At 42.2% G+C, this 144,179-nt stretch overlaps 1 protein-coding gene across 3 annotated transcripts; it reads right to left on the bottom strand.

Moving 5' to 3' along the window:
• Positions 1-52,140: 52,140 nt before the first annotated feature.
• Positions 52,141-143,669, bottom strand: PCNX1 (pecanex 1). Of its 3 annotated transcripts, XM_077322646.1 has the most exons (36): positions 143,376-143,669; positions 127,943-128,151; positions 125,462-125,567; positions 124,073-124,109; positions 121,158-121,247; positions 117,262-118,944; positions 108,748-108,880; positions 100,052-100,236; positions 92,611-92,701; positions 90,070-90,127; positions 89,077-89,294; positions 87,775-87,928; positions 86,473-86,505; positions 85,068-85,239; positions 83,669-83,779; positions 82,065-82,156; positions 81,144-81,253; positions 79,966-80,071; positions 79,397-79,489; positions 78,257-78,407; positions 77,757-77,898; positions 75,150-75,327; positions 73,429-73,537; positions 72,534-72,663; positions 70,248-70,306; positions 68,369-68,584; positions 67,448-67,701; positions 66,712-66,942; positions 64,763-64,863; positions 63,804-63,954; positions 62,472-62,702; positions 61,716-61,990; positions 59,606-59,829; positions 57,152-57,591; positions 56,503-56,643; positions 52,141-55,991 (listed from the first exon to the last, which is right to left on the bottom strand). In XM_077322646.1, exons 1-36 carry the CDS (start codon positions 143,526-143,528, stop codon positions 55,851-55,853), a joined length of 7,008 nt encoding a protein of 2,335 aa, XP_077178761.1. In that variant the 5' UTR covers positions 143,529-143,669; the 3' UTR covers positions 52,141-55,850. The 3 variants fall into 3 exon arrangements, with proteins under 3 accessions (XP_077178761.1, XP_077178763.1, XP_077178764.1); XM_077322648.1 differs by lacking the exons at positions 92,611-92,701; positions 100,052-100,236; XM_077322649.1 differs by lacking the exons at positions 100,052-100,236; positions 108,748-108,880 and having other exon boundaries at positions 143,376-143,668.
• Between the last annotated feature and the right edge of the window lie 510 nt (positions 143,670-144,179).

Here is a 144,179-nt window from a genome sequence, read left to right as displayed (position 1 = left end):
TAATAAATAAGTTAAAAACACATATTAATTTAAATTCATTAAAACCATTCTACCTGATTTGATTTAAAACTCCGAGGGGGTTTTGTTCTTAGGTGGATGGATCTGCCTTTTATATTCCAACAGATGTTTGCTGTGTGTGTGATCTTTACAGGAACAGATCATATTTATTATTCATTGCCTGTGGGATTAGAAAGACTGGGATGCAGCCATTAGTAAATAAGGGAGCACATGAAGCTGCCTTCACTGAATCAGACCATTTGTCTATCAAGGTCAGTACTGTCCGCTCTGACAGGTTACAGCTCTCCAGGATCTCAGGTAGAGTTCCTTCAAGTCACTGATGACCTGATTCATTTAACTGAACTAGAATTACTGGGGTTGAACTGGGGCCTTTTGCAAGCAAGGCAGATGCTCTACCATTGGTCCTTCCGCCAGATTAATACTGTATTTTAAAGATTTATCCCTTATCCTATTTCTCTCTGGGGAAAGCCAATATTTGTCCTTAAAGTAGAAATGATACTTTGTGGTTATGACATTCCTAATTTGATACTATTGAGAGATTTAATAGTGCACTTCTGTGTGAATTTACTCCACTCTAAACCCAGTTGGTTTCAAAGAGTTTAGACTGGCACAACTCTGCATAGGATTATATTGTAGAGGCCAGCAATAGTGTCATCTGTTACTTTATTGAAATGATCCATTTTAGGAACAATCACAAAAAAATCATATAAACCCATAAATTGTTCCTGTAGTGGACTTACCCCGAATAAAAAAATGCCCTGTGAAAACAAGACATTTACCTATTAGGCATTTATCCTTCCAAGTAATAAGGATCTTGGCTGCCGGGGGGGGGGGGAGAGTATGCCCTCCCCCCAGGCATTCCTGCACCTTGAGCACAATGGTATGCTTTGTTTTGTCCTGGGCCCGTTGCTGCAAGTAGCTTTCTTTGGGGTCACTTTTATTGTGAAGGTGCCTTTGTGTGGCAGTGGGCCAGCAACAATAAGCCCCAGTCAAAAGAAAACCTGATTTTGTTTCAACAGTGCTTACTGTTGTAGCTTCAGCAGCAGCCCCGCCACGGTTCGATTTGGTGCTTTATCATGCATTGCATTTGCACTGCAGGCAGCCATGGGGAGGGAAGCAGGCCAGTACAGAATGAATCCAACTCTGTAGTTTTGCTTGAAAAGAAATCAAAGCTAGAGCCAAAGCTGTACCACCACCTCTCTCTTTAACACAATAGGCAATTAACTGCAAAGAGTGGCATTTTCAGTCGCATACTGAGCTTAGTGCTTCCCACCCTCACTCCAGTAAGTTAACAGAGCAGTCCTAAGCAGATGTGGCCCCCTCTAAGCTGGTTGACTTCAATAGATTTGGAAGGGTCAAACGGTTTTTAGGACTGCACTATAAATGGAATAAATTGCTTTATGTATTTGTGGGGCACTCCATTCATTCCTCTGCTCCATTATGAAAAATGACCGGTTGGTTATATTTACTTCCTGCTTTTGATATTTTAACCAACAGTAGATTCTGCAAAGAAAGCTCTGATGTTGTTCTTGACTTTTCAGCCTACTTTGCTGAGGAGTCCTACTTATTTGTTGCAATGCACTTGAGTTTCCCATCAGGTCTCTTTCTCGCCTATGTATTGGTTAAGTATTTCAACAGGAAAGGCAGATGATGCCATGAAAGCCACCTTGCCATTGACTGGGTCAGCTCACATCCTGCGTGCTGGTTTCATGTGGGCAGCTGTTTAGATGTGTCTGAACAATTTCAGACCTGCCCATTTCACAAGGTTCTGTTCCTTTCTCATAAGATTGTCATGGTTTTTCACTCCCTCTCCCAACTTGTCTCTAAGTCCTTTCTAATTTTAAAAGGCATATTGTTCAAAGGAAAAAATGTTTGAATTGAGGCTTACATTTTAGATAATTGTTTATCTTTGGCTCATTGTGATCATTAATCAGTCCCCCCCCTCTGTTTACTGATGTCAGCAGAATCAGACCTCCCTAAATACCCCCCCCCTCTGTTTTTACCCATTTGCTCTGATATGCCACGCATATTGCCTAGTGGCAGAAATAGTGTAACATTATAATACCGCCAAATTGAATTTGAAAAATTGGCAACAGTGTCAAGCATTACAGAGGCTGACAACCAGAACTGTAAGAACAAAAGCCATAATGACCTCCCCATCTAAAATAAGCCACTTCAAAAAGACATAATGCTTCTTCACATGAATTTCAACGACCAGCAAGATGATCCAATTGGGATCACTTTGCATAAAGCTGAAGAAATGGAGCAAGATAAATTCCCTGGACAATGGTGTTTGCATGGAAGTTTATAGCATGCAGTCTACATATAAATAGGTCCTGCCTGTTAGTTTGCACTAGCAAATCTTAGATAGATTATCACGTGGTATTTCCTATGCTTTGTTTTGTAAGTCATCTTGGAGAACTTGTCCCCATCTTTAAGAAAGGGGGAAAGGAGGATACGGGTAACTACTGACCCGTCAGCTTGTTATCTGTAACTGGCAAAATTTTGGAACAAATGATCAAACAGTCGGCCCTTGAGCAGCTGGAACAGAGAGCTGTGATTTCTAAGACTCAGCACGGGTTTTGCAATAACAAGTAATGTTGGACCAACCTTATCTCTTTTTTCGAGAAAGTGACTACCTTGCTGGATCAGAGGAATGCTGTGGCCATAGCTTTTGATAAGGTTCCACTTGATATTCTTGTTGACAAATTGGTAAAATGCGGTATGGATCCTAATTCTGTCAGGTGGATCGATCATTGGTTGACAAATCGTACCCAAAGGGTACTTGTTAATGATTCAGCATCCTCTGACTGAGAGGGGATCTGATAACCATCTTCAAGTATTTAAAGGGGTGCTATATGGAGGATGGAACAGAGTTGTTCTCTCTTGCCCTGGAGGGACGGACCAGAACCAATGGGATGAAATTAATTCAAAAGAAATTCCATCTAAACATCAGGAAGAAGTTCCTGACAGAGCGGTTTCTTCCTCGGGAGGTGGTGGGTTCTCCATCTTTGGAAATTTTTAAACAGAGGCTGGATAGCCATCTGACGGAGAGGCTGATTCTGTGAAGGCTTAAGGGGGTGGCAGGTTACAGTGGATGAGCAATGTGGTTGTGAGTATCCTGCCTAGTGCAGGGGGTTGGACTAGATGACCCAGAATATCACTTCCAACTCTATTATTCTATAATTCTAAGTGGCATAGAAAATGCTTTAAAATAAATATAAAATTTATTCCAGGAAGAGCTAAATAGTCATAGTCAAACTTTATTGCACGAGGCCACAGGACATTGCAGGATCAAGCAGGAAGAGCTAAATGTGGAGACTTATCACCCCCCCCCCCCAAACTAAGAATCTGCTGCCTAAGGTTTTCCCTGGACATAAATATGTGGGAGAGTCATCTGGATCCCACCCTCCACTCACCCAGGAGTAATTACTTGTAACCACTTCTGTGAGGCTTGCTATCTGCTAGGAGGAGGTCAAGGCTTATCAGTGTTTTCTCCTTGGATCATAAGCAGGGCAGGACTTATGGGAGGTCACTTTTATATGAACTATCTTGCTTTATGTTCTATAATGGCTTCAAAATGGAAATACAGTGATGTTCCATCAGTGGGTTAGTAGTTCAGTAAAATGTGGTATAGATTCATAGAATCATGGAATGGGCCATAGAGGCCATCTAGTCCAACCCCCTGCTCAATGCAGGATCAGCATAAGTATCTAGGATAAAGATCTGTCCAGCCCTGCTTGAAGACTGCCAGTGAGGGGGAGATCCCCACCTCCTTAGGCAGTCAATTCCACTGCTTCACTATGCTGGCTGTGAACGTTTTTTTCCCTGTTATCTAGCCTATATAGTTTAAACTGATTACTGTGGGTCCTATCCTCTGCTGCCAACAGGAAATTTTCCCTGCCCTCCTCTAAGTGACAACCTTTCAAAAACTTAAATACAGTAATCATGTCCCCTCTCAACCTCCTCTTCCCCAGGCTTAAAATTCCCAAGTCCCTCAGACTTTCCTCATAGGGCTTGGTCCCGAAGCCCCGAATCATTTTCGTCATTCTCCTCTGAACCCTCTCATTTTAGTCCGCGTCCAGAACACAATACTCCAGGTGGCATATGACCAAAGGCGTATACAGTAGGATAATGACATCTTGATACATTTTGATGTGATATATCTGTTGGTACAGCCTGATACTGCATTTGCCTTCTTCATTGCCACATCACACTGCTCATATTTAGCTTACAGTCCACAAGTATCCCAAGATCCCATTCACACACACTGCTAGCCAGAAGTGTATCTCCTATCCAGTATGCATACTTCTCATTTTTGTGACCCAGATGTAGAACTCTGCACTTCTCCTTACTGAACTGCATTTTTTTTCTCATTTGCCCATTTTTCCAGAGTGTTCAGATCTCATTGAACTCTACCTTCTGGGGTGTTCGCTTCTCCTCCCAATTTGATGTCATCTGGTGTCAGATTTAATGAGGAGTCCCCCTACCCCCTTGTCCAGATCATTGATAAAAATGTTGACAAATACTGGACCTAATACTGAGCCCTGTGGCACCCCTCCATTCTGATTAAATACCATTGACAATCACTCTTTGGGTGTGGTTTTCTAGCTAGTTCCCTGTCCACCTAACCAACAATCTGAAAATCCAGTCTACAGTATGCATTTAAATTAATGAAGTAACATCTTACATTCTAACATCTAACATTCACAATCAACAGAATTTATTAAGAAAATATCATTTTTATGGGATCACGCTCCATTTGTTATCCATTTTGGATTACTGACCAAGAGTTGAAGGTATTTTATTTTTCTGGTTAAATTACATGAATAGAAGATAAAATAGAAATACCAATAATTTTTTCATCTAAGTAAGGGATGACCCAAGTCATTCTGTCCTGGGTCTGGCTTGTCCCTAATTAAGCTTCTCAGAGGGCAAACATTACAATTAATCCCCCCCCCCAAAAAAAAACCATATGGCATAAGGTCCTTTCCTCTCTGAGTTGAAGAATTCTTTTAGTGTTGCTGCCCCATGATATCAAAATCTCTTTCTTCTCTTTTAGTGCTGAGAATAAGAATCATGAGTATAATGGTACCTTTTTTCCATTTGTGTTCTTCATGGTATTATAATACCCTTCGAATCACATCACAAAAGTGGCATAAGAACCAAATCTTCTTCTTCTAATCCTTTTAAGGTGTCATTAATAATTGTTTATGTTTTGGTTTGTGTTCCCTGGTTTGCACAAAGAAGTTTTCTTTAATTGGGCAAGAGGTATTATGGGTAGTGAGTGGTGAGACATTGGCCAACACTTTTGTTTCTTTTTTGCAGGTATTGTATCTTTGTATGTTTTGCCTCATGTATTTCCCAAATAGTATCTGACTGTCATTTGTTAGCTATACTTTGGGGTTAAGCATCCTCCTTAAGCATTCTCTTTAAGTGTCATGAGCATTATTTGCAGCTTTGTCTGTTCCCTACATCGTCACAGATTGCTGCAATGAATCACAAAACAGTATCATCCTTTTGCTGTATTGATGAACTTTGCATAAAGACCTTCAGGTGCAGATATTTTAAAGCAAATGTCTTTTTTTAGAGCAATATTACTTCATGTTGAGCTGCACTCATAAAGATTTAACTAAACTCTAAATATATGCCATCTGCTTACTTACTGCATGAAGTATTTTTTGCAGCTTTACTCAAGAGATTAATTTTAAATTTCTCTTGGGGTCTAACTGCAGGAGTGCCCACTACGGCATTTCCTAACTTATTGTTTCCCAGATTAGAATTGTTCATTATGTGTGTTTATACAGGCTTTATCCGTTTGGGGTTATTTATTTGTTTGTTTGTTTATTGATTGATTTTTTAATTTTAATTTTTAATTTTACTCCATCGCTCCCGTTGACTGGCTCATGGTGGCTATTGGCAGTTTATTCTGTGATATTTGATGGAGGAGAGAAAGAGAGAGGTACATAGTGGCAATGCCATTATTGCCTTGGGAGTATAGGAAGTGGTGAAAAGACATGAGGAGGGGATCTGAATGAGAGCAACATATTTTCTCGGAGGAATCTTGGGGGGCTGGGACAAAGGGGACACTGGTGGGTTTCCTGCAGAAGTGCCGTTGCCCAGCAATTATTTTGTCTAGAGGGGGAACCCCCTCCCCAGGCAGGAACCTGAGACATTTGTCCCAAGAATTTTCCCATCCAGAACTGCAGCCCAGCCCAGCCTCCTTGGGCCAATAACTCATCTAATTTACCTCTCATGGGTGGCATGAGAATAAAATGGAGGTGAGGTGGAGGCTGTGGGCCTCTGAGCTGCAAGGCTCCTTTTAGTCTGAGGCAGAACTGAGCTCACTGGACTGGGAGGAAAAACCCAGGAGAAAGCTGCTGTGAAGGGAGTGTTGTTGTTGGTTTTGCCTTTCCTAAACTGCTAAACTACTGGAGAGCATTAAGAAGAGGAAGAGTTGGTTCTTATATGCCACTTTTCTCTACCAGAAGGAGTCTCAAAGCAGCTTACAATCACCTTCCCCTTCCTCTCTGCACAACAGACACCTTGTGAGGTGGGAAAGGCTGAGAGAGCCTTGATATTACTGCTCGGTCTGAACAGCTTTATCAGTACTCTGGCGAGCCCAAGGTCACCCAGCTGGTTGTGTGTGGGAGAGCGCAGGATCAAACCTGGCTCGCCAGATGAGATGGTTGAGTGAGAGGACAGAGTTTGAGCTTGAGTGGATGCTTTTAGCCAGCTGGAAAGTGGTGTTATTCTCTGAGTCTGTTTGGTCTTCTATCTAGTCTGTTGTTTATTGACCAAGGTCTGTTTGGGAGTCATGGGAGAAGAGGACAGGTTCTATTATGGATTAAAACTGGTTAAATGACAGGAAACAAAGAGTAGAAATCAATGGACAGTTCTCACAATGGAGGGAGGTAAGCAGTGGGGTCCCATAAGGATCAGTACTGGGGAGAGTACTATATAATTTATTCATAAATTATCTGGAACTAGGGGTCAGTAGTGTAGTGGCCAGATTTGCAGATGACACAAAATTATTCAGGATGGTGAAAGCCAAGGCTGACTGTGAAGGTCCTCCACAAACTGGGTGACTGGGTGACAATGTGGCAAATTAATTTCAGTGTGTTGGGCTATGTAAAATCTGTAGTGTATATGATTCAAAAGAATATGAAGAATATTCTACAGGGGGTATAGTAGGATGTGTATTTAGCATAGTTAGAATAGCAACTTCCTGATGTTTTCCAAATAATATCCTCCAGTGTCCTGATTGGCTCAGCTTCCTTCCCCTAAGAGAAGCACACTTCTTCCCTGCTTCCCTTCTCAACAGTCTGAATAAACACAATGGTTAGTTAGACTTAGGACTCTCTCTCCCTCTTTTTCTAATTGTTTCTCTTAGAAATAAAATTATGTTATTCTTTGAAGCAGCCTGGTACTTCACTTCTCTCCTGCATATTAAACTCTGCCAACCCAATGCTGGTACGTGTAAGGTGATATACATTAGGACCCCCCAAAAATCCAACTTCAAGTGTAGTCTGATGGGATCTGAACTTGCTTGAGAGTGAGAGAGGGAAAGATATTGGGGTTGCAATAGGTCAAGGAAAGTGTCAACCCAATGTACTGCAGTGGTGAAAAAGGCAAACTCTATGTTATTAGAAAAGGAATATGGTGTGGCCAGTATGGTAATGCCCCAGTATTCCTTTGGAATACTGTATACAGCTAGTGATCATATTTCAAAAAGGACACTGTAGAGATGAAATCGTACAGAGGACGGCAATCAGATTATTAGAGGGTTGGAACAACTTTCCTATAAGGAAGGGCCAAAGAGTCTGGGACTTTTTGGTTTAGAAAAGAGATGACTAAGGGGGAGGGACATGATAGAATTTTATAAGGGGGGGAGAGTTGACAAAGAGAACCTTTTCCTTGGAGGAAGCATGTCTTAAAATGTGATCAATCACAAGCCAGAGGCTTCTCAAAATGTTTTTGTAACTGAAGTAGCCATTCCAAAAGGCATCCTTTCTTATTTAATAAATAAAATAACCATTGTAATATCCAGCTATTGTTGGGCCACCTTACTTTGCTGAACAGCTTTGCTCCTTGCAAGGTGCTGGGCAGCCTCTCTATGCATGCAGCCTGACCCAGTAAGCCCCCGGTAGGTCTCATGAGTCACTGGAGGCCTCTGTTGAGCATGATGAGTCTCACAAACTGTGCAGTCCACATTCAGGCTCAACTTTTGTTTCTAGGCTGTCTAAAGTCTAAAACTGGGAATTCAAAATTATATCTCCAAGCCTTGTTATTAAAGAAGACCCCCCTCCCCCGCTCACTGGCTAAAAGTAAGAATTCTAAAGAGTGCAATTAGAGATCCTTTCTTTTCACTTAACTGACAAAACTTTTCAGATCACAGTGACCAGTTTCTAAAAAGGCACCCTTTTAATCTCAGATTTGTCTCTTATTGGTTATCACTGAAACAGAACACCAAGTAGCAATCATCAAGCAAATTAGCAATACAAAAGGGATCTTCTTAGGGAAGAAATATAATAGGATGTCAATTAACAGGGCTGATTTATTAGTAGAATTCTAATCCCAAAGAGGGTTTGTATCGCTGAAAACACTCAAGACATGTGGAAAATGCTTTGTGCTTGCCATAAATTCAAGCAAAGTGATGAATTATTTAGCACTGCTAAAGATCATTTTGTTATTTCAGAAAAGGGTCCAGTACCAAAAAGAAAAGGACTCATCAAGTAAAAAGAACTATAAAAGAAACATCACAATGAAGATGAATATATGGCTTGAACTATAAACCTTTATACACAGAAACATGAATAGTTTCCTGCTACAACAGAATACTCACTAGAGTTGGGACCTGTTACAAAAGGGATCATTACAAATATTCATTTTGTTTATTTTATTTTCTATCCTGTTCTTTTTGTCCTCACAAGGGCCACCATGGTGGCCAACAAATTAAATCATACATAAAAATCACATCAAGATGTCATAGTCCCATTGTATATGGCACTGGTCAGACCACACATGGAGTACTGTGTGCAGTTCTGGAGGCCTCACTTCAAGAAGGACGTAGTTAAAATTGAAAGGGTACAGAGGAGAGCAACGCGGATGATCTGGGGCCAAGGGACCAAACCGTATGAAGATAGGTTGAGGGACTTGGGAATGTTCAGCCTGGAGAAAAGGATGTTGAGAGGGGACATGATAGCCCTCTTTAAGTATTTGAAAGGTTGTCACTTGGAGGAGGGCAGGATGCTGTTTCTGTTGGCTGCAGAGGAAAGGACGCACAGTAATGGGTTTAAACTACAAGTACAACAATATAGGCTAGATATCAGGAAAAATTTTTCACAGTCAGAGTAGTTCAGCAGTGGAATAGGCTGCCTAAGGAGGTGGTGAGCTCCCCCTCACTGGCAGTCTTCAAGCAAAGGTTGGATACACACTTTTCTTGGATGCTTTAGGATGCTTTGGGCTGATCCTGCGTTGAGCAGGGGGTTGGACTAGATGGCCTGTATGGCCCCTTTCAACTCTGTGATTCTGTGATAATAAAATCATATTTTTTGTGTTTTATTGTGAACTGCCCTGAGCCACCCTGAGCCTTTCAAAATATCATCTTTTGTATCATGTTTTTGAGCTAGAATTTTGTGGTAGCAACATTTCTTCAGGCAAAGGGATTACCTTCCCTGCCATTTGCGACCTCTGCTACATCCTACATGTGCCACTTCTGCACTAGCTCTGCTATAGGCACACCTTCTGCCTGTATTTTACTTCTGCTTGGCACCTGTGTCCTATCCTGAACACAAGGCTGACACAACCTGGAGTTCGGATACACTGCTGCAACACTGCAACTTGCTTTGTGATCCTATTTTGCGGCTCGGCTTGAACAGAGGCCACTATTGCTGCGGTGGGTGGGGCGGGTGGGGAAATATGTGGGAAGTGGGGAGCAGAGCCTGGAGCGCACATGCTTGAAGGGCAGCATGGTGCTCCGGGATTGGCTGAAGGGGGAAGGCACAGGCACAATTGAGCGCCTTGTGCTCTGCCTGCCCTCTTCAGCCAGGATTCCCATCCTCTCTCCCTACTATTTATGCCCTTGGCAGTTTCATGCCATGGTTAGCTGCCGAAGGGTCACTTGGGGTTATGTTGCCTGTTTACTTGCTATTTGTCACAACTTGCGGGCTGGCAGAGGACGGAGCCAGTTTGGTGGGGAGTACGCCCTGAGTGGCCAACTTCCCAGGAAAGGGGCCTCTTTAAAGAGGTGGCAGGCTGCGAGCAGGTGCCAAGTCTGGCTGGGAGAGGCATAGATTACACAGAGCCAGGTGGCCCTGGACAGGTCCAGAAGAGGTTCGTGCCTCCTCTGGCATCCAGGGTGGGACACTTCCCTGGATAGGAAGGGCAGTGGATTGGGGAGCCACATTCCTGGTTTGGAATTGGGGTGGGAGGGGTTCAAGCCATTGCCAGGGGAAATTACTGGCTGACTACTCTGGCTCCTAACCCTCTGCCATGCCACCCTCTTAGGGTTGTTGTTAATAAACTTGCAGCTTCTTTCACGCCAGCGTGTAGTGACTGTATTTATTAGCCTGGGACTCCCACCATGCACGGCAACTTGCTTTAGTCTTGCAGAGCAAGTCAAAGACATGTTTCTTCCTTAAATCTGATACCAATCTTCGTCCTTGCAAGACAAATGAAAGAGAAGGAGGGACATGCCCTTTTACTTCTTACTAATGGCACTGTAGAGGGAGAGGAGCCAAGAATCAACTTTTAGTCAATAGCGAGGAAACACATTTTATTGGTGGCCCTTTGGCACAAAACACCTCCTTGATTCCTCCTTACTTGCCTCCCATGAGTCCTTGTGGTCTGATCTTATTTATTTATTTATTTATTAGATTTATATACCGCCCTCCCCGAAGGCTCAGGGCGGTTTACATTAAACTAATCAACAATACATGAAATAGTCTTCATTAAAAACATACAGTAATTAATAACAGTATAACAGTATAACAATATAACAGTATAACAGTATAACAATATAATAAATAGTATAACGATGCAACATTGCAATACCACAACAGGTCCAGAGCAATCTGGTGGAGTTCTGGGAGGAAGGGGGAGGAGCGGGGGGGGGAGCGGGGGCCCTTCATTCGCTGTTGGTTGTCCCTGGTCTCAACCAAATACCTGGCAGAAGAGCTCCTTTTTGCAGGCCCTGCAGAATGGTGTTGGGTGTGGAAAGTCCAGGCTTCGGTGCAAGGAGGTAGGCAAAGTGAGTTTGAAACCCCTTCGGAGCTCTACAGGTGTATAGTCTTGAGTTTGGGGACCATCCTTTTTGTCTCATTTTAAGTTGCATGGGGAAAGAAACAGGCATAAGAGAGCTAGAATAGCAGCTCTGAAACACATTCCTTTTTAAAGACAGAAAAAGGGCAAACTTTTTTATTTTAAAAACTGCATTTCTTTCTTGCTTCATTTATTGCCGAAATGAGACTTTGAACCCAGATATTCCTGGTGCAAGTTCTCTGGATCTGCAATATCCAAAAAGTCTATTTGGGAAGCCATCAAGTGACTTGTTGGCTACTCTCAGCTGCTTGTTATGTGAAGCTGTGTTGCTTTACTACACCTTTGTGCTTTGCCAGTACAGAAAACTACAGTACCGTACAGTACAGCTAATTCACCTGCTACTGGGTCAGACTCCTTTTGAAACATCTACTGTTCCAGGAACACCTATTACATTTATTGCGCAGAGAGCTCCTGAAAACTACAGGTGGCTTTAGATGTTGTTCTGTCTGCTGCCACCCACTCGCTGACAAGAGCGATCATTGCCAGTAGGCTCCTTTGAGAGATACACAGACCGAGCTCCAGGCAGAGTGAGTTATGGAGGGTGGCGCTCTTGGCCTTCTGTGGATCCAACAACATCCAGTTGCAGAGGCAGCCCCACTCCCTAGAGACAATAGGGCAAAACCGGTTGCCAGGCAGCCTGCCCAGTTTGTGTCTTAAGATTGGAATGTAGTCAGTTTAACACACTGGATGACAAGCCACTGCTGTTTTATGATAAGAAACCCCAAACGCCCAGACTTAAATCTTTTACCGTACTCCCCTTCTTCCAAATATGGCACATGAAAGATGTATTGATGAAGGGGATTGGGTGACTGCTCAAATCAGTTAAAACACCCATTTCTAACAAGTAAGGCAATGTCTCAGCTGGAAATCTTTCCACGCATCTGTGGCAAGTGGCAGCAGATGCAACACTCTGCACATGCTTTGAGTCCCTTGGCTATAATTATTACATGCATTCAGAATTGCTGAAGCAAATTGAAAACTTGTATCATCCAGTATTCTGTATCTGAATTTTCAGGCCCCTGAATCTCTGGGAAGGTCCTAAGAAAGGTGTGGTGGTTTTGGTTGTTTCCTGCATCCAGCCAATGGAGGTAGGTGCCTTATAAAAGTTAGAAGCTCCCCAATCAAACACCCGTGACCAGACCCAGCCACCCACCTGCTCTATAGAAGTAGTTATTACCTACAGAAATGGTGAGTCATGCACAAACTCACTGTAGTACAGCAATGTGTTTCCATGGTAACTGCTAGCATTTCTGCAAAATGTTTGAGCCCACCAAACAGAAAGCATTTTTGTCTGTGCAAAGTGCTTTACAATTTTTATCTTCTTGTTTCCACAACAACCTAGCATACCTACCGCCAGGAATTTAGGGGTGATCTTTGATGCCTCCCTTTCTATGGAGGCTCAGGTCACAAAAATAGCCCAAACACCATTTTTCCATCAGTGCCAAGTGAGGCTACTAGTGCCCTACCTGTCCCCAGATCACCTGGCCACTGTGATCCATGCAATGGTCACTTCCAGATTAGACTTCTGTAACTTGCTGTATGCTGGCCTGCCCTTATCCCTGACCCAGAAATTACAATTGGTCCATAATGGGGCTGCTAGGGTCTTCACAAGGTCATCCTGGAGGGCTCATATCCAGCTTTTGCTGAGGCATTGGTTACCAGTCATCTTCCGGATCAGTTTAATATTCTGGTTCTTACCTTTAAGGCCATCCGCAGCCTGGGCCCAGTTTATCCGAGGGACCGCTTGTCTCCTTATGTTCCCCATAGAGCTCTTCGCTCTGTGGGTTTGAATCTGTTGGTTGTTCCCAGCTCCCGGGAGGCACACCTGGCCTCGCCCAGGGCCAGAGCCAGGGCCTTTTCAGTCCTGTCCCCAACCTGGTGGAATGAGCTCCCAGAAGAGCTGAGGGCCCTGATGCAGCTATCACAGTTCCACAGGGCCTGTAAGACAGAGGCATTTAGTTGAGGCCAGGCCAGGAAGATTGGGTCCCTTCCTGCTTAGGCCTTCTGCCAGACATCTGAGCAATAGTAACCCCTGGAGTAATGGTTAGGACAGTGGTAGGGGTTGTTGCTAAGCCTCCACCACTGCGGCCTCCACCACCGTTGTCTCAACATCCGGCAGTGGATGAGACTGTGCTGGTGGTGGAGAGGGCTGCCCTGCGCAGATTGGGCATGGAAGCAGACAGCTGCAAGGTTCCCTGGCTAGGTAAGTGAACAAATGCCCTAAGCGTCCTGGGGGGGACAGTGATTGTGAACCACCTGCTCCTTCCCTCTATCCACCACTCTGTCTGTCTCTTGTCTGCTCCTGGTGCTGTGGCCGCCAGCGAGGGCCTGGTTGTGTTCCACAGCATCTGTGATGATCTGATTCTTGGAATTTTTTTTTTCTTGAGAAGACAACAGATCTTTCACCCTTGCATTCTCACATGGATATCAAGAGAGCAGGGTTGATAATGTTCTGGAAAGGCACACCATTACCTAGGCAGCCACATGATGTTCAGTGTCCATCAGGCACCTTTACTTTTTGTCCCAGGCTTATATTTTTGTTTGGCTAGGCTTATATGAATTTATTATTTGCAAATCATTTGGATTCCCTGGCAGAAGAGAGGGATGCTGCAGCAGCAATAGCTCTGTTGCCAGTGGCAGCTAAGAAAAAGTGCCTCTTGGTGCTGATGGATGGCAAGAGTTTCTTTCCGGTCCCTCTCCTCAGGTGGAACTGCAGCAATTCGATCGTAACAAATAAGTTTTCTACAAGGCAGGAGAGGCAAATGTGGGAGTGGAATGAAAACACATATATTTACCTGGATGCCTTGAGGGTATACATGACACTGGATACTGTTCTATAAATCGCACTTCCCATTTACCCAGAGCTCAGCTCAGAAGGAAAGATTCAGGAATCACATGGGCCATATCGCCAGGGGTAAGCAATCAAATATGTTCTAAGCATGTGCCAATGGTGGTTACTGGCCTACAGCTTGGGGTCATAGAATCATAGAGTTGGAAGGGACCTCCTGGGTGATAAATTATGAATGTTGTCCATTATAGGGATGCAAAAGCTGCATATATGCACGTTGTTTGTATGCTTTGCATCCTTTTTAATTATGTCAAGTGTTTTTGGAGCCATGGTCTCAAAATCATTGCAATATTCTGAACTCAACTGAGACTGAGAAAATTCCTGTCGTTGCAGATTTTCACTGGGTTAGGAAACTCTACTAGATAGATTTATCACTAAAATACAAACTCTTGTATAAGGTTTGCGCAACCACGCTCATGATCTTTTTGATAAACAACTGATACTTGATGATAGTGTCCTATGAACTGAAGCAATTGGACAAGAGAAACTTTGGTAATACTCTTGCAGCAATTCCCATCAGGTGTGCAGAAGCTCACATGACGGTTTAGTTACCTGCCTCCCTCGAAGCTGTTACAGCACAGCAATACAATGCAAAGGCAGATCTGCAGTTCTGGTACAATCAGAGATGGAATCCCTTTAACCTTTTCTTAGAATCATAGAATCATAGAGTTGGAAGAGGCCATACAGGCCATCTAGTCCAACCCCCTGCTCAACGCAGGATCAGCCCTAAGCATCCTAAAGCATCCAAGAAAAATGTGTATCCAAACTTTGCTTGAAGACTGCCAGTGAGGGGGAGTTCACCACCTCCTTAGGCAGCCTATTCCACTGCTGAACTACTCTGACTGTGAAAAATTTTTTCCTGATATCAAGCCTATATCGTTGTACTTGAAGTTTAAACCCATTACTGCGTGTCCTCTCCTCTGCAGCCAACAGAAACAGCATCCTGCCCTCCTCCAAGTGACAACCTTTCAAATACTTAAAGAGGGCTATCATGTCCCCTCTCAACCTCCTTTTCTCCTGGCTGAACATTCCCAAATCCCTCAACCTATCTTCATAGGGCTTGGTCCCTTGGCCCCAGATCATCTTCGTCGCTCTCCTCTGTACCCTTTATTATTATTGTTATTATTTTTAGATTTATTTCCCGCCTCTCCCGACAGGCTCGAGGCGGGTCACAACAACTAACCCCATTAAAATTCCCATTAAAACATCAATCTACTAACATGACGGCTAAAAATCCCATCCCTCCCCCAATTATTAAAGAGGTGAAGAGGAAAGGATAGGGGAGTAGCGTACACTCCAACTTTCAATTTTATCTACGTCCTTCTTGAAGTGAGGCCTCCAGAACTGCACACAGTACTCCAGGTGTGGTCTGACCAGTGCCGTATACAATGGGACTATGACATCTTGTGATTTTGATGTGATGCCCCTGTTGATACAGCCCAAAATGGCATTCGCCTTTTTTACCGCTGCATCACACTGCCTGCTCATGTTTAGTTTACAATCCACAAGTACTCCAAGGTCTCGTTCACTCACGGTGTTACCTAGAAGCGTATCCCCCATCTAGTAGGCATGCTTTTCATTTTTTTCTGATGCAGAACTTTACACTTATCTTTATTAAATTGCATCATGTTCTCATTTGCCCATTTTTCCATTGTGTTCAGATCTCGTTGAACTCTGTCTCTATCTTCCGGAGTATTTGCCAGTCCTCCCAATTTGGTGTCATCTGCAAACTTGATGAGTAGTCCCTCCACCCCCTTATCTAGATCGTTAATAAATACGTTAAAAAGTACCGGCCCGAGCACCTAGCCCTGAGGTACCCCGCTACTCACCTCTCTCCAGTCTGATGAAACACCATTGACAACAACTCTTTGAGTGCGGTTCTCTAACCAATTCCCTATCCACCTAACTATCTGAAAATCCAGATTACAGTCCTTCAATTTATCCATCAGAACATAATGGGGAACCTTGTCAAAAGCTTTACTAAAATCCAAGTAAATGACATCAACTGAATTTCCATGATCCAGCAAACCTGTTACTTGGTCAAAAAAGGAAACCAGGTTGGTCTGGTTGGTCTTCATGGCTTTCTGGGTAGATACGCTGAGAATTTTGATACAAACATGATTGCTATATGAATCTACATAGACTACTTCAGTTACATCTAAGTGATCAGATGTCCTTGGATGACCTACGTTCGTTTCAAGCATTACGGCAAATGTCTTTTTGCCTGCACAACAGCTGTCAAACAACTTTGCACCTGCACAGTGGCTACAAGTGCTGCAGGGCCAAGTCATTGCACTTTGTTTTTGTTTAGCTGAAATAAGCGAATTCACCCGAGAAGAGGAAATATCCCTCAGGGTCATGAAGGAGTAATTAAATTGACCAACCTATATTGTAAATAATGGAACTTTTTGCAGTTTGGCCTGCTCTTTGTACCAGCACAATTGGATGCATCCGTTAAGTGGCCAAAACAGATAAATTACATTGCCTATTTTGGACTTGCATAGTCAGCAGTATCTATTCAAGAGGTGATAGCAAGAATTGATCACAAGATTATCAGGGTTCATGGGAAGACACTGAAGGCAGCCAGAGAGACATAAGCAGCAAGTCTAAGCAAATCTTGCAGTCTTGATTGTGTGGACTGGATAAACCTGAATTTATTCATGTGCTATGAATACCTCACTGAATACTTGGCTCCCTGTTCATAACTGGTAACATGAGCTCAACTACTGCAAAACTAATTCTGGGAGCCTCTGAGGCCTGTAGTGGATTGAGGGAGCAGCATAGCTATAATAACAGCAAGGATAGCAGTTTCTCTAATAAGTCATTACGCTCTTGCTCTCAGATGCTCAGAAACCTTCAATTACTTCAAACATTAGCATAGTTTTGCTCAATAAAATGCCTTTAATCACAGCCTTTAATCGTAGCTTGAATCTGTTAAATGGCAGGCGCACCTTCTAATGTATCTATCAATAAGGCATGGCATCCCTGCCCATCTAAGTAAATCCTTTCAGATAGCATTCAGTCCTCGGCTTGACTGATCAGTTATCTTGCACAAACTCCACTTGTACTTTCTCAAACGCTTTGGTGGGAGTCTCTCTTTTTTTGCACCATGTTTTTTTGCACTTCTGTTTTGGCTGGTGTTGCATTTTTTCTAATTTCTCCTTGTTCTCTTCCATCACCTCTTGGATTCTCGTGTGCTGTGATTGTTCTAAACAAGTTGTCTCTTGGGAACACTGAAATGAAATGCCTTTCTGATGATTGCATAGTGTCTTCTCGGTTCCGTGATGATGGATCACTTCTCTTACTGTTGTTGGATTTGCACTGGAAGAAGTAACTTTCCTTCTTCCTTGTATTGTATTGTTGAATCAGCACAGACAATATGAGGTACCAGTGCTTAACTGGAAATACTTATTTCAAAAGATGATCTGTTAGATGTGGGGCAAAATCTTAGACAGGTGCAATCAAATAACAAAATGCCTATTTTTGTCCATCTTATCTTTGGGGGCTAATTCCTCTCTACATCCTTTAGCGGAAAATACCTGACTGTTGTTGCTTCTTTCCAATTGTGATGTTTCTTCTGAGGCCCCTGAGACAGCACCACTTTTCAGAACCTTGCATAGGGCTGTTCGAAAGCAACCGTTCCCTTTGTTTTAAAGGTTGTTTACTTAGCCTCAGTGTGCTATGAAAATTGATGCCCACAGTAGGCATTTCAAAGCTACCCTTCCCATCCTCCTCTGTTTTGATTTTGTACAGATTATGCTGACATTTTAAAAACCCTGTAATTGTTGATTGCATAATTATGTAAGCTATTGAGGCATGCAAAGTACCTGACATAAAATATATTATTTTAAATGAATTTGCTGATCTCTTTACCTGTGAATTTTTCTCCCCAAAGCACCAGTGTAAAAAGCACATACAATGTATTGACTGTTAACTGCCTTCCCTAGCCCACTCTTGAAGAAGTCAGGTGCTGCAGATTGGGAAAAGTAAGGATTTACGTTAGGAATGGTCTTACTTCAAGCTTTTCCATATTTATGCACCCTTCCCCTTTAATTCTTTGGTAAAGCATCAAGGTTAGGTTTTCCCCTTCCATTTTGCAGCTTTTTTAAAGCACACTACCTTTTAATAATTGGAGTGTACATAACAAAAATTTTGAGTCAGAAATATCCATTAAAATTGCTGTTTCAGGTGGAAATTAAAAAGTCCATATTCTTTATCATGTTTAGGTGCAGCAGACACCTGTTTTTCTTTCTACTGGTTTCCCATGTGCCAGCATTTCTGTCTTTTAATTGGGTCCTTGCAGTGGACAAGCACAGAATGCTCCCAGCCTTTGGAGACAAGCCCCAGAAATGGAATTCCCCCCCCCCCCAAAAAAAACCAAAATGAGAGAAGGAGGTGCTTAGGTCAGAGTTCCTTAACTATGCAGTATATCTTGAGTAGTGATGGGGCCTCAGAGGGGACAGACTCATGGGTATTATGCCCATTATAAAAGATCACCTGAATATACAAATGAAGGAAGAATTTGTCCAGCAATGACCTGATAGAGGCAGGGGGCATTGTTTGGCTTGGAATAGCAGTCCATCAGTTACTCAGACCACAAGTACTTTAAAGTTGTGATGGAGATGGCTATGATGGAGATGGCTGAAATTCTGGGTCCATGGGTATCTATCATGGAGTTTTCTCCAGCATTTAAAAAGTAATTCTCATTCTCGGGAACAAGGGAGAGGGAGGCGGGAGAAAGGGCAGGATGCTGCAGCTGACTTTAGCATGTTTGAGCCTCCATACCGTCCTTTTGCTGCTTGCCTGCTGGTTGTTCTCCATTTGCTAGTGCTTTTTAGGGTCGTGAATCTACTTTTGGGGATTTCCAGAGAAATGCTTTAAAATGGAAGATGTAGCAAGCAGTCAGCAGGGCAGATGCTGGATGTGGGCGACATCATGTGAAGGGGCTGGAATATTCCACTTGCATGACGCTATATTTAAAGGGTGCAGAAATCCCCTTATATTCCCAGACACTTTAAAAAACAGGAAAATGAAATCAATGCAGACAGGGGTTTTGTGCGTTTGTTTTTTAATGCCAGTGGCCAGCCAGTGTCTATCAACTTTGGTGCTATTATATTCATCCACAGCTGCACCAGAACCAGAATCAGACCCTCCAGAAGATTCCCCATTGAAACTAATGGTCCCAAAACTCTGGAGCCCCCCCCTCCCCAAACAACATGGATTTGAATCTTGAACTGTAATGTGTTATCTTTAAATCAACAATCATAGTAAAATTCCATCATTGAATCCTAGATCCAAAATCCAGTCCTATCACTGCTAATGTACAATCCAAGTCACAATAGATATGAGCAAATTTACCTACAAAATGATTGTAGTGTGCTGCAGAGCAGTCTACCTTCTCCTGTCTTCATGCCATGTTACCTGTTGCCTGTTTTCGATAACCTCCATGCACTATCTTCTTGTTTGTTGTTTTGCCTTCTTGTTAAATCAATTTTGTAAGATTTGGAGTGTTGCAGCACCCACATCAATGCATATGATGTGGCCTTCACACAGGATTACCTGTTGCTTGTTTTGGATAGCCTCCACATACTTTGTCCTTGTTTGTTGTCTTACTTCCCCCTGTCAGCAAGATCCTAATAGTCCCCTGCCCCTTGCAGGTCTACACTGTGCAGATGCAATGGTAGAGGAGAAATATTGTTTCTTTACCACCATGACCTCCTCAGAGTGGCTTTACAATGAGCTCTCGTCTGGGCCTTGTTGGAGTCTTTCTCCACTTTTGCTTTGCCTTCTCCTGTCTGTTCATCATTTTCACCCTGTCAATGAACCCAGCTCTTTGACCTGAGAGAGGGCACCTAGGGGCAATTGTGTCAAGTACCTGAGTCATTTCCCCATCCCAGGGGTCAATGAGGGCATTGACAGGAGCCACAGCCATATCAGCAGGAAAATCCCTTAATGCCCTCTGAAAATCAGATCCATCAAGCTACAGGATCATCTTTATTGATCCCACTATGGAGTCTGGTACCCTTGTAGCCTAAGCCTCAACAAGCAGTGATCTGTTCATTAAAAGGGGATCATCTTCAATTCCCACCCCCACCTTCAGATCTCCTTGTTTCCACCCAGAGAAAAACACTAGTTTAAAAGCATAATTTTATGTATTGTTGTTTGTTCTTATGTAAACCGCCCTGAGCGTCTGGGGAGGGCGGCATATAAATAAATAAATAAATAAATAAATAAATAAATAAATAAATAAATACATACATACATACATACATACATACATACATACATACATACATACATACATACATACATACATACATCCTTCCGAGGTCGGTAAAATAAGTACCCAGCTTGCTGGGGGGTAAACGGTAATGACTGGGGAAGGCACTGGCAAACCACCCCATATTGAGTCTGCCATGAAAACGCTGGAGGGCGTCACCCCAAGGGTCAGACATGACTCGGTGCTTGCACAGGGGATACCTTTACCTTTACCTTTACATACATACATACATACATACATACACACACACACACACACACACACACACATACATGATTTGGACAGTGTTGGGGGCCCCCACAGTGTGGGGGACAGTAAGGAGACCTGTCATTTTCTGGGGACTATGAAAACACAAGCTGCCCTTAACAAGGTAGCTTCAGCATGGATTTTGAAGTTCCCCAGGTCAACTAGCCTCAAGGCAGGGGCAGAGGGGGGGGGATAGAATCCCAACAGGCTACAGCAGCACCACCTCCCTGCCTGCCAGGCCTATGCTGTTTAGTGACCATTGTTGCTGCTGCCCTGGGCCTGGACCAGTTCCAGGCCAAGCAGACGTCAAGACACTGCTAGCACAGCACTAGACTCGCAAACAGCATAAGCTGTAATTCTGTGCAGCAAGTAACAAGTGAATGGTAGGTTCACTGCAGGGAGTTCTGTATTTTCATGTGATGCATTTGTTTATTTGTAAAGATTACCAAGTGCATTCGACATGTTGAATTGCTAGCTCAGCTCAAGAATTTCATGATTATTTGACTTGAGCTTTTTAGTTCATGGCATTTTGTGTATCTGCATTATGCTCATAGGTCGGTGGGTTTTAGTATATGCTGGCCATTGAGTTCTTATTCTAAACTGTCTGAAAAGAGACTATCCAGTCATGGTTCCCCTTCAAAGTCCTGGCTTTGGATCTAGTGTCTGCTATGACTCATGAGATATGGAACCCCCAGAGCTCTGCTGTAGGAGAGGCAAGGAAATACGTCTCAGTGGGAAAAGCTTCTGTTTTAAAACCCTTGCCCCATTCAATGCATTGTATTCTTTGCAACAGTCACTGTTTGTGCTGAGTATGTGCACTAGACATCATGTTACCAACCAGGAATGTGGTAACTTGAGATGCAACACGTTCTTTTGAAGTGGCAAGTTCTAATTACAGACAATAATTAGTATGAGCATAGTTTACTCCCTTTGAAGTGAAGGTCAGGTCTGCTCGAATGTAAGTCCCACTTTATTCAATGGTGCTCACTCCCATGAAAATGTTCTTAGGAGTACAGCCAAGATGTATGAACTTGGACTGGGCTAAGTCCGAAGCTGGTGAAAGTGGTCAAGTCTCTGACGGTTCAGGCAGCAGCCGAATGTACAGGAGAGAAGAGAGTGGCTGACGCTGCATGCGAAACACAGCAACAGTTAGATGGGCAAAAGCCCTTCCACTTCAGAGTTGCTGATTAAACAAGCAAAATAGATTAGGGGGACAGTGCAGCGCCCAGTGCTCAGTCAGCAGTTCTGGTTGAGCAGGTTCCCTGGATGCAGACACTAGAGATCTCCAGAGGAATGTTGCAGTGTCAGAAGCATTCATGTGATGGATGAGCATCTGAAATGTCTTTTTAAAATATAATCCCTTTGTACTATTTGCGAACAGGAAAGCAGAAGCACTTTTTTGTTGTTGTAGGAGAATCAATTTCTGCAGGAGGTGCTATTGCACAGTTGTCCGGTTTTGGTCCAATCCACCTAACCTAATTAGTTGCCACAGACGTCAGGAGAGGATGGATTGACTTGTTTTGAGGTCTTCACAAGTGCCTGGAGGGCTTTTCAGAACTGATCTGCCATCTAATTATGAATCTATCTGGCTAAATGCTGCCCCTGTAAGAGCCTGCTATAGTTGCATTTCTTGCCGGCGGGCGGAGGGGGAGAGATGATTCACATTTTGCTGAAACCCAAACTCCCACTGTTTGTAATACCAAATTAGAATTCTGCAGCATCTTGTTCTATTATAATATCAAGAATACTGTTAGATCTAATAATGGTAAAATGTACAATATTGCATCAAAGAAGATGATAGCAACACCATTACTACGTTATTGTTCAGCTGGATTTGATTTCTCAGATTTCTCTTAAAGAAATATTGTTCATTAGCTATAGCATTTTTTTTGAAGAAGAAGAGTGTTTTTCAAGAGCAGCTAGTGAGAGGTAGTCTAGTTGTGAGCTCGGTAGAACAAGCAGACGCTGGGCAAGTGGGCACAAATGACCTTGATCCCTGCATTCACTTCAGTGGCACTTTCACAGGAGAGATTCCTTGGGGGGTGGTGTCAAGGGTTTAATTTGCATCATGGCACCACTACACAATCATTTCTAAACTAGATTTAAAGCCCATTTTACTGGCCATAAAATGGGCGCTAGATGGCAGCGGTGTCCGGCCGTGTACTGTCCACGGGTAGGCCTGGACGGTGTGGCGTGGCCCAGCGAGGCTGGCGGCGCCATCCATGGGGCCACAGAAGGCATTCTCCCCCCTCCCCCTGACGGAGCACGGAAGGTGTTGGCAGGTCCGGGGCCGCATGGCGGGGAAGCGGCCTACCTTCGGGCGGTGGTGGCAGCTCCTCAGTCAGCAGAAGGTTCCTGGAGGTCGTTGTGCGGGCGGGCCTGAGGCGGGCGGCCAGGTTGTGGGCTGCAGGGCTGGCGGCACAGCTGCGGCGGTGGCAGCGGCGTGGCGCGGACCATGGAGCGGCTTGGCGGCGCACCCTGAGTCTGCATCGCCATGTTGGGTGGGTGGAATGTTTTGTGCGCGGCGGCGGCGAAGGGCAGCAGCGAAGAGGGGAGGCAGCGGCGGAAGGTTGTGGCCATCGGAGGCAGCGGGAAATCAGAGAAAGGCGGCGAGGCGAGGAGCGGCAAGTGGAGGAGTGGGGGTGGGAAGGGCGCGGGCGTGGGGGCTGGGGATGTGGGTAGTCGAGCGGTGTGGCGGGCGGGGACGGATGTTCGGGGTGGGGGTCAGAAGGGCTGGGGTGACAGGTGGAGGCCCGTAGGTGGGGTAGGGCATGCGGTGGGCGGAGGGGAAGGTTTTTACCCGAAGTCCTGGGCCATGGGTCAATGCTCCTGCCCGGCAGCCATCCAGCAAGGATGGCGAGTTGGGCGGAGTGTGGAGTTCGCGGTGGGCTGTCCTCGAGACGGGCCAAGTGTCCAATAGGACACTTGGCCCTCGGGTGCCACTCGGAGGAGTGAATCAGGAGCTGCTTTGCGGCTCCTGATTCGCTCCTCCGAGTTTTTATCCCGGACAGAGCCCGCCCTAACTCCTCCCCACCAGCCCTTACTGCTTTATTTAGTCCGCGGTGCCCCGCACTGCGGGACGTTTAAAGATGGGTTATACAATGCGCAAACAGATATGGTAATTTATGTGGATGCAGAAAAGGGTGTGTAGGGGGGACCAAGTTGTGCAAGGGACAATTGAGGGGCCATGGGGGTGGTGTTCTTAACTCTTCCACAACTGCACATTGCCCTCTGCATCTGTTTCCCCAAGCTGTTTTCCTATGCAGCTTTTAACAAAATCAGAGAGGGAAAACAGCAGTGGATGGGAAGGTTGCAGGGAAGATCTGGTGGGAATGAAAACGGTTAAATGCTCTTCTCCCACTCATAAAGACATCTCATTCCCAGATTAATATTACAAGGCAAACATTGGGTTGGGAACCTGGTTCTTCAGAACATGTAGCTCTGCCACTTGAATTGCATATCCATCCTCCCAGCAACCAAATAGTCACGAACTAGTAGAGAGTTTATTGTGCACCACTCCACTGGATTCAGTGCAGTTAAGCAGGCTTCATTCTCTGCTGGAGGAAGGCCTGGAGAATCATTGTCCATGGGGTCGCGATGGGTCAGACACAACTTCACAACTAACTAACAACAACAGCAATAATACCAGTATTTATTAATCAGATGGAGGCATTAGTATGTTTGTATGTATTGATCTTATTGAGGCTATGCTAAAAGCCTTGGGTTTTAAACCTAACTGAAAGGAAAGGAAAAAAGATTAAAAACTATACTGCAACCTAACCAAGTATTTGCATCTTGGCTATTATAATAAAGTCTAGCTGCCCTTGAACTCAGATGAATACTCATCCCTGCTCTGATTTGGACAGGTCAGTTTGTGACTCAGACAGAAATCCAATTAATATATCCTTTATTACATTTTCCATTCATGACTGTTATTAATTTACCCCAGAGCCACAGGAATGACACTTGGTACTGTCGCGGGCAAAAAACCACATTTTCAGCTATAGCAAATGTTCATTTCACACATGCCAATTCAGCATCTTAGTTCTGATGAAATCCTAAAACTCCCAAGGGAGCTCACTGCAACAGCTGTGAAATTCTGTCTGGCTTGAGCACATCAGCTCAGCTTCCTAAGTGACTGTCATTTCTACACAAAAGACACCAAATGCTCTCACTGTGATATGGCATGCTATAACTGATGGGAAACATTCGATGCTACACAGCCTGTTATCTCAGGGAGGGTTGACTCAAGAGTGACAGGCTTGGAATTGTTTTTAAGTAAATGGGTTAATGCCATTTATTTATAACATCAGCATCCCATTCTTGTAGTCTTCATGGGATTGTCCCATTTTATCCTTCATGGAGGAGGAGGAGGAGGAGGAGGAGGAGCTAAGGTTTGGCAGGGATCAGAATCCACGTAAGTCGGACCACACTCAACACTCTATTCAAAATTGGCTCTTGCTGTTTCTGCTACCACTGTGAAAATTATTAGTTGATTTTTATGTTCTCCCCACTCCAAGGAGCTCTGGGTGACGGGTGTAGTTCAGAGGGGACTGTGACTGGCCCCAGGTCACCCAGCAGGTTGCATGTGGAAGAAGAGTGGGGAATCAAAGCCGAATCTCCAGATTAGAGGCTGCCACTCTTAAACAATGTACCAAGATGGTTCTCGTGCTCATTGTGGTGCTTTCTGTGTGTGTTATATGTTGGGGCTTCCAGTGATAGGAGGTGGGATCTGCATGTTTATACTTTCACATCCCTCTCCACATTGTTCCATTCTGATACTGACTTTTACAGATCTCCATCAAAACACAGCTCCTCATTCAGCTCTTCTCTGGCACTTGACCCCTGTTAATGGCACCAACGTCCAATAAAAATGAATTCCAGCCCTTCTGACTCAGTGCTGTTTTATAGTCACCTGTCCTATGCTGCTGAGAAGCAACTGGGACTATGCGAGCACTGCAGTCTCCAAGTACGCTGGCCATTGACTGACTTTAGGTAAGGCATAAAAAGCAAATTGACTGCATGCAAACAAATTCATCACATCTGCCACACTTCCCAGCCCTCCGCATAATAGCTGCCAAAGCACATATCATGCAAGCATTTCTGTGACATTCTGGCAACTCAGAAGATAAATAAAACCAGCAGAATGCAGCCTGAAAGGATCACATCATTCAAATTATGTCCAGAGTAGCATCGTCATCATATTTAATTTCCTTTTTAGTTTTTTAAGCTGATTTTTCAAGAGGTTCAAATTTTAATACAAAGATTGCCTTTGTGAGGGTGTGTATTAGGGTTGGTACCACAAAAACAGTACAGAGAGTACGAATTCAGGCACGGTCATCAAAGGTACAATATATTATCAAAAAACATTAACTCCATAGTAATAAATTATACAAAATGAAGTTCCATGGAAAGCAATGAATAGTGGAACACAGAGGACAAACACTTGGATTTAACAATCAGTGATGGTCCCATATAAGGAATCAACAAAGGTAGACAAGGAGCAATTTGAAGTTCAGACGAAGTACTGCATCAAATCTATGTTTGCCTCTGTAGCATATGTTTAAAGTATTACACTGAAGTGCTGTGTTAAATCCATGTTTGGCTCTGTGGCTAGATGGACATCCCCAGTAATTCAGTGTGTTCTGAATTTCTTTTTCAATTAGTCACAGGACAGCCACGTAGACATTGCACTGATCCTGATGGACTCGAGCCGTGCACAAGAGTGATTCTGTAAGATCACTCTTGTGCAAGGCTTGAATCCATTGGGATCAGTGTCTATGTGGCTCTCCTGTGAGTAATTGAAAAAGAGATTCAAAACACACTGAATTACAGGGGATGTCTGCCAAGTCACAGAACCAAACATGGTGAGAGCCAGTTTAGTGTAGTAGTTAAGAGCACAGACTTCTAATCTGGCAAGCCGGGTTTGATTCCCCGCTCCTCCACATGCAGCCAGGTGGGTGACCTTGGGCTCGCCACGGCACTGATAAAGCTGTTCTGATCGAGCAGTACTATCAGGGCTCGCTCAGCCTCTCCCACCTGACAGGGTGTCTGTTGTGGGGAGAGGAAAGGGAAGGTGATTGTAACCCACTTTGAGACTCTTTTGGGTAGAGAAAAGCGGCATATAAAAACCAACTCTTCTTCTTTAAATGTCCTGATATTTCTCTTCCTACCTTTAAATCCAAAAGCATGAAATCAGTCTCACAAACAGAAGCCTACTAATAGAAGCATCAATACTGAAAGCCTGCCTACAGCCCTAATTACTCCTACATCTTGCCCCCAGTTGCAGTAAATTATGAACTTTCACTGAGGGCGTAAGACATGACTTTCAGATATAGAAACACGATCTCTGTGATGGTAGGTGACGCAGGCAAATGCTCATTGTGGGCAAAATAAATGTGCACAAACTAAAAGACTGCTTGGTCTTAGTCGTAACAGAAGTATATACAAAACACTTGGAAAAGTCATTTCAAGTTGATTTATTTATTTTATTAATTATGGGATTTTTAGGCCAAAAATGGTCTCGGGGTGGCTTACATCAGGGTATTATGACAAGATTGTCGATGCTAGGAAATATGCAAGGGATCTGCTATTAGCAGCACCTGCTGGGTCCAACATTGCTTGGTAGCTTTCTGTTCCATTCATCCTAGAACAGTAGTTCTCAACCGCCATAGCTCTGCAACCCCTACAGCAGGGGCAGTGGCGGCAGATGCAGCAGCATGCTGCTGGCCTCCTCCATGCTGCCTTGGTGAGCTCCGAGGCGGCACGGAGGAGGACAGAGCCATGCCGCTGCAGCGACCCCCTGGAAAAGGCTGAACAACCCCTTGAAGGATCGCGACCCCCAGGTCGAGAAATGCTGCCCCAGAAGGAGACCACCTGAACAATATTAGGGGTGCGTCTCTGTGTTGGGGGGTACTTTTCTAAGCTTTCATAGGAGTTTTCTTGGAGTGGGAATATTCATCTTCAAGCACAAACATGGCTTAAGGAGCTAGTTTTATTTCGGGCCTCCCCCCTCCTACACTTTTAAGACTTGTATGGCAATACAAAATTTGGCACTGGCCACCTGTCTTGACATACCAAGGCACTTCTGAGCAAGACTTCCCAAGTTCATGCTTGTCATGCAGTTGTTAAAATCATAAGGGAAGAAGTGTCGATCCTACTGCAATATTAGGAAGGTTGCCAGCTCCAGACCCTGAGAAAACAGAGAAAACAGGGGAAAGTGTACTAGTTGCAATTTCCTGCTGTTTTGTTGGACAAGCTGCACCTGGTAATATTCTCCCTACAGGACGCAGCAATCCTGATAAGAAGTGAATCTGAGGACTATGCTTAGCACCTTTTTTTCCTAGCAAGGTTCCTGAGCCTTCAATGTCAATATGGCAGGCAGAAACTCGATATTAGAACATTTTCCCACAGCAAGGATTTCTGTTTCTCCATCTGATAGTTAGACTTCTGTCAATCATGCAAGTGTTAACGACACAGGGACCCTGCCAGAAAACAGGTAGCAATACTATTCCATTTACTATTTTTTCAATGTATTTACTTAACATAATTTTGGTCCTTGCTTTGTCCTCACAAGAGTCACAAAGGTATCTAACAAATGAAAACATCCATTTTTTAAAAATCACATTTTAAAACAATTAAAATCAACCTCCTTCAAAAAGACACATTGTTAAAACAGAAATACATACAACAAAAAGAGCAATTAAAATCTTGGTCAGGAATGAGGGAATGCCAAATAAAACCAAGGAGTCTTCATCCACTAAGGAAAAATGGCAATATAAAGAGACACACAAATCTCCCTTAAGAGTGTTCCAGAGCTTTGGTGCCACAACTGAGAAGGCCTTTTCCTTTGCTGCCAACTACCGAATCTCAGAAGGTAGGAATACCCAAAGCAGGGCCTGTAGTGGTTCATAGGGAATAGATGGTCCTTCAGTTATGTTGGTCCTAAACTAGCATCTTGAATTGTGCCTGGAAACAAATTGGGAGCTGGGATAAATGAAACAATGCTGGAATGATATGACCCTATAACCCACTCTAGTCAAAATCCTGGCTACAGCATTCTGCCCCCCATGAAGAAAGCATTGCAATAATCTAGATGTAATGAATGCATGTGGCTCACAGATCTTTTCTGCCCGGGGAAGGCTGCGGCTGTCAAACCAACTGAACCTGGCCACAACTGCCACCTGCTTTCCCAGCACTATGCTGGGCCCAAGGGCATCCCCAAACTACAGACCAGTTACTTCAAGGGGAGAACAACCGCACCCAAAATGGATGGAATCTTAAATCCCAAGGCAGGAGCTCATCAAGAGCACTCCCATCTCAGTCCATTAGCATGCATCCACTCCAAAACTGCCTCTAGGCACCAGTTCAGGGTTTCTACAGCCTCTCTGGGATCAACCAGAAAAGCAAGACAACCTAGCCCAAATCTCCAGATGACCTCACCCAGCAGTTTCATGTAGATGTCAAAGAGCATACAGGATCCTATGGAGGTTTATCCAGGTAAAAATATCTATGAGTTGAGTTCCATGGAACACTCATGCTAGGCCTTGTATAGAAGCAAGAAAACATTGTCAATTGGGGGGGGGGCATGTTCTTGGGATGCAAAGGGTTCCAGACTGCTTTGTGATCTTGTTTTTTAGGATAACTATTTTTATTCAGAACCACCATTTGGTATTATTTAAAATCCGCTAAATCACCGCCACATTGCTCCAGAAGCCAGCAATGATAATGCATGTCAAGTAAATTTTAACAGAGGCCAACTGTTTACGTGTTCTAGCTTTTGTACACCCTTAAGTAGATTAATTAACAATGTAATTTCCTGCAGACCCCCCTCCCCAGTGCCCTTTGGAGGACAGAACAGAATTACAATAACTCGCCTCGGTTGAAAGCGAGGACCAGCAGGCGAGAGCCCAGTGACGTGCAGTCATTTCTCTGAAAAGTGGCACAAACGAGGCAGTGGCAGTGAGCTAATGCAAGCATATGGAACTATTCATAGGCACAGCCTGCAAAGTAAAGGAGCCATGTGTCATTACATGTTCAGCCGCAGAAAAAGCAGCCTTTTTGGTGCGCAGAGAGAGAGAGAAAGAGCGAAATATGCGCTATTATAATAGTGACAGCAACCAAGGTCTTCTGTTACTGTTCAATTTTGGTGAAATCCTAAATTACCTACCGGGTGCCACTGCTCAATCACATTCTGTCACTCAGTATTCTACTTTGCTGAAAACCATGACTGACAAGCCAAGAGAGAAGCTTGGATCCAGACCAACGTTGTTGTACAGGCAGGACATTCTACCCACAGACTGGGGTTTTCAGCCTCCCTGCTCCCATGGCAGCTTGAAATGCCCCCTGAAATAGCATCCCTAAGAGGGATGTGTGGAAAAATCACAATCCGCTCCATGGGTGGAACTCCTTGGACCAACAAAAATTAATCTGAAAATGGAGATCAGCTTCCCTGTTTATAATCCCTGACATGAGCCACTTAGAACAGTCATTCCGAAGCCATGTGCTACGAGGAATAAATTAACGGAGCTATTTTAACACAGAGATATGCATGTGGATGACTCTGTCTACTGTATTTTGCATATTTTATTGCTCAGATCGATATCCTTTCACACAGAGTAATTTGGCTATCTCTCTCTATTGGATGTGATTGGACATTACTGCTACACATTTTGATACAGAGATGGAATGCAGAGAAATACCAGAGAACGGGGTCATGGAAGGGTATGGTAGGTCTTTTAAAGTAGGCCTCTGTGTGCACAGTGAAGTATTAATTTGTCTACAAAAATGGAGAACACCACATGATTTCTCTATTGTCTTCTGTGTTCCCCACACATGCTGTCACTTTTAATGTGTAGACAGCTCTGGTCAGGACAGCAAGAGACTGAGCTCAGACCTAGGCTCGGTTCCTCTGTGCTGATCTCTTTTGTCTTCTTCTTGGGGATTGTTTAAGAGTCCATTCCACTCTTGTTGAGGATCTCCCCATTGAGCATCATCTATTCTTTTTGGAACCCTGCTTTTCTCATTTGCCAAACACCTGCCATACGGCCACCCTAGTGAGAGAATCTTGATTGCCTATTGAATGGGGATGCTTTCTCCTCCCTGTCTGAAACTTAGCAGTGAGAGTCCCTCAGGTGACAATCTCTGAACATTTGATTTTGATTGATGGATGGAGGGAAAGGCAGATTGCAGGAGGAACAGTGTTTTATAGTGAAACAAATGGAAATGAAAACTGAATTGAATGACTAAACCCAATAGCTTTGATAACTGATTTAACTATATCAAATTATTGTTTGGAAATAAAATAAACTGAAAATAAAAATGAATGCATACACCTCCCTGTGGCTGCCACCTCTCTCAAAGCACTGAATGCAATATTCTTCATTTTCTGGGGCAGGGATTCTCAGCCACCGGTCCATGGACCATTGGTGGTCTACAGGAGCTCTGAAGGGGGTCTGCAAAACTTCTGAAGTGATATTGTACTTTTATATGCTTGTTGTTGTTGTAAATTCTGAAGTGGCATGGTATGGGAGGGGTCCAGGCTGTATTTTCAGCTCCTACTCTTCTTTCTGGCCTACATGAGGCAGAGCCACCATAGTAGTAGTAAAGGCAGGGGGAGGGAGCAAAAGGAAGGCTAAGGGTGTCGGTAGTGATGTCACTGCTAGGGGTGTGGCAGTGGGCATGGCCATCTCACATCACTTCCGGGGCTCTTTGAAGTCTGAACAATTATTTCTATGCTCAAAAGGTTGAAAAAGGCTGTTCCGGGGTGGGTGGGGTGTAATCTGGCAGCTACTAATGCCCCCCCTTTAGTATCTTTAAAAAGCAGTAGCGGTGTGGGTCTTCACCCACACCAAGTACAAAGAATAGGTACATTGCCAGTGGTTCCCAAACTTTTTTGGGCTGCTGCCCTTTTGAAATCGAGACCACATCCCAATTCTCTCCCCGTCCCCTTAATGAGCACATACTTCTTTCCTACTGTTAGGTCTACTGCAGATTCAAAACACCTTATATTGTCCACACATCTTCTTTGGTTGTACAGCAGCCATATTTTAGTCTGGAAAAATATATCTTTGTAAAGTCATTTGTAAAAGCCACAATGCAGAGAAAGAAAGATGGGAGGAAGAGAGAGAGACTGGTTTTGCAGCTAAGATAGACTCTGAATTTATGCCTGGCATTCTGCACTTGTGGTCTTCTCCTGTCACTGGTCAGGACTCCAACCATAGCATGTGTTTTGCATTTTCAGTGGGAAAGTGGGCCAATCTTCCATCATGCCTCCCCCCCCCCTTTTTTTTTTTTTTTGGTCTGAGCATGTGCAATAATGCACTCGCTCCATAATACAATAAAATTCTTGTTAAATCACACACCTCATCCTTCGATTGCTGCGGCACCTAAGCAAGGGGAGGAGTCTTGTGCTGATGTGCACTCAATCACCACACATGCATGAAGACAAAGCATGTTGGCTACCATTACACAACTCTTTATTTGCATGAAAGTTACAAAATGCCCTGTTGCATCTTAAAATATGGATGTAAAGTGCATATAGATACTGGAGGGGGAGGCAGGGGGAGGAATGGGGAATCCTAGGGACATTCCACACCTGATAAATATAGTGAAATGCTTACCTGATGAAGACGCTACATTTTTGGCATTTCACATGATGTCGTCAACATCCAGCGTTCAAGCAGCAAACCGGTAGCTACATCCTCCATTTTAAAGCACTAGCTGGGGAATTGCATAAAGTGGATTCCCCAGCCTAAAAAGTGCTAGCTCCAAGAGAGCAACTAACAAGCCACATGCTAAGGAAATGTGTGGAGGCGAAGAAGCACTTTCTTTGTGTTTCATGTATATTAGATGAAGATGATAGGAGCTATTATGAATCTTAAACAGCGCTGAATGCAGAATATACACACACCAAGTAAATAAGTTAGAATCATAGAATCATAGAGTTGGAAGGGGCCATTCAGCCCATCTAGTCCAACCCACTGCTCTACACAGGATCAGCCCTAAGCATCCTAAAGCATCCAAGAAAAGTGTGTATCCAACCTTTGCTTGAAGACTGCCAGTGAGGGGGAGCTCACCACCTCCTTAGGCAGCCTATTCCACTGCTGAACTACTCTTGACTGTGAAAATTTTTTCCTGATGTCAAGCCTATATCGTTGTAGTTGTAGTTTAAACCCATTACTGCGTGTCCTCTCCTCTGCAGCCAACAGAAACAGCATCCTGCCCTCCTCCAAGTGACAACCTTTCAAATACTTAAAGAGGGCTATCATGTCCCCTCTCAACCTCCTTTCCCCCAGGCTGAACATTCCCAAGTCCCTCAACCTATCTTCATAGGACTTGGTCCCTTGGCCCTAGATCATCTTCGTCGCTCTCCTCTGTACCCTTTCAATTTTATCTACGTCTTTCTTGAAGTGAGGCCTCCAGAACTGCACACAGTACTCCAGGTGTGATCTGACCAGTGCCGTATACAATGGGACTATGACATCTTGTGATTTTGATGTGATGCCCCTGTTGATACAGCCCAAAATGGCATTCACCTTTTTTATCACTGCATCATACTGCCTGCTCATGTTTAGTTTACAATCCACAAGTACCCCAAGGTCTCGTTCACACACAGTGTTACGTAGAAGCATATCCCCCATCCAGTAGGCATGCTTTTCATTTTTCTGACCCAGATGCAGAACTTTACACTTATCTTTATTAAATTTCATCTTGTTCTCATTTGCCCATTTTTCCATTGTGTTCAGATCTCGTTGAACTCTGTCTCTATCTTCCGGAGTATTTGCCAGTCCTCCCAATTTTGTGTCATCTGCAAACTTGATGAGTAGTCCCTCCACCCCCTCATCTAGATCATTAATAAATATGTTAAAAAGTACCAGGACGAGCCCCGAGCCCTGAGGTACCCCGCTACTCACCTCTCTCCAGTCTGATGGAACTGGAGTTAATTGTGATAGTTTAACACTTGGCTGAGGCAGCCATGTCATTTGAGTGGGTGTTCTTGTTAGCATTACTTTGGCCAGGCAGTAGCAGTCGGTTCCATTGCAGTTCAATTCCACTCACATCAAACTTATCTATCCAGTTTAATGAGAACCAAATGAGCATTGAAGTGTACAATCTGGATCAGCATCCGCAGCTATCGGGAGTGCACTAGTTTGCTGAATCAGGCAGTGTGGATGAAAACATTCTAAATGGACGCATAAAAATAAAACGTAGATGCTGTCAAGAGAAGAGACATTTTGTGAGGAAATTTCCACTTGTCATATTTTTCCTTGCCTTGTTCAGTCAGCAGTGGGTACTGGCTACCCCCATGGAGATTGTTCCCCACTGGTTTCATCTGGACAAGTAGGGAGGAGGATTTTGGCTCATCTTCTGGACGAAATGCTGGAAACCCATGTTTTCCATAAACTATATTCTACTCTACTAGGCCACATCCCATTCCAGTACTCGCTTTTGCTATATGTTACATATATAACAGTATTGCTGCTTGCTTTGGATTGAGCTTTCTGTAGCTTTAAGAATTTGAGACATGTGCTGTAAAAACCCAATGCAGCAAGTCTATCTAGAAATGTTAGTTTTTACTTTACCGGTCCAAACTCTGTAGTATGTTGGCCGAGAGAGGCTTGTACCAGGGACTCAGGCTTGAGACAGGAAATAACAGGGTTGTTTTTGGGTTTTAAAGCAGTTCCCCCAAGGTCTGCCCAAAAATGCACCTGGTAAGAAAAAGGAATTTTATGGTGGACATGACATTGATCTGCATCCTTTCCTCTCACCTTCAAAACAAAGGCAGAAAGAAAGGACCTGGGCACTCTAAAGACTAAGGCGGCAGCCCTAAGAACCCTCTCAGGGGAGTCAGCGTCCTGGAATAAAATGGGATTTACTTCTAATCTAAACAGAATGTCTTAGGCTTGCTCCCCAAGTCATTAATAGCAACATAAGCTTTCACAGGCAAGATTATGCTGTAAAACTGCTGAACTAAAAGCAGACACTCTTTATTTCACTTACACATCAATTTGGAATACGTTACATATTGCATTAAAGCTGGGGCAAATCACACCAACTAAAAGGGATTTTAAAAAGGATCGTTCTAAAAAGCTTTTCCTTACAAATTGCAGAGGCCTTTTCTCTCCTCATTGTGCACTGAACTGTTACTTTTGTTAGGCCCAGCTGAATTGTCCTAGTCTGGAGATTGCAGAAAGCTGGTGGATAGCAGGAAGCTACTGATTTGACAGGAATGTGTCACATGGTCATGGGCCTGCCCTATTTTTGGATTTTCACTACTTGACCCGAAACTCTTGTGATGTCAAATGCAATTTTTCACAATCCTGGAAGTTTTATAGACTTCCTTGGCTTTTCTCCATGAGAACAGAGAACTAAAAAGGAAGTTATGGCCAGCTCCCACATCCCACCCCCAATGTATCAGAGGCAACTAGCAACACTTGACTTCTGGGCACTTACATGTGCTTGCAGTAGGGTTTGTTTTGCTTTTGTTTTTAATGAAATGTCTCCATGTGACCTCATTCCTTCTCCCAGCATCTTATGCCCAGGGCATACATACTGCATTCTTCAAAGGTTAAATCTGGCCTGGTATGTGGAGCTCCGATACCGAAATACTCTCCGTCAGTGAAATATTAAGACCCTTGATTTGGCTTATTTCAAGCCACAAGGATGTGGCATGGCTCCATTGCATTCCTTTAGAACTGCATCAAGCTGGCTTTGCCAACCCAAATCTTCAGTCTTCACTATTCCCATAATCCTCTTCTGTTTGAGGCAATGTACTTTTTTTAAATCCATATTGTTTCTAAATTTCAGATTCATATTCTTCACTGCTTTTTAGATTATTTTCATTTTCATGTGGCATCTGTTTTCTAAGAATTAGTATTTGTACAATATATCTCCACATGTTAGGCTGAAATAACATCTGCATTTTAACTCAACAAACTTTCCCTGATTAAAATAAATTAAATTAATGTGCATTACTAGCGTTTACAAATTATGTCTTTCTATAATAACTAGAAAATAAGCCCGCTGCAGGTAAAATGCAGTGGGCGCTAGCGGGGTGCGCGATGAGGGCGGCGGGGCTGTGCAGCGTAGCTTGGGAAGTCCGGAGTCGTCCGGGAGGGGCGGCACCTCGCAGCCTACCTGGTGTCCTGGGGGGCGAGCGGCGGGCGAGCTGGAGGGCAGGAGGAAGTGGACGGGCTGTAGTGACTTGCGCAGGCTTCCCGAGCTGCGGCCGGGAAGCTGGCTGGGTACTCAGGCTGTGTCCCGTGGGCGGCAGTGCGGGCGGCGCTTGGGTGGCAGGCGGGAGCGGCTGCGGGTGATGCCGCTGGAGCTGGGCAGCTTGGGCCGCGTGGTGGAGTGCACCGCTGCTGCCAGGGCCCTCGAAGCTTCCTCCGCCAGCCGCTGCTGGCAGGCTGGTCCAGTGGGTGAGTAGTTATGGGTGGCAGCGGGGCGTCCTGCGCGTGCGCGGCAGGCGGGAGCAGCCGTGGCCGGCGTCGCGGGAGCTGGGTGGCTGGCGCTCCGTGGTGGGTCACGTCGGCGCTGCCAGCGGTCCCAAAGCGTCCCCCAGCGGCTGCTGCTGGCTGGCTGGGCCGGGGGGCGATGTGTTGGCAGCGGCAGCGGCGGTGGCAACCTGCGGGCTTGCAAGGCTTGCAGGTAATGGCGGCGGTCGGACGGCTGTTTCGGAGCGCGGAGGGGTGCGGATCAGGAGGTTTGTTTGATTTGTCGGTCCGGCGTCAAGGGACCAATTGGTCCCTTGCTGCCAGACTGACACTTGGAGGGCCCTCCGAGTGTCAGTCTGAGGGAAGGGACCAACTGGCACCCTTCCTCATCCCAGACAGGGCCCGCCGACGGAGCCCTTACTCTTTTATTTTATCCGCTCCGCGAGGAGCGGTTAAAGATGGGCCCACACATTCTCCAGCTAATGCAAGAATAGCCATGTTTCTATATCCTTCCCCCTACTTTCCAGCCTATAGTGAGCTGGATCGCTCACAGGTGTTTATTTATATAGTATCATAGAGTTGTAAGGGACTTCAAGGGTCATCTAGTCCAACCCCCTGCTCAATGCAGGAACTCACAACTACCTGTTCACCCACGGTGACCCCAATTTCATGCCCAAGTGATCCCTTAACCCAAAATCTCCAGAATGCTTTTATACTTTAGATTTTTACCTTCTCCTTCCCACTTAAAGGCAGGCTCAGGGTGGCTTACAATAATTAAAAGCATAATTTACAAATAAATACAATAAATAACCAAAAAAACCCATTTTCACACCCACCCAAACCACCAGTATGCTGACTGTCTCAAAGAGGTGAAGCGTCTCAAATAATTAATGAGAGTCAAAGAGCCAGGAAGAGAAAAAGCCTACCAGGGTAAGGTCCCTTCTCTCTTGAATGCCTCCTAGAAGAGGATGGTTTGGCAGGCTCTGAATTTCCATCGGGAGGGCATTCCAAATGGTTGGGGCCAGGACTGAAAATGCCCTGACTCATATTGATGACAGCTGGGCCTGTTTCAGGTTGGAAATTACCAGTAGGCTGGACCCTTTGGACCATAACACTCTCCTCGGAGTATATGGGAGGATGCTAACTCACAGGTACAATGGCCCTAGATCATGTGTGGCCTTAAAGAGTCAATCCTAAACCTTGAACACACATCAGTAGTCCACCATAGCCAGTGCAGGTGACGAAGCCCTTGGTGGGCATGCACATGGTATGATTCCGAATCAGAGCCTGCCCCACTGCATTCTGAATCAGCTGTGATTTTTGGAGTAGGTTCAATGGCAGGCCCTCATAGCGCGCATTACAGCAATACAATCTGGAGGCGACCATTGCATGGATCACTGTGGCCAGGTCTGAAGGGACAGACACAACACCAGCTGTTTGATTTTGCATAACTGGGAAAAACTCAACTGAGCAACCCAAGCTACCTGGGCTTCTATAACTAATGAAGCATCCAAGAGCAATAACTCAACTGGGAAAAACTCAACTGAGCCACCCAAACTACCTGGGCTTCTATAACTAATGAAGCATCCAGGAGCACTCCCAGCCTCTTAACAGACAGGGTCGAAGCCAACTGTACTCCATCCGATGTTGTGAGCTGACCCGCCTCAGCAGCCCCTCCTGGCCCAGCCAGAGGCTCCGTTTTTGCTGTTCTGTTGGAATTCTTTTTCTGCATTCTTGCATGCACACTCTGAGACTGAGGTGATGCACGAGGGGAGTGTTCCATTTTGACGGTTGTGAGAGAGTGAGAGATTAGACTGACAGTCTGTTCATGTTCAGGTTTATCTGTCAGAAAATGTAACGTAATCACTACTTCTGAATTGTGAATATAAAATGAAACAATGTAACAAAGCCAGATTGTTAACTTTATGTAAACAAAACAAAAAGAAAGTATCTCTGAAGACCAGATTTTTACCTCAGAGGAAAAGCTACTGTTAAAAATAGCATTTGACTGTTCTCTAGTATGTAACTAAACATATTCAGTATCCTATCCTAACCCCGCCTGCGGCGCCGCGGACTAAATAAAGCCGTAAGGGCTTAGGGGGAGGAGTTAGGGCGGGCTCTGTCCAGGATGAGGAAGGGTGCCGATTGGCCCCTTCCTCCGGACAGACCATCGGCCGGGCCAATCGGCAGGCGCGAAGCGAGAAAAGCAACCCAATGGATCCGGTAAGTCGGTGCGGGGCGGAACCCATGCTGCGGGGACGCTGTCTGGCCCACCTGGGACCCACTCCAAGGGCCCTGGGACTCGGGGGGAGGGTGGCCAGCCTGCCTCCATGGGGGGGGCCCATCCAGGAGGGCAGCGAGGACCCCAGGGGCATGCTAGTGCCCATTGTATTTCATCATACAATGGGCTTTGCCTCTAGTTACTACATAAGATGATATGTAAAATAAGAAGAAAATAACTAAGGAATTGCTGTTGTCACCTGGCAGATTTAATATACAATTTTTCTCACTCCGCTGAACAAACTCTGACTGGGAGATTGGTGTAAACTGACCAGCTTCCACAGAAGATTGTCATATCCGCCCCCCCCCCCAGTTAAAATATTGATAGAAATCAAAATCCCAGTATTACCCTCAATGTTTTTTACCATTAAACCAAAGACGTTCATGCACAAAACTCTCCAACTAAAATCACTTCAAAAAGAGAAATGAGTAAATCCTCACAGTGCTGTTGTGAAGATAAAATGGAAAAACCATCCTGTGCACCCCTGTGTTTTTAGGAGGAAGGGCCTAAACGTATTGATAGTGCCCAGGACCTGGAAATTGCTGAATATGCTTACTTTTGTATGATCCTGTAAAGAATAAGAGAACTCCCCTGCCTTTATGAACAGGTGTAGCTTTTCTCCTTCCCTCCATGACAAGCTGAATGTGACAAAGTCCCCTCTTTTGCCTGGCTGTTGGACACATGATCCCTGTCCTGCTTTGTTTGCACAGCCTCTCTGGAAACCAGCCTCTGGACACAGACTTGCCTGCCCTGCCATTACAGTATTGGACAGGGACTAATTGCAGGGCTCTGTGCTATAAAGCTCTCATAGTTATTGCGATTCTAAGATGCAGGAAGCCCCAAGTGAAACATGCACTTCCTCTATCCAGTTTACTGCCTTCCTGTGTCCATTCCTCACAGGTGGCTTGCAGTTCTTCTTTGAATGGACTTTTTCCCTTCCTTTTAACCCAAAGATAGAATAGGTTGCTGGAAGAGAAAGCCGGCAGTTTACATTCACACTTGGGCTTTCTTCCAGAGTAGGGTGCTACCAAGCCCTCACGCCTCCATAGGATGCTTAGGACAATAGGGTCCTGGAACACCTGAAAATCCCAAAACTCTTTCCCAGCTTCAGCAGACAGTTTGATGAGTTTTTGCCTGCTTTATAGTCTGTAAATGTGAACACTGGATACTGGCTCCAATTCCCACAGTAACAATGGCAGTTGGCAGAAGAACTGAGGAAACCTTAGAAACATTTTTCCTAGTCATTGTTTAGCTAAAGGGGATGAAATTAATACTTAGTACTGAAAGTAAGCTTCAAAATCATTATGGATTTGAAAATTAGGATTTCTCTATTCTTTTCACAGTGAAAGCATGACTTCACCATGAAGTAATGCTGCCATCGTGATAGATTCTTACATGACAGGGAATATATGATTTTTGCTATATATTCCCTGCCATGTAAGAAGATCATAGTCTGAGGAAGACTGCTTGCACTCGAAATCCCATGGCCTGAATAAATCTTTGTTGGTCTTAAAGGTGCTACTGGACTGATTTTATTGTGCTGCCATCATATTCATCATTTAGCTGTTATGTCTATTAAAAGAGTGAAGTAATTTTTTAAAAAAGTGCTATGTTGCCAGCTGGTAGTTGGGCAAGAATACTGTTTAATTATGCCTCAAAGGCAACTTAAATGTTTAATTGAATGTCCGCTAAGCAGTTATTTCTATCTTCCTGATCAGTGCTTCCTGTGTAAGAAAATTCTCCACAACAGGATGGTGAGATTCTGAAATGAATACTCACATGTTTTTCCTGTAACATCCATAATGCACCATTCTGATGACATCCTTGCCATCCGGGGATCAGGAAACTTTAGAAACCTGTTCCGTTTGTGGCATTCAAGTTGAGAATGGGCTTATTGAGCCTGACTTTTATAGGATATTGTTGTTGATTAAACAAGATGGCAACTTGATGAGTCAGGAGCAGTTTGTTTATTCTCCAAGCTGACCTGTTTACATGTAAAACAGGGGTGGAGCAGGGGGGGGGGAATGAGATTTGTAGAACAAAGGCTACATTGCAGTAAAAGGAATGGAATTCTGTCTTCCTTACCCCCATGCTCTGTACTGGAGGCAGCCTGCCTTTCCGATAGACAAGGTAAAACGGGAAGACACAGAATGTCAGGGCTGATTTATCCAGAAGGCACAGTAGGCATAGTGCCTACGGGCAACAATACTTTTAGAGGCTCAGGAAAATGATTTAATTTCTTTCAAATCAGGGAGGAAATGAAATTTTAGGGTTGAATATTTCCCCCCTCCCCACATATCGGGGGAAAACATTGTAGGACCTACAAAAATCTGTTAAATTTTGCCTGAAACAAAACAAATTTTGAAGTATTTATTTTGAAGTCTATATATAAAAATAATACAGATATTATTACAGAGGGAGGAGCCCAAGAAAGTCGTAATGCAGTCCTGTTGAGTATAGCGACCTCACCGAAGCTAAGCAGCTCAAAGTTTGGTCAGTGCCTAGATGTGCGAAATACTCCCCCACCCCCCACTTACCCCATATAAGAAGAGCTGTTTTTTAACCTCACTTTTTACTACCCAAAGAAGTTTCAAAGCAGCTTACAATTGCCTATCCTTCCTCTCCCCACAACAGACACTCTGTGAGGTAGGTGAGATTGAGAGAGCTCTGAGAGAACTGTGACTGGCCCAATATCATCCAGTTGGCTGCATATGGAGGAGAGGGGAATCAAACCTGGTTTTCCAGATTAGAGGCTGCATTGCAAGGAAGGGAGCAAGGACAGAAACAGAGAATACAAACATGCTGGAATGCATCCTTCCCTCATCTTGTGGAAGACTATCAGCCTGTCCATCCACTCAGTATTGTCTCCTTTGTTTGGCAGCAGCTCTCCAGGATCTCAGGCAAAGGAAGACCACTCTAATCAGCTGAGGTCCTTTGATCAGAGAGGCTGGGGATGGAACCTGGGAACATCTACATGTAAATCATAAGATGAACTATTGAGCCATGAAACTTCATCGCGCCATGTTGCCACCCGACCCCTTGTCTCTAAATTTCAGAGGGACACCCCAGTATTCTGCCAGTGATTGGAAATGGGATTAAGTTATCAGCAACTTGTATAGGTTGAAGAAACTGGAAATGATAGATAGATCAAGATGGATACCCATATTACTGGTAGGGTGTGAGCTTTTGTGATTCACTGCTCACTTCTTCACATACAACTAGAATGTGAGTTCCTCCACATTGGAAAGTGGAGTGATTGCAGATTCTGAATGACATTGGCAGGCAAATGACAATAGCAAGCATGATTGGATTAGTTGTGATATACATAAGGGTAGTAGAAGTGGAGAAATCAGCATTTGTAATGAAACAGGAAACCTAGGTCTCAAGTCAGCTTGCTAAAGTCCATCTTTCCAGTGAATATTTCTAATGGACAGATGGACTCACATTCTAGCGGTATGTGAAGAAGCGAGCAGTGACTCACAAAAGCTCACACCCTGCTACAAACATTGCTAGTCTTCAAGATGCTACTGGACTCTTGCTCTTTTTAAATGGCAAGGGAGTGTCACAAGCCAGGAGATAACTTTAGCACAAGAGAATGAAGAACTTTTACAAAGGTTAAATTCTTAATTTCTATCTGAAAGCATTTCATAGCTGCTTACAGAAGAGCGAGTCAGCATATATTCTTAGGCTTAAGTCATTTCACATTTTAATCTTTATGGCTGACCTTTAACAAAATGCATAGTTTAGTATAGGGGGGGAAAGACCTGACAGTAATTGAAGCAGCAGCAATCAAATGCTACCAGCAGAGCTTGAAATAAAAAGGGCTTTTCTTCACCTGCCAGTTCAGTTCCTGTGTCCCAGCATAACACTAAAGCATTAGTAAGTGTGCATGCATCACTAATACTTTCTTTTAGAATACTTGAAATTGATTAAGGAATCTCTCCCTCCCCCTTCTAGTCTTAGGGCCACAAGCATGTGTATATTTCTGGCGTGCAGAACTGACTGGACAGCTGCAAGACTCAGTGTGGAGTTTTGGTTAGAACATAATACTAGGCTCACCTAAGCATGAAAGCTTGCTGGGTTACCTTGAAGTTACCCCTGACCCTGGCCAGTCTCACAGGGTTGCAGTAAAATGGGGGGCGGGAAGAAACTACAAAGATCATATTGAGCATTTTGGAGGAATGTTACAAACAATTTTAGGTTTAGTAATAGCCTCACATACAAAGTCAAATAATAAAATATCAAACAAGGGCCAAATGTGTTTTGGTGTGGTGGTCTTCTTCAGTGGTCAGGCAAACATAAATTGTCAAATACAATAGTTCCAGACATATAATAATTTCAGAATAAAAAAGACCCAGTAGATTTAGATTGGGTACCCCTCTCCCCTTAGGACCGGGGCCGTTATTAGACAGGCCTTAATCCCATGGGCCCCCTTGACATCATCCCACCCAAGGAGCTCGTGTAGGATGTAATTATATTATACTAGGGGCAAAGCCCATTGTATCCAAGAATACAACGGGCGATAGAGCTTGGCAGTGGGAAGAAGGGGAGGAGTTGTCCAGTCTGTAAGGGCATGGGGTTGAATGTGTGTGTTGTGTGGAAGGTTGTGGTGGCATGGTGGCAAATGAGGGCATGGGTGTGGAGAGATGGGTGTCAAGAACCTGTGGTGTGGAATGTTCGTTGAGTCTGGGAGAGGACTGACCTTTGGAAATTGTGGCATAGTGGTTACAGATGAGCTTTCCAGAGCCATGTCCTCAGATATGTGAAGGGAAAATCAGACTGGAGACTCTTCTTAGGGGAAGATTACATGGCAACAAATTCCTCCCAGTTCTGCGTCATTTCCCTTCTTGTGTGAATTAGGCCACATTCACCGAAATGCCCCTGTGCAGTGGCCTCAAATCTGCAGAGAGTTGCAAAGAAGAAAGACACATGGCTTGGCTGTGTCTAACCTCCAGGCAGAGCAGTATTTTAAGTAAGAAGGGGCTTTTCTGTGGCCTCCCTGTCAGGCAACTGTTTAGCAGAAGGGGAAAGTCCCCCCCCCTCAAAAGGAAGGCCCCCAAGGCTCCCCTGCGTTGCTCTTGGAAAGGCCTCCCTCCCCTCAGTCAGGGCCTGTGAGAGGCTCCGCAGCAGGCCTGAAGGGGGGGAGGGGAGAGAACGCACTCCAGCCTCCGGCCAGCTCTGTCAGGGTTCTGAGGCAATTTACAGTTGGGCATGACAGTTAGGATAGCCTTGGGGCGAAAAGGGCTGGCGTAGCCTTTCCAAGCCTCTGTTCTCATCCCCTTGGCAGCCCTACTGACCTCCTCTCCCTGCAGTGGTCAGGAGCAGACTGGCAGCCAGACTGGGCTGGGTGAATGGAATTTTGGTCTGTCCTGGTGAGGGGCAATAGGAAGGCACTTTGCGCGCCTCCCCATTGGCTGCTTGGCCCTGGATGGACACTCGGAGGGGCCAACCAGGAGCTGCTTCGCAGTTCCTGATTGGGCCCTCTGAGTTTTTATCCTGGACAGGGCCCGCCCTAACTCTTCCCCAGGTGGCCTTACCCTTTTATTTAATAGGAGCGGTTAAAGATAGGAGCGGTTAAAGATTTGTATTGCCATGACTGGTATGGAATTTTAGTATCTTGTTTTAATGGGGTTTTAATGAGATTTTATGGGGACATATTATTATTGTATGATTATATGATGATATTGTAAACTGCCACAAGCCAGTTCTTGGGAGCGGTGGTAATATAAATCTCATTATAAATAAAAATAAATTATAAATAGTAGGGGTTGTATTCTTATTAACTGTGACTCAGGGCTAAGCAGAGGCCACTTAATGACTGTAGGCCCTGATTCAAAACAGTTGTGGTAAGGTAGACATTCTACTAAGTACCTTCCTTCCAGGATCCAGATCAATATATTATCAAATGCAGCATATAAATAAATGTAGGTTCTATCTAAAGGGGCCAGAATGCACCTTGCAAACACCACCTACTTGCATGTAGGCTCTCCTCTCTTCCTCCCATGAAGTGCTGGTTGTTTCACTGAGTCTGTGGTTTTCCCTCTATGCATTATGATGGTAAAGACTGCTTCCCCTCTTCCTAAAACTATTCTCATTAAAACCTTGGGCCATTCCGCACGAGTTCAAAGTAGCAGCAGGCTTACAAATGGTAAACGCTACTAATTTGCCATTCTGCATGACGTCGCACACAATCTGCAACCTGCTACACTAGCGCTAAAATTGCTTTGTTGTAACGATTTCCGGTGAATCCAGAAAAGTGGATTCAAACTCAGAAAATTGCTACACTCCTGCCAGCAACCTGCAACACTAGCGAAAAAGACCTGTGCATTCTCAATGTAGCGGCTGCAACAAAGTCCCTCCCCCTGGCTCTCTCCTCCAAACTTCTGGCAAAGTGATTGCCATTTTCTTTTCCTTTGAGTGAGCGGGGAAAGCAACGAACCAGCAAGGCTTCATTCACTCAGCGAGGCTTCTCCGGCTACAGTCCCTCCACAGAAAGTGCTTTAAAGCTTCCCTAAGTCCCCAAGTACAACACAGCCCCCTGTTTGCAAGTTCCTTTTATTTTCGGCCGAAAATCACACCCGTGCGGGGGGGGGGGATTTTTTTTTCACTCGGGGGAGCGTGGTAACAATGAATCACCAGCTCACACACCAGCTAGATGGGTCTCTCCGTTGCAATGAATCAACACATATTCGTTGCAATGTGTGTGTGTGTGTTTTTTTAAACCTGTGCTTAAAGGGAAAGGGGCTTTTCCGGAGCATGATAACAACTGACCATTGGCTGTTTGTTTGATTGACAGCCAGGGGCGAAAACAAGCACAGAAAAAATCGCTTCCTTTCTAGCGATTCCTGCAAGACCGGAAACCTGTGGGGAACGAATGAAACGCCACTGGATTCCACTACAAATGCAGGCATGCGGAACGCCGAAATTCCACTATTTAAAATAGCATTTCCGCTTTGTGGAACCAATTGGCAACATTGGTCCTTGTGCAGAAAGGCCCCTTATTTTCCTCAGATAATTCTGCGTGAATGCTTTATTTGTTTTGGGGTGTGTTTGTATTCCTTTTAAATTCTTCTTTAAAAACCTTTCTAATTTGCTCTGGACTTATTTAAGAGTTTAAGGGAACCTGCTGGTATACATAGGTGGAAATCCCAGTTACCTCCTCTTGATAAACTAATTTTCCCAACTAAATTTAAATATCTCTAATTTGGGTAACAAAATGGTCTCAGATAAGAACTATGAATGCTGAATGAAAGTACCCACCAGAAAGTACCCATCAGAGATACTACTGGGAGGGAGCAATCCAAGACAGGGCTTCTTCTGTTGGTGCCTTGGTTATAGGATGCTCTCACTGAAACAGTTCAACTTGCCAATGAAGGCTGTTATTTGTTCTTCTAGGAATCTTGGTCATGTCTTTCCACTTTGTGAGCTGGTGGGGGGAAGAAAGGTTGCTAACATATGAATATAAGAGACAGCTATTTAGATAAAACTAGGCTCTTTCAGAAAGCCTTTGATTGTGAGGAGCACAACAAATTGTGGCAAGTTCTTAAACAGATGGGAATACCAGAGCATCTTATTTTTCTCTTGAGAAACCTATATGTAAGTCAAGAAGCAACAGTGAGAACTGGGCATGGAATCACTGATTGGTTCAAAATTGAGAAAGGAGTTCGGCAAGGCTGTATACTGTCGCCTTGCCTATTTAACTTGCATGCGGAGCACATCATGAGAAAGGCGGGGTTAGGGGAGTCACAAATTGGGATCAAGATTACAGGGAGAAATATCAACAACCTCAGATATGCAGATGATACCACTCTAATGGTAGAAAGTGAAGAGGAACTAAAGAGCCTGTTGATGTGGGTGAAGGAGGAGAGTGCAAAAGTTGGCTTGAAACTCAACATCAAGAAAACAAAGATCATGGCATCCAGCCCTCTCAATTCCTGGCAAATAGATGGGGAAGAAATGGAGATAGTGATAGATTTTATTTTCCTGGGCTCCAAGATCACTGCAGATGGGGACTGCAGCAACGACGCTTGCTCCTGGGGAGGAAAGCTATGGCAAATCTACACAGCATCCTAAAAGGCCGAAACATCACCCTGCCAACAAAAGTGCATTTAGTCAAGGCTATGGTATTCCCAGTTGCAATTTATGGCTGCGAAAGTTGGACCATGAGGAAGGCTGAGCGTCAAAGAATTGAGGCTTTTGAACTCCTGTGCTGGAGAAGACTCTTGCGAGTCCCTTGGACTGCAAGGCGAACAAACCGGTCAGTCCTAGAGGAGATCAGCCCTGCCTGCTCCTTAGAAGGCCAGATCCTGAAGATGAAACTCAAATACTTTGGCCACCTCATGAGAAGGAAGGACTGCCTGGAGAAGAGCCTAATGCTGGGAGCTATTGAGGGCAAAAGAAGAAGGGGACGACAGAGAATGAGGTGGCTGGATGGAGTCACTGAAGCAGTTGGTGCAAACTTAAATGGACTCTGGGGAATGGTAGAGGATAGGAAGACCTGGAGGATCATTGTCCATGGGGTCGCAATGGGTCAGACACGACTTCGCACCTAACTAACAACCACCACTAATGTGTCTAGGTCTGCAATAAGTACTGTAAGTGGCTGGGGCTTTTACAGATCTTAACATTTAAAGGGAGATGCTAGGGATTAGACAGGGGCACTGAGCTGGAGGCCTGCAGTACATGTTTGCTGCAGCTCCAATGATCTACTTGATGTAGTGGTCAGGAGCCAGTGTGGTGTAGTGGTTGGGAGTGTGGACTTCTAATCTGATGAGCCAGGTTTGATTCCCTGCTTGTCCTCCATATACAGCCAGCTGGGTGACCCTGATTTCACCACAGCACTGACAAAGCTGTTCTGACCGAGCAGTGATATCAGGGCTCTCTCAGCCTCACCTGCCTCACAGGGTGTCTGTTGTGGGGAGGGGAAAGGGAAGGCGACTGTAAGCCACTTTGAGACTCCTCCTGGTAAAGTGGCATATAAGAACCAACTCTTCTTCTTTTTCTTCTATTTATTAGTGGCATGAAAAGGCTTTAAGTTTATGACCAAGATGGTAGTTAGCCCAAGGAAAAATCCTCACTTTCCTTACTACCAAGGACTGTGGGACTAAAGGAATGCCAAAGCTTCAAGTGAGGCTGCCAAGAGCTTTTAGCTATAAATGGACTCGTTTCATGTGAACAGACTAATCTTTACGCCTCAAGAAATTTCATACAAAAATTCACATTAAACATCTGGATACTTTCAGTAAAAAAAATAGCAAAATATAACGGTTTGGCAAAAGGAGAGGAAAACATCTCTGCAGGCAAATTATTAGTACAACATGTTAATTGAAAACATTTTTTAATAATAAAGGCTGTTTTTCAGACTAGAAACTCCATATATATATTTAAAAACACAAGCTTTCGCTCAGCAGAGCCAAAGGTAGGGTGGAGAACAGGGCAACGTGGAGTTAAGAGCTCATATCATAGCCAGAAAATGGAGGATACACATTAGCCCTCTCTGCTCATGGAAGGTGAAGTCATGCAGAACCCAAGCTAAATGGTGTCAGTGTTACAGTGGACTATCATCCACTGGCTATAAGACGAGGGTTATAGGCTGGGAAACTGCCTGGAGAAAAAATGTCCTTTCCCTTTAATAGAGGCTTAATAGGCCATTATTTACCTTCCAAGTCATTAAAAGTTTCAGCTGCCCATTTCCACTTAGAGGCAAGACATTTGCTTCCAGGTCTATTAAGTCCTACCTGCCCAGGGACATGGCTTCTTATAAAACATGGCAGCAGGAACACTGAAAAGTGGAGCTTTAATGAAACCCATGACATTTCCAGAGTATATTTGCTGGTTATACTGGAGTTACTACTGTACTCAGGCTCGAATAAGAAGGACATCTTACTGAGTGTAGAGGATTTCCAATTTAAAGGGCTGTTCCTTCACTAACTCCCACAAAGGACTCTATTTTCTTTTCCATTGAACACTTTGCATGTGTGCGTGTATAAAAGTGCTGTCAAGTCACAGCCAACTTATGGGGACCCTGTAGGGTTTTCAAGGAAAGAGACAAAGAGATGGTTTGCTATTGCCTGCCTTTTCACAGCAACCCCTTGGTAGTCTCCCATGCAAGTACTGACAAGATTCCAATGTCTGACAACATCGGAACTAGTTTGGCACAAGCTGCAAATCATGCATCCATTTCAAATGACTGTTTATTCACTACCACTTTCATCCAGAGAAGCCCATGGAAAACCTATTCATTTGTTCCAGATAAGGCATTTCACAATCATGCTACTACTTTTCCTCACATGCTCATAATAGGGTTAAGCATAGAACGCATCAAAGATTATTGCGTAGATTATAAAGTACTATATACAATTTCAAATAAGTTCTCATCACCCACCCCATACATCCCCCTCTGCAATCCTAATTTAGTTGGCGTTTCCACAAATTTGAATGTTGCTTACTCCTAAACAAGAGTGCTGCTTTTGGCTCACAGTTTTAGTGACGTTTGCATGGCTGTATTGTTACTGCCCTCTGCTGGGAAGATTTAAATGTAGAGCTGCACCATTCAAGTAAAAACTATCCAAAGATGGAACAAACAAATTTCATTTACAAAATGGCCCAATGTGTTCCAAGCAGAAAACCTTTTTCTCAAGGGTACTAAAAAGACAAAAAATGCTGGTACTCTGAAAAAGTGATTAACCCCTTGGATATAAAATTAGTTCTACAGCACTACGTGGCTATTCTCTTGATTCTATCAGGTTTGAAGTGTAACCCTGTCCCTTCATCTAAACTGTTGGCAGATGGAGCGATACTCGTGACTGATTAGAACTCCTACTTGCTCTGGCTCTGCAGAACATAGTTTTATCAAGAGGGAAGATTGTATTCACTGGTCAAAATACAACAAAAGCATGATCATGTAAAGCTGCTTGTGAAATATCTAGGAAGCAAATGAGTGCCCAGAAATTCACTTTTGTCCTAACGAAATATAAACATGAAAGCATCATGTTAAGTGATACTGTAGCTTAGTTCATAAAAATAATTTACACAAGTAGATAACTCAGTTAATAAGGTCTATCAGAAAAAAGGGGATGAGAAACTGCATGTGGAGCTCCTCAGGGGATACGTTACATTCAAGCCTTAGAAAAGGGGCTGAGAGCTCTTCCACCAGGGCTGCTTCTGTATTTTGTCTATCAAAACAGTTGCTGCTAAATAGTATTATAAATAACACTTGCACTAGTGTGCACTTTACCTGGCTCTCAGACCTGAAATAGCTACGTCTTTTGTAGAAGAGTTATACATGCTTGGACTACCAATGCCACAGAGCTTGAAAGAAATTAGGAAATGGTTTATAAGCTGTTTCCAAATTTTAAAAGCACTATTTATCCATAGATTCCCATCCCCATCAATATTATTATTATTAATATTATTATTATTATTATTAAATTTTTAGACCGCCCTTCTCCAAATAGGACTCAGGGCGGTTTACAACATAAACAGTTAAAACACAATAAAATCCCCATAAAACCCCCAATTAACATCAACAACAAGTCACATATAATAGATAAGCGGCGGTGGTCACAATTCTAATCGTAATTACCTGACTTCCCCCCAAGTTCAGCCTGGTGGGGAGAATAATATTCAGAAGAGGGTGGCACCAATGTAATAGATCTAACAATGATCTTGATGTTAGAGATCTCAATATTGGAGGGGATCCTCTGATGGATTTGTGGGAGAGCTGCCCTGGCCTCAACCATATGCCTGGCGGAAGAGCTCCGTCTTGCAGGCCCTGCAGAAAGCTGGTAGATCCCGCAGGACCCTTAGCTCTTCTGGGAGCTCATTCCACCAGGTTGGGGCCAGGACTGAAAAGGCCCTGGCCCGGGTTGAGGCCAGGCAAACATCCCGTAGGCCTGGGACAACCAGTAAATTCATACCCGCAGAGCGGAGTGCCATGCGGAGGGCATAAGCAACCAAGCGGTCCCGCAGGTGAGAGGTTAGATCTCATCTGATATATCATACACGTTCAAATGTATTCCTTAACATATAGTCCGCCTTTCCTTATGGTTCAAGTCAGCTTGTATTCTTATTGTACATGAGTCCAAACAGAGGTATAAGGAAGAACAGTAAGTCTCTGGCAACTAAAAAATATAATTTGTAAAACAATCTCTAAATCACCTCATCAGTCCCAATTTGTTTAAACTGTACTCCATTTGTAGCAGGGATTGTGATGTGACTTTCTACACGAAGGACTATTCCTGTTTGGGGCCTCCAGTGTTAATGCTATAGAAATTTAAATGCTGGCAGTGTGACTTCCGGACATGCATGGTTCTCCTGCAACTCCCCCTCCCCCCAACCCCGACCGCCCTCTCGACTCCCGCTGCCGGACGCCACACCGGCCCATCCCCACACTCCGCCCTCCACCCACCCCTCCCGAGCGCCGCCGCGCAACCTCCCCAAACCTCTCCTTCTTGCCCATTTTTAGAAATGGGCTTTGTTTCTAGTATAGAAATAAAAGGAGAGGGAAGAGGAAGGAAAGAGAACAAGGAAAAGAGGAGGCCCAACTGGATTACTGGCCACCATGGTCTCAATCATATACTGTGGCCCTGGAGTGGTTCATGTAATAATCCTTCTGGGTTTTACAGCAAGAGCTACTGCTGGTATACAGTTCACCTAGGTTTCTAGTTATAGCCCCGGTTGACATGGTGTTATAGTCGAGATTTAAAGTCCTGGAGGATTTCTACATGCAAACTGAGAACTCCATGGCATATCTGAGACTATCTAGGACTCTGTTTGGTTCTGGCACACAAGGATCAAAGTTGGGATCTCTTTTTAGGTACTGGGTGTGATCTACTTGAGAGGCTGATATTACAGCAGAGCACGTGCAAGATCATTACCTGCTGTAGTCAAAGATTAAAGACCTCTATCCTTCCCCTCCACAAACGTGGGAGTCAGTGTAGGATGGTCCAAACACGGTCTGGCTTCAAATAAGCCATGACAAATGCTGAAAAGCTTGGGTAATGCCTCTTTAGAGGCCCTTTTATCACTATTAAAAGCTGGCTTGCAGGGTGCTATCAACAGGACTGCCACTTAGTGCTTTCTCTCCCCTTTAAGAAGAGTTCTGGCCCACTGGTATACAAAAGAGATATGGGTATATGAAGAGGCTAGTTTTAAGCAGTGTTGGTGGAAAACTCATGCCCATTTCAAAGGCCTAAAGAGTGGGAGTGATGGCAGCAAAGGTGTACCAACAGCACCTCCAGGTAAAGGTTCACAAGTTGATTCACAACCCAGAGAGGTACCACCGATCAGAATAGACAACACTGACCAAGCCAAGCCAGTGGTCTGACAGTACAATACAACTTTAAACCAAGTACTGTTAAATTTTATTACACTACTGCACTATCAGCATTCCCCTCCACCCAAAGGAATAATCTGTGAACGCTTATTATAGATCCAATTCATATAGAGCACAGAGTACAAATGCACACAATATATATTAAAAAGAACATAAAAGCTATAACAGCAGAAAAGATATCCATACACTTGAGAATATTCCTTTGAAGGATCAAGAACATAGAAGCTGTATAACTGAGGGATGGTTTTTAAAGACAATTCTTCTTAGATAAAAAGAATTAGGAGATGTTCAGTGTTTGTGAATGTTTATTTGTACAGAAAGGCCCTAGATTTGAAAAAAGTATGGTAAGAACAAAGTAAGGGACAACAGGAGGAAAAAGATTCATTTTATTTTTTCAGTGTTTCTCCACTGTCAATACTGTTCTTTTCAATGCAGTATATTGCAAACAACCCCCTCCATTTTCCAAATTTTAAACAGATACAATATTTACAAGGCAGTTTCCAAACAACATACACGCAGACACATACACACTCACTGACACACGCCAAGTATACACACCCCTATCCCTGGCAAGACCTTCATATGCTGGTAGATGCAAAGTATATTTCCCATGTCCAATTTCAAACTCAGTTTGCACTTCACTACTCACTATAATAATTCCCCTCTTAATTATTAGCAGTTCATCATCAGTTGTTTTATGAGGATGCTATGAGGATAAACTTTTCCATCTGTGTGATTTTCATCTGGAGGTGTCATTGGGTGATTTTACTGGGTTCCATGTATACATATTTGAAACATATAAATGGCATATATTCATAAACGTTGCCTGTGAATGATACAATATACTTCTTTTGGAGCAGCCATCTTAACAACAGCCTTTTTGAATTCTGATGGAAAAAAATTAGCCAAGGGTGGGAGTACCCACCAAGGTGTTATGTACTCACCATTTTAGTAAGGCACATATTAAATACTGCTATAATTTCTTATACTGTCTAGCATTACAGAGCAAAAAGGGCACAAGATTATCAAGCATGAAGTAAGGCCAGACAAGAAGAAACCTATATAATAGGCAAAGAACCCCCTTAGTAAAATTAGGCATATAATACCTTGGTGGTTAAACCCTAAGACTCAATACAAAATATTTCTACACAGGCTTTTTGTGTATTTGTTTCCATATTACAGATGTAGTACCCATCTATTTTTTTTAAAAAAGGCTTTGAATGAGGTGCGTGCATGACTGGACCGTCAAATTTCTAAACAAAGTATGTCACAGCTAGTTTGTAACATTTTCTCATCAAGGGCCTCTGCCATACCATTCCTGTGGCACAGCGATTCAACTAATGCAATCTCCCTAATACCAAGATGAGAATTTGAGGTTAAGCCATGATAAAGTTTAGCTAAGAAACTTGTAAAGAACTCATAAGGGGTCTTCTGCATTACATGGCTTAGCATAGACGACACTACTCCAATATTTGGTATGAGGAAGATTGTGCGGCATTAAAAAAATCAAAACATTTCAAAATGAGGTAAGGAATGTACCTGCATTAGTTTCCCCAAGACATTAACAAATAAGAAACAGGCTTTTATCCTTAATTAGGTAGGCAGCTTATTAAGTGTCACTCTCTCAATGCCAGCTTTCACAAGGTGTTATTGGATACATTTCCCCAGAACACAAATAAATGAATCTTGTACAGTACTAGTCACATACAAGATTGCCAGCATACTGAATGTCAAACTTTCCCTCAAGAATTCCATAGGTCATACAAAGAAATGTTTGAAAGCAGTGCCTATATTTCTTGCTAGAGATGTTCATAATAGACCTGCCCAATAAAGTCATATGGATTCTACCTCAATAGAATAAGCATCTTGATCATTTGGATTTACAAGCAGCCCTAGGAGAAACATAAATAGAGGGTAAAAGTAGAGTATAATTTCTTGTGTTGCTCAACTAGATATTTATACATAATATTAGAATTAACTGAAAATTAATCTCATGTATTAATAAGTTCAAGAAAACTGAACCTAGAAAATTATAAACTGATTCATTATGAATATCCCAGAAAGTTTATTTTCTCTCCCTCTCTAAAGTCTACCCTCAATCAACTGTAAGTATTATCTAGTATTCCAAGTTTGTGGGGTGTTCACTTCCAGTTAGATATTAAGGATGGGAAGTACAGAAAACTCCTCAGGATGGGAACAATACACAAATAAACATGAAATTCTGATTTGAAAGAGAGTCAAGAATTACTTGACATAATCTGTAAGATTACATTCATGCCTGCAATTTGGTAGAAATGCCAATATAATCAGGTGCTGAACTACAGGCTGTTCAAGTCGATATTGGAGGTCCATAGATGGCAGCCTGGCCCAAAACTGAGAAAACACAACTTGTAAAAATCATAAACATAGAAAATTAAATACATGATTGCATGTGCAGGAGAATGACAGTATATGCAGCAGTGAAACCCACAATGCCCAGAAGCATAAAAAAGTTTTGCCTAGTGAGTTATTTTACCAAGACTATAGATTCAACATGTTCAGCACTCATCCTTGGTGTGAGATGACTGGTGTTAGGGCATTACTTCTCAGATCATGAGAGCTTCAACTGTTTAATTAGATACATGATGATTTGATTTCAAGTGCTGAAATGACTGCAACTCCTCCCTCGCAAAAACCCATGAATGGTTTTAACAAGAGAAGATGGCTGCCTCCAAAAGTTACGCTTGTGGACTGTGCACAATTTCCTACTAGCCCCACAGAGTTCCAGATCATACACAGGAAACAATCACTACGTGTTGATTGAGTCACAGAAGCAGCAAGTCAATATGCTGCAACTTCCTGTCCTTGCTCCAATGAAGTCTGAGTAACTTGTTTCCCTGAAAATGCACACTTAAAAAAACCCTAAGATATGTAACATAATTCAGTTTCACAGTTAAAAATACAGTTATTATAGAATATATATATATATATATATGTATATATATAATCATTGAAAATAAAATTCAAGTCACAGAAAAGAGTGAAGACTAAAGGGAGATAAAAGGCGAAATGGTACAAACAATGAGATAGTTGAGCTGTGCCTCCCACATCTTTCCTTTAAAACAAAACAAAAAAGTTTTACCTGATTGAAAATAGGAAAAAGTCCCACACCACATAGAATATCACTATCTCACTGCATACACTGGGCTTCATCCAACTTCCCTCAAATGAACCAGATTTCTTCCAAAGGACACAGAGAACATATTTTAGCTGGTTCTATGTAGGAAATCAATCAATGCTATTTGGAGAAAGAAGATGCACATTTGCATATTTGGGCCCAATGTTTTTTAAAGAGTGAAATTTCTGCAATTTGTATCATTATTTGATATCACCAAGAGAGGACTTGGTTGTATTCTAGTGGTAACTGGCAATCTGAAAAGGACAACATAAATGCACTGTTGTGCAATCCATTATATTATGCCAAAACAAATCAATGGCACATTTCTTCCATTACAAGAAATATTAAGTGGGAGGACATTAATCCCAAAGGCAATTTAAATAACGGTATTTTATTCTTTAAATAATAAAGGTTGTTCTGAGCAATCTCAGATTTCATTTAGTGCATTGCCATAAAAATTAGTGCAGTTTTCTCATTGACGTTTTGACTCACAAGGAATGAGAATCTTTAAATCTGATTGTTTTTGCCATGTATAATCCTTGCTTTTTAAAACATTAACTCTGTACACTATTCAGTTGCTTGAAAAACATTAATGGAATCCATATTTTTCTGATAAAATATGGCAGTTTTTGGCAAAACATTTAGAAAAATGAGATGTTCCCATTTTAAAACGGGAAAATGTTTGGCTTTTTAAAGCATCACAATGCATAAAAGGATAAAACAAAAGGTATGTCATGTTTATCCTTCAAAATGTTTTCCTAAGTGAATTTGAAAAATACCGAAAAAGAGACTTTCTTACTATTTTGAGCCAGAGGTTGATAAGTCTTCCTCTGTTACATGAACAAAGTTTAAAGTTTTAGGAGAATGTTCCTGAGAGCCCCTCCTTTTTTCTATTTTTTTTAAAGAAATGGGTAATGAGCAGAGTTCACACTTCAGCTCCAAGTTCTAGGACTCCAGTTTCAATCACAGCAACGTATTTGTCTTCAATTTGGACCAGCAGGATGGTTTTGTCAATATGAGATCTACTTCCTGGATCTCTGCTGCAAGGCACCCAGCGGTGAATCACCTGAAGATCACGCAAAAATAAGAATCCAGCTTCAGACAGGCAAGTGAAAACTTTCATCATTGTTCTACAATAAGACAACGGCCTGTATCTTTTTCATTCCCACCCCCTCCCCATCTTTATTGCTGAAAAGTTCAATATAAAGGCATACAGTGGATGCCTGCAGATGTTATCAAAGTTGAGCCTACAATGACCCATAACAGCTTCACATTAGTTATGAGTTGCAGAAGCAGAATTATAATGACCTCATATTTATTTTGCCTTTTTTCATAATTTTACAGATTGCAGAGCTGAGTTTTTCTTGGTGTACAAATGTAACTTTTTTTTGTTCCATGTATCATCCTGTGACATTATATGTAAACCGTCCTGAGCCGTATGGGAGGGCGGTAGAAAAATCTAACAAACAAATAACATTTGCAACATGGACTACTCATAGACCTAAACCTCTGTGTCAGCTGAGCTGTATGTTCAAAATGGGCTTTGTTGCAAACATCTGCTCCAAAGTGAAACTCACATGGCCTTCCATGCCTTCCTGAGGACTCCAGTCTTTCCAGCTGTTTCTTCCGGCTTTTAGCCTAATTGTCTCATCTGGCCACAGCAGCTCCTTTCTTTTGGACAAATTGATTCCTTCCAATACCTGGCTGGGATCCATTATCTGCAACAAAAACTTAAAATATTGAAACAATCCATTCAAATGGAAACTGAACTCTCTTCTCTTCAGCTAAATAACATGAACTAATATACAAATTCAGAAATAGTGGGATACTGTTCTGATGTGACTGTTTCATTTCAGGACTCAAAAAGAGAGCCAATTTTTGTTGCTACAATTCAAGGTTCTGGCTAACTACACTCAGTTAGACATTAGGGAAGCTACCTCAACTGTTCTTCTGGGTACTATATTACAAATAATTGCTGACCCCTCCTAAAGTATAAACACAGGCTAGTAACAGCATTACTTGGTGTACCAAAAATGTGTGGTGCATGATTTCAAATTTTGGGATGACTTTGTCACTTCACAATCCAGGAGATGAAAGGCATGGAAGTATGAAATATTCTAAAGTACTGTATTCCTACAAGTCCAGTGTAGTTTAAAAATGAACATCTGGGACTACTAATAGCAACTGGCATTGAAGGCATGAGATCTGTTCCTCAGATTATTTCACCTGGATTCGGTAAATAACATCATCCCTTTTGGTTTGCGTCTGGTTCACGGGGCTTGTGTTAGCGCCTGGCTGTGCATCGGGAACATTATTCACTCCATCTGTCCCAAGAAAGCCAACAAGAGCATGCTGTTTGCAGGCAGGGATGCTTTGGCTGGAGCTGCTAGATGAAGGTAGTCCATGCTGTATGTTGACAACACCTGTCTGGCTAAGGGGTTCCAACTGGTTCACCATGGACAGACGTGACTGGATGGACGACGGAAGGTTACGAAGGGAGAGCTGGCTGGTTGAAGAGCGTCGACAAGGCACAAAGCCAGTAGTGGATGTGCGGAGGGATGAATGACGACTACTGTAGCAGTAGGAGGACTGGCTGGCAACTGAGGCACGTGCAGGGGAATGTCTGACAAGGCTGGACTGCACTGAATGAGCACTGTGGCTGGTACCTGAAAGGTAAGTACATGAACACAAGAGCATTATGCTGGATTTCAATCTTCTGATATAGAACTGTTTCTTGATCTATCTTGATGGACAAATTGGAACAAGATACCTGTTGCTTAGATGTGTTTTTCAAAAAATCAGATTGTGAGTTAATTCTGTATCTTCAGGAAGTAGCCACAGCTGATAAAACCTTTTAGTTGGACACTGGGATAAGACATCTGATAAAATGAGTGTACTTCAACCATGTATTGGGGCATGTGCATGTTAGAGTTACCACATCATGGTTTAAACTATGTTGTGTGTCATCATGTAGCAACTGAGGTTCAGAGTGAGTACATGTGAAGTGATGCAAGCTGAGGCAAGAAAAATCCAAACTTCATTGATATACAAAGGGGTGAGAACTGCAGTGACTGGACAGAAAATAAATATTGGGATCATGGTGAGTAATTCAATAAAATGTTGTGTCAGTGTCTAAAAAGCTAAATTTTATGTTAGGAATGGTATGAAAGAGATTGGGAATCTGCCATCATAATGCTCTTGTATATATCTGCAGTGCTGCTGCATGTCAAAAATAATACTGTAGCAGAAGAAAAAGTGCAGAAAAGGCCAAGCAATAGGATCAAGGAACAGGAATGTCTCAACTACAACAAAAAGCTTTGGAATTCGGGGATTTTTACGTTAGAGGAAAAAATGATGGTGGGGGGAGCATGATAAAATTATAAAATTTTGCATAGGACAGACAAAGTGGATGGTTTGACTTTCTCTCCTTCTTTCACAATGTTAGAGCTCAGGGGCACTCAAGTTGACAAGCTGTCAATTCAGGACAGAAAAAAGGATGTTCTTTGTTAAAGTGCTTAATCTGTGAGATTCACTGCCACAGCATGTAGTGATAGCTGCTACTTCACTTGGTTTATTTAAAATAGGGATTAGAAAAAGGTCCATCAATGGCTATATTTCATGATGAGCAAATGGACCTTCCATATTCAGAAGCAGAAACCTTCGGAATACTAGGTGCTGGGGGCAACCAAGGCAAGACTCCATGCTCTGGCTAGCTAGTACATGAAAAAGGATGCTGGACTAGATGGGCCTTTGAGCTGACCAGTACGGTTGTTCCAGCCATTTGCTTGCAGAGGCCTACCACCCACATTGGGCAACTTCTTGTCCTTGCTTCTATGGGTTTGGTTTCAGGACATGGAATAAACTGCCTAATCCACAGAATGAGCTGCTGCATGCATAAACAAAGAGTATGCTGAAAACAGTCACATGGGGCATGTTAAAATGGCCTTGACATGGCAGCCATAATTAAGGCCATCCATGGCTTGGGCCCTGCCTAACAGATCGCTCATCTCCATCTGTCCCCACGCAAGGCTCTCTGTTCTGTGTGTGCTAATCTATTGATAGTCTGTGGCCCTAAGGGAGCATGCCTGGCCTCGACCCAGGCCAGGGCCTTTTTGTTCCTGGCCCTGACCAGGTAGAATGAGCTTTCGAGAAAGCTGAGGACTTTGACGGAGCTACCAGTGTTCAACAGGGCCTGTGAAATGGAGCTCTTCTGCCAGGCCTTTGGTTGAGGTCAGGGCCAGAAACAACCGGGCCCCTCCTCAGGCTATGCAGTAACATCTAGCGTACCCCACCCTTGGAGGTGGACAACTGCAGGGGGGGGGGATTACGCCGCCAATTTTGTTTTATCTTTTTATCTCATATTTTGTATGTTATTATAGGATTGGGGTTTTATGTTTGTGGGTTTTGCATACTGTAATTCGCCACAAGTCTCCAGAGAGTGGCAGGTTAAAAATATAATTAATTAATCAATTAATTAACAATACAACAATTCCAAGTCCCCTAAAGTCTGTTCCTCTGCAGCTACTGCCAATTACTTACACACCATATTCTGCTGCATGAAACATCTCTCAAGAATTTGCTACAGAATGTCACCCTCTTCTCTGTCCCTTTTACCTTCCCCACAGAGCAGAAACAGATCTAAAATGCACACTCTCTCATACTACCCTAGTTCAGCCGTACCTAAAGTTGCAGGGTGAGATGTGACAGGAGGGTGCAGTCCTGCTCCAGATGATCCCTGCCCAGCAGTCACGGTGCTTCCTCCTCCTCCTCCCCCACCTTGAGAAACGCTGCTTTGAGAGTCATTCACAGTTGCGCTGTTACTTGTGCAGGAAGCTCCACCTCCAGCATCGGAATCTTCTATGTTTCCTCCACTGTTGCAACCAGCACCACAGCCTTTTCTTAACCTGTAGAAGAAAACAGCCTCTGTGAATGGTAGTGAAACTTCCCCCACGTGTCTCAATGCTACCGTGTTGTATTTTTTCCTGCTCTTCCCATATTGGCTGAAGAAAATGCTGCGATACAAGGTACTATTTCTAGCAGAATCCTACTTTTATTTTATTTAATATATTTTATTTAGAAAAAGGAAAAGAAATAAATATAGCATCTTCTATAGCATATGATAAAACTTGCATTATAATATTTTGTCATATTCTTTGTTAATATTCATTATTCGTATAGCTTAACAACAAATTCTAGTAATATCAGCACAGAAACAGTTTTAGAGAAAATAAAAACAAACTAGCACTCCTAGTACATAATCTATCCAAATAATGAGAATACATAATATTTAAAGAATTTTTTGATAGAAGATATAGCTAATATAAATTTAGACGACCACTTTTAATAACAACAAATTCCATGCTGTCCTCATTAAAATTATCATTAAATATTACTACATTTTTCATGGATATATTGCATAATGTAAAATGCATATTATAAGAAATAACTTACATTTGCCCTGCTCTAAGCTTGCGTTAGTTTTATTTGCCATAATCTTAGTATCCATTATTCTTACAGATTTATAACTATTCATTACATTCTAGTAAGGCCTTAACAGAGCCTCTTGTGGCGCAGAGTGGTAAGGCAGCCGTCTGAAAGCTTTGCTCATAAGGCTGGGAGTTCAATCCCAGCAGCCGGCGCAAGGTCGACTCAGCCTTCCATCCTTCCGAGGTCGGTAAAATGAGTACCCAGCTTGCTGGGGGGTAAACGGTCATGACTGGGGAAGGCACTGGCAAACCACCCCGTATTGAGTCTGCCATGAAAATGCTAGAGGGCGTCACCCCAAGGGTCAGACATGACTCGGTGCTTGCACAGGGGATACCTTTACCTTTACCTTTAAGGCCTTAACACAGAAACAGGTATTTAAAAAAAAACTCAAAACATACAGCATTCCTGATATATAATCTATACAGATAATGAGAATACATAACAGTTAAAAATAAAAAAAAATTAGGTAGAAAATTTCTAATATAAACTTGGATTGCCACATTTAATAACTACAAATTTAAAAACTACAAATTGGAAAGGAATGCATCAGAATTATTTTACTTGAAATAACACAGAAAATATTGCCATAGAGCAGGGGTAGTCAACCTGTGGTCCTCCAGATGTTCATGGACTACAATTCCCATGAGCCCCTGCCAGCAAATGCTGGCAGGGGTTCATGGGAATTGTAGTCCATGAACATCTGGAGGACCACAGGTTGACTACCCCTGCCATAGAGTATTTCCTCAATATAGAACAACCTGCAAAATCCAGCATCCAAGCAATATTTTATGCGTCCAAGTGCCAGGCAGAACCTCCCCCAACTGTGAAAATGGGAAGCCCTCTCTGGGATAGATAATGATGAGCTACAGTTCTATGTAGGCGCATTCTAGGGGCTCTATGCGCCCTCCGCTGAACTTGTGAAGTCTGATTAATTAACTTTTCTTGGAAAAGATATATTATCAGTTCAAATTAACAGGTTATTGACAGAGCTGAGATCCAACATCTGATGAGCTGCTCCCAGTCCTAGTAGACAATGCTAACCTGGTAGAATAAAGGTCTGACTCAGTAAAAGGCTGTTTCAAGGGACTGCTGAGCACTACAGGTTGCTTTAAAAATGAATAATCATAATCATTAGGCAACATATAAAACTCAAATTGACAAGAGGACTGGGATTAGATTTTTACATTTCTAAAACAACGGAGCTCCCTTGCTCCCTCAGCAGTAATTTGCTACAAAAAGGTGGAACTCTGTTTTGAGACTGATGCAGAAGAGCACTCTGCATGTAGGCACTTGCACAACTCACCTGTGCCATGTTGATACTATAAAGTTCTTGATGTTTCCCAAACTAATGGCACCCCCAAGAATCTGTTTGAGCTGGTCATGGCTGTCTGCATAAGAAGTTGTTAGAGGAGAGACATAAATCGGGTAGCCAATAGGCTGATCACAGGAAGAGTTTATCATGTTCCTTAAAGCTTGCTTTGCATTTTGGATGCTCCCTCTTTCTGGGTTCCGATTACGCAAGAAGACCAGCTCCTGTTGCTGCCCAGCCCAAAGACCGCGTACACATTCTTTATTCACCTGCAACAGTAAGACGAGGAAAATTCAGAACGGGAAAACAGGCCTCCTATAGAGTAGGGATTCTTAAACTTTGTTATAAAGGCTCCACCTAATAATGCTTTGGATTTGAATTTTCACTGGCAGTTTCACTAAAAGGTCCACACAAGACATTATGTCACAACCAAATATTTAATACATCACGTGCAGAAGCACAAAATGCAAGCTGGAACACAAAATATTAAAAATGATGATGCTACCAACTTTACACTACATTGGAATTCTTCATGTTATCCTTTTTGAGAGTTAGTTTTCTTCTTTTAATAATTGAGAAATTTTAACCCACTCTTTTCTTTTTAAGCTTGACAGAAAGCATTTTAAGTATTACAGACAGCAACATTTAATAAAGTATTATCTGACTTTTGCAACAAAAGTTAACTTCAAAAATGCTTTGGCATCATTATCAGAGAAAACTCACACATCAGCTCTCCTCCTCCCCACTTACTTTAATAACTCTGAAGACGAGATGGCGCTTGTTCAGCATGATAATTTTGTATTCATTGGTACCATCATCCATCACATGGCGAAGGGCAAGCAAGGAGGGAGAATTGGAAAGGACTGCACTTCTCCAGGCAGGATCCCCCTCATGAGCAATAACCAGATTTTGTTCATGGGATGTGATGGCTTCATACAAAACAGCAGGGTCATCATATTCATCTGGAGAAGTGAAATGATCCTACACAGAGCAGGGAGCATATTATTCAGCAGGTGGTTTGTGATATAAGGCAGGGTGCTACACTTTAAAGACATTAAAACTATTCAAACTAATGCCCAAATGTGCGATGGTGGTCATCTGTATTTTTTAAAAGTAAACATTGTGGGTAATATTTAAATGATATAAAAGTTGCGAAGTATATCAGGAAGAACTATCCAGATATAAAAGGACTATGAGAGATTGCTACAAAAATAAAAATGTCACATTTGCTGAAGTGGGTTGAGTCAAAGGAGTACACTCAATACCAGGGGTAATTAAACTGCAGCCCTGCAGATGTCCATGGACTACAATTCCCATGAGCCCCTGCCAGCGTTTGCTGGCAGGGGCTCCTGGGAATTATAGTCCATGGACATCTGCAGGGCCGCAGTTTGACTACCCCTGCTCTATACAATGATGTATAAAACAAAGAGGACTTTCCAAAATAATGTTGTGCACATACAGTCACATAGTTGGTCATCAATGCAAGCTTATTGGAGACAATCTCAAGAAAGTCCAGACTCCTCGCTTTTGGAATGACCACCAGGGCTCATGGCATCTGTGCAAGGACTCTGGTGTCACCACTTGCTGAGGCTTATGTCAATCACAGCTTCAGTTAGTATAGTATCTTGCTCTAGATTTGTTTTTCATAAATCACAAATCCAGTCGGACAATTAATTATGGGGAATCTTGCGAAATATACCACAGACCAATGGATGGGCATGTATTTTGGTAGTAAAAGTAATGTGCTTTTTCAAAATGCACAACATTAAGGGTTCAAGTTTGATGGCAGTTGCTAAACATTCACACAATTATATCTCACCGCAAGGAAACTAGAATGGGTATACATTAAACTGAAGACAATTCCTACCAAATGGAAGTACTGAACTTAATTAGAAAAATGCTTTGTGGTTGGGCTTCAAATGCTTCTTCATATATTTTTTTCCTTTTGGCTCCCAAGGTTAGCTCTAATGATTAGGTCTCCATAAAAAGCAGTGCAATGAGCATCCAAACAGAACATCCAGGTGGAGGACTAACATATTTTCTCTGACTCCTGATGCACAGGTACACCAACAGATATTGTACCTGATGCAACTTTAATGACATACGTATTCCAGGGACCACCACTTTCCTGAGCAATTCCATATCTGCAAAAATCCATTCATCTCGAATTGATGAGATACGAAAGTCTCCTTTAAACAGGGCATGGAGCCCATACAGGAAGGATTCCAGATTACTGTTTGGATTGGAAAAAAAGTTCAAAATATTAACACAAATATTCAAATGACTTATGTGTTAGCACAAAGAGCTGTATACAACTAACAATGCTTCCAGTTGTGGTTATGGATTTGAACTCTCACTGTAGGCATTTTTGAACTGGAAAAATTGGGAAGGGAGGGCAACAATACCCCTTCAACCTTTATCTGCCCTGGCTGCGTAGAAAGGGGTGGACTGAAAGGAGCAAAAGGAATGAAGTACTCCATACAGACAGCAACTGAAGTTCCAACTCAAAACCTTTCTGGTTGATGAAAGCAGCAGCAGTTCTACCTGGAAATATTCCTTTCAGTGAACACTGCTTTACACCATATGCACACACTCCCCCCCCCCCCAACAAGGTTTATCTGAGGCTGCAATTTTGCTTCCATTTTATGGAAGCTTGGTCAGGACATTTGGACCTATCACTACTGTTAAGCAGATGACAGCTTTTCACTGTAAAAGAGGCCTCCTGAAACAGACAGCTCAGGACATTGCAACAGCTGTCCTGTACACAATGCACAGAGTCAAAGAAGTTAGTCTAGAATTACAGTGGGAGGCTAGGCTTATTCTCTCCCTTTTTAGTTTACTGCAAGAATTAATCATAATTTATCACTTCCATTTGCAGGCACTTGCCTACTCATTAAATGTCACTGCTTACTCAGGGGGTTGACCTACTTCACATGAGCAATCTGATCTATATTTTCATGCTAAGATCTGTTGGGAAGAGATGTATGCAGCAACCTGAACTTCTTCCCCTGTAACCTTTTAGAATAAGAAATGTGTATTACCTAGACATATGATGTGAAGCAGTCCCCAAGGCTCTCCGACCAAGAACACACAGTCCATAGCAAAGGGTAACTAAAGAAGAATCTTTATCTGCATTCAATGGCTTCAAGTAGAGAAGAGAGTGACATTTTATTATTATACAAAATGAAGCTGTCAGAGGAAAACAGAAGCTATAGAAGAGTTAATACAGAGATTATTAGAACGCATAACATTAACATTGCCCTACAGCTTTAGAAAGAAAGAAAAAGAGCCTTGCTCGATCAGACCAGTGGTCTATCTGGTCCAACATCGTGCTTCTTCTAGAGTTCCTGCAGAGGTCCGACAACTGCGCACTGAGATCTTCCCCTAATCTTGCCTCCTGGAATTCAGTATTTAGACATTTAATGTCTCTGAACATGAAAATTCCCTTCAGTCACTATGCCACTAGTAACTACTGATAGTTTAATGTTATTGATTGCTATCACTTTAGCTGGCTTTGTACAATCTTGTCTTTTCAATTGATTATCCACCCAACATCTCTTCATAAAAACAACTAATCCACCTGTGAAGTTTGTTGCCAAAACATGTAGTGACGGTCATTAGCTTAGTAAGTTTTATAAAGGCATTAGACAGATTAATGTCTATTAACAGTTATCAACAGCAGCTATATAATAATAGAAAAATACTTTTGGCCTGCCCTTCCATGTTGCTCAGGGCAGATAACAGCATGGTAAAACATAATAAAAATATCATAAAAGTTAACTAAAATTCCAGACAAGGGTTCTTTGGTGTCTGGAGCTGATTTTTCCAGCTCTCCCCTCTTGCCCAGTGGACATTATTTGATAGCCTCTAACCATAAGTTTGGCAGAATAGCTCTGTTTGGCAGGCCCTACGGAACTGATTAAGGTCCCTGATCTCCTTTGAGAGATCTCCTGATCTCCTTCAGGAGTGCATTCCACCTGTCCTAGGGCAATTTCACCTATTTTGGGCTGGGGATCCTAAGCAGATGGAATCTTTATATTCAGATGCTATGTCCTACTGGATGCCAGTTGCTGGGAGAAGTGGCACTGCTTCCATTTCCTGGTACGGGGTTTCCTGGCAGAATCTCTATAGCCACTACTGGAAACTTGAAGCTGAACCAAAAGGACTCTTGGTGGATTCAAATCTGAGGATGTTGGGGGGGGGGGGGTTATTGCAAGGGGTCTGCAAATCCACATTATGCACATTAAGCACTGTCATTTTGATTTTTTAAAATCTTTGATCTATTATTTTATTTATTTAATAGATTTTTAGACTGCTTCTCCCTGACAACTTTCTCAGGGCAGCTAACGTTTAAAAGCCCATACTTTAAAAAATTTAAAACATTAGCAATTAAAATTAAGTTCCTAATTAAAAGAATGCTACCTCTAAGAAACCTGGGGTCAGAATAATTCTGATTTATTTCCCAGGCCCGATGGAGGGGATGTAAGGGGGGCAGGGCATTCTGATGTCACTAAGCACAGGCAATGGCCTCAACCATAGGACTGGTGGAAGAGGGCTGTTTTACAGGCCCTTCGGAACTTTAGGCAGCTCCAATAGGGGCTGGATCTCTACTGGCAGCCCACTCCACTAGGCTGGAACCAGGGCTGAAGAGGCCCTGATTCTGGTTGAGGCCAAACATGCTTCTTTGGCACCAGGGACCACCAACAGATGTAGTTTGCTGAACAAAGTGCTCCTTGGGGGACCTACTCATTATGTATTTGCTCCATCATGGGATACTAACAGTATAACTATTATCGTGTGGGAGGGGTGTGTTTGAGAGAGGGGGGGGAGAGGGGAGGGAAATTTGTTGTTAAAAACTTCAAAAGTTGGGAACCACTGCAACAGAATAATTATAAGTCTTAACTATCCTTGCATTGTTCTTATGCAGAACAACACTACTCCTTAATATGCTAACCAATTAATGAGAACTCCCTGGGTAAAGAAGGCTTACCTTTTCTCTTCGAGAACAGCAGTATTCTATCCAGCTGAGATAAATAACACAAAAACTTTCCCTGGAAATCCCTGCTAGATGGTGGTCATAATCCTCATCAATATTAGGATTAAATGTAGGATCCACATCAACATAAGCTGGGTCTGCACACTGCTGCAGCCCTTCCTGCATTGTTTCATTTGATAACCATTCCTCCAGCTTGGGAGAAGATGTGACATAGTAGATGATGCCCTGCAAAGACAAAGGTAAGATGCAGTAATGTGTATACACCTGATAGCAATGTTTTATGGCCATTACATGCGTCTTTGTAAACACAGGAAGAAAGAACAATACTGTAAAATTGCCATAGCAATTTGATTGATCTGCTCATCATTTTCTGACAGGAGAGAGAAAAGAACAAGAAAAACGGGGAAAAATCTTGATTTGCCCAGTTTCTCAGAAATGTTTAAAAAATGACATTAAAAAAACACCTGAAGAATAGACTTGCAAGATTTGTTATTTTGAAAGGGAAGGTTTATATTTGTTGTTCCATACTCTGTAGCATGGGCTGGAGTCTCAGTGCTCACAATTTGTAACCAGTGTCTTATAAAGTATTCTATTTATTTTCAAAAGCAGAGGTATTAATAGATTGGATAGTAGCAGTATAAACCTCTTTTTTCCTATAGCATCCCATAAATCTTCATCATATACCCACTCTCAACTCAACAAAACCAATGTATAGGATCCAGAATTTTACCTTGACATAGTAAGTAGTGAGAATCTTCCTAAGATCAAAGACCTGAAGCATGGAAGCAGCACTGTTGTCTGTGATGCTGTAACCTTCTAAGACATACTTTGTGACCAAAACCTCCCAGGCTAGCCAGCGCTGGCCAAAAGCAGCATTGAATGATAATATGTGAGGGATGTGACCTGGTTCACAGCAACAAAACCCTTCATCTTCCTCCACACCCTCAGTGATGGCTTCTACTTCTCGTTGCTGACAGTAAGTTCCTGAAAGAAAATAACACTTAGTAGCAGCAATGCTTTCTATGTAGAATGTTTTACCTGGGCAGTCACAACGCTTCATGGACATTATTTCAGCCATCCTTACAACAGCCTCCCCCCCCCCCCCCCCCAAGTCAGTAGCTTGCTTTAGACTGGACTTTGTATTGCAGAATCTTAGCTTGCCTAGTTCAGGTTCTCTTAACTACTACAAGGGAAGAAACAAAACAAGCTGACCATGGCTTGATACCTAATAGTATCACATTGACCATAAAGGTGGTATATTCAATGGGGATTATCGTCAGCTTGCTGTGTTTTTCCCCCTGCTGTTCTTGGCTGACAGACCCTTCAGTTTCCTCTTAACCACTACACCAAGCTGGCTCTCAATAGGCAAACAGAAAGTTGTTAGAAATTGTCAAACCATAATCATCCCAAAAACACACTGGCTCTTTCCAAGTGTTTTAAATGTAAACTGTCTAACATATTTATCGCTACATGACACTATGCTTGAAAGAGGAAGTTTTTGAGCAAAAAATGGACAGGTGTAGCCTATCAACTGTATATGAAATCAGTTGATTTCAGTTGTTTCAGAAGCAAGTAACCTGCTTGCTTCTGAAACAAGAGAAGACAGATTCAAATAGATTATGGAAAAGTTAATCCAAGCAAAAATTCTCACCTCTAAATTCAAGTCCCCTCAGCTGAAAGGTGACCAGTCCATTGCCTATCTCTATAAGGTGAACTAATGCATTGAGGTAGTCAGATGCAAGAATAAAGCAATCGCCAGTACTGTAGTTCCCCCATCGTCCTAATAGCAGGTCTCCGCACAGGCTATGCTGGAGAGACCGAGTTAAGTGTTCGTAGAAGATTGAGTTCAAGTTATTGTCATCTGAACCTGCAGGGGGAAAATTCCAGACCTCAGTAATCCCAAAAATAAGCTTTATATTCATTTATAATTTTCCTGACAGTAAAAATTGTTGAAAGATTCTAATTAAAGTTGAATGACCAGATGCGCATTGTCAGGTTTTATGCTTTTAACCTTCTAGAAAATTACCACTATCTAGGCAAATAGTGCCCTGCAAGGATCTATCAACACATGAAGAGTTAAAAACGTGAGTCTATCAAGGTCAGTATTATTTTTATTATTATTATTTCAAATTTATTTCCTGCCACTCCCGGAACTGGCTCGTGGCAGGTTGCAACAACAATCTACGACACTAAAACCCAAATAAAACTCCATTGAAAAATGTATACAAAGGACATAAAATACAGAAGACATAAGAAATCGAGCATGGCGATATTGTAAGTCATCCACTCTCCCCCTAACACCATTCACAACAAAGGGGGGTGAGAGGGAGCATGATTGGCACCATTAGATATTTGACGGTCATATCTGCTTCTTAACAAACGGGCCCCCCAAATTATCTTCTCTCTTCCTTGGCCTCAACCATAAACCTGGCGGAAGAGCTCCATCTTGCAGTACTATGTAATCTGACAGGTAACAGGTTTCTGGCATCACAGGTCTTTTACACCACATGCTATGTGATTCTTTTAATAGCAGACCTCATACATGCAGAGCAAATTACCACTGAGACACAGCTCTACCCCCAAAAGCATGCTGTTGCAAAATGGTTGAGAGAAAACTGCCAGGTAGTGAGTTTAGGTATCATCTACTATTTCACCTTTTCAACAGTGTCAATGGCAACAGTAAAGGTGCTAATGAGCTGCGGTCCAAAAAAGTGAAAAATCCTTCAAGTTAAAACTGCAATGTTGTACATCCAACAATGAGACCAATCAGGGATTGTAGATGCAGCCTGCATACTGTCTTGAGAGGAATTTACTCAAGATGAAAAAGCAGTAAAGACACTACAACCATGTTGGAGGGGGAAAAAAGCATATCTTCCATGAATTAGCAAAATGGGTCACAACTTTAAAGTTGTATTAGAGAATAAATACAGATCTACACAGTTAAAAATTCTTAACAATTCCAAATAGACAACAGACAAAGTCCTCTCCAGAATTTAAAAGGATTGAGGAGACAAGTGAAAAAGCTTAATGAGATCAATGAAAGAAGCCAAGCTACATTAAGGAGGAAGGTATACCGTGGTGAAGAATGAGCTGTGAGTAGCCCATTTGAATACATGTAATAGGCATATGTAGCTTGGATCCCCTCGGCAATTTTTTCTAAATGTCAGTTTCATCTTCTGAATATAAACATACTATTAAGGGCTGAATTCTGAGTGCTCATATCAGTGCCGCCATTAATATATACAAACTATGTTAAACACCTAATACAAGGGACACTGATTTGTACAATCATTTAATTAACATCTATATAATTGATTTGCAAATTAAATTCACTTTCCCTGAAAGCACTAAAGGTCAGGCCATATACTTTTATGAACACACAGAATCATAGAATTGGAAGGGACCTCAAGTCCAACCCCTGTAGAATGCTGGAAATTCACAACTACCTGCCCACCACAGTGTCCTCAATTCCATGATGATGCCGATACCATCACACACAATTATACTTGTGCTTTTAAATAAATAATTACCTGGATTTCTATCAAGTTGAGATGCCAGTCTTGTGTTTGAGTGGTCCACTCTTTTTGTGCTAAAGAAAATGGCAAAATGTTAAGTTTGGTGTAGTCCCTTCAGCAAAGTTTTAAGCAATAGGGTTATAATGCCCTTGAAAAAAAGTTGCATTCCCTGCTCCAAGTGTTCGTTTCCTTCCCACTCTACTTGGCCCATGTCTGCTTTCTACCACCATGTCTTCCCTCAAAGATGTGAGAATGAGAATACCCATTTACCACACCAGGCATTCCCCATCTGGTGATTGTATTGCAAGCTTCAACACAGAGTGCTAGAAAAGAGATTGCTTCCATGGTAGCAAGTGCCTCTTGTGGTTTTACCCCAGCTCAGGAAAAAAAAGCAAAGTGATATTTCATCCACAAGGTTTGCAAACTAAAGCTTACACTGCCATGAAATTATAGTTTAGTATGATAGAAATAATAGTAGCAGTGCAAACTTTAAATACAGCTTCTGATTGGTTTTGCAAAGAATATTATATTTTCAATGTGATAGGGCAAAATGCTCCTTCAAGCATAGGAATCAGAAATCTAAATTCAGCATTCCAGCATGTAGCACACACAGAGAACTATTATAACAACCAGGGTAAATAAATAGACCAATAAAAAGGAAGAACAAGATATCTGTTCCACAAGATCCACAAAATCAAAGGGAAATTTCAATCACAATTAGAGATGCTGAAAGATCAACAGAGAAATAAATTAACTGGGCAGGCCAAAATAAAGAAAATATAGGTACAGTGCACTGAAGAACTATGCAGAAGAAATGAAAGTATAATGAAGAAGAACCTTCAGAAGAAGATTGTATAGTTTTAGAAAGTGAAGTGTAACCTGCACTGAGAGCAATTATGAGAAACAAATTCCCAGGAGTAAGTGGGGATATCAATACAGCTATTCCATGCCACAGAAACGGAGTCCATCAAAATCTTTAAAAATATATGTCACCAAGATGGAAACAAACAATGGTCCACAGGCTAGAAACATTTAATCTACATTCTAATTTCAAAAAAGGAGACATCAAAGACTGCAACAACCTTGGGTCATCACATTGATTACTCATGCAAGTAAAGTAATGCTCAAAATCTGACAACAAAGAATGTTACCATATATGAAACAAGAAATGCCAGATGTTCAAGATGGATTCAGAAAAGGAATAGGCACTAGAGATCATATTGCAAATTTATATTGGAGAAAATTAACATATGAGATATATTCAGAATAAAATCAGCTTGTGTGCCATAGGTTATAGCAAAATCTTTGACTGTGTTGATCATGAAAAGCTATGACTGGTTTTAAAAGAAATGGGGTTGTTCCACAACATCTAACTGCTTTAGAATCACAAAATTGAAAGGGGCTATACAGGCCATCTAGCCCAATCTCCTGCTCAATGCAGCATCAGCCTAAAACATCCTGACAAATGTTCATGCAGCCACTGCTTGAAGACTGCCAGGGGGAGAGGCAGGGGAGCTCAACAATTTCTAGACTGCCGATTCCACCGCTGAACTACTCTTACTCTAATTTTCCCCCAATATCCATCTAGTATGTTTTCAACTGTAATTTAAACTCATTACTGAGAGTCTTATCCTCTTCTACCAGCAGGAACAGGACATTAATTCATAGGGTCACCATGTCAGAAGCAACTGGACAGGATTTAACACATATACACACACAATAGTACATAAGCCAAATAAAGCTTAAAAGGTAAAGGTAAAGGTATCCCCTGTGCAAGCACCGAGTCATGCCTGACCCTTGGGGTGACGCCCTCTAGCGTTTTCATGGCAGACTCAATACGGGGTGGTTTGCCAGTGCCTTCCCCAGTCATTACCGTTTACCCCCCAGCAAGCTGGGTACTCATTTTACCGACCTCGGAAGGATGGAAGGCTGAGTCAACCTTGAGCCGGCTGCTGGGATTGAACTCCCAACCTCATGGGCAAAGCTTTCAGGCGGCTGCCTTACCACTCTGCGCCACAAGAGGCTCTTAAATAAAGCTTAGATAGCATTTAAAGTGTCTCCTAAAGAATATGGAACCCTGAACCCGTCCCTGCCTCCAATCCATTATAGAAAGGCTATTTGTCTTACAGTATTTTGGAGACTCAGATATTTTAAATGTTTGTAAAACTCAAATATTTATGTAGTCATACATTATCAACAAGACCACCACCATGGAAATGCATCTCCAAACATCACATATTGGAAAATTATACTTGAAATGTCAACACTACATAAGCTCTTTAGGACTGAAATGGCACCTACTTGTAGTCTCTTTCCCAGAACTTAACAGGTCTGACATAAGAAGTGATAAATATTGCACTTCCCAAAAAGGGGTTTAGAGGAGTTGAGAAAAAAGCAGATACAACTGCTTGGACAAACAGCATTGCAGAATCTATAAGGCAACAGAGTTAAGGATGTTTGATTGTCACTTGGTTCTATTTTGACAGGACAGAATGCAAACGGTGTCATCAACATCACAAGAACTAAAAAGTCTGACCATATTGTTTAAAAACCTCCATAAGCATCATGATCACAAGTTTTTAAAGTACAACAGGCACAAAACTGTAGTAACTCAGTATTGCTCTTGTTCTGGAAGCACATCAATGCATGAAAATTGAGATAATTGTTTTGACTCTTCCTTCCAACCACCTACCCAATAAAACCATTCCCTCTACAGCAGAGAGATCCATACCTGTTAAGTCTCTTTTGTAAGTACAATTAACCAGCAAAATCACTATCGTTTTCACTTTCACCTGCTATGCATTTAGCGATTTTGGTTTAGACATCAGAATACATTCTAAATCAGTGGTCCCCAACCTTTTTATCACCGGGGGCTGGTCAACGCTTGAGAATTTTACTGAGGCCTCGGGGGGGGGGTAGTCTTTTGCTGAGGGACGTCACCAATGCCGCCTGAGCCCCTGCTCTGCTCGCTTTCCCGCTGGTGCCCCTGACTTCCCACCACCTGATGGGTGGCGCTGCTAGCACCAAAGGTGAGCCAGCAGCAGAGTGGCAGGGTAGCCCCCGAGGCAGCAGCCGGGGAGGAGGACGAGGAGGAGCTGCGGCCTGGTACCAACTGGTACTGGTCCCTGGACCGGGGATTGGGGACCACTGTTCTAAATCACAAGATACAAAATATGCTGGAGAACTGAAAGGATACGTGGCACAGCAAAGGGCTGGGCAAAAGCATGGAAAGCAGACCCCCATGTGATTTGCCAAGGAGCAATGTAAGTATACACAAATCTCAACTTGTAAAAAAGCTCCCAAAGCTAGAACAAAGAAAAAACACATACATGTCATGAGTAAACAGAAGCAAAGTAATTTACATTGTACTCTTGATACCCCCTTCAATTTCATAGTGGTCGTTTTAGCACCGAACAGCTTTTGTTGACCAACCCATGCAGGCTCAAAAGAAAAAAAAAACTTTTACATTTATCCCATCTCATTTGTTAAGACTGAAGGCACCTAACAGCAAACAACAGATTATAAAACAGAGTTGTGTGTTCTATGTCCTTCAATGTATGTGAACACCTGAATAGGGATGGGCGCGAACTGGCTCCATTCCGAAATTTGGAACAAATGGGCTGGTTTGCAGCTTGGGAAACAATGTTTGGGGAAGGTACCTTCCCTGAATATTTACCGGCCTTTAGGCTGTTTTGGTTCAGCTGTTCAGGACCAGTCATTTCAACCTAACAGCAGAGTGGCATGGAGTCCACTGGTCAGCTGTTAGGTTTAAAATAGCTGTGATCCATCTAAGCCTAACAGCTCAGCCAGTCTGCCATGGAGCTGTTATGTTTAAAGGGGGAACTGAACTTGTCATGATGGTTTGGTATGGGCTTGTTTGGGTTGGTTTGTGGTTTAGTACGTGGGCTGCCTTGAGCCATCCTTTTTTGGGTTGTGACCATCCCTGTGTCTGAATCCTTTGTGTCTTCATTGCACAGCTTTTTTAGTTTAGAGGGGCATAAAACATAATAGGAGGCCCGGGGGGGCTTGCACTATGTGCAATTAGGCACAACATGACAATTCTAGTTCTCTGATGAAAAGTGCTTGCACTCGAAAGCTCACACCTTGAATAAATCTTTGTTGGTCTTAAAGGTGCTACTGGGCTCTGATTTTATTGTGCTAGTTCTCTAATGAAAGAATAAAATTAATAGATAAAATATGCTTTTAAATCTTAAAAATAATTAACAATTACAAACATCTACGGAGAAAAAAAGTTAGATAGCCTTGACAAATGCATATGGCTGAACTCCATCTTGGTATCTGATGTTCCTGTTCCCTCTCCTTTCCTCCCTCTTTTCATTCTTTGTTGAAGGAAAATGTAACAGGTTTCCATCTGTCTGGCTTAGCTTTTTCTCTAACTGCCAATCAGCAATATCAGTAATTAATTTTTCCTGTTTTTTCTCTTTATATCATTGATAGTTGTTAAATACTTTTAAGAATCAAAGGCATATTTATTTCTTTACTTCATTTATAGCTTGCCTTTATGCCTAATGGACCCAATATGGTTTAGGGTTGTGCGATTCGGCATCCGAAGTAGCCGTTCCCGCCGGTAGCAGCCAGCGCTGCACTGCAGAGGAGGTGGGGGGAGGTGCAGGCGCCGACGCACCGGTTGACGCACACACGCAGGCGTGGAGCTCTGCGCCTGAGTGTGTGCATTGACTGGCGAACCCGTGCCCCACCTCCCCACCCCTGCGGTGCAGCGCTGGCTGCTACCAGGGGGAACGGCTGCTTTGGATGCCAAATCACATAACCCTAGTTTACATCATTCTCCTCTTGTCCATTTTCCCTCCCAAGAACCAGTAGGTTGGGGTGTGAGATTGGTCCAAGGACAGCCAGCTATCTTGCATGGCAGAGTGGAGATTTTTCATCTGACATTACCTTACTGAAGAGGATCGACATGAAGAACAAATCTAGCAGCATAGTCTCCGAGAAATGTTTGTAGTCAAATGTGAAGAAAAGTACTGTGAAAAGGACAGTCACATACTGGTATGTTGGGTTGCTGAAAGAAGAGCGTAACAGCTTCATACCAGCTATGGTAATGATTAAAGCACCAAGCCTGAAATGCAAAAAGAATATGGGTCAGATGTGCAAGCCACTGCAGGATACTACTGCTCACTATTTCTTTTTCACTTTTTTGTATCTTCTTGAAGATTAATACTGGATTTATTTTTTTCTTTTTGCTGTTATTTGTTTTAACATACTATATCAACAAAAAGTGGAATTCTGCAGCCACAGAACTTGCTAGCGCAAATCAGATTCCATTTCATTATAGAACTGGCTTGCCCAAATCAGTAAGGATGGGTATGAACTTAAAAATTCTGGTTCAGGATGGCCCCTGAATTGGGACGGAATTTTCCCAAACAAACCAGCCAGTTTGGACTCCCTTTCCCCTTGTTGCAGCGGCCCATAGCCAGAAGAAAGAGGGGATCACCTAGAAGCCATTTAGCCTGTTTTGTTTCGCTTCTTTGGAAACGAAGCAGACCTGTAAATGGCTCATAACCATTTCAGTCTAACAATGGGGCAGATGCACCTGCCATTTCACTCTTCCATTTTGCTTGCCCCTCCTTGGAAGTGGGGGAGCAAAACAGACAGGTCAAATGGTACGGAGTCATTTAAACTTGAAAGGCGGACTTGCTAAGTTTAAATGGCTGCGAGCCATTTCACCAGTTGGTTTTGCTTCCCTCCATTTGGAAATGGAGGGGGGGACGACAATGACAAAACAGACGGGTTAAATGGATGGCAGCCATTACAGAGCTTGAAGTCGTTTAAACCTAACAGTTGACAGGTGGACATGCCCTGTTCTGCTATTAGGTTTAAATGGCCCCAACAGCCAAACCAGATAAAATTCTGGTAAATGTTCAGGAAAACTGCCTTCCCTAAACCTATGTTCAGGGGATACAAACCAGTCCAAGTTCATGACAAATTCTGGCTCATGAACCAGTTTGTGATCATCACCTTTTATACTAATCTCTCCAACAGCACAAGGAGCATGATAATGTGTCTAGTATGAGGGAAGGAAAAAGACTAGCTTTGACAAAAAGCGGAGTAAATGGTAAACCAGTATTTTGTTGAAACTACTTTTGACTTCTAGCAGAGACTTGCTGTTGGCTCCGCCATGCACACTAAACATCCTTACACACAGAAAACTATACATCAGCTGAAAAGACTTAATCCTAACATTCAAATAGAAAGAAGGAGGCATGAAGAAAAAAAAAGGGGGGGGGACTTAAGCAAGATAATGCTCAAGCAGAATGTCATTTGAAGGTCAAAGTGCTTAAAATCAAAAGGACTATAAGTTGGGTAAGTGAAAGAAAGAGGCAGGAATGACAGAGACAAGGACCAATTCTGCATGAGGAATCTGTCTCTGGACAGTCTCTGGTTGCTGGCGGGTTTTAGTGCTTCCTCCACATGACATAGTCTGCATCCCAAAGCTGTCCAGGGGCTGGCTCAAGTTTTGGGCAGATTTGCCTTGAGAGGAGGGAAATCACCAAAATCACCACTTGTTATCTCGCTTCACATCAGGGAGCAACCAGGGACAAGCCTGTGTGGAAGGAGAAACGCGTGACAGTCCCTGCAGAGTTTTTCCTGCCCTTTTAACTGTCTTCCCCTCTCCATTTTCTGCTCTGAGAATTTTTTTTAAAAATGGCACGGTCCATGTTGCTGCGGGACCACAAAGCTACTTTGCATAAGTTGAAATGAAAATTTCCCTAAACTGTCTATGGTCTTTTTGGGATCGGGCAGGCAAATAACAGTCCCATTTATGTTTTCTGGCAGAATAGGGAATTTCTGAATGAATAGGGAATGGGGGGGGGGGTGCGTGATGAAGCAGCCCTCTCCCTATCAGCTACGTGTCCATGCTCTTTGTTTTTAAGCCTACTATTTACACACTATCATTCTTAGGGGTCAAGTTACCATGTCCAGCCTCTCACAACTCTACCCAAACATAAACAGCGTCTGAAACACCACAAAATCCTAAAAGGGGGAGGGAGCTTTATCATTGTGGCGTTTCTCCATAGCAATGGGGAAGTGTTGATTTTTAAAATTAAAAATGCATTTATGTTGGGGCATTACTACATAGCATGGAAGTGTACTTAAAAAAAAAGAATTTCAGGGCTCGGGGTGAGACGGAAGTTTGAGTCTCCGAGACAATTGCTTTGATTGGTGGCTTGCTGTGATTGACAAGTAGAGGAGCGGACAGAGTTCGACTTATTTTCCCTTGCCACTTCATCGGGAGGCAAAAAGCCATGAGCAGAAAACCACGATGAGGAGGAGGGAAAATGCGAGAGGGGTCTCTTGTGAGGAGGCTTGCAAACACACAACTTACAACCGTATTTTTGCAGGCAGGATGCAGCGCAAACTTTGTGCCTCCGTGTGGAATCAGTCAAGTCAAAAGATAAGGCTTTCTTTTAAATATGTCAAAACACACAAGATACAACATAATATACTAGTTGGAATAATGCAAGTGTTACACTTATTTCTACTTACTCTGCATCCAGCCTTTTTGGACTAGCAATAGCCTTTGCACTGCTGCTCAGTTCATTGAGGACTATTAAAGGGTAGATAATATTCTTTTCCACAAAAAGAAGCCATATATGAAGTTTTTCAAACCACATCACATGTGCAGCATCTAAAAGAAATTTACAGAATTCAATATGGAATAAAGCAGATCAGGAGTTTGGATTAGGTACCATCCAGAACAAACTAACAAAAGTAAATAAAAGCTAACTGCCCTGAGCTGTATGGGAGGGCGGAATAAAAATCTAATAAACAAACAAATAACTAACTAAATAGATATTCCCCCAACGCACTGTAACACAAAATCAGCTTTCTGTCAGTAGAAAGTTCTGACTTTTCCGTAAGTAAGGAGGCTTTTATAGAAGGAAATGGGCCATAGTATTTAGAGATTATATACAGCAATATTTAATAAGAATAAAATTTGCAGAAAATTGCCATAGATCAGTTCTTAAAAGATTAATACTACTTACTGCGGACTTCAAATTGATAGTATTCCTTCGTTTTCAGTAATGGGTGAGAAAAACAGTGCCAGGGAAGCTGTTTCCGGAGTTGAGGCAACACATAATGGGTTATGAAGCCTACTGAGCCAACCAATGCATACAGAACGTATCTTAAGACGGGCTAAAAGAAGTTGCAGAAAAAAGCTGTCACAATACCAACAAATAGTGATTCCCCCTCAGAACAATTTTCTCAGTTCTATGTACAAAATGGCAATGCTGGATGTAAATGTACATCTATGCAAGCTATTTTTTTCTTGGGATATGTTCTTGATAGGGCTGCATTATCTAGTTGAATCACCAACAAAGAATATCTTGATCAGGGTACCCCTGATTAACTGGGAAGCAGATTTTGAAGAAAATTCTTAACTATTCCTAGCATAAATACATGCTATGGCTTCTTCAGAGATACTCCTCTTCTCACGAAAGTAAGAATCGTGTCTAGTGAGATAGTGCCTTAGGTGGTCATACATGAACACATCATCTATAAATGCTTTATCCTCAGAACGATCTTATTTACATGCAGATCTATGCAGAATTATGGATACAATTAATCAGATAAGATGCCTGATCCACTTAGTCCCATGATATATCAGGACATGAAGCGCCACCCCCGTAATTTGGCTTCCAGAGAGTATACTGTGCTAATATTTGACTGCTTAAATCCTCTTTCCAACATTTTTCTTTGGTAAGTCAAATACAGGGGAGGGGATGAGACCAGATAGCAATGTTCTAGTGTGCTGACAGGATGACATCCTAAATATCATTGTAATGCTATTTTTCACTTGAAAATGAGACTATACATTATTCCAACGATGGCCTATCTAAAGAAAACTTCCTCAGGACAGGATTGGAGAAATTAAATTTTTTTAGCCTTTAGCTTGCTTCATTTCTTCCACATTGCTTCTAAAGTCATTTATGGGAGCTGGCCAGATCACTAAGCAGAGAGAGGTTTAAGAAAGCAATGGTCTTGAGCAGGTGAGAAATCCCATAGGGGCAGTGACACGGCCATAAAGAACTATTATAACAATAATATTGCCAAAGCTGCCCAAGCAACACACACGCAAAAACTGGGTACAGGTATTTTAGAAAATATGAAACAGCAAATATTACCTGCAGTACTGTGAATACCGTGCTGACGTGGATTGCAAAATAAAGTACACCAATAACTACACACACAACAAGATCAGATTGCAAACGCTCACTCTGAGAAAAAAAGAGAAATATTTAACGCAATAAGCTAATGAAGATGGTGCAACAAAATGTTTAACAACTTTCTCTCTCTCTTTTGTGGCCTACAAACACTGATCATCACTGCACACAAGCTAAGGTTTTCAGAAAATAATTTCCAGAAGAGTGGAAGATGAAATGGGAATAAGCTTTATGGTTAAATGTTTTCCTATTTTAAAGTTAATTTCCATGAACATAATATTCTAGAGTTCAGGTACATGGAGGCTACAAGACCATACAGAGGCTGTTTCTGGAAATTCTAATAATTATTAGTTCATTCTAATTATTAGAATTAATTCTATCATGAACAGCGTTTGTAAAACCCTCAAAGCATTTGAATTTAACAGAAGAAAGCTTTTCCTCTGAAAATGTCAGCTCAAAAACGTTTACCACATTTACATGAAAACTGAGCAATAATGCACATAGCTAATCAGAGATATTTTCCAACCTACCACTGAATTTCTAAGTTTTTCAGGTAATGGGTCTTTAACTTCAGACAGTGGATCTTCTGGGTTTTTATCTTCTGAAGTAGGGAAAAGTTTTGATTGCACTAATGAGCTAAAAACAGAAAGAAGAGATCTGATACCAAAACCAGAAGATAACAAATTCTATATAGAGTGCTGTGTTATTCATTCTTTATTCCATTTTAGGTAGGGCACTCGCCATGCCATACCATACTGCACACTCTGTCCAATCACATTCACATAAAGACATATGCAAGATACTTATCACTGCAATTGCTAGATCCAAAGAGAATTTTCCCCGGTAATAAAAATTGGTAGTAGAAATAGTTATTTTCCCAGCATTCAAACAGAAGTGTTATCACAAATAAAGGTATGACTTGCCACAGTGGGCAAGAACAGATAGCTTATAATATCTATCCCCACGGCAGCAGGAATTCAACCACATATCTGGACTACCAAATTTCTGCCTGGTGCAATATAATTTTTATCATTACGTGCTGTAGGATGATAGTTGATAATCATCTATTTCCCACTCATAGTGCACTACATTATACTTCAAATCAATTCCACTGTAACACACTACCAAAATGTTCTTGGCAGGAGCATTTAAGAACGGTATATGATCTCTCCTTGGACACATTAACAGAAATGTTCACAAGCTGTGGGTCAAACTAGATGTGATGGGATCCTTGTGGCTGCCATAAAGATGCCATTAAAAGTCTGCTGCACAGTGGGCTGAGGTCCTCTTGCCCGTTTTGGCCTTTGTAAGGGGGTGGGGCAAGAATACTACGCTGCAGGCCTACTCAGACTCTTGCAACATTATAAAATGACACCATCAGGTCATTTGGCCCTGTAGCTCCTACTACCAGGATCATGGAGTTCCAAACAGAGAACCTCCTCTTTCAGTGAGCTGGTTCTTACGGTGCTATGAGGCCTAATAGAAAGGTGGGAACCTGGTAATCTCAGCCAGAGGAAGCAGATGGCAGCAGTCCATACAGGTATGTTTGTTTAAAGGCCCCATTCTGCATATTATGACTATGTTTCAAATTATACTTTCCAGTAAGAAATCTCAATTTGACAAGGAACCAACTTTCCTAATTGCTAGTTTCTTCATCATGTTAATAACAGACCTCCATGTAACACATGAGTAGGTAGATAGTACTCACAAAAGCATAGAAGGATCACTGCTTTGTCTGCTGAGATGATAGGATATTGCCACTAACAAACCACAGAATACTGAAAAGAGTACAGGAATATGTTGACCATCCCATGAATCCTGTGGACAGAGAAATAGAGCATCATCAATACTAAGTGTTGTTTTATGGAAAGAAAAAAAAAGACTTTAATATCAAGGTAAATAGTAAGGTAAAGGTAAAGGTATCCCCTGTGCAAGCACCGAGACGTGTCTGACTGTTGGGGTGACGCCCTCTAGTGTTTTCATGGCAGACTCAATACGGGGTGGTTTGCCAGTGCCTTCCGCAGTCATTACCATTTACCCCCCAGCAAGCTGGGTACTCATTTTACCGACCTCGGAAGGATGGAAGGCTGAGTCAACCTTGAGCCGGCTGCTGGGATTGAACTCCCAGCCTCATGGGCAGAGCTTTCAGACTGCATGTCTGCTGCCTTACCACTCTGCGCCACAAGAAGCTCTTAGGTAAATAGTACATAAGCCCAATCTAGTGAATTTGAAAGGCTATGTTGATTTACAGTGCGATCATTTGCAGGCAAATCCCACTGATTTCAGTGGGCAAACTGGAGACATTCTGCACAGGATTACACTGCTAAAACATTTTGAGTTACTCAAGGGAAAGAAAAGCTTACAAATAATCTGATTTACTGAATATGGCTGCACCACAAGGGTGTGTGTTAGAAACATTAACTCATAAGCAAAATCAGAAAGAGGGCAAAAGTTGCAACCGTAGCAGAGGCAAAATATTTTCTAAAGTGTAGGAGACTTTAAATAAGCATTATGAAGTTAGACAACAGAACATAAAATTTAGCAAATTCAAGTCATAATGTGAAACGTAAAATATAAAATATCTAGCCTAAAATTTTAATATGCATATAGTACCAATGGTAATGCTCACCTTTAGGGCACCATAACATAGTCCATACAACAACGCTACTGCCACAATACTACAGATAAAACTGTAAAGTGCTGCAAGCAGACTTGTGGTGGCTAAAACATTAAAGACAGATTTGTTACCAAAAAAAAAAAATCAGCTGACAGTTGTATAAGCAGTAACACAAGTCTTAGGTTTTAAAAAACGAGACATTTATCTTTCAGAGGGCTTTTAGTTTGTTTATGTCCTGCATTTCTCCCCAATGGAGATCCAAAGCAGCTTACATTGTTCCCCTTACATTGTTTTCATTTTATCCTCCCAGCAACCCTGTGAGGTAGTTTAAGCTATAAATGTGAGACAGGCCTAAAGTTACACAGCAAACTTCCACAGCAGAGCAGTGATCCAGATCTCAGTTGGAAATTCTAACCACTACGTATCACTGCTCTGTTCACCTCTCTGGGTAAGCTAGTCCTCAAGCTGTACAGCAAGTGTTCTCACAGACACCTAACACAGCCACCTGGTAAATTACCATGTAAATTCAAAGAGAGTTTTGTTTTTTCCACCCAAGAACTAAGTTATTATGCATGCTGCTGGTATTTTCTTGCAAATTAAAATCCAAAACACAAATATGTGTAAAATTTCCCTGTTTTGGGGATGTTATATCAACCCAGCTCTCAAACAGGAATATATAATACTTGTACTATAAACATGCAGTTTCCTTCCTGGCACCTGAACCATACGTGATTTAGAAAGCTATCTAAAATGCCTTTATGAAAGTGCTGGTAGCACCTTCTGCTTTTTTCACATGACTTTATCTTCCCCAAAAAGAAAACAGGAAGTAATGGCACATCTGATGCTAACTAATTAGCTAAGGTGGTATGGAAGTACAAATTTGTTACTGACTAGGGGCCAAGCCCATTGCATTCAGGAATACAATGGGCGCTAGATTAGAGGGGTAGAGTGGAAGAACTCTGGGGACGGCATCCCCCTCCCCCCAGGACCTGGAAAGGCTGCAGGCAGCTATTAGGGAACTCACCAGCAGGGGCAGCTCTCACATGGCAGGGATGTACCTCAGAGGGAAGTGGAAGGAGGAGGGGGTGGTCAGGTGTGAGGGATGGAAGGCAATTGGCTGGCTGCTGGACAGACAGGCAAGCTGGTTGGAGGAGCAGGCACTCAGGGGCAGGACAGCTGCCCTAAGTGGGTGTTAAGCGCTAAGTGGTACTTATGCCATGAGACACGCTCCTTCTCCAAGGCCTTACCAGAAATATTAAGTGGAACAGATTATTATCGTGGAGTCATGGTAGATAACTCACTGAAGATGGCGACTCAGTGACCTTTTCTGATAATTCAGTGATCTTTTCTGATAGGTGTGGTACTTCTTTAAATACCCATTTCATTCTGCTCCCCAATCAGCAAGACTTTAAAGGAAAGCCTTTGAGATGTTACCAGTTGTTGCTATGAGTTTAATTTACACGAGGCTTCTGAAATGCTTTGATTTTAGGCAACTGCCTCAATGAAGGCTTGAAAGACTATTTACAAAAGGTACACTATGAATTGAGATTCTGAGTGAGTCTTGTCTAAAAGCTGGTTCTTAATGATTACCAGGGAAATATGAAAGCTCGACTCACCATTTCCACCAAAGACATGAATATCTAACTGTTCACAGAGGTACATCACAAATGTGTTCACCTGAGGCAGAAGACCAATGAAGAACACTATAGGGAAGCATAGTGTAAACACTGCAGAAAACAAAAGCATAAGAAAAAGTGCATATTAGAGCTACTGGCGTTCTTTCCACTTTAATTATGGAGGCTATACCTGTTCCAATTTCACAGAAAAAATTATTTCACATTCTAATTTCAGGCAGCTACCAATGCTAGGTAATACCAGTAAGACAGAAATGAAGTTAGCTAAAGCCCCAGCTGAAAGATGTTTTTCAATTTCCCTTCAAACAGCATTGCTGAAGGCTTTAACGAAGGCACCTTGTACATCACAGTAAAAGTTATTGCTCTTTGTCTCTTGAGCCAGCTTGGCGTAGTGGTTAGGAGTGTGGACTTCTAATCTGGCAAGCTGGGTTCAATTCTGCACTCCCCCACCCCAGCTGGGTGACCTTGGGCTCACCACAGCACTGATAAAGCTGTTCTGACCGAGCAGTGATATCAGGGCTCTCTCAGCCTCACCTCCCTCACAGGGTGTCTGTTGTGGGGAGAAGAAAGGGAAGGCGACTGTAAGCTGCTTTGAGACTCCTTCAGGTAGAGAAAAGTGGCATATAAGAACCAACTCTTCTTCTTCTTCTTTCTTCTTCTCAACAAGACACATTGAATAGGAAATTGCCTGTTCATAAGAGGGCTGAGATGATACGACTGAGAAGAAGGGAGGGATAGACAAAAATCTGGGCCAGATACATTGTGACAATTATGGTGGCATTAAGTTGTAAGATATATGATCAACTTCAATGCCCTCACAGCAGAAACAGGGGTGGGTGGGAGAAATACACATGTTGTTGCAATTTATTTCAGATTAACAGCCCTGGAAAATACACATTTGTGTCTTTCTTCCCTATTATGTAACACTCACCAATTATGGGTTAGGAAGGATCTATTTGAAAACTCAATCCTTCCACAGGCTCCAATATGAGGGGGGGAATGGCTACAAAATATGTGAGCTCAGCAATGCATCCTCTTAACTGTATATATTGGGGTGCAACTCCACTCACATACATCTCTCTAATATAGTAGCTAAACATAAGAGGAAACTTTTGCCTACAGTCCTTTGGTCGGTCTCCTAAATATTCCACTGTGTGGACCTTGCATTTTCGTCTGAGCTCAAGGGCTTTTGTGTATCTTTACTGAGAATTCCCTTGTTACTGGATCACAAAGACTGTTTAAGACAGAGAAGAGGCTTCATTTATTCTTCATACTTTAGTCATAGGAAACAATCCTAAACTGTTCGCACTGTGATAAGATGAATAGTCCTAACCAAATGTTGCTACCGGATTAGAGTAAAATGTGTGAAGACAGTACTCACCTATAATTAAATCCCTTGCTGAAAGCAACAAAACTGGATTAGTGAAAGCCATTCCATACAATCGGAACTTTGCCATAAAAGTGATCCTGCTGCTGTAGTCCAACAGCCAAATGAGACCACAGCATATACAGAAATAAACAGGCCGGCTGTAGGCAATGATTCGGTTATGACCCTGAAAATACAAGATCGGTTAATACAAGTTAGGAATCAATAGTGTTCTTTCCTCCTAAAATAAACAGTGAAACTTCATCTTGCATGCCAGATCAAATGATAATTACGCATTGATCTCTATTATGTTCTTCTAATACAAAAATCTTGCAAATCTACGGACACTAGACCTTGCCTTGAAAGCACTGTAAGTCCTCATTAAACTGCACCATCATAATTGGATAACACATATTTTCAGCAAAGACCCAAGAGTTCCCCTTCTGAAACTTCAGTTAATACGCTGTGTAATTATCAGATTTCTTTGCAGTTTCCATTACATTATGGTATACACAGTTCTTCAAACTATGTGACCCATTTTTCTGCATTAAGTACAGAAGATTATTTTAAATTGTTACTCACATTATTTTGTATACTTTGCCAAAATTTAATGTTTAACACTTCCATAATTTTTGGGCTAAATTCTTTATTATTCAAATAGTTACAATTAGTATAATGGATACAGGGGTTCATGAGGAATTGCTGGGTGGGCAAGTGTGCATGTGTGCTTATGCAGGCTTTAGAAACCATTCTACCCAAATATCTCTCTTTGGTATTCTGTAGAGTGTCAGGAGCTTGGACACGTTAGGCCCACAACCCTTGCCAATGAGTTACAATGAGTAACTAGAAATGTGTGAGCTGGGGGGGGGGGATTACCAGATTTTCCCTGGTTTTACAGAAGTATTTTTTTCATTTTTTTCTGATAGAAAAATTGGAAAATTTGAGGAAACACTGAAATAATCTCCAATTAGATATTTCCTCTTTTAGAATGAGTAAAATGCTACTTAAGGCAGGGGATTTCACACAAAATATATAGCATGATAAAGTCTGAGGACTTGCAATTTGTCTTATTAAAAAAAAGATATTTATACTTTAAATTCCATAAATATGCCATATTGTAACAATTTTATATATTATGTTATAAATAATGCATTTTATGTTGTTCAACCAGTAAAAGAAGTTTAGGTTTCATGGGAAAGTACTGCACATGTTTCAATCCCACTGAGAACATTTCCAGTTTTTAAAGAAATTTTACATCTCTGACTTTTTATACAATTAAAAGCACATGTGTTGCAACTGTGATTAAATACAATAAGTACCTTACACAGGAGAAGTTATTTCCCCCCATGTTTCTATAGTGGCAAGAATACCAGCAGAACTCTAGGCTTCCTAGAATACTCAAATATATCATATAACTTACATGCCGAGGAGAAGAGGAATCTGGTTGCACACTCTAGAAAGTGGACAGGAAAGGCAGAAAAGACAATATTACTTAATGCTTAATAACTATAGGATACAGATCTCTGGAGGATGGGTACATATCCCCAGGACAAATCCACTAAGAAATACCTTGAGAACAGTCCCTAGCTTAGCATATCTTGCCAATGGTGGAAATGTAAACCAAATATCACACCTGAATGCTAGGGTACAGAAATGAAAATTGGCATACAGGTAATAAGAATGGTCTGAAGAAGTAAAATCCTTATAACTTGTAAAAATGAGTCCTGATCAAAACCATAAGCTCAAATAATCACAAAGAAAACCCCTAAAATGCCTATTATAAAAAAGAAGGTTTTAACTAATCTTTTAGTATACAAGTACTAATGGGCATCCCCAAGACAAAATATTCCAGCATGTCAAGGCCATAATTCTCTACACCAAAACTTATTTAGGTTCAAGTATGAAAAGGTGTCAAAGGAGGGATGATACCAAGTTCTAACTAAATAATCACCATTGCATTAGTTTACAGGGTGATATTTTTATGTTTTCCCATCCAGAACATACAGTTTAGGCTTGCTTACTGGTGATCTTTTTTGTCTTCCATTAGGAAACTATGCCTATAGATACCCAAAAATATAGGTCCCCCCAAAATATAGATCCAACCAGAGTTACTACATGATGAAGAATCAGTTCTGGATTACTAGTAAACTCTGATAGCAGGGGGTGGGAATAATGAGAGCTTCCACCATGTTGGGATTGTTTTTAAAGTCTTTTAGTGAGTATTTTAATGGGGATAAGACTATTGTGACCCGCCACGAGCCTACGGGGAGTGGCGGGAAATAAATCTAAATAATAATAATAACAACAACAACTGACTCTAGACATGTGCATTTTAATATCTTGGAACACTTCAGCAGAAGATTCTCATGAATCTAAGGAAAATAAGTTTGTACCAAGAAAAGTTTGGGAGGGGGGGGGATCCAATAATAATTATTTTTGTGGAAGCTGATTAGATTTCAGTATATTATAGCAACAAACAAAACTTTTTGCAAACACATAGTTACATTCAGATACCAACTCTCCACTTTCATAGGGTTACCGCTAAAACTCAGCTAGTCATACAACAGATTAAAAGCATGGGCTGTATCCTGTCACTATGTACAGCTATTGGTGAAGTAGTCTGTCAACAGAAGTACCCTCAGCAAAAGGCTCTTCTGCCATTGACTGCAAGGAGTGGTACGATACAACTCAGCATACAAAACTAACTGAGGACAGAAGTTACCTTGAGTAAGGAATACTGGCAGCTGGCAATTACCAAGCAAAATTGGAAGACCCAGATATCCTTGAAAAAGCCTTCTATGAGGAGCAGAGAACCCAAGAAAGCTACTTGGATAGCCAGAATAACTGCCAGAACATTTTCCAAGATCTCCCGATTCCTATGGAGAAACAAAAAAAAAGGATGCGATACTGAGCCAAACAGATTCGTGATAGGAATAAAAGATGCAGGAATGTAAGAAAGGAAACCCCAAAATTCTTCTGTCATCAATATTCAGAATTTGAGGATGCCTTGCTATTTACTCAATTTTCCTCAGGCACTGTTCTACCATGATTTTGCAGCAATTCAAGGTGCTCAGCGTATTACAGAACCAGAGATGCAATGAAAATTGTCATCCAGTACAGCACTGACATGAGATAGAAAAATATACAGGTCTGCAAAATCTTAACTATATTATAGCACTAGAGGTGAGAAAGCTTTGCAGAAAATGTCTTGAACACCAAATATTTGTACAAGATTAAACTTTATCTGAAGAGAAATTTCCGGGGTTACCTGAGGAAGAGTTAATCTATCAAGCCAAACAAGGATCGTGTACCAGATGCCAGACCCATCATACTACTAAAACTGAGCACTAAAAGAATCGTTCAATTGCATTCCCTCCTATTCTCAAAAGGGCATTTAAAATGCAGCCCACAATAATCACTAATTGAAATACATTTGTTTAAAATCACGTTGGTCACCTGAATAAAAACAAAGAAAACCTAATGTACTGATACTTTTCCTAACTATTTGAATAGTTTCACATATCAGCTGTAGCAATGAGCATATACTAACATGGTTTTGGTACCTTTGTTCAGGTACATTAAAAAAACTCATATTTTCTCCAGCCCTTCAACTTCTGTGATTTTCTGAACAAAACTGACTAAAAGGCTTATGGTGACTTTTAAAGCTGACTTTCAAATGCTGTTTTCTAGTGAGTTGTTTGGGAAGCTTGATTTTTTTTAAAAAACTGCTGCCATGGTGACTTGTATTAGAAGGCAACGGGTTTGGCCCCAAATCCCATGAACTGAACACATTCATGGAAAGAGAGCTTTCCTGCCAACCATTTCCCCCAGCAACTACTCGTCCAACCGTAATCCATTCTAGTACCGTAACACTGTTCTTCAAAACTTTGTTTATCTCCTTCCATTTGAGTTCTATCTATCTTAAACTGAATTTTAATTTAAACCAGTTAAATAATTACACTTAATTACACTTACACAGTACCATCCTGTACTGTGTTGGAATAATATGCACATAAGATCTCACCTATCAAACAGAGCCAAAAGAGTTAGCCTATCAAAATTGATACCAATCCAGATCTTCGGTAGGATCCAAAAGCGGTAATAGTGTTTGACTTTTTGGGCTGCTTCCTCTGGAGGTTGCAAATGGTCATGCAGATCAGGGCTTAGATCAATGTCTTGATGTTCCAGGAGATCTGTATCTATGGTCAACAACCTGTTCAGCCTGATCTGGGGAAGGGAAAGCTACAACAAAATCAATAGTAAGTTGCCTTATACTTTATTTCTTCATTCTAAAAATGATGGCTTTATAACCTTTATACGCTTATGGTTTTGGGGGATGGATCAGAGAGACATACAGCACTCTCAGTAAAAACACCCAAATTGACAGGTTTGAGCATGCATGCACAGAAAAGATTTGTATTCCCTGCAGATTTACCCTTCCCCTGGACTGGCTACTTATTTCAACAAACTCAAATACAGACCTTTTTCAAGAATCAAAGGTGATACAGTAGCAAATTAGGCTCTTCCTAGAGAGAACCCATTTCTTCCATAGCAATATCTATTCTAGAATATTTCAGTTGATGAGGTAAACACTTACAAAGCTGAAACAAGGGCTTTTCAAAGCTATAATAAACATGAGCTAAACCTGACAAAGGAAGATTTGACTCTTGAAAGCTTATATTCTAAATATGTGGTCGGTCTCTAGGGTGCTACAGGATTCAAATCATGACCTAAATCTTGAAAATGGAAGCAATCCAGCCTATGCTTCAAGCAAGACTTGAAAAACCTTTTTCTAAATCTGAGGGTAGCAACACTGCTCTCACCTCTAGTTATTTGCAGCACAGAAAATGCATGCAAAATGATCTCTCTGCATTCTCTAGCTGCTGAACAGCCAAGTCTTACATTCATATACAAGGTATAATTAACCACACCATATCAATGCATACAAAGTGAAGTTTGCTTATAATTTTGCTTCTAAATGATGAGTGCAACCCCCCCCCCCAAAAAAAAAACTTACTAAATCATGTGGATAAAAACGAACTGAGGTAGAACTTGATACATGAGAGTCCGTGTCACTGTAACAACAAAAGGATGGCTTCAGTTTGATAGCAGGTTCTGCTGCCAAAATACAAATCCATTTCTTCTACACGGAATTATTCATTTTTAGGTTATCTCTAGAATATTTATTATCTTATTTTAAAATAAGTTACTCAAAGAAAAGCAGCATGGATTTAAACAAAAGACAATTGTATGTGATCATCCTCATGGTCCCCTTTACCTCAATAAGCAGTCATTCAAAACTGAAGCAACAAGTAAAACAAAACACCTTTTGGGGATACTGTTTTCCCCTTCTTTCAAGGAGTTGGATACTCAGACGGTTAAAAACTGTCTTTATTGCATTGCAGTTATACGATAATGCAGGGGTAGTTAAACTGCAGCCCTCCAGATGTCCATGGACTACAATTCCCATGAGCCAGTGAATGCTGGCAGGGGCTTATGGGAATTGTGGTCCATGGACATCTGAAGGGCCGCACTTTGACTACCAATGTGATAATGGGTGATGTTTGAGAAAGCCTAACCTAGCCAACAGCTATTTTACACTTCCTAAAAAGTGTTCTAGAAACTATCAGATCTGAACACAGAATCCCCCTTCCCTCAATTCTTAGTAGTCGGGTGTTCTGAACATTCCAGAAGCTAGGTTTCTGGTAATCTTCAACAACCATCTGACATGTCTTCTAAGTTTCTTTTAATAAATTTCGGAGAACTAAACAACTGATCATCGTAACTTTCCATATATCTGTATCCAACACGCAATGCCAGGTTATAATGATTAACAAAATGTTACTTTATCTGCTTCAAACAGATTTATAATTTTCAGAAACATTTAAACATCTGTTTCAGAATCGGCTCCCTAGAAACCAGATCCCTTTCTGTGAGGTTGTGTGTTTTTTTGCCTGTCGTACCTTTTCCCTGATGAGGTCTGGCCAGGAAGCATCTGTAGAATCTGCCTGTTTGTCTTCTGTTCTTGGAACTGCCTATTTGCAGTAGAATATAAGCCCTCATTTTCCTAGTCCTCATTAGCTTTTTTTACACACCCTCTAGCAGTAGTGATTGGCTCATGACCAAGGGGTTGTGGGGGACACACACAACCAATTGCAGAATGGTTTAGAATTAGAGACAAGCCAGAGGCAACATATATTCATTCTCTGGGTTTATCCAGACAGTGGTGTATGCCTAGCCCAAAACGGCTAATGTCATGTTTACAATTAGAACAAAACGAATTATTGGAAACTGCACATTTGTGAGACCCTGATAGACAATGCCATCTGAGTTAAATTACGAGGGGGAAATTATTTTGCCTAAAAACTTTATTTAGCCATTGCTAATAGTATTTCCATCTGATATTTCTTTGTAACAACCACTTTATAATTGTGCTTAAAAGAGCAGCAATGGTAAGTTTTTAGTATTCAGATTGCACCCATATTTTTAGCACATTTACTCCAAATTCACACCCAATATTGTTTAATGGTCACTTTTAAATAACATGAACAGCCAAGGAGTACTAGCTAATGATGATGTATTTCATATGATCTGGTTTTTACACTTATTTTGCACTGGGCTCTTTACTTTTGCTCTTACAATTATGATGTAGTTTTTATACATACGATGTTGTGCACGGAATTTACTTAGAAGAGGAGTGTCATACCAGATTTTTAATTTGCTAATTTTTTTCCTTACGATGTGCTGGGATCTTAATGGTCAATGACCGTATCAATAAAGTGTGGGCTTAATGACCCATTTCTTTGCAAATCTGCAAGTGAACCAAGAACCTAGATTGAAACAAACAGCATTAAACCAACCTACATGTTATAAAAATCAAATTATAACACCAGGGATTAAATTACCAGTTCTTTTCCATAACTTGAATTGTTCTGGGGAAGCGCCTAAAGACCCAGAAGTTTCTAGTAGTGGTGAGCATGAAGAATAATCTTTGCCACCAAAGTAAGCTGCATGCTTTGCTGAAATTTCATTTCTGTATAAAGCCCTTAGAAATTGAAAAGCAGCAAGGGGGGGCAGGGCATTTTTTTTAAATTGGATAGCAAACTAAAGAGATATTTAAAAACTGGGATAGAAATGATCATGTTATTATAAACATAGAGGAAAATTATATTATTCGGATTTAGGAATAGTATTTGGGGTCAACTTTATGACTGTCCTCCCCCAGAAGAAACCCATTTTCTAGACAAGACTAAAAAAAAATCCTTCAAATCAAATAACAATTTCACCAATTACAAAGAAACTGCTTCATAATCTGTAATGATAATACAGCCCAATCCTCAAGATTGCTTTAACCATGAATGTGAAGTTTTTGGACATTTGAAATATGCTATAAAACCTGAGTCTTATTTGACCAATGAGGACTAATTGTTCCTGTATGCTTAAAATCTCCATTCTAGAGGTGAGCCTAGGATTTCATAAATAGACCAGAATATTTCAAAATTGTCTTTATAGCCAGTATTGTGGCATATCATACAAAGACTGGCTTTCAAAAACACACCAGATATTAGATGTTCTTCTTGCAGCTGGCTCAAAATTCACAAGCGACATATCGCAGCCCCCTGTCTCGTAGAGTGTAGAACTGAACTTACCTATTAAAGAAAAATACAATATAGATTTAATAATGTTTCATCTCTGAAAATGCTGCAATAATAATAATAATAATAATAATAATAATAATACTCGTAATTCATTTTACAGAATCTAAACTTATTTTGTTTGCATATAATTTTAACTCAAGTTTTTGTTGGTCTGAATCAATGTTCCAAATTGATCACAATTAAAAATACAGGTCAGCACACACAGGCAAGCATCCCCCCTCCAGCATTTCACTATCCTGTCCCTGGATATTTTCTTGAGCATGGTCTTTGTACCTAGCCAGCATCACCATGCATTAGACCTATCTATGCTGCGATAATATTTATAACTATTGTGCTGTTATCCCACGTCAAAAAGAATGCCAGAGCTAAAGAAGATCTAAACAGTCAATATACAGGGGCATCTTCCTTATAAAGGAAGAATTTAAAAAATGATCATTTTGTTGGTAAAAACATGACTAAGGCAAAATGCAGTAATTTATAAAGCTAGGAATGTGGAGAATTTCCTGATGCACTACATCAGAACTTGGGATCACCCAATAAAACTGACTGGCAGGATGCTTAAAACAAATAAAGCAGGTACTTCATTTAATATGCAACTGATGAATGGAATTCATTGCCATATCACCATTATTGGCTATGTTGAGTAATTCAGGAACAACTGCTTGGCTACTGTTGGAAACAGAATGCTGAACTATATGGAACTATAGTCTGATACAGCTGGGCCACAAAAAGGAAAGATGAGCATAAAGATAAAATCAGATTAATAGTTTCACCCCGTACACATCCTTATATGCATGTGCACACACTAAACATTTGTATGCTGCATGTACACTGCCAAGGCCTGTTCTTTGCTACAGTTTTTTCCCAGTTTGCATCTACCCCCAAAATACCCAAAAATACAGTATTTCTGAAAAATCCCAGGTACGAATACTAGTATGGTATTCAGATTCAGGCTTTTTCTAAAATCCTGAATTTTTTCATGTCCAACAGACCCAAAAAGAAAAACCCCATCCTCCATTCCCATTCATGAATTTCTTAATCTGGAGTTGGCAACTCTATCACCGTTGCCCGCCACAGTCAACCAATCTTTATCTGTTCCTCTATCTTAAACTTTTCCTCTCTCCCCCTCCCAAGCAGCCTCTGCCTACGAAAACTGTGGTTCAGTTGTGTGGTGTCACAGTTTCCTGCCCCATTCTCTTCTTTTTTGGCCATTCACTGGCTTCCCATCTTCAGCTATAGTTATTTATTTACTTCATTTATACCCAATCATTCTTCATATGGGAGACAAGAGCACCAAGTATCTTCTCCTCTGCTGTTTTTTACCCACACAATAATCCTGCGAGGTAGATTAGGCTGAAAGTATAATCACCAGTCTAAAATAACCCAAGATGGGGATTTGAACCTGGGTCTCCTGGACTCTACTCTGAAGCTCTAACAGCCATACCACACTGGTTTTCATAGGGTGGCTGCTACTGAATAATAGCAAGCAGCCAGGCCTTGTTGAGCCAAGTCACTCAGAGGTTGCAGCCAGGTCTTGGGTTGCCAACATCCAAGTGAGACCTGGAGATCTGCCAGAACTGCAACTGAACTCCAGACAACAGAGGTCTGTCCCTCTGGAGAAACTAGCTGTTCTGGAGGGTGGTTTCTATGGCATTATATATCTTGCTGAGGCTATTCCCCACTCCAAACCCTACCCTCTCAAACTCCACCCCAAATCTTTCAACCTGGAGATAGTGACTGTGGTCAGCCCTAGCTTCAAGAAGCTCTTCTTCAGTGGTCAAAATAGACCTGGAAAGGGCACTGCCTCTTCACCTTTGCTTTTACTAACAGAAGCAAGCCTTAGAATGTTGTGGTTGCTCAACAGCAGCCGTTGAGGAAATCCATTGCTTAAATCTACAGGTGCTATTAGCTGCCCAATTAATTTTTTAAAAAATGCACGTATTTCTGCGAATCAAGGGCCCTTTTCAGGTATGTAGAAAGATCTGTCTTACCCATTCACTGCTCCACTCACTGGATTTAAGTATCCAAATATATCCTGACTTCACTATTAGAATATAAGATTTACATTGTCTCCCCCATAGTGCCAGCTGTCTTCTTGAACAGAGAACAGAGGATTCATTTCAGCGAACCCAGTTTTGCCAATTTCCCTGTACATAGGATAGCAAACAAAATTCTTGCTTTGATCACTGAATTTCAAAAGACACCCTGAGATTATCTGCATTAATATAAACTGTTTTGTTTCCCAGCCCATCACTCTGAATTAATGGATTTGCACACATGCAGATCAGATTCTCAAGTAACACCGCTTGCTCTGTGGACTGTGGCACATTTGAATCAGATCCAGACATCCTAAACTTTGGGAGCTCCAGTTCTTATTTTCCTTTTAGGCCTTCAACAAGTCTCAAAGGACCATCGCAGCTATCAGCAGTACAGTAATTTCTGTGGGCTCATAATATTTGTGCTTATTTGCAAGGCTAACAGAGGCTCAAATGACAAAATAACACTATGATTAAAGAACTTCAGAGTTATTATTGATGTTTGACGAGATAATCATAATTTGTGACCAAGCAGTGAAACACAGCAGCAATCTGGATAGCAAACCTTTTTTGCTTTGCTGGCTGCACCCTGATTGGCCCTATTCCAACTCAGACAGCCAGGACACTCTCCACTCACAGGGCTTTTTCACAAATATTAAGAGTAATAACAATGGATAAGGATTACCATAAAATTATTAATGAATTATTGATGAATTATTAATGAATGTGGAACAAAATATTCACAGTGGGAAGGCTGGCTTTTCAGACAGCTGACAAACTATGTAAACTAAAATTAAGATAAAGCAATGATCAATACCATCTTTAACACCAAGTTCTGTTAACTGCTGGAGGCAAAGTGTCAAAGACTTCATAAACCAAATTATGTATGTATACCCACTTAATTTTAGCTTGGGCTCTCTCCTCATGTTTGTCACAACAGCTCCTCCACATTACAGCATACATAATAGCCTGGTTTCTAAACTCCAGAATTACACCGAGATATTTTAAAGGCAATTTCGGTAGCACTAGCTATACTTTTAAAGCAGAGCTTATAGCGGTTTCTCTGCCTAGTCTTTTTCTTAGTCCCTTGTTTAGTGTCCCCTGAAGTTTCTTGTTCTTGCCACAAAGACCCTGTGGTAACCTAAATATACACTAAATATTTTTGTTTGAAAATCTGCATTACTAATTTTAACTGATAAACATGGAGTCCCCACCCAGCACAGAATTCAGGCTCCCTTAGTGATGCACACACAGGTATTTATTTATTTATTTATTTATTTATTTATTACTCCCGGACTAGCCAGCTCTTGGCGGGTTACCGTAAAAATCCCCACAGTAAAACATAAAACCCACAACCCTTAAAATTAACAACAGCTGCAGCCATCCAGCACCAAAATAGTACAAGCAAGGTTTACAATGTTTGTCTCTGTATTTCTGGAAACCTGTAATATGTATGATACAGTCATACTTTACCCCTCATACAACTAATGGTCACATACAACTTTCTTGTCTGGGTCTAGTGTACCTGAGAGACTGTCTCTTCACCTATACCCTGGCTGGTGATCCCTGGCTCCAAACAAGCATGTCGGTCCTCAACAAGGGCCAGAGCTTTTTCCGTCCTGGCCCCCACCGAGTGGAATGAGCTCCTTGAAGAGATCAGGGCCCTGCCCAAACTTCCACAGTTCTGCAGGGCCTGAAAGGGGAGCTCCTCCACCGACCACAGGTCCCCCTCAGACATCCCCTCCATGACATGAACCAGTCTGACTTCTCTAGGTGTATTAGGAAAAGCAAAATCTCACAAACACTAACACCTTACATTTTAATGCTTTTAATCACTATTCAGCAACAAGGTAGGCATGATTCTTGAGGGGTAACTGTGCTGGTGTTCGGGCAGAGATTTGCCAGTCAGAGACTGGGAAATATTGCTTTAGCCATCGAGTCTGCTTCCACCAGCCTGTTTAAGACACTAATAGAGAAAGTGGGAGATTTTATGTGGTAGAGTTTGGGGTAGCGAAGGAAACTTCTGGGTGAGGACTCGAGACAGCCGCAACAGCCCAATATGAATGGTTATGGTTAAAGTGCCCCCCCCCCCCGAATTATATCTCAGAACAGCTGACGTTGCCCCAAATTGTACTCCAACCCTTCCTAATATTTTTCCAGGTTATTATTTGTTAGTTTTTTTTAAGAGGTTGGGCAACAAAACTAAGCATAAGGAACTTTAAAATTCTGTTTCCCCATGATTCCCCAGCATCTCTTATAAATGGATTTATCACTGCAGCACTGAGCCTAAAAAGGGGTCAGGGGAAAGACAAAATGTAAAAGATAATTAGTGCAAGAACTTTGCACGGTGACTATTTCAGTGCCACCGGCATAGACCCTCTCTTCGTATACCCCAAGACTATTCTATATAGCATCTGAAATCGCCTAGAGAATGTTGCAATATTTGAGCACTCAAGTCTTTCTTACAGCAGCAATATAGAAGAATGACTGACCCTTAAAGTAGCGACCCCCAACCTGTGGGCTGCGGACATGTGGTCCTTCGACTAATTGGAGGTGGGCCACGAAGGACGCCTTCCCCCCCCCCTCCCCCAGCCCTTTACTTCATCCCCCCCGGCCCTTTACAACACACTTCGGGTGTCATTGTCTCCCATCACTCCCAGATGGGACTAGCCCGTTGCAGAGAAACAAGCTCAGGGTTCCCATTGATTTGTCATTGTCATGAGTTAAAATTTCCATGAAAAATAAATGTCCCTTATGTTCATTGTTGTGGCGTGTCTGTATCTTATTTTGAAGGGATGTTTAAACATTACCATAGCGATCAGAGAGCATTAGGGCAGTGGTTGAGAGTAGAGGAGTAAACTACGCCCTCCCGGGCCTCCGTAAAATTGTCAAGCGTTGAGTGGTCCCTGGAGATAAAAGGTTTGGGGGCCACTGCCTTAAAGCACAGGAGTCTAGACCATACTTGGTAGCTTGGTAAATAAATAGGTCAAAAACAACCAAAAGAGGACAGTTTTGTTAAAGGAAAAAGCAAAACAGACAAATGTATCATTTATAGAATGTTTAAATGACTACAAAAAAACCCCAAATGTAAATGTATCAGCAAAGAAATTTAATTATGTTTATTCAGAAGTATATGTCACTAAATTCAGTGGGACTTACTCCTAGGAAAACCTGAATGAAGCTTTTGATGATTAGCAAATTTTAAGATAATCTGTACCCCAATTAGTTCTTACAAGGAGTTCTGGGTGACATATGTGGATGTCTTCAGTTGAACCCCAAGACAGCTGTGCTGAACAAGGTACCTTCTTTTATTATTATACCCAACTACATGATGGCAACACAGAATTCCAATGTGTTTATGATCATGAAATGAAAAGTAGGAAGAGGGTTGCCAATCTATGGCAGGGCTAGAGCAGCAAACGCTGGCAGGGGCTCATGGGAATTGTAGTCCATGGACATCTGGGGGACCACAGGTTGACTACCTCTGGTCTAGGGGATACACCTAGAATTCACCATAACCTAGGATTCTGTATCATCTAAAAAAAATCTTTTAACATATATATTAAAGAACATGGTCCTAATGTCGTGTGTATACTTCTTCATGCAATAAAGGTGTGGGGGCATAACCTTATTACTTTAAGTCACTTGACCTAAGAAATCTCTAGCCCAGCCATTCTCAACAGGGGTCATATGGCCCCTGTGATCCCCTGGCACATTTGAATGGGGCCACAGACTGAAAAAAAAAAGTGAGAAAAGGGAGGTCAAAAGGTTCGGGGGGGGGGGGGTTGCCCTGGTAACTGAACAAACTTCTTGTCATGTATGACATCATTAAATGGTAGAAAGGGAAAGAAAAAGAAACAATGCAATCTGTTCCTTTGTGTGTGCTTAAATTAATACACTGAAGAAGAAAAAATGAATGCACATTGGTCGAATGTTCTAGAAATCTGTCTTGCTTATATAAAAGACAATACAAGATATGTGGAGTAGGGTTAGCTCACTCTTAGCTTAGGTCTTTCTTGGCCTAGTTCAGTTGGCCAGCCTACCGCAAGGGGCTCTGGAACCTGTGAAGAGTTCCTAAAAGGATGATGGCCAAAAAAAGGTTGAGAATAGCTGCTCTAGCCAGCCCAGTATTTACACCATCTCTACCAAATAGTAATAATTCATGTTGCTTTCTTCAAATGATACACATGCTTCTATTTATGATGTTTTGGTGAGAGTTATCTACATTAATGATAAAACTGCCAAGCAGTAGCTGTTATCTTGCAGCTTAAATTATTAATTGGATTTTATATAAGACATCTGACAGTTCAGCAGTCATCAGATGGCACATTCCGTGCTTAGTACAAAATGTAAAACAGTTCAGCAAGTCATTCCTATGACAAATTCCAATTATGCATTCAACTGAAAACAAGTGTGCTTAAAAATTGCTAAGACTACATTTACAGCATGTTTCTGTTTCATTAATTTAAGATTTCAGGGTGAAAGTACATCAGCTCCACCATAGATCATTTTCATCTTTCATGCTGTGACAAAAATTGCAACACAGTAATTTATAAATTATTACTAAAATGTAAGCACAATATTTAATACTAAAGCTTAAGCACAACAGTGTTTTGCCTGCATTCTGAAAACCAAATAATGTATTACTCCTTTAGTCATCTATAAAATAGCATGCTCCAGGGGTCATTAAGCTAGGGAAGGGAATATTTATGTTTACACACTCCTCCCCATTGACACATAATCAATTCAATAAGTAAAACCTTTTGCTCTTGCAGCAAATCTTAGTTTGTCATTATTTCTAAACAAGAAATTGTGGTTTCTGCTCTTTGCTCAAACCAACGTTCCAAATTACATAACGACAACTTACGGTTTGCCGCAAGAGCAGAAGTCTTTAACTGAACAGTATGTCAGGAAGGAAGGAAGAGGGCCCAAGGTTATAATCAAGCACACTATGTGTAATGGTGTAAATACACATTCACCAGCATCTACATCTTTATATTAAAAACCTTATCTAAATGTTATTTGAAGTAGACTATTTTAAGAAACCTTAATGTGTCCAAAATATATCCAACATGGGATTAAAGTATTATTCAGTATCTTCAGAACAGTAATACAATCTTACTACAATTATTTAATATAAGGTGTTACAAAAAGAAGGGGGGAGGCCAGAAGCAATTTGTTACAAGAGAACCACTCTTAAAATTATGAAATGAGGCTAAGACTAAATAAATTACAGTGCATTATTACCCAGAAAACTGCTGCATAAATGCTTCAATTTCACCAAGGTTACATAACGCCTGCATACCAAGTTCATCGTGCAAACTGCCACCGTCTACAGCAGATGCATTGTCATGTGGTGCTTCTAAGTGGACACTCCCATTTCTCACCAACAAGGAGGCGCTAGCACTGAGCACTGCTGCCTGGGAATGGGGGCGGGACTGGACTTTGACTTGGGTTGTGGACTGCTGCCCTTGCTGAATGTCTTGAAGGCTACGAAAGAACACGGATGGTGGAGACGTTATAGGGAAGAATACAGATACAGCTACAAACAAAGTTAACACTTTTTAAAATAGTTACATGAAAAGTATTGCACAGTGAAAAAGTCAGTATGCATGAAGAGCATATTATGGCAAACCCCAGGAGTAGAATTGCTAAAAATACCCTCACCCAAGCAGCCATTCCAAGAAGTGTTCACCCTGAACAGCCATTCTTGAGACTTCTAAACCGTGCAGAGATCTGCCCTAAGCATCTGAGAAAACCCAACTCGGTCAGGGTGTCAGGTGTATCATGTGGTAATATGGCATTGTTTTTTAAAGGAAAATTAATGTTCTCTTTTGCTAACAAACTGCAAACTTTACTCTTTCATGTAAGTTCAGAGTCAAAATTCCAGAATACTGTAAATAAATGGGTCTTTCTGTTGATTGTGTAATGCAACAGGTTCGCCTGAACTGTTAAGATTTTAAAGGGGAAAAGAAAAGTAGACATTACACATGATTGCTTTCAATATTCATATATCTGGGGTGATATAGCCATTTTCGCCATTCTTTCTCATTTCCATTAGATTTATAACATTTAATGAGAGAAAACTTAGACCCCTGATCCACCGGAGACTCACAGGGTGCCTGTGGGCCACTCATGGGTTCTTAACCTCAGCACACCATCTGGGAAAGGGAGCAGCAGGAAGTTACCTCACAGACCGATAGGCATCATATATACACTATAAAACTTATAAGGGACTTAAAATATAAAAGTTTACATTAATGATACTATTGAAAGCTTAATTCTAAGTCAACTTACCGGTCATATAGTTATACTAGTAATCAAGCCCGCTGTAATAAAAATACAGCGGGCGCTAGGCAAGGGAGCCCCTGGCAGTCGCGTGCAGCTTCGCGCCTCTCGCCGCGTCAGGCTGCCGGCAAGGGAGCAACTGTGAGCTGCGCTCTGCGCGGCTCGCACTTGCTCCCTTGTTGGCAGGGCGGGAATCGGCCAGGCCAATCGGCAGGCGCTTTGCGCCTGCCGATTGGCCCAGCCAATGGTCTGTCCGGAGGAAGGGGCTAATCGGCACCCTTCCTCATCCCGGACAGAGCCTGCCCTAATTCCTCCCACTAAGCCCTTACGGCTTTATTTAGTCCGCGGCGCCCGCAGCGCCGCGGACTGTGTTAAGATAATTATCTGCATGTGTTCTGTACAATGAAATATTCTTCTCATAACCTACAGCACTGTGGACAAGAAAACATGGGCAGAGGCAGAACACCTTGATGATATGCTCTGACGCTGCCCCAAAATGGGGGGATGACTAATTCTTACCCCAAAATCTCCTGGATTCTAGCAAAAAAAAAAAAAAGAAGAAGAAGCTTTCTCTCCTCCTCCTCCTCCTCCTTTTGACCCACCCCTGCTACAGTGTAAGGAGATGCCCCTGTTGGAGATGCTATTATGCTTTTATCATATGTGGTGATAGTACAATTTTTTTATCATAGGTGGTCATGCGATTGAGTTAAATTTTCAGGTAAAAATTCATATTAAATTCATGTAAAAATGTTAAAAATCAAGTTCTCTTTATGTTCTATATATATATATATATATATGTTGTTAAGGTTTTTTCCTGATATCCTACCAGTACAAGGTAGCGAATTCTTTTTTCATGTAACTGCTGCAACAAGATTTTTAGTGGCACAAAGATGGAAATAGATTTTCAAATAAGGAGTGAAATACATTTTCCTAGAGGAAGGGAGTTGTATAAACTCCCTTCCTCTAGGAAAATATATTTCACTCCTAATTCCCTCTCTTCTATCCTTTAGCCTCGTAAAGAACAAAGAGAGATTTTTGAAATGACTCATGAACATAAAAGAGCAGCTCTGCTGGATCAGATCAGTGGTCTGTCGAGTCCAGCATCCTGTCTCATACAGCAGCCAGCCAGTTCTAATAGAGGTCCAACAATAGAACATAGAGTTCAAGGCCTTCTCCAATATCGCCTCCTGGCACTGGGATTCAGAGGTTTAGTCACCATGGTTATGAGCCACTGATAGAGCTATCCTCCATGAATTAGACTAGTTCCCTTTTAAAGCTGTCTATGCCTGTAGCTATAACTTCTTAGATACATTAGAACGGGGGTCATCAATCCCCCGTCTGCGGCCGGTACCAGGCCACCGGCAGCCGCGCCTGCCTCCCCCCCCCACAGCGAGAAGGAAGGGAAGAGGCAGGTGCAAGCGCGGCTGCCGGCAACGCAAACGCACGTGTGCATTTGAGCCCCCTGGTGGTGAAAACACGCATGTGCAGCAACTGCCGTTGGCTCTCCCCTCACCCACGGAGGCGGTCCCTGACCTCAGAAAGGTTGGGGACCGCTGCATTAGAAGACAACTACTGACATAAATGGTGATGGTTTGTGAACTGTGTGTTGAAAGTTTGAAAAAAAGTCACTCATCTTGTTGCTAGAACCATCTCTGACTGTATTACTGTGTTCCCCATGGTATATGTTTTTGCACTCTTAGAAAAACTATACTTACCATTTACCAGCTGGAACAGGAAGGCAAGTTCGGATATCACTTTTCAGTATGACAAAGCTAATTTAGATAGCTGAAAGTATACATTTGTAAGACCGGGTTTGCTTAGAAAAACAAGATAGGTCATGGCTACCTGATGATTCAAATGGAACAGCTATATTTCTAGATCGACAATCTGTTCCACTATATATTTCTGGTGAGGTCTTGGAGGAGGAGCGTGTCTCATGGCTTAAGGGGTACTCCTGTTCAAGGGTGATGTGAAGTTAACCTTATGACATCTCCCTGAAAATCCAAGGAACTTTTAGAGCAAGTTTTAGATTGGTAGAGCTTTGCTAATGTGTTATGGTGTTCAAGAAGTTCAGTACAATGTTGGAATAGGCAGAACAGGGCCAGTCACAGTAGTGTACCCATAGGTCACCTTTTGGATGGTTTCATGTTCATGGATCTAGTGCAAACCAATGCAAACAACTCAGGCAGGTGTTCCATGCAGTTTATCAGGAGCCAGGGATGCTACTGACTGAGAACAAGATGGAAGAACCATCTGAATAGCTGGTATTCCTGGGTATTGAGTTGGGTACAGGGGACTAGTTTTTGACCAGTGTAGTCAGGACAAGCAAGGCCTCACTGTGGGACCTTTGATCTCTGGTTGGACTTTGCATGCAGAGTCCTGGGTGAGTCTTTGTATGTCTGTGAGGCCATGGCAGGCAACTCGCTCTATCCAGGTTTACCCTTAACTTTGATCCAGAAACTGCAACTGGTCTAGAATGTGGCAGCCAAGGTCCTTACAGCAACACCATGGAGGTCTTCCAACAACTGCATTAGCTACCAGCCAAATTTCGGATCAGGCTTAAGGTCTTGGCAATTACCTTCAAGGCCATACGTAGTCTGGTGTACCTGAAGGACCACCTCTCTGCCTATGCCCCTCAAAGAGTTCTACGCTCAGCCACCTCCAACCAGCTAGTAATCCCTGATCCCAAGGAAGTCTGCTTGACTTCAACCAGGGCCAGAGCCTTTTCTGTCCTGGCCCCCACCTGGTGGAACAAGCTCCCAGAGGAAATCAGGGCCCTAACAGAACTAAAACAATTCTGCAGGGCCTGCAAAAGGGAGCTTCTCCACCAGGCATTTGGTTGAAATCAGCCAAAACTAAACAACACCTACTAGGCCCCAAACCCCCCTCCCTTGAATCCATGTGACAGATTTGACAAGCCATGGGCCTGTTACATTGTTCACAGTTAGAATGTTATTCTGTTTTCTGTTATTACTATTGTTACCTTTATTATATTCAGTCAGTTTAATGTATTGTTCTGTTACATTCTATGTGAACCGCGCTGAGACTTAGGGGAGAGCAGTATACAAATGTAATAAAATAACAAATAAAGGCCACTCAGCGCTTAACACCCTGAGTGCCTCCTCCTCCAACCTTCCTGCCTGCCTGTCCAGTGGCCAGCCAATCGCATTTGCCTTTTGAGAAGCTAAACTTAAGCTACAATAGGAGTCCTTAGGAAGCAATATTTTAGCAAATAGTGTTCCACAAGACCTTGAATCTTCCAAGTACTATATAAAGAACCACCTTATCAAAAATGCCTTTAATCACCTATAAATCACTTTGGCTGAAGCCAGATGCAGACATGGATCATGAATTTAAAGAAAAGGAGAGCACTTTGCAGGGGAGAGGTGGGCTCTACTACAGGGGTGACCAAATGTATGTGCCAAAAGCAGCGTGCAAGAGTGCTGCAGCTTTTCAACGACAGCAAGGGGCATTTCAATTTTGGAAAACCCTTACATTTAATTAGGAGGCAGTTCTGGAAGTTGGGAATGTGAAAGGATGTGGAATAGTATATGCAAGGGTGTACGGTATGTGTCATGGCCAAACAGAGTGGAGGAAGCCCCAGGGTCTTCTGAAATATCACATCCCCATGGTCTGTGATTTCAATGGATTTTATAATAGATCTTCAAACACTAAGAAAACAGCCAATACAGAATGTAGAATCCCAGTGAGTGTATTATGCTATTCATAAATACGTTCAATGCTCAGTTCTTCAAAACAGATGCACAGACAAATACTGCCATGGCCATAAGAACAATGTAGGTCAGTAAGAACAATCTCAGTTTCAATGGACAAGAAAAGATATAGTAATTCAGCAGCAGTCACATCTTTGTTACCTCATTTATGAAGTAAATTCTCCTAACTCAGACAGGAAATCAAGCTAGTCTTCAGGTATTCTTCACAGGTTGTGATTCAGCATCTCTATCCAGATTTACTGAATTGAAACCCCATTCCTATACAAAAAGGCCTCCTCGATACACAATGAGTGTCAATTGCATAGGTGTGGTCAGCAATTTTTCTGCTTTCTTTTTGCTGGTGAGTCACAGCTGACATAAGGCAATCCCACAGGGTTTTCAAGGCAACAGACATTCAAAGGTGGTTTGCCATTGGCTGCCTCTGCTTTGCAACCCTGGACTTCCTTGGTGGCCTCCGTACAAACACTAAGTTAAGAAGAAGAAGAAGAAGAGTTGGTTCTTATATGCTGCTTTTCCCTACCTGAAGGAGGTTCAAAGCGGCTTACAGTCGCCTTCCCATTCCTCTCCCCACAACAGACACCCTGTGGGGTGGGTGAGGCTGAGAGAGCGCTGATATCACTGCTTGGTCAGAACAGTTTTATCAGTGCCGTGGTGAGCCCAAGGTCATCCAGCTGGCTGCATGTGGGGGAGCGCAGAATCGAACCCGGCATGCCAGATTAGAAGTCCGTACTCCTAACCACTACACCAAACTGGCTCTCTAAGCCAACCCTGCTTAGCTTCCGAGATCTGATGAGATCAGGCTAGCCTTAAGCTATCCCGGTCAGGATGCATATAAGGGCAGACTTCATTCTAATTAACATCTTTGACACTGGGAAATGAATTTTGAGTCCAGTGGCACCTTTAAGACCAACAAAGTTTTTGAAGAACTGGTTTTTATACCCTGCTTTTCACTACGTGAAGGCATTTCAAAGCGGCTTACAATCTCTTTCCCTTCTCCCCACAACAGACATCCCAGAGCCCTGACAGAACAGTTCTGCAATAACAGCTCTAAGAGAACTGTGACTACCCCAAGGTCAGCCAGCTGGCTGTATGCAGAGGAGTGGGGAATCTAACCCAGTTCTCCAGATTAGAGACTGCCACTCGTAACCATTACACCATGCTGGCTACAGATGAAGAAGTGTGCTTGCATATGAAAGCTTGTATCTTGAACACAACTTTGTTGGTCTTTAAAGGAGTCACTGAACTCAAATTTTGTTCTGCGGCCTCAGACCAACATGGCTTCCCACCTGAATCTATTAACTATTGGCTAATAACCTAAGCACCATTCCTGGAGATAGTTCACTGATGGATCTCGGTAGACTAATGTGTATCTTTAAGCTGCCCGCAGCGCTGCAGGCGCCGCGGACTAAATAAAACAGTAAGGGCTGGTGGGGAGGAGTTAGGGCGGGCTCTGTCCGGGATAAAAACTCGGAGGAGCGAATCAGGAGCCACAAAGCGGCTCCCGATTCACTCCTCCGAGTGGCACTCCAAGGCCAAGTGTCCATATGGGGGGCGTGCAAAGCGCACCTCCCTGTTGGACACTTGGCCCATCTCCCGGACGCCGCGCCACAGACTCCACTCCTCCTGAGCAGTCATCCTGCATGGATGGCTGCCAGGGAGGACCCTCGCCCCACTTCCGTGGGCTTTGGGGACATTGCTTCCCCTCCACCGACGGAATGCCCTTCCCTGGCAACCGCCCGCGATAGTCCTCCGCCTGCCCGCCCTGCGACAAACCCACCCTTCCCACGGCCACCCCAGATGCCCCTCCATGACCTCCACCCCGATCCCCGACGTCCTGCCATCCCTGCCACTATGCCCACACTTTCCCCCCGTGTCCCGGACGCCCCTCCCTGCCCACCACCCCGATCCCCCACATCCTCCCACCGCTGCTGCCGCGCACACACTTTCCCCCCAACCCCCCCACTTGTGCCTCCCCGCTTCCCCGCCTGTCCCCGAACTTGCCCGCCGACGCCGCGCCCACCCCCCCCACTCACCACCGTTACCCCCTTCACCTCCTCCGACACTTCGCCACCGCTGCTGCACACCACGATGGGCGCGCAGACGGTGACGGGGAAGATGGGCTGCCGCCACGAGGACGCTGACGGCGAGCCGGCCCAACAGGCCGGACCCTCCCTTTGCGCGTCCTCCTGCCACCCAATGAGACGACGAGGCACTGAAAACGCTGTTCACATTAATGATTATCCATTTTATTAGCAGCAAAAGGGCCTCATGTATTTTGGGCAATCTGTGTTTTGTTGTGCTAAATTGTAAGTTGTGCTAAATTTGCCTTGTTGTGCCATGGTTAGTGTTGGACTGGGGTCTGAAGGACAACTATGTCATGGAAACTTGTTGGCTGATCTTGGGTCAATTATACACACTCAGCCTAACCTATCTCTTAGGGTCATTAGGAGGATAAAATGCAGGAGAGGAGAATTATGTATGCAGCTTTGGACCACTACTGGGAACAAGGCTGGGGTATAAAGAAAGTATAAATAAATAAAAAATATATATAGTGACAGGGTTAGGCATGACAATGATGCCAAAGATTTAAATTTTTTGCATGTGCTGATGAAGTTTGCTGTAAAATGTAGGAAAAGGCTATAGTATGCATCCTCTCTGAGATTCTGGGAATATGTATTTCAAATCTTCTGCCTTAAATTATTATTTTATGCCTTATGTTTAATACTTGCTTTGGGTTAACATCTTTTCATATTTAATCTTAATGCATTCTCAGTTATTTTTTGAAATCTGTTCAATTATTAGGTAAGACTAATGTTATTCTATAATTGTTATACTTTATTATTATTATTATTTCGATTTATTTCCCGCCACTCCCAAATGGCTTGTGGCGGGTTAGAGTGTCTTAAAACCCCATTAAAACTCCCATTAAAAGACTTAAAAATGTCACAGCATGGCGGCACAATAATAAGATACCCTTCCTACCCCCCTTTGATGGCTTTGTATCTTCCTTATTCTCATAGAATCATAGAGTTGGAAGGGGCCATACAGGCCATCTAGTCCAACCCCCTGCTCAACGCAGGATCAGTGTTCCTTAACGCAGGATCAGTATTCTTCAATACTCCGGATCTCTTTCAGTAAATTATTTATAGTTTCAGATTGTAGTTAATACAGATTGTAGTTGTGAAACTAAACCTTAAGGACAAAGGGAATAGTTTAATTTAGTCATGAGTGGCAGATTTCAAAGCTAAATAACAGATATACAGAGCTGGAAAAGTACCAAGTGTGTGGCGCCAAGGAATCCAATAGTTTTTCAACACATACCTTTTCTAAAGATGTCTCTATGTCACATGTAGTAGTATACAGATGCTAAGAGAATCATGTATTTGATTTCAGGATTAAAAATATAAAATTATGATTTTTTAAAAAAAGTTTAATTAGATGAGCAAGATGACAGACCAATATCACATTTAAAATCTATAAAAATTAAGTTTGAAGTTTAACATTCTGATAATGTTCTGAAAATTCATGTTCATCTCAATAAGTGTGTGTGTGGGGGATTTCACTGTATATCAAGTTTGCCTATTTCATTATCCTTATTTTCATATTTTGAAGTATGCAGGGAGATAGATGCCTCATTGATAATATTTCTACATTTGGTGCTCATTTAAACAAGCTAAACATTTGAAGATTTGACACAAAACATAAATGAAAGAGCTAGTTGTGTGTCAGTTTGTTAGCATTTTGGCTGAACGAGAGTGATTCACTGGCCTAATCATGGGGAAATGGGAGGACACAGTAGCATATACATGCACAATTCATAAAAATCACAAATACATGCAGTAACAGCTCAAAGAGATTGGCTGGTTGGAAAAAGGAGGGAGTTTGGGAGGGCAAAACAAAGCATTTTAAATACTATTGGGAGTGGGAAGCAGTGATCAGCTGCATGCACGTTAGATACGGTGGAACACAGATACCATACCTGAGGGGTGAGCCGATGAGCAATGTAGGAGGGGTAGGGTTACTCCCTGCATTGTGACGGCGCCGTACTGCCTGACGCCTAAATGTGCTGCGTTCACGACGAACTGTGACCGCCTCCTCACTGGCTTGTGCTGCTGCATCAAGACAGACCAAGTCAAATGGCAGCCCAGACCACTCATTTACAGAGTTATCTTATTCTTCCCTCCCCCAGAGTCAACTCATTTGTAGAAGAAATAATTGTCTTGCCTGCCTTGTACAAATGAAGCATATTTAAAGGTGAAACTATCATCTTAAAAAGAAAGAAGCTATAACTGTTCCAACCTGGTTGTCCCAAAATTGGGGATGGGGTTTAAACTGTTTTTTAAACGTTTAAATGATTTTAACATGTTGAAGTGACAGTTACAGGTGTCTCAATTAATTTAGATTTAAATGAAATATGAACTGAAACCTACACTCACTTTTGAAAACCAAATCTATGACCTACAATGATAGAAAACCAAATCTATGACCTACAATGAAGTGTGGGGAGGGGATGGGAGTGAAGCAGCAATAAGCCTAAAGCCCCTATAGGCATTTCAGGATTCTTTGGTTCCTGGCCTTAGTCATCAAAACTAACTTACCTACTCTCTTTTAGGGTAAACTCTCCCCCTCCTGCTGCTGGAGAGGAATGGGGGTTTAGGATTACCAGCTTCTGGTTTGGGAACTCCTGTAGATTTGGGGGTGGAGGCTAAAGAGGACAGGGCTCTCAGTGGGATACAATGTCTCCGGATACCCTCCAAAGTATCCATTTTCTCAAGGGGAACTGATTTCTCTAGTCTGAAGATCAGCTGTAATTCTGAAGGATCCCCATGTCCCACATGGAGGCTGGCATCCCTACTGTCATTGTACATGCAGAAAAAGAAAAACAGAAATCAATTTTACAATTACCTCCTTGCCACCAAGCAAATATAGTGCGAAGATTATATGGGCTGGAGGACCAAAGATTTTAGAGCCTTAGAGCCTGTTCCTAAGCAGTATTTTATTTCAAACCAGTATGTTTGAATTGTTTTAGTACTTAGATGGCACACACAGTTGGTCTGGAAGTGTAAGAATTTTAAAATGAAAAACTGATTTGAATCAAACCTTTTTTCTTCATGACTTAAACCGTGGTTTAAAATCATGGTTTAATATTAACTTGACTTAAATCTATCTTCCCATCCAATATGCACAAGATCACATAAATGCAATTTCGTTTAAAGTTCCTTTAAGGTTCAATTCTCCTGTACAGAGAGAGAGTTGTACATTGACTAGTCCAAGCCTGGGGGGGGGGGTGAACTCGTCTAGATAAGGAACAGTTACAACAAAGCTGGGCTTGGATAGCAGAAAGCAGTTTTTGAATCCAACCTTTCATAGGTCCAGAATACGTGAGCCCTCCCTGCCCATTTATATAAACAGTAAAAAATTACCTCTCTCACAGCAGGAGAGTGAATCAAAAAGATAGTTTGGGAAGCATTTTGCAAATTAAAACTCTAAATACATTAGAAGTAGCAGGACTAGCAATGGAATGCATTTGGTTACATCCTTTGGAAACTCCTACAGAAAACACTTTTTAGGGAGTTCTGTATGTACATCTAATAGGAACTAGAAGACTATTCATTACTTTCTAAGACAATTTTGGAGATAGTCAAGAAATGAATCCTGGTATAAGCAGTTAAATACTTTAAAAAATTAAACCACTGAGGCACAAAAGGTCTCTTATTAAAGAGGCAAAAGAAAAAAAGAAAAACCAGGTAGGCAGACTGCATATGAGTATATCCCTGTGCAGCCAATTATGCAATAATATACAACTATGCTCAATGCATACTTGCGCCCATTATGTAGAACCAGAACCCTTTCAGCATACCGCATAATTTGTATTGTGCAAGGGAAAGAAACATCAAGCAGAATCAGCATGCTATCTGCTGGGGAAGACTTCTCTAGTCATAAGTTTATATTTTACACCTGGGGGATAATGCCCTTCCAAAGAACAGGATAATATCTGCTATTATTTGTGTCACTGACTCTCCCCCATCTCCAAGACCTCTGTAATTGAGAAGGTTTTTCTATACTGCTGGACTTCTTGTCTTTTCAGAAGCATTTGCTTCGATTGTATACCGCCAAACTCTGTACTAGATCATTTTAAAGAATTAGGTTTTTAAAAAAATTACTGCTTAATTAATACAGATTACTGTGGATTGCAGAACTATTATAGTGACATGCTAATGTAATCAATTAAAAACATGGACTGAGATTAAATCAATTTATGGAAATTAAAAATGTACCTCAGAACTAATATGTCATCTAATTTCAAAAGGCTTCCATGGGTTTTGATTAAAACTTCAATATAGTAAAAATGCTTGATATGGCATCAGAACTGAGCCAAATTGTAGCTCACTAAAATGAACTAAACCATTAGAATCATGTAGATTATGTAGTCCAGGCCGATTTTGCCATGAGACATTCTGTAGTAGAAAGCAAGTTCTTTTGTATAACAAAGGCAGAATCCAGACACTGTCAAAAGCTTTCCTGACCACCTGTGCACTCACAGCTTCAGATTGCAGTCAGGGCTGGCAAGCAGAAACCTCCCATAGTTCCATTGGGCTGTTGGATGGAAGAGGAGCTGATCGGATTGCCAGACTGGCCCCGTAAACCAGCCAACATTCAGGGGTGCAGTTTTAACAGCAGAATGATGAAGTGAGGTATTTCTTAGTAATCTCGGTCATAAAACAGCCTGATGACTAACTTTCTTTCATCCGATAACTGGTGTTCCTGGGAAATTCTAGAAGGGGGAGGTGTGTATTTGTGTGCATACATGTGTGTGTGAGAGAGGCATATCATTTCACAAATATTTTGATTTGAATGACCAGGCTGGTTGACAGAACACTTTATTGTTGGAATTTTGTGAGCAACTGTTATCTGTAAATAAAAAAGAATACACCACCTTGTGTGTCTGACCAAGAAGGTATAAGGTGCCTCAGATACCAATTAAGTTCCCCTGAATTAAACCAATATAAGGTTATAACAAGCACTACAACTATCTCAAGACATGCAAGCTGCATTCCACCGATTTACATTTTTTATGATTACAGTAAAAGCAAAAGCTACTATGTTACTCAGGTTGACAGTGTAAGGATAGCTTCACTTACCATGGAATGTTTCTACCAGAAAACAGAAAGATATAGCAAAGTCTTGAATGTTTACATGATGAAATCAGTCTGAAAATGTATGCTTTAAATAGCTCATATGCCAAAAGAAGTGTTGTTATTAGATAGATCTCTTTAATTCCCAATTATCTCCTGAAGGATCATGCTTTGTATAACTTAACTAGCTTCAATGCATGTGTTTGGGGCAACACAAAATACAAGATTCTGTAGCAACATACTATGCATTTTTCCAATACATTTTTGATCCCATGCTTACCAGAATCAATTCTATTTCGGGAAGTCCTGAGAGAAAAAGATACTCATAAAAAGATAGCTAAGCATGTATTTCTGGAGGGCAGATGACCTAATGTACATATTATAAGAGTTCATATTATATGAAGATAGTATTCTTTTAAAATTAACTATTACACTCTAATTAATTTCAGATACAAGTTTCTTAGGAAGCAAAATACCGTAACCATAAACAAACTCTAGAATTTTCTAGCAGAAGCCTAGAGATTTATTGTAGTCAGACTGCTAATCTTAAAGTTTATAGATGTTCAAGAATTTATGCTTCTACAAAGGTAACAGTAATTTCATATTACTCAGATTAAAGCATAAGTAGATTTTTTTTAAAGCCATAGAACACCTGGAATACCAATATGAGTTGTACCAAGTTCAATTAAAGGAAGAATAATTAACAAATCATAAAGAATACAAAAAGACTTTTAATTCTTAAGGTGATCAGTAGTTAAAGAGTTGAAGAGGTACTGCTTAAAATAAAATAAGCTAGTGCAGTGGTCCCCAACCCCCGGTCCAGGGACCAGTACTGGTCCGTAGATCAGTCGGTACCGAGCTGCGGCTCCTCCTCGTCCTCCTCCCCGGCTGCTGCCTTGGGAGCTGCCCTGCCACTCTGCCACCGGCTCACATTTGGTGCTCTCCAGCAGCCGCCATGGCTGGGGCTCACCCTTGGCGTGGCACTGTGCAGCTGCTGCTGGCAGCACCCCCCAGCAGGCAGCGGGACGTCAGGGGAGCCTGTGGGAAAGCAAGTGGAGCAGGGGCTCAGGCGCAATGTCCCTTGGCAAAGGACTACCCCCCCCAGGCTTCAGTAAAATTGTCAAGCATTGAACGGTCCCCGGTGATAAAAAGGTTGGGGACCACTGAGCTAGTGCACACCAAATGGCAAAACAAGAAATGCTTTATACACCTTTACAGATGCCTAGTGGGCATTTTTGATCTTGCATCAAGCTGTATCAATATAAGTAATTCTGCATTTCTCCTTGCAGTCTTCTTGGTATGAAAAGTTTTATTCTATAGTATCACAGAGGCCATTGTTCTTCAGAAAGATGCATGAGTCTATACAATTTCTATGACATACAAACACCTCTAAGACTTGTGCATAGAACAATTATTCCCAAATTCCTACTATTTACACAAAGCTCTACCAACTTATAGCCAATTTTGTGCTGTGAATCAAAACAAATCCAGGGATGACTGTGAAGTATTAAGACATAAACCAAAAGTTCAGGGGACAACCATAATCAGAAGCACTGGGTTAAGCACCCAAATGCTTAACACTGCAACATTTTTTATTTAATCTCGCTGCACTCTGAGGTACAGGTGTGATCTCAATCATACTGCAAGATATATTTCTACCTGTGTAAAGTTCTATCCAGTTTCCTGAATACAAAAGCATTTTTCCCCATCCACATAAACATTATAAGGGCCAAGGCACATGACATACCAGATCTGAGAATGGAAATCTGTACAAAACCTCAGAGAGAATGGAAACAACAGAATGTGTGTACTGAACAGGCAGTGAGGAAGGGCTGTGCCATCTTGTCACTTAGACAAAAGCTAGATCCCTGGAGCTGGTATCTCCAAGTAGATGAAATGTTCCAGTACAGATATATAGCTGATAGTGAAACACATGCAGGAGATAAGGCTCAACTCCCAACAATGGGACTCCTAAATAATCTAGAAATGTTTGAGATTGAGAGGAAAAAATGAGTATGTTCTTTAGTAAGAGAAACAGGACTGCTTCTCAGTATAATTCCAAGCCAAAATGTGGTGAAGGGAGGCAGAATGGAAAGACATCAGAGATTAGAAGTTTCTGAACATTTCAGCAGAAAAAAAATATCCAAAGCAGCTTTCCCCTTGTCCCCTTCCTTAACATCCAAATCCAAATTTCTGCTATTATTCAACTAGGACCATAGAGATACATTTCCATCCTACTTAAAATTCCCAAGTAATAGGCAGAGGTGCATTTCAAAGCAATTATGAATTTACATAATATATGTTCAAGTAAGAATTACTGATAGATCGAAACACTAATTTATGATACTAGAATGTTACACTAGAATGATACTAGAATGTTACACCCGTTCATTTTAAAAGTTGTATCACAAACTTTTGTGCACAAGGCCCTGATTATAACTGCAGGCCAACTCTGAGACTCTAACACTGAGATTAAAAACAATTTAGGCCGTCATTATGAAGTTTTAAATTAAATATTGAAATTATCCCTCTCTACTGCACTTACAACAAATATCTGTGATCTGTTCCTATTTGCAAACTGTAATAAGTCTGGCGTCCAAATGGACACTAATGAAAAGCACTTCTATTTTCTAACAGCACTCATTTTCCAATGCTTTGTTATAGGATATTTGACTAGTTGATCCACTGCTGATGGACTGAAACCCAATGCCCAATTTTCTAACCATAAGATTTTTGTACTCATTAATTCCCACCAATCTCAATTGTGGAGCTAACTATGTTTTTCATGGCTATGTCTAAACAGAATTTTTAGTGACAATGGTGAGTTCCAACTAGTTGCAAACTCACTACTAAGCATGACTGGAAGGAATGGCAATCCAAATCTCCCTAATACAGTTAGGAGTTCTGGTGATATTACATCTAAATCTACACCAACCTATTAAAAAGAATCTTGCCCGAGAAAAAGTGAAAACTTTACAATATCACTTGTTCAAACTCAAGTTACAATTTTTGCTGGTGTCAAACTTGACTGAATGTTTACATCCCACTGTCGAGGCATATAAGCCTGCAAAGGCATAATAAAAGAATCATCAAGTGTAAATTTGACTGGGTCTGCATCACTACTTCTTATCGTGCCATTTTACAGCTATTCTTCATCATCAACCTTAACATGCCCGCGGCACCGCGGGCGCCGTGGACTAAATAAAACGCTAAGCGCTTTGTGGGAGGAGTTAGGGCGGGCTTAGTCCGTGATGAGGAAGGGGCCTTATTGGCCCCTTCCTCCGGACAGACTATTGGCCCGGCTGATTCCCACCCTTCTGACAAAGAAGCAACTGCGAGCCGCGCAGTTACTTCCTTGCCGGCGGGCTGACATGTCGGGAGGCACAAAGAGCCTCCCGCCGCGTCAGGCCGCCGACCCAGGGAGCCCCCGGCAGTCGCGCGGAGTGCGGCTGCCGGGGGCTCCCTGCCCAGCGGCCTGACGCGGTGAGAGGCAAAACGCCTCTCGCCGCGTCAGGCCGACAGCCAAGGGAGCCCCCGGCAGCCGCGCTCCGCCCGACTGCCGGGGGCTACCTAACCTAGCACCCGCTGTATTAGTTGCAGCGGGCTTGATTACTAGTCATATCATAAAACAGTCATTGCTGCAAGCAGTTAAGATTCCCAGGCATACAGAACATAAGAAAAACAAGACCTAACACTATAAAGATCCATGCAAAGTTTCAGTTCAGTGACTGCAAGTATGTAGAAGCACACAAGTGAGCAGTCACTCCTAGGTCCCAGTGATTCTCACATCTGCTGCATGTTCAGTTTTGGGTATACTGACATGGCACTCATTGCTGAGTTCACCACCAGGAGGAGATCATAATGGAAGAACCATTAGGCACCACCACTTGGAAGCGGCTGTGATGCTCAAAAAAAAGGGAGTGGGTAGTACAATCGTGCCAACTGGCAGCTACAATGAACAGCCCATGTTCAAAATTATTTCCCATCATGTGCCACAGGGAAAGGTGGGATATAAATGTTTTAATTTTACTTGTGCAAATTGGCAGTTAGATGTACAGCTCATTCACATGCAGAATGCTTCTACATTAATACCTCCTGTTCATTAACTCTTAAGGGGCTGATAAAAAGTGGCTCAGGGTAGCTGGAGAGGCAGCTAAATCTTCCTAAATAAATAATCAGCCCTTTGCCTTATTGGGCCTGTGAGACTTGGACTCTCTCTCTCTCTCTCTCTCACACACACACACACATACACACACAAAAGAAAAACCCACAGAATAATAGTTTTTTTTAAAGGTCTGAACAGTAAGAGCTGAGTCACTAACCTAGGAGTGGGACAAAATGTCAAAATAAAGCTTAACAGGCCAATATTATACTTTTAAGGACCAAACAGCAGTGATACAAGCAGGAAAGGGAGATAACTGAACTTATTGCACTCTACAAAAAATTACTTCAGCCAGTTGCACATACCATATTCACTTCAAGAATTATATTCAATTACACAATTCAGAAGTTTAAAAGCAGCTCATTTTTACTGTTTGCACTATATCAGCATTAATGTAAAATATGCAGATTACATCCATATTATCAGAGTAACAACTAGGCAATTATGAATACTAACTGCAGGGCAAATGTTATTCTTCTAATCAGAGCAGGCTGACAAAACTAAATTATATGTTGCACACAGACTGGCTGCAACAGCAAGATTCTGGAATCACATTTTACAAGAAAAAGAAGGGTGGTCGCACCTTTGAGGAACTGTGGCAGAAGTGCATGGGCCAGAGTGTTACCTTATGACTGTGAGACCTTGGATTCAAATCCCCACTCTATCATCAAGCTCACAGGGTCACTCTGGGGCAGCCAATTTTACAAGGATGATGTGAGCATAATACAGAGAGCAGAAGAAAACTATGAGCTTCTTGGAAGAGGGGTAGAATAAAAATCTAATAATATACAGATACAGAGGCCTTGTATGTAAGGCGCTAATGGTGAGTTATTTGCTTATAAATAGCACAGAATTTAAACTAACCATTTTAAAAAATGGAGGGGCACTTTAAGCATGGTTAGGGTAAGCAACATGCTGGGTATACCAAATGAGAAACCTGCACATACAAATATACCATATTTTCATATGACATTCAACTTGTTTTTAAAGACCCAATGTAGTAGAATCCAATTCCTAAACATAAAAAGAACTGGTGACAGCATATAAACATAAAGTAACCATATAGTAGTATCCCACACAGCAGAAGACACTGAGCCTCCACTTGAAGAAAACTTCAAACTTGCAAGTTATTCCAGAGACAGAACAATAGTAGCAGCTGGCAGTATTGTTACATCTAGCACTCAATATTACTTACCAACAATTCCCTGTTCCTGTTCATCCCCTTCAGCAAACATAGCCTGGCTTGGTAAGCTATTCCGAGAACGAGTGACTGATTCTAGCTGTGAAGCCCGTCCTAACAGAGATAGCTCATCAAGCACCTCTCCCTCTTTGGCTTCTAGGTCAGATTTAGAAGTTGTTAGCTGTTTTATGGTATCTGGCATCATTAGATTTGGATCATTCAGGCAGGCTACAGTACCGCTGTCCAAGCTTAAAACCCTGGTACGACTCTTGGCACTGTTTGCGCTGGAAGTCCGACGTGTTGAATGCCTTTTGCCATTTACCTCAGAACCTAAGTGGATTTTGTAAGAGCCTTCCAAGTCTGTGCCCCTTTCTTTTGCGGTATATTTGGTCTTAAAGGCATTGTACTTCCCCTCAGGAGATTGACACGAATGGGAGGTGGTGCTGGAAGAGCTATCACTGCTGAACTGATGGGCTGACTGCATGCTTGAGGTCCTGCTCAAGTCACTTTGATCACTTGAGTCCTCGTCATGACAAAAAACCGCACTGTGGGGTTTGGTGCCAGATACACCACGAAAAGATATATATTCTTTGTGCCGACTCGTGTCAAAACTACTAGCCCGTTTTTTCCCCGTCCTCCTCCTGCTGGACTTGTGAGCTGAAGCTGTCCGATGAATTAAGCTACATGATTTAGGTCTTACATCCCCCTCCTTTTGCTTGCCATCCATCTCCTTACAAGTCCTTGACTCAACCAAGGATTTCTCCTTCTGCTCATCTCTCTTCTCAGCTGGCTTCCCATGGGGCTGGTCTGCTTGTGTAATCAATTCATTGGCGTGAGGGTTCTTATTTGCTTCTTCTGAAGCAGAACTACTAAGAGCCCTCTGATTATGCATCTCCTCTGATGCATTTGAACCCCTTTTCTCTTGCAAGCAACCACCAACGCTCGTTTCTATGGCAGTTCCTTCACTACTAGTCCTTTTGTCAGTAGCAAAGCTGCAATCATCAGACTCAAGAGAGCAGTCCTTTTTCTTGCTGCTTTTCGTCTCCTCTTTAGGTGACTGTTCATGATCTGACAACACACTTTCTATGTGAGTTGAGCTAGTCTGCTCACTTTTGTAGCTGCTAACAGTACTGATTGTGTCACGATCAGTCCCACTACAATAGCTCTCTGTTGAGCCACTGCTCCGAGTACTCAGACTTCTGAGACTATCCGCACTTTTGTCTGGTTTTAAAGATTTGCTCTTACTGCTTTTGAACTGCAGCTGTGGGCTGCTACACTTGAGAATATCGTCCAGTTGAAAGACTCCAGAAATACAAGAGTTCTCAGCTAAGGATTCTTTGGATCCAGATCGAGGTTTGGAAGCTTCTAGTTCACTGACAGGATCAAGGCCTCTCCGCTGCTGATAAAGGGGAAAGTCACTTAGTGACACATCTGGAAAAGCAACAGCTGAGCTAGAAGTTCTTGGCACCCCTCGAGGTCTATGGTCTTTCCTATAGGAGTGTGAATGTAATGGAACAAGAGAAGCCATTTCTGTGTCACATGCATTAGACAGAGACTGACTGGCAAGCTGGTTACTGGGGAGGCACACTTTGTCGCTGCTGTCCCTCGGCATCTCCTGTCCAGATGACACTGATGGCTGGATGGACACGAAGGAATCGATGGAGACCAAATGGAAAGTCTTTTGATCAGCTGCCAAATCTGTTTTTTGTTAATAAATAAGAAGGAAACAGTTGTTCTTTGGAAAACATACTTATATAAATTAATAATCTTACAGTTAGATAAGTCTTGCATTACTGGGAAACATTTATACTGGAATTTATCCCTATTTGCTGATATTGGACCATAATAAAAAATATTTAAATTAAGCTGCATTTCACATGCTTGCAGCCTAATGAGTTCCAAGTGAAAGATCAATCTGACTATATAACATAAAAACAAAAATATAATCACAATTTACATGTTCGCATTATACAGTCGCCCTAAATGTATACTTAATTCCCATTTCATGTGCTGTAGGTATCACTGTACTACACCCACAGCCCTTCTGTTATTCACTTTCATAATTATCTTATGTAAAAAAAACTCCATTTGTGTACAGTTCAGAGTCCATCAAAACAATATGTAATGATAACAGAGATGACTGTCACATGAATTACAGTAATCCAGGCTATGAAAGAGCCAATCAGGCATGTGTTCAAGGTAGCTCTTTTCACCTATGAGTGCTGGGCTCTCGCTCACTCTGTGCACAGTGTTGGAAGGGAAGAAAACTGGCAATAATGTGTTCACCTAATATGGCAAGTCCCTAATCAACCGATTTATCAATAATAGTTCAGACAAGAACAACACAGCCTACTTTATTTGCTACATTCCTTCTGCGGTGAGGCATGCACGTACCCAGAACTAAAAGAGAATTTGATTTTCTCCTTGAAAGGTAATGCTTCAGCAAACCCAAAGGATAGTTGCTTGGCATGCTACTTCAAATGAAGAAGCCAACCAAAACATGATGTTTGTTCTTTTTGAAATATGGTAATGCATCAAACAACAAAATCAAATTGTGTTTCATCTTCAGGTGCGAAAAGTTTTAATTTATGGGTTTTACTTTCCTTACAATTGCATTAACGTTTATTGCTTTATAGAAAGTATGATCAAGTCTATCATGGAGGAAACTATGGGCAATGAGTTTTTGTCCCCACCTTTGCCCAGCATGATTGCCACTGACAAATCTCCTCTGACAGAAACCCACCAAATTGGAATCAAGATTAAACAGAAGCATGAAAAACAGAGAGCTATGGGGATCTGCATATTAGGAAATGAAGGATAACTTGTTTGGGGCCAGGAGATGAGTTCACAATTGAGGGTGACTGCAATTTTACTATGCAATTACAAAAGAACCCAAACAAATAAACCCAAGCACAACATCTTCCAAATCCATATTGCATGGACATTTTTTGGAAGACTTTCTAACTCTAATGTTTGCATACAGAAAGTGGTATTCAGTCATCAAACCAAGCTGTTCATAGATGAGTAACATACATAGATAACCAAGATGGTAATCTAATGCTTTTTAAGAAAATAGATTTAGACTGGTTAATGTCTATTTTCAATGAATATGCTTACACTACCAAAAAACTAAGTGTTGGGAAGTTAATAATTGCATTGGGCTTTCCGGTATTGACAGAATGTGCACACATTCAGTAATTTGAATGGCCTAATTTTGCACACAGGGGCATACAGAAGTAAAAATATAAGATCTGAGAGAAATCAACCCTGACACAGTTGCAGTGACTTGATTCTTGATATTTTCAGGTAAAGTCTTTTATTCCAAGAGAAAGACCTGTGCACATTCAATTATGAATGCCATATGAATGTTATACTAAGTATAACAGATCATTGAGCAAAAATGCAGCAGATCTTGAAGTGCACAAAATGCCATATGGGTATGTGGGAAGACTACTTAATTGAGTCTGCAGATATTCTTCAAAAACTCCTAGTACTGTTTTGGTCTCTCTCTCTCTACAAGTTATGCCCACAGAGATGAGTGTTATATCTATGAAACATAATGTATACAAATGCTCAGAAGAAGGCAAATTTTGTTGGCCAAACAGAACAGGCATTAGGAAAACCTTTAAACAGAAAGGACTCTAAAAAAAAACCTGGGAGCTATACCATCACCATAGTGTCAGGCTCACACATGTACACTGGATATGCAGTTCAATCCATCATTAATGATGGCACAAATATTCATCTGGAAATTAAGTGGAAAAATCATAATAACACAATTCCAAATCCATTAAAGATCAGTAGTTACCAAAATGGCCTCTCAGATACTTTTATATGCAGCATCTTAAGATGTCACAGAATCATAGCGTTAGAAGGGCCATCTAGCCCAACCCACTGCTCAAGAGTCTTACCTTGCTCTTCACTCCCTTCTTTACAGAGGCTAGAACTCTGGCCAAGACTGAGACTGATGTCATCAGAAGTCTTTGCAGTGTCAGTATCACCTGTTCATGAAAAGGAATGTGAGTTTTCCAAAAGTACTGCCTTGTTTCCTTGATTAGAATATATTTTTTGAAAATTGTGACTGGTAGCTGGAATTCTAAAATAAATAATGCTATGCTCTTTTGTATACTAAACAAACTTGCTAGCATGGTACTTTGCTCCATTTTAGCAGTGCAGCACTGCACTGCAATGGTACAACAATCACATCTAGAGAACATGAATTTATGTTGTGCAGCTACAATACTGATACTGCAACTATATTGTTACAAGGCCAAAGTAGGGTAGAGACAGGGAGTGACAGAAAGACTTGTCAGCATTCTATTCACTATTCCACTATTAGACATACTCCTTATCTCAATATGTATGCAGAAACACAAGAGTCACAGTTTTACATGCATCCACTATTCCATCAACCTCAGACTTCACTCTTAACAAGGAGCTGCAGCTGCTCACATGACGATATCACACAGTGAGGATAACAAGGGCAAACAAAGGCCCCATGTGAGTAACACATTCTAAAATCTTTGGATGTCTCACCTTTCACATGAGAAATGTAGGAAATGTAGAAACTTGTAGCCTTTGACACCAACACCCCACCCACTAACACTGACGACTAGCCTTCTCTGAACCTATTCTGTTTTACTGGAACACAATCTGAGGACATATAGTAAACTATGGCTAGAAAGTTCCTATGCAACATCTTACATTTGAAAAGTTAGCAGGATCCCGACACCATAAGCAGGATCCAAACCCAACAAGGTCTACCCTCAAATGAAGGCACTTGGAAGAAGAATACAAGCAAGCATGCAAACAACTGATCAGATCCAGACTAGTGTTTCCACAGGTACAAGGATTTTAGACCATAGAACACAACTTTCTCATCTCCATATAACCAGAGAATTTTGAAATGACCCTCACAATGTTGCTCCCAAGATTCCTGTTTCCAAAAATAGAATGGGGGAGGGGCATGATTTTCAACAGCTACGGGAAGGGAAAGGCAGGAAAGACACACAAATGATTCCATGGATGAAAGTCCTTGTGTTTGCAGAAATGCTAGTCTGGATCCAAGACGAGAGCAAGACACAAGACAAAACTTGTAGAATGAGAAGGTGACAATCAACTGGAGACATTTACTCAACTTTTGTTAACAGTTGGGGTGCCACCAGCAATACAGAAACAATGCAGTTTTCACCATATGCCTGCTGCCTCTGCACAGATAGCCACCCAACAACAGCTGTGGGCCAACTGTCATAACCCAGGATGGGGCTAGGTGTCAAATGCAACTGGAAAAAATGATCACCAGACACTGCCTGCAAAACATGAGGGCTGGAACATAGCAAAGTTGGAAGCAGATAGAAGAGAATTAAGAGGTGGTGACTGGGAAAACTGGACAGAGTAAGTATGGCAAAATGGGAAGCAACCTATGGCACTTCTATCTATGCAGCTCAGTGGCAGACAGTCTACAGCTCTGATTTTTCATATGCAGAAGGTCTCCATTTAGCCCTCAAGACTGTAATGAGGGACAAGAACTAGGCTCAGTACAGCTAGAATACAACAGAGGTCTACTACAAGTCACATATGTCTTCATAAGACCCATGTTGGACTACTCTATGGCAGTCTAGGAGAGTCTGTCTTGGAAGGCAGTTCAGAGACATTGAATGGTTCGGAATACAGCAGCTCTGCTCTTTTGTCAATTATATCAGTGCCCAGTTTGTCTCTGGAATTAAGAAAAGAACTGTCCTTAGAAGCTCTATATAGTCCAAGAAAACTAAAAAATCACCTTTATCAGTATTTATTACAAGCCCATGCTCTAAGGTTGCTGGTGAAAACTTCCATTAAGGATATTTGATCAATGGGAATCTGCAGGAGAACATCTATGAATGCTGCCCCAGATCCATGCAATCAGCTCCTCCCCACATTGTATGAAATCTTTTCATTAGAGGCCTGCAGGTTATTTCTAATCAGGAAGGCATTTTTAATTGAATCCTCATCCTAGGCATTTAAAAGTTGAGGCTTACATTTTAGGAGTCTTACATGTTATTGTATGTCACCTCTTAATATTTGTTTTAAATAGAAATGGGGGATATAAATATTTTAAGAAAGTAAATATTACTGGAAGTGCCTACCATGCCAGTAAACTGGTCCATAGGCCAGAACCTTGCATAAGTCCAAGAAAACAGTGACCAGAGGAAGGGGGAATGTCAGTCAGGCATCTTGGAGGAAGCTGTGAACAATTCTCATGACCTTTGATACCACAATTTACAACAGACAAAGCATTTCTACAAAGACTACAAATAAAGCAGTTCTTAGTATTGTTATGAAAACGAGAAAAGAATTAGCATCATCTAGTTCCCTTGCTATCAACTTAATTGTCACAGAAAAATAATGATTATAAATATCCAGGGACTGTTTCAAACAAATCCAAGCTTTTGTTTCATGAAAGCCATCCACTCTAAAACTATTTGTCAGAGCATCCTAGAATAGAGGACACCATATCTGATGTGATTTCTGAAAGCAAGGTACAACTGACCTCAGGGGGGAAAAGGAAACAAGAAGAAATAGATAACTCTTGTTTGTACAACAAATGGATACAGACATTTTTACAAGCTGACTGACCAAAAATGTGTAACTTAAATTACTTTGTACATCTTCTGAGAATCCAAGAATCATCAAGAAATTTTCTTTTCAGATATCATGTGTCAACTTCCTTTGTATCAACTGTACATATTGATAGAACTAGAAATAGTGGCAGGCTACATGACACCAATTCTTCTTGCTTTGGTTACCAGAAAAGTATTTTTGATTATATGTATATATATATATATACCTTTAGCTGCAGTTCCACGAGATAAACCGGATCCAATCTAAAATACAGTTAGAGAAACAAATGACTTTCCAATAACATAGTACTGTGAAATTTATTTAGCTACATAAACAAAGCAATATCAAATGCACATAACTGTGCCTCAAAAACATTTCCCATAAAAATAATAACCTACCCTTGTAACTCAAGGTATAGTAATACATATAATTTTTAATTCTTTGTCCAAGAAGAAGAGCTGAGGTTTTGTACCCTGCTTTTTATTATACACAGGAGTCTCAACACCTCCCCTTCCTCTCCCCACAACAAATGCCCTGTGATGTAGGTGAAGCCGAGAGGGCTCTGAGAGAACCACGAGAGGCCCAAGGTCACCCAGCTGGCTGCATCTGAAGGAAGAGTGAGGAGTCAAAACCAATTAACCGCTGCTCTTAACCACTATATCACACTGACTCTCATGAATTAATCATGCTACTACTTATATCCTTTCAGAGGGAAAAATGCCAAGCAAATGAGTTTGCAAATTACTAGAAGGTGCTCCAACAATTAATGCACAAAAGTAGCAGCAATATTAGAAGACAATTTAATTTCAAAAAATGCAACTACTATGACATCTTGCAGGTAAAGACTGGCCAATGATGGCACCAAACACATTTGAGCAGCTGACAGCAGCAATGAGCTTCTGAGAAGAATCAGCAAAGATATTTCACTAGCAATGAAGCCCATTGTGCAAGAAACAACAAGCTCTGGAAAACTGTCATTGGTAAGGGCTGGCCAGAGCCCATTGCCCAGGCGGTTGCCAGTGATGGCTGCTCCTCAGCGTGATACAAGCAGACAGAGAAACGCGTTCCTCACCTCAGTCAGGCCTGAAAGGAGGTGCAGCATCCTGAGTAAGAGGTGAAATTGGCCCTGAGTGGCAGATATTCCACCAACAGAAAAAAGGTTTCATCAGTGTTTGCTGGGCAGATCCCTCAGACCGGGGCATGCTGGTTAACTTGTGATCAAGGGTTCCCTTTTATGTGGTATGATGTTCTGCACACTTCCAGTATAGTAGAATATTAACAGTATCAAAGAGCCTAACCAACTCAGGTTTAAAAGGAACCATGTACGGCAACAATAAAATGCTTGTATATTACTGGAGAAATAGCTTTAGCAGACCTGCTTATGATAGGGCGGCTTAAAATTTTTATGTAGCCACTTGTGACACATGCAGCCTTGCAACAGACAAGAGGCTTCCAAATTAGATAAAGAAATTTAGAACAAAAACGCAGGAATGAAGATAAAACTAATAATGAAAGAGTATGTTTTGACATTTGAAAAATATTTTTAACTGTGATTACTATGGTTTCAGTTAAGATCAATGTAACCAGAAGCATTTGTTTCCGGATTAGTTCTTACCTGGTTATTTAGGTCTAAACCAGCAAAGGAATTTCGTGAACTGCAGCCAACTGGAGGAGTAGCTTCTCGAACAAATTCTGACATCTCAATCCCCCCACCAGGATCGCTTAAAAAGAAATATGAAGATCTGAAGACCATTTAGATATTATTTTGGATACCAGTTTCAAAGTCCACTCTTAAAACACACTTGAGGCTAGCGTTTCTTTAAATGATAGCCATCAAGTCATCTATTAACTAGGCAGCATAAGACATTTCCAAGAGGACACTACCCAACAAATAAACCAGGATATCTGGCTAGAAGACCTTAGTACTTTTTATCAGAATGTATTAATCGGATATACTATAAAAAGCCATAAGGAAGCAGTCACAAATAATGCAGCGGTTACCTACACAGTAACATTTTCAATGTATACTATTTCCTTTTGTAGCTTCATATACAATTACACAACATTCTACTGCCAAACAGAATGTCAGCAAAAAGAGAAGTAAAAACAAAATAAGTAAAAAAAAAAAGCCACACAAACATACAGGGGCTCCAGATTGCATCATACTAGCCCCTGAAGGAAGTGGGAGAAACAGACATTGTATATTCTTAGTGGCAGGAAGCTTCAACAGTAGATAACAATTAACCATTCACCTCATTATTTTTGACAGCTAAGAATCTTGCTTTATTGACTGGATTTCTTCTATTATGTGCACTGCCTTGGGAAGTTATTTTAAGCAGAAAGCTGTGGAAACAACCCCCCCCCCCGAGTTCCTACACTTCCAGTGCAAATTGTGAGAGATCAAAGTGGTCATAAAGGATACTCAGGCTGAATATCAGCAGCCGAGCAGCAGCAGTTTCCCTTTGTGGTGGCTACATAGAGGCCAACTAGTCTTTCCCTCTGAGCAGCAACAAAGAAAAGAAAGGTATCCCTCCCTTGTCTAGCCAAAGTCCTCCCTTGTTGCTGCTTTCCTTCTCTCCAAGGTGCAATACAACACACAATATTAGTTCATGAGGACCATTCAGAGCACCCCATTTCACTTACTAACTTTAATTATACCGTTTTTATTTCCACCTGCAACTGAAACCGACTGACATTGTTCTCTTCTCCATTTAACCTCACAACCAGTCTGTAGAGCAGGTTTGACTGAGAGTGTGTGAGTGGCCTGAGGTCACCCAGCAAGCTTGCACAAAAGAGTGAGGATTTGGATTTAGGTCTTTCAGATCCAACTCTAACCATAACACCACATGGTCTCTCAGACTGGTGTACACAACCTTCCCAAACAGTCTTCAGAACAGCTGTGTGTCTCACAACTTTCCAAATCAGTTTTTTAAATGGCTCAGGAAACCTGGAAACTTTGGTGAATGTATGTAGCTTCTCATATAACGCTTCCGATCCCACCTATATTAGCTCCCTCCAGAAAGAAGAGTACATTCAAAAAAGTAACCTCTCTTTAACCAAAGTGGACAAGTTGCTGGGCTCAGTGAGAGCGACCACTTGCCACCTGGATCCCTGTCCATTGTGGTTACTCAAATCGGGTGACTGCTGAATAGGACCCTTGAGGGATAATGTCAACTTATCCTAGATATCAGGAAAACTCCCTGAAGGGCTTAAGGAGGCAGTGGTTTGCCCCCTTCTAAAAGAAACATCACTGGATCCACGGAACATAGCCAGCTAGCACCCAGTCTCACATCTTGCATTTCTGGAAAGGTGGTTAAAAGCTGTAGACCAGCTCCCAGCATACCTGGAAGAAACTTTGGATCATGACCAATACCAGTTGGACTTCTGTTCTCGCTATGGGTGGAGACCATGCTGGTCACCCTGATTGATGATCTCCAGCGCCAGCTGGATCAAGACTGTTTGGCTCTCCTTGTGCTTTTAGAGCTGTCAGCAGCGTTTGACATTGTCGACCATGTTAGCTCACCACTTTGCTGGAACGGGGATTAGGGGGACAGCCTTGCAATGGCTGATCTCCTTTCTCCAGAATGGAACACAGAGGGTTGCAGTGCATAAAGAGTTGTTGGACCCCATTTCACACTCCCTTTTGGGGTATTGCAGGGGGCAATACTCTGACCCATGCTTTTCAACATCTATATGCGCCCTCTGGCACAGCTGGTCCGAGGTTTGGGGCTGGGCTGTCATCAGTATGCAGATGACATTCAGCACTATCTCCTGATGGATGGCCAGCTGGATTCCACCCCCCTGGAAACATTTGCCAGTTGTCTGATGTCTGGATGGCTCAGAAAAAGTCTCCTGAAACTCAACCCCTCCAAAACGGAGGTCCTATGGCTGGCTAGAAGGGGACAGGAGCAGGAAGCGTGCCCTCCTACCTGGATGGGGTGCAGCTTATGGCTGTACCTGTGGCCAGGAATTTGGGGCTGATAGTTATTCCAGTGGTATCCTATTGTTTTAAGCTCAGCCCATGCGTCTGTGTGTTTTAGCTATAAGCCGTAACAAAATATATGCTACATTTATATTAACACTGAAGATGTCTTACCTAGGTCCATTACTGTCCTTTCTCCTTGCAGAAGAGTCATCTTGTTCCGTTTTGGCACCCCTATCTATACGTTCACTTGCATTCCTCTCCACAATCTCGCCTTCATCAAGTGCTCTATGCAAACGGTAATTTACCATCTTCAGCACTATGAAGAGAGCTGCTATCACTGGGCAGTAGATTGCGACTATCACCATAGAAGAAGGAAGAGCCTGTCAAAAAGTGGAGAAGTAAAAAATTATATGTGAAACAATATCCCCTCTAGACTAAGGAAGAGATTCCCGTAGTGAAGGGAAAGAAGCTTTTAGTATGCCACCACCCGCATCCTTAGCACTCTTTCTGACTCATTCATCCCTTATTCCCTTGTCCTGTATCTCTTGAAGTATTATTCTCAATGAAGAACATATATTTTCCCTGTCCTCTTTAGCTTAATATTTTATCTTGCATAACAGAAAAGATTAGATGACTCCCATGATTCTTTTTAGGTATGATTCTGGTGCATTCTGTGTTTGGTCAAATATCTTTATGGGAGAAAGCATAATTATCTCTTCAGAAAGTTAAGCAGGTACTAAGATAGCATTAAGGGAATCAGAGCCACTGCCCTTCTTGTAATTCTAGGAGCTATCCACAGAGATTTTATATCATCATTTACGATTAAACAGTGAACAATACGCATTGGCAGAGATAACCAGCAGGCTGAAAACAAGATTCTACAACAACTTCTAGGCTGCATCCTACTCAGGTAACAGCAGTATGCCTCCCCCACTGGAACAACTATTCCACTACTGAGTGAGCAGGGTTCTCTCTAAATATATTTATTTCATTTTATTTTCTGAACTTGTATACTGGCGCTCCTGGCCAGCCAAATTACAGCAGCTCACAGCAATAATCTGTAAACCGCTCCTACGGAGCGGTAGAAATAAAAGGGTAAGGGCTAAAGGGGAAGAGAAAGGGTGGGTCCTGTCCAGGATAAAAACTCGGAGGGCCCAATCAGTAGCCATGAAGCCTACAAATGTCAATCCTGGGCAGGCCGGGGAGTTGCCGCGCAGAAGAAGGAGCCGTTCTGATATGGTGAGTCCTCCGCCCGGCTTCTCCTTGCTCTAGGGAAAGGAGCAGAGATGCCACGTCCCTGTTCCTTTCCCACCCTGGGTGCCTTTCCGCTGCAGGGGGAGCCACAGTATCTGCCATATATCCACAGTAGCTGGGGGCCTTCTCCCAGGCCCAGGAACAGCCTCTTCCCGGGCAGGGGGGGGTGCCGGCCTTCTCCCGGGCCCGGGAAGAGAATCGCCGCAACGCAGATGCAGAGAGGCTCTTCTCGGGGCCGGGGAAAGGCCTCAAATTGTGGGAGGGGAAGCCCTTCCCTGGCAGCCTGAAGCACAATCGCTGGCTCTGAGAGCCAGCAATCGTGCTCCTGCCCACCAGGGACAGCCTGTGGCCTGGGAGGGGGAGAAAAAGCCTTCCCAGGCAGCCAGAGCACTCCCGCCCACCTGGGAAGTCCTCTAGCCGGGGTGGGGGGTAATGTTCCAGGCGGGGGGCCTTCCCAGCTGCCCTGCTAATGCTTCCAGGGCCGCTGGGAATGGCTAGCGCCCACTGTTTTTTTCATACAGCTGGCTTAATTTCTAGTTCCAACAATAAAAGCCAAAGAACAATACCATTAAAAGTCATCCCCATCCTCTCCAACCCACTCTAACCCTACCTCATATCTGCCATATATCCAGGGCAGATGTTTTAAGCTGGGAGATCAGGGTAGGGGCTATAGATCTTTCCTCAACCAAACATCTGGTGGAAGATCTCCATCTTGCAGGCCCTGCGGAACTGAATCAGTTCCGTCAGGGCTCTCAGCTCTTCCAGGAGCTCATTCCACCATGCAGGAGCCAAGACCAGGTGAGCTTCACGTGGCCAGGGATCTCCAATTTATTTAAATTCGTATAGCAGAATACCCTGCACAGGGCAAAGGAAGTCAAGGTAGTACCTCAAATACTTACCTCCAAGAGTAAAAGTATGAGGGGCTAAAGATACCATCCTAAAGCAAAACTGAACACAGAACTCTAATACTGAACACCAACATATTAAATCATTTTGCAGTTTGACAGGATTAATCTATGGAATCCATTATTTACAACCAGAACAATGTAATTCAGCTATACATTGAAGCAAAGATAGCTGGCAAAATGCTGGAGAAGGTAGAGTGTGAAGAGGTAGAATGTCAGATAAGATTTTACTTGCCATAAGTTATTTTAGGCTTTTCCCAACTTCATTTCAAGCTTTAATCTTATGCTAGCAATCCATTTAAGGGTCAGAAGTTTTACTGCTCTGAGTCCTCAACAAATGAGACAGGACAGGACTCCAGTTAAAGAGCCCAGTAATTCAAAATGTTCCATCTAATTTAATTATGTAAATAGTTATCTCTCAGTCACTGTCTTCCACTTCTGGGTTGCCTTTTAGTGATGCAGAAGTTGTGCAAAGGTAATAAAATGTAACAAACAAAAATTGGTAGCATTTCAAACCAGGATCTGAAGCTTATTTCAAAACTCCCGCTAATATAAACCCCTAGCTGATTTGATGAATAAATGAGTGTTGTTAAAATGATCAGAGGTATTCACGGAAGGACTACAGCAATAGATGCCTCGGGCACCATAGTTATTCCTTACACTTTGTGAGCAGCTTGAGAAAATATCCAAGCGGCCAGACCAACCTAGTTTCCTTTTTTGACCAAGTAACAGGTTTGCTGGATCGGGGAAATTCGGTTGATGTCATTTACTTGGATTTTAGTAAAGCTTTTGACAAGGTTCCCCATGATGTTCTGATGGATAAGTTGAAGGACTGCAATCTGGATTTTCAGATAGTTAGGTGGATAGGGAATTGGTTAGAGAACCGCACTCAAAGAGTTGTTGTCAATGGTGTTTCATCAGACTGGAGAGAGGTGAGTAGCTGGGTACCTCAGGGCTCGTTGCTCGGCCCGGTACTTTTTAACATATTTATTAATGATCTAGATGAGGGGGTGGAGGGACTACTCATCAAGTTTGCAGATGACACCAAATTGGGAGGACTGGCAAATACTCCGGAAGATAGAGACAGAGTTCAACGAGATCTGAACACAATGGAAAAATGGGCAAATGAGAACATGATGCAATTTAATAAAGATAAGTGTAAAGTTCTGCATCTGGGTCAGAAAAATTAAAAGCATGCCTACTGGATGGGGGATACGCTTCTAGGTAGCACTGTGTGTGAACGAGACCTTGGGGTACTTGTGGATTGTAAACTAAACATGAGCAGGCAGTGTGATGCAGCGGTAAAAAAGGCAAATGCCATTTTGGGCTGTATCAACAGGGGCATCACATCAAAATCACATGATGTCATAGTCCCATTGTATACGGCACTGGTCAGACCACACCTGGAGTACTGTGTGCAGTTCTGGAGGCCTCACTTCAAGAAGGATGTAGATAAAATTGAAAGGGTACAGAGGAGAGCGACGAAGATGATCTGGGGCCAAGGGATCAAGCCCTATGAAGATAGGTTGAGGGACTTGGGAATGTTCAGCCTGGAGAAAAGGAGGTTGAGAGGGGACATGATAGCCCTCTTTAAGTATTTGAAAGGTTGTCACTTGGAGGAGGGCAGGATGCTGTTTCTGCTGGCTGCAGAGGAGAGGACACGCAGTAATGGGTTTAAACTTCAAGTACAATGATATAGGCTAGATATCAGGAAAAAGTTTTTCACAGTCAGAGTAGTTCAGCAGTGGAATAGGCTGCCTAAGGAGGTGGTGAGCTCCCCCTCACTGGAAGTCTTCAAGCAAAGGTTGGATACACACTTTTCTTGGATGCTTTAGGATGCTTAGGGCTAATCCTGCGTTGAGCAGGGGGTTGGACTAGATGGCCTGTATGGCCCCTTCCAACTCTATGATTCTATGATTCTATGATTCTATGAAAATCCTAGAACAGACAAATTCATGAAATATATAGAAAACATGATGAACAACTGGGTTGAATCAGCTGTGGTGACTCAACAACAATAGTATGTCGGTAATGTTTCTGCAAGCAGAGATATATTGCAAAAAAAAAGATCTTACTACATTACAGGATGGATCAAGCTGTTATTGATTACATAAATTCTACTTCACCAACAAATGCATTAAAAAAACTAGCATTTAAAGGAATACAGTATACTTTGAAAGTATTAAAACATGTTCCAAATAGTGGCTTGGAACCACTGGAAAATGTAAAGATAAACAAAAAAATGAGTTGTCAATGGGAGTGAGGTAGGGAAAAAGTCAAGTGACGGATGACTGATTTATTATACAATCTATTTTTTATAAGTCAAGCTGATTGTTATTCTCTCATTCTGCAACTTGCTTCTGTTGTTATGCAACAAATCTTCCTTTCTGCAAGTGCAGCCATATCAAATGCTGCCTTTAAGATATGATCTGGAAAGCCCCTGGTAACAAGGTTCTGGCCTCCCTTTTATAATGCTCAATATTAGTGCAATTTCCTCTGTCAATAATTAGCTGTATGGCAAAAAAAAAATGTATGTGAGTTAGATGGAAACTGAAAAACTATGGAATGGAAACTGAATGGTTTCAGTTTCAGGATAGAAACTGAAAAAAATCTATCTGTAGAAAAAATAGAAAAAAATAGAAAAAATCTATCTGTAGATTTTTTGTATAAATCTGTCCATATTCTATTGCCATTTTTTATTGATCCTGTCATCCATAAATTAATGCTTACTGAAATTTATTTCAAATTTGATTTGATGTTATTATGCTGAATGTTGTTGTCCACTGTAAATTTTATGTTCCCTAGTCAGAATTTCTTCAGTCCTTTCAATTGATTTGTGCCTTACTGCAATCACCCTGTGATTGGCGTAAACAAACTTCCTGGATGTCATCCCAGGAATATCAGAGATGTATAAATTGAAAAGGACTGGAGCAAGGACCAAGCCCTGGTGGTAGATCGTTACTCAGTTTCTTATGCTTACTAACTGACTGACCATTATAATTTGGAAAGTTCTACTGTTCGGCATGCCTTTTAGGAGTTGAAATAACGTTCTGCAAGGGAAAACTTTAAAAAAAACTTGTACAGCAAACAACTAACAGTATTGCCAATAAACGGTATTCTAGACACTTATACTCGAAACTTCTTGATTGGTCAAATCAAGACAACATACTGATGGACAAGCAGGCAGATTAAGAACCATTGTTCTGGATGCATTCTCTTCCTTGTGCCTCAGTCCTTTGACTGGCTCAGAATAGAAGACTGCTGCCTTCTTATTTCTTCTTGATGATGGTGATGCTTGCCAAACTAGATTCTGCTTATGTGCTCTACACCCTGAAGCACCATGGTGATGAAAACAATAGCGTAATACCCAACTGTCTCAACTCCCCCAGAGATGCAGCTTATTTAAATAAAATAACTCCTTTAATTATTGAAACATACAAACCTCAGTTAAAGTTAGTAATCGACTCAGACGGAAGGTGGTTTTTAATTTAATTTAAATCTAGTTAAAGTGACGAGAATTGACAAACTATTCAGAATCAGTACGCTTACCAAAATAAGCAATTATGCAAGTGGAACTTGCCAAGAATAATCAACATGGTCACATTAGATTTTAGCATTTCTTCCCCTCACCACCAAAAAGAAATCACTAAGAATTAAGCTGAAAGAGTCAGCAGGGATAAATCCCTTTTGCAACTTGGAGATGAAAACCACTATGTTCAGATAAGTTCTATCCTTATCCATGGTTCCTCTATATATTTGTGAAACAGCCTAGGGGGTGGAACACATCTAGTTGTCCAAGTTGGAATAGGGCCAATCAGGGTGCAGCAAAGCTGGCTGCACCCTGATTGGCCCTGCCCCTGCAGGTCCCACCCTCTGTCCCTGGACTCCAGCCTCTTTGCTCTCAGACACACCTCAGTGCCTGGAGCCAGCAGCAGGTAAGGGGAGAGGGCTCTGGGCAAATGGTCATGGTGGAGGGCATGCTAACAAGGGACTCTTGCCCTGCTAGGCTGAGCCTCCTAACAAAGGCCTCTTGGCCTGCTAGGCTAGGCCTCCGAACGAGGGCCTCCCGACCTGCTGACTGCCTGCTAAGGAGCTCTGTCCTAGGCCTGCTACAGAGCAGGCCAGCCCCCAGCTGCCCCACTTGATCCAGCTGCGGCCCAAAACCACCTTAAGCTGCCTGGCCAGGGAAGGGGCCCCTTTCAAGGCCCATTCTTAGGTACGGGCTTTGAAGCTAGTATACAAATAAATAAACAATTTCAAGCAAGCCATAAAAGACAAAATAACTTCCTTTAAACAGTAGACGTCTTGCATGAATAACAGAAATTAAAAAAAAGAAAACGGTGGGAAAACTAGAGCTCTATTTTGGCAATAACATATACAATGAAGAAATGTGATTAGAAATGTGTTAAAGGTATAAAAAACACAAAAAAGCAATTATTTAAATATGAGTAAAACAGCAAGGAGATAACTGTTAGATATGAAAAGGGACACCGGGAGACTGTAGAGAGATTAAATGACATCTTTTCTTCAACAGGCACAGCAGAAGACATTAGAGATGTCACCATACCTAAACAATAATTTTCAATAAAGGCATCTGAGTCAGAAACATAATATAAAATGTCTTAAATTTGGAAGCCATAGGAAATCTCTTAAATTTGGAAGACACCCAAACTGCCAGATTTTTATACATGCAATGATTTCTTAAGAAGCCTAAGCTTATTTTACTGCTTCAACAGCATAAAATGCATAATTTATAACTTGGTTAAGAACATCAAAATTGTACTATTTGCCATATTTATGAAACTTAAAAATGTAAATACTTTCTTTTCTGAAAATGCCCAACATTTGAGAGAGCATGAACTGAAATTATCTTAATTTTTGACATTAAAAACATAAAATGTTTATAGTAAACAACAGGATGTGTATTATTTGGAGTGGTGCTATCTCATGCAGTCATAAAATGACTAGCAGAATATTTGAATGCTGAGTTAAACTTCATAACACTGAAAACACTGAGCTTTTATTATATGCACATCATATAGCTCTGTACAAGATTAGTCACATACCAGTGACAATATGTTCTATACATTTGTTTATACTATTTATAGTTTGCCTTTCTCACTTGAACTCAAGGCAGAATGAGTGAGACTATCAATGGCTGGGACTTTCAATCAACAATGCAATAAAATTACAGTTGTCAAACCAACCAGATGTATAAAAGCAGAACTGAAACAAAATATAAATATTACATTAAAATGATTGAAAATTCCATTGTAGGATCCAAATTTCAGGCAAGCTATACAGAGCAGGACAGACCACAGTCACTAACGATTTTTTCAAGTAACTTTGTGAATCATTTAGCACAGCGCAACTCCTGTCAGTGTAGAAAAGCCTTCTTGAATAATTCAGTTTTGCATTGTTTGCAGAAACAGAGGAGAATAGGAGCCTTCTTGACTTCCTCAGGCAGGATATACAGGTTAGACAACTACAGTATACACTATATTTCTGACTTCCTAAAACACCATACACTGGTTAGATACCTATAGTATAAACAAGAATCTATATCAGGACTAGCCAAATTGTGGCTCTCCAGATGTCCATGAACTACAGTTCCCATGAGCCCCTGCCAGCATGTGGTCGCCATCTGTAGGTACCTAAATCTACAGATCAGAGCACACCTACCCAAAATAGATTTCTTGGCAACTTGGGTGACCCTGCAAGTTTGTAGAAAAAACTGATTTTTTTTTAGTGCATGGTGGGGTTTAATTCCCCCCAAAAGTAAAATAGTCTCTGGCCATGAAAGTCTTCAACAATTCATAACATAGCATTCTCTGTGCAAGACCTTTCCTATCACGAGTATGGTGGTTGCACTGAATCTCAGTAGCTGCACTGGTCCTAGCAGCAGTTGTGAAATAACCTAAAACCTGCAGCAGCTGCATGGGAGTCTGGGAAACACAGCAGGCATCAAAATGGTGATAACAAAGAAGTCCTGGAGCCATGGAAGGCCTAGGGGCAGCTGCAGCAGAGACCATAAGCCACAGCAGGTCCAGCAAAAAGCAAGATGGAGATGGGATTTCTGCCCCCCCCCCGCAAAGTCTTGCAGTTATTGTTATCATCTAATAGTTAAATAATTGTTATCATCTAATAGTACAGGCTATCTTAAATAAAGAACTTCATACTCATACTACTCATTTTGAATGAATAACTTCTTGTCTTACATAAAATCTTATTACTCATTTGTCTTGAAAAACATTTTACTCATTCCAAAAGAGAAAATGTTGCATACATTTTCCCTCCTTAGCTCCTCAAAACCTCCACCTTTTCTACTAAAGAAACTGAAAAACATCCTTAGAAAAAGAGGGGAGGAAGTTATTTTATTACATACTCCCATGCCTTCACATCCCTAATCATAAATTAGAAACAATTATATTTTGAAATTGACAACTTAAAAATGAACACATTTTTAGATTTGGATGGCATTCAAAGTAAGTGTTCCAAAAAAACTCAAATGTGAACTTGCTGGCATTAATAAAAATGTATTTTATCCAGAAAATTAGCCTCCCCAGCCATTTGGAGGGCAGCTAATATAACCTCCACTTTAAAAAGTAGCTTTGGAGGGATCCTGTCAGCTTAACTTCTGCTTCAGTTAAATTGGTGGACAGCATTCTGTAAGAATTATTAAACATGTAGATAGAAGAATAAGCCTTGTTGAAGATTAATCAATAGAATTTCTGCCAAAAGAAGTCCTGCCTCAGCTTTTTAAAGTTCTTTGAGAGTCATCCAATATACAAATAGAGGCTGTCCAATAAATATTACATATGAAGACTTCAAAAAGCTTTTGAAAAAGATCCTCAGTAAGGACTCACTAAATTTACCAACCATGGGATAACTGGAAATGTTGTTTTATGAAACAGTAACAATAAAGAGACAGTAAAAGTTGGTGGACAATTCTCACCAAGGAGGAGAGTACACATGAAGCTGCTTTACACTGAATCAGATCTTTGGTCCATCAAGATCAGTACTGTCTATGTCAGCCTTTCTCAAATTTTTAACGAGAAAACCCAGAAGTGGCACAGTTGTGCAGATTATGGTTGAGAAACGTAACAATGTGTGTGCATGCCCATCTAGGGCCCCTCCCCTTCTCACCTCCTCCATCACTGGCCATTTTGGGAGGGGAAGGGTGGGTTGACATGATCATATATGGTCATATCACCTGGTAAACATTTAACAAATATTTGAAAATATAGTAAAAATTATTTAACTTCCACCCATTCAGGAAACCCTGCCAGGGCCATCAAGAAACCCCAGGTTTCATAAAATACTGGTTGAGAACGCCTAAGTCTATGTGGGTCCCCAGGGTTTCAGGCAGACATCTTCCACCTGATTCTTTTAGCTGGATATGCAAAAAATCTAATCTGGGAACTTCTGCATACATAGCACACCACTGAGCCACTGCCCTTCCCCACAAATAATGCTGGAAAATACCTGAGACCTGTACCAGAACTAAGGCTGAGTAAGTTAGTTATAAACATTTGAAGTTAACAGTGAGGATTAGGGTTGTGCGCTTTGGCTGCCGACCAGCCGTTCACGCCCGAAGCAGCCAGCACCGTGGCATGGGGGAGAGGGGCAGCGCTGGTGGCAGGTGCCACCCCCTCCCCTCCACATGCTGCAATGCTTGCTGCTTCGGGCGTGAATGGCCGCTTTGACAGCCAAAGCACACAACCATAGTGGGGATGGTCAAGTCAAGAGTCCAAACCAGGAACTCTGTAGTGCTACTGTGGAAGAACCCCTCAAGTAGAAGTAGGGGATGGTGTGGTCATGTAACCTTACCTGAGTTTAGAGCATATTGGCAGCTAGGTTATTCCAAAGTAGCTGCAGGACTTCAGCCTTCCTAATAAGGGAGAATCAGATGCAAACACTATAATCTGACTCTGCATGCCTGCCAGGTGATACTTAGCAGTGGTCCCCAACCTTTTTATCACCGGGGACCGGTCAATGCTTGACAATTTTACTGAGGCCCGGGGGGGGGTAGTCTTTTGCCAAGGGACGTCGCCACCGCCGCCTGATCCCCTGATCCACTTGCTTTCCCGCCAGCACCCCTGACTTCCCGCCGTCCACTGGGGGGCGCTGCCAACAGCAGCTGCGCAGTGCCATGCCGAGGGGGAGCCCCAGCCATGGTGGCCGCTGGAGAGCACCAAAGGTGAGCCAGCAGCAGAGTAGCAGGGCAGCCCCAGAGGCAGCAGACAGGGAGGAGGATGAGGAGGAGCCGCGGCCCGGTACCGACTGATCCACGGACCGGGACCAGTCCCCGGACCGGGGGTTGGGGACTACCGATACTTATGATAGGAGGCTACATCTAAGCAGGCTATAAAAGAAGAGGAAACAGTAGCATGTAGGTTTCACCGGTGCTTTTTCTTTGGAGACCCGGCCTGATGGGTTATTGCCATAAGAAGCTTCCAGTGACTAAGAAGATGTAAAGAACTGTCTTTCTATATACTGTGGCTTGTTTTTCAGTCTGCAATTAAAGTATATTTGTGTTAGCCTCACTGGGTTTCCTTTGACCACCCAAATCCTTTAAAAGAAGGCTTGTCTCAAACTAAGCCTCTGGCATAAAAGACTTACAGTGGGCATGCCTGCTCTCTCAATGGGCTGCCCTATTCTGCTAGCCAGTTCACCACAAGGCAACACTGCTGGCACTGGCTGCCCTTCTTTTTCTTTCCCCTCCCCCTCCAGCCATTGCCATTGCCAAACTCATGAGGGAATCAGGTTCCCTTGCCTACCCTCCAACATGGGAGGGCAAGCAAGGATTTGGCAGCTGCCTAACTCATCAACACCACTTCTGAGGATTGCTTCCTCCTGAGTCCTTGCTGAGGACCGCTTCCAGGGGTCAAGCCTGTTGCATTGAGGAATACAACGGGCACTAGATTAGAAGGGGGGCATGGAAGAACTCTGCAGACAGCCTCCCTCTCCCTCATGGAAAGGCTGCTGGCATGTGTTATGGAACTCACCGGCAGGGGCAGCTCTCATGCGGCAGGGATCTGCAGCCTCCAAGCCTCAGAGGGAAGTGGAAGGAGATTGTGGTCAGGGGTGGGGGTCAGAAGGCAATTGGCTGGCCGCTGGAAAGACAGGCAAGCCGGTTGGAGGAGGAGGAACTCAGGGGTGGTACAGTTAAGCACTGAGTGGCACTTGAAACACGTTCCTCCTCTAAGGCCTTATCCAAAATATTTAGTTGAACAGATGATAAAGAGGCATAAACTTAGATCTGAAATATCAGTCTGGCATACTTGTGAGGAATCCTATATCAACCAACGTATCTACACCCAGACCCATTCATTCTGAAATTCTACCAACCACATTTTTATTCCACCCATCTCCCAATGAGTTTAATCCAGTGTACGTGGGTCTCTCCTCTATTTAATTTTCATAGAGATAGACCAGGCCGAATGAGAGCGAATGGCCCAAGTTCATTTAGTGTGTATCACAGGTGAGAAGGGATTTGGTCTGTAACTCTCTGGCCATAATCCAACACTAACTTCTAAGGTTAAGCACTCTGGGATGGCCTAAGATGCCATTAGAAATGTCACACTAATGAAGTAGCAACCAATGCACTCCTGGGAGGGGTTTATTTTCTCTGACAACTGGCATTTGAATGGTTTCTTATACAAAATTTTAAGTAAACATGAAGCTAAGTACATAGTCACAAACCACATCCTAAGATTTCTGGCTTCCTCAAAGGATGTGCTGTAAATATTTCTTCATTGTGCAACTGCCATAATGGCACAACGCCAAAATGCCTTCAGTAAACAATACTTTGGAAGTAAGGAAAGAGATAACCACAGTAGTTCTATCTATTTAAATTATGTCTAGACTGCATGCACATGGTAAAATGAGGAAGAGAAAGGGACAGCCAATTATGACTCAACTGATTTTAACATGTGACTAATAGGCCTATATTCACTATTAAGGTAGATGCTTTGTTTGCACAAACCCACATGGCCTGCCCAAATAATCTCACAAGCATGAGCTGCCCAAATAATCTCACAGATTGTCTGCTGCCTCTTCTTTACTTATTAGCAGTACCTGAAGCAGGAAGGGGAAAAGGATGGTAAACTTTCAGATGAGATCATTCTCTAATTAGGTTAGGGCCCATTTGGGGATTATAATTGCTGACCAAACTGGAATGAGGTACTGGCAAGCCCAGCAGAGCCTACTTCCATTGCTTAGTCTTGCTATGTCAAAGCTGTTGTGAAGCTGGGAGAGGCAGGCAGGCATTGTGAGAGCTTCTTGGGAGCTTCAGCTGCAGGGAGGAGAAAAAGTTGTCTCTCAAAGTTTCTACCTCTGCACTGTCTTTCTCTCCCAGGGTCAGCCCCAAATACAGCTCTAGCCTAAGTAAGTATAAATGGAGCGCAATGCAGGCTATTCCCCCATAGCTTTGCTCAGAGATAGCCTCATCCAATTGCTGAAGCCCCAAGCTCAGCAGAAGCTATTTCCAGATAGCCTTTCTCAAATATGCAAAGACATGGAAACATTTTCTTAGTGATTTTTTTGCAATCCCACCCCAGGAATGTCTCTGGAACAAGGAACAGAACAGTCTTGGCAGTCTTCAAGCAAAGGTTGGATACACACTTTTCTTGGATGCTTTGGGCTGATCCTGCGTTGAGCAGGAGGTTGGACTAGATGGCCTGTATGGCCCCTTCCAACTCTATGATTCCATAATTTGAGCATGAAGTATCAAATAATTTTTTAAATCTCAATTTTTTAGAATCTCAAAGCAGAGTACCCCAATCACTACTCCAGTGGAAACACAGTTCTGAAACTTTACAGTTTTTATGGTGAAGCAAATCAATTTTAAACTATTTTATGTATAGGCAGCTTCCCAACTGCAGAGCAGTTATTTGGCTCCTGTTTTCCACTAACCACTACAAGGCAGGCACATCAAGAACTATTTTCATAAGACAAACAAGCCAGTGACAAGTGAGAGGTACTTTTTCCTATTGAAATAATCAGAACACCCAATGCTCATATTATTTTATCCCTTAAAAACTGACATACATTGAAATTACAGGATTTAGAAATACTATGCCTTTGGTGAAGCACTTACATGATTATTTCATCAATTGATGACCAGCTACCCGGACCACAACTCAGTTCACTTTTATTATACTACTACTAAGCTACCAAAAGTGGTCAAGCACCCAGTAAACATAGGTTAGCTGCAAGTCTGGTCCAAGCTGAAGCACTTGATCAACGTGTTAAACTGAGCAGATCCACTCAACCTATATTCCTAACATTCCAGTTAGATCAAATGAATTACTCCCCAGAAAAACCAGAACAAAGCTTTATTCCAAGGGCACCATTAAGACCAACAAAGTTTAATTCTGGGTATAAACTTTTATATGCATGCACACTTCTTCTGATTCAGAAAAGATAACCACCTGTACCTCACAGTTAAAAGTTGGAAAATACAGGTTTGAAAAAAAATGTCTTGCCTTATCAGTAATGGCACTTCAGCTTCTGCTAAGAAATTGTTAGTCATAAGCAAACTATGATTGCTCCTCTATTGCACAGTACAGCTTTAATGAGAAAGCCAGGATCTTTTCACTGTCTCCTTAATACAGTTAGATTAGAGTTCAGCAGCATCTTAGAGACCAACAAAGGTTTCAGAGTATCAGACAAGAGGAGGATTGACTCTTGAGACCTTATGCCTTGAATAAGTTGTTCATCTCCCATAGCTGCAAGCTCATGTACAGCTCTCCCTGGAGACTCATTTGGTGAACCACATACCTCTTTTACAAGTCAGCTTTTGCCTTGTGCTGTCTGTTTACTTAGATTTGCCAGGAATTAAATGTGATTGCTGCCTGGTTGCCACAGCAACACTCACTCACTGGAAATTAGTCCCATATAAAGTGAACAAAACCAAGTATGGGGAGCCGGACAGGTAGGAAATAGAATCCGTACAAAAATGCACGTACAAGAAAAAGCCATTTCCTAATTCCAGTCTAAGACACACACCCTCCAATGATAGCCAATTCCTAAAATCAAACTAATTCCACATTCTGGATAATTAAGTGAGCACACAGTTTTAAAAATATCTGCAGAAACATCCTATATGGCAATGCTATATAAAAGCAAACCAGCAAAATTAGAGGGGAATGGGAAACTCCAGCCCAGGAAGCAGGGAAAAAGGCATACAGCTATCTTAAGGAGAAGATGTTCTAAAGCAACACACACATTAATACCTCACACACACAAATATTAAGTGAATCTGGACCATCCCATAATATTATCAATTTGTTGTGCATCCATGAGTTTGATAAAGCTCTCATGACTATTAGCCTAGAAAATGATATGGCTAGATTCAGGCAGGTTAGTCATAACTTTTTATGTAAGATCAAACATTAAGAAGGACCTATTCTATGCTCCCCCTCTCTACAAGTTACCTACACTGACACAGTTTATAACACACAAGTTTATTATTTTATTTATATATTTATTTATTCATTCCTTTTATTTATTATATATTTATATACCATCCTCCCCGAGGGCTCAGGGTGGTTTACAGAAAACACCCTTCCATACAGCTTTATATACATATATACACATTATAAAATAAAATGTATACAGTCATAGCAAGAAGAGGTTCTGGAGCTTATTAGAATCTTGAGTAATCTTCATCTCCCACAAGTGCCAGCAGTCCACACTTAGCACATGAGCAAACCATCCTAAGCTTTATCAGGAAAACAAACTAATTCAAAGAGCGGACAAATTAATGCAATTGAAAAACAAAGATCAGAGCTTTCTGTAATGGTGCCTGTATCCTCAGATGTTTTTTGGACTCCCTAAAAGTAACGCCATAGTTACAGGTTAAACTTAGCAACCAACATTCATAGGCTGCAAAATAAGGACAAGTCCAAAATAGCAGTCGAGCAGGTCTCCATTGTGGTAGCCTTTGTGCAGCAGGGGGCAACTACTTCCCCACTGCATTCGGATGGGCACCTTCCAACATGCAAGGTTAGCCTTGACACCCAGTTCTCAATAGTGTTTCCATAGGTAACGTGTGATGGTCATGTACAATTTCACACACAATCTTTTTTTTTTTTACTTTCACACAGCCGGAGCCCTAATTCCTAAACAAAATTCCTTCCCTGTAGACATACCGAACCCTGCGAAGCAGCACTATAAGCCAGCCAATCAAGCCTTGTTTACTCCATCCCAGAGAGCACCCCAGAGCCAGTCCACTCGACAGCCCCCTTCTTCCCGGCTTGCGTCTCCCGGCGGGCCAGAACCGGGTGCAAATAGGAGCCAGTTGGCGCTGGCACCCTTAAGGCGAGATCGCCCTCCGCTTCCACGCGAAGCCATCAAAAGAAAGCCACCGGGCGGGCCGGGCCGGCGCAGCGGGATGCAGGAGACGAAAGCCCCCCGGAACGCCTCCCGCCCTCACTCACCATGTAGAGGGTGAAGGGGAAGCCGAGCAGGAAGAGCCACAGGTAGAGGTGCAGCGCGTTCACCCCGGCGCCCTGGTGCGGGTCCTGGTACCAGCCGCCGCTCAGAGCCGCCCACACGCCCTGGCGTAGGATCTGCAGCACCTGGGAGCCCATGGCGGCCTGGCCCGAGCCAGGTCCCGCAGCCCGCTGCTCCCTGCCCCGCTCGCTCTATCCCCCCTGCGAGCCCGAGCGCCGGCACAGCCGCCCGCCGCCTCCACAGCGCGAGCCTCGCGACAGCCACAGGAGCCGCCACCCCCTCCGCCGCCTCCGCCGCCGCCTCCCCCCCACCAGCGCCGCCGCCATCTTAGGTCCGGGCCCCGGGCCGCCCACGGCCCGGCAGCCCTTGCGGCAGCTTCCTCGGCCGCCCTCCCCTCCCCTCCCCTCCCCTCCCCTCTGCGCGAAGCCAACGAGCGGCGCGAGCGGCACACGGCCGGAGGCGAGCGAAATGCGCGTCTGGAGCTCGCCCCGAAGCGGACGGGAAGCGAGTGGCAGAAGGGGTTTCTTTCCACAGCGGCGGGTTTGGCTCGCAGGCGGCCGGGAGCCTGGTGCCAGGAGCACGCCGCCCTTCTCCATCAGCCCGCAGGCATACATAGGGAAAGGGCCGCGACATGTGTTTGACAGGGGGCGACGCCAAGGGCAGTCCCTGGCATGCTCAGGCAGGCTCTGAAGACCCGCGACCACTCAGCGGGGACAAGACTGCTCTTGGCAGTTTTGCCTGGCCATGTAGGTGTTCACCGCAAGCCCCCTGACCTGTCCCCCAGAGTA

This window comes from Paroedura picta, chromosome 2 (genome assembly GCF_049243985.1).
Source record: "Paroedura picta isolate Pp20150507F chromosome 2, Ppicta_v3.0, whole genome shotgun sequence".
NCBI lineage: Eukaryota > Metazoa > Chordata > Lepidosauria > Squamata > Gekkonidae > Paroedura > Paroedura picta.
Note: the sequence above shows the minus strand (reverse complement) of the source record. Positions and strands in the feature narration are given on the sequence as shown.

Bases quoted from the DNA above. Each gene is read 5' to 3' on its own strand.
- PCNX1 (XM_077322646.1), bottom strand. From the start codon at position 143,528: ATGGGCTCCCAGGTGCTGCAGATCCTACGCCAGGGCGTGTGGGCGGCT. The intron at 80,072-81,143 runs GTGAGTACTATC...TTCTGTTTTTAG, and splicing joins AGTGATCCTTCTATGCTTTT to CTCATTAGTGCAATCAAAAC. The intron at 70,307-72,533 runs GTAGGTGCCATT...CATTTTCTTTAG, and splicing joins TTCTGGGAAAGAGACTACAA to CACAAAAAGAGTGGACCACT.